Genomic DNA, 144179 nt, shown 5'->3' with positions numbered 1-144179 from the left:
CAGCTAATAAACATGTACTAACACTGTTCACAGATGAAGACTCACCCTGTAGTTAGTGTTAGTACATGAATGTTCTAGTGAAGTGCTCCTAATAAAGCGCTCTGTTAGTGTATATACAGTCATAGGAACATACACCCTCCTAAAAAGTAATTAAAACCAATAAGATGCGTGTTCTACAGTTCAAGTCAATGTCCAGATCTGAATCCAACTGAGAATCTGAGGCACTGGTTGAAAATTGCAGTCAACAAACAACATTCAACTAACATGAAGAACCTGGAGCAAATCTACCAGACGTAATCAACGTAAATCACTCCCAGACAGTGTGTACAGCTTGGTGGAACTTATCCTAACAGACCTAAAGCTGAACATACACATTCTGAAAACATTTCATCTTCATTGCTCAAAGTTTGAAGAAATATTACAGTAGCTGCAGGTATAGCACTGTTCCACTAGCATGGTTTACAAAATAACCAAAGCAATTTAACAAAAACCTTTATGTTGTGGAAAACACAAAGGCGATCAAAAAATCAATGTTTATAATTTCTTCTCCAATTTTGATATCTTTATAAAATAAGTAAAATGTAAAATTAAGTATTGAACACGTCAGCATTTTTCTCAGTAAATATATTTCTAAAGCTGCTGTTGACATGAAACTTTCATCAGATGCAACTTGTAATAACAGTGTAATAAAATGTTCACTGTTCTATACTTACATATATACAAAACACTTTCAGCATGTTGTATGAACAGAGGAACAGAAGAGAACTGGACCAATGAGAAACATTATATTCAGCTCTTCATTACACTGGGGAAAGACTGACTCTAATGTGTGTAAAGGAGTAATTGAAAGGTGAAGGAGAAGGTTTCATGGTTTTCTGCAAAAGGAGTTGGGCCTCATTATACAGTACGGTTACATTGCAGGGTGAATGCAAACGATTATCAGAGCCTTTTTCAGTAACATTCCTTCCCTATGAATATCTCATAATCAGCCCCCAGTTTTCCTGCAAGACAATTCCACCCCTTCAATGTTTTTTTTTATTATTATTTATTAATCTTCAGTAACTGCTTTTTCCTGGTCATGTTGAGTTTCAGCCACACTTTCCAGGAGTTGGAAAAACACAGATTTTCACACCTAGAGGCACTTTACATGAACCAATCCATCTCCTGGCATGTTTTTATAAATGTCCAAGAAAATAGAGAACCCTGTTATTATGTTAATAATAGCTATTTAAATGCTGTTGTCACATTATATATAAATGTGTGACAAATATCTAATAAAACAAACTTTACTGCAGTAATAATAATTTATGGAAGAAGATTTTTCTGTATAATTTTGTATAAACAGTCCCTGAATGTCTTTTTTCACTTTTTCACTTGACATTATAACATCCAGATATCAAACAGTGACCTAACATTTGTCTTAAATCTGTCATGATAAACTATGTGTGCATATTTCGATACATAAACATTTCACTTTAGCACTTTAACAGTAAAGTAAAGGGAAAGGTTTCACAGAGACACTGTGCATGTGACAGGGGAAAAAGATCTGTTGTGTGTCTACTACATCAGACAAGCAAGTATAATGAGCAACCTTACAAAGCATCCGTAACTTTTTCTTTCTTTACAAACAGAAGTCACCAGGGAAATGAGTGCTCCCTGATTTCTTTGAAAACTGCCGGACCTGTTTATTTGTGATGGTGTTAATGCTTTATTTATTTTGGGATAATCTTGTGAAATAACAAGTCTAAAAAGAAAAACAGACTTAAGCAAGTTTAAGCAACATGTCACTAACGAGGAGACGATATAAACTCTGGTCCTTTGATGGAGGTCCTTGAGAAGCCGTTGATCATATCTGACCTAAGTTTCATGTGTTTACAGTATTTGCACAAATGCCAGTTGCAAATGCTTTATTTATCTCTAGGGAATATTTACAGTGTTGACAAACATTTTGAAAGTTTAAAGGCTGAAATGAGGTAAAGGATACAAGTATGTTAGGAAGTATCTTCATTTTAGGGGAAAAAAGATATTTCTGACAATAAAGTAAAAGGATATCAAAAAAAGATTATTCTTATTCTTACACACTGGATGGAGTTGGCTGGTTGCTGGATGGATTCATTTTGTTTACTTCTCCTTGGGAACAACTTTGACATAATATGAACTTATTTAACTGCAAGTATGTTTATGATGGTTAACACTGTTACACACACGACTTTAAGAAAAAGTGTGTTTTGTGATATCCAGTATAATTTAAAATCTGCAGTGTAGACAAGTCACTTTTGTCAACCAGTAAAAACAAATATGTTGTTAGTTTTCTGTAGCTACATCAAGTGGATTTGGGTTTTATTTTTGTTTACAATTGATAACAAGTGGCTTCATTCTTTCTTTCTTTCTTTCTTTCTTTCTTTCTTTCTTTCTTTCTTTCTTTCTTTCTTTCTTTCATCTTCAGTAAGTGTTTTTTGGTCAGTGTATGTGGTTGATCCAAAGCCTATCCCAGATTAAGTATACACCTTGGATGAAATGCCAGTCCACTGCGTGGGACCATGTACACACAAGTTTACACATATACAAATATACAAGGGCAATTTACTGTAGCCAATTCAGCAGTATTGCTGCTGAGACCCGGAAACCAATCTGATTGCAAAGCTTCTGCTCAAGCCAGAACAATATTTATCATGTTTTTCCTTAAACAACTGAACGCCTTCCTTAAAATGCTAAAAACTGATTTCACAAAAACTGATGACGCATTTAATCTAACTATGAATAAGTTGCTAAGAAGAAATATGGTGAGTCATAAATGTTGAAGTCAAGTCATGTTGCAGATAAATTGATAGATTTTATTTGTTGTTGTATGTAACCTGCACTTTGTAACATGGGCAGAAGTGCTAATGGATTGCATATTTATGTGTTCATAGGAGTTGGATCTAACTTTATAGACTGACTCATGTTTTACTGTAGATAAGATAAGAAAATAGCTGAAATTTCTCAGAAAATCATTTCTACCTTTGCCATGAAAGGTCTGATATTCCCTTTTAAAGCACTTTCTTTTTTAAGCATCTCGAACACTGAAGTTTTGTTTTATTAGTCAATTATAAAGGGTTTATGAAGCATTGATTTGTGAGCCTGGAGAAACTTTAATATATGAAGAACAATTTTTATTATTCCAAATGACTTGAAGATGATTTTAAATAAATACAAATATTCTGTCACTGTGATTAAAAAATTAATACAGAGAGGTCAAATTTGAACTGATCAGCCGGGGCTTATTTATAAACGTTTTACTAAGGTTGTGCTTAAAGTTTTACTTATTTTTAAAATTTGGTGATTTTCTTTATGCTCATGTGAATATGTTGATCCGATCTGTTTAGCAATGCCCACAAAACTCCATTAAAGGTCAGACCTGCATATCCTCTTCTTATATGGTGGCATTTCTTTTGTCATAATTGAATCACTAGGTCAGATTGAATTAGTCTTTTTGTGTGTTCTGTATTTTTCATATTCATTCATTCATTCATCTTCTACCGCTTATCCGAACTACCTCGGGTCACGGGGAGCCTATCTGTGCCTATCTCAGGCGTCATCGGGCATCAAGGCAGGATACACCCTGGACGGAGTGCCAACCCATCGCAGGGCACAAACACACTCTCATTCACTCACGCAATCACACACTAGGGACAATTTTCCAGAGATGCCAATCAACCTACCATGCATGTCTTTGGACCGGGGGAGGAAACCGGAGTACCCGGAGGAAACCCCCGAGGCACGGGGAGAACATGCAAACTCCACACACACAAGGTGGAGGCGGGAATCGAACCCCGACCCTGGAGGTGTGAGGCGAACGTGCTAACCACTAAGCCACCGTGCCCCCTATTTTTCATATTATTTTATAAAATAACATAAGTAACATAAAAGTAACATAACATAAAATAACTGATGAGATTTCATGAGATTTTCTCAGTGGTATTCTCTGTCCCTGACCTAGAGAACTAGCATGAGTTTCGATAGAGATTGATAGAGAGTACCATATCAAAAAAATTGATAGAGAGTAAAAAAAACAATTCAGTTACCTCCTAAATTCTGACTTCTTGTGAATCACAAGTGGGAGTGACATCATTTTTGACCCTGGTGAAATAGAAAGTGTTCTTTTGTTAGCAGCAATCTAGCCAGCTAACTGTGAAGACCCAAAAATTTGTATGCTGCTGATCTAAGGCAGATAAATGTATGTAGTTATATAGTTATAGTCTGATGCTGTGTGCAGCCCAAGTTGATTTGATCACTCGGAAAAAAGAGGAAAGGGCTAATAGTTGAGAAGAAAGAATTTCAAGCCGAAGGAGTGTTGTTGTTTTTTTCCTTGGGGGCTATGTCTGCTAAATGCTGTCAGTGTAATAAGTCATTTTAGACTTGACTGTTTAGTTCATGTGTAAGAGTGAGGTAATCCATGCAAATAATATGATTTTAAGTCAGTTAGTTTGAGAATTTAAACACACTCAGAATCAGGGGTAGGAAACGAAATCACAAAATTTTAATAAATAGCAAATTTTCTAGTGTACATGCTAGTGTAAATTGCTGAGATATTTAAGATATAAGAGTCATACATAAATTCATGTTTTTTTTTGCTTGTTTGTTTGTTTGTTTGTTTATTTTGGTATTTTGCCATTTTCTCTACTATATTTATTCATGAAAAAGTTCAATGTTTGAGATTTTCCTATTGATGTGAAGGTTAATCAGAAACGGTTTGGATTGTGTATCTAAAATATCTTCATTAAAAAGTTATTAAAAAGACAAAATGTTTTGTGTTATTAAGTGAAGTGTATTCACTGGAAGCAGTAGGTACAGTAGGCAAAAATCTAAAACTTTCAAGAAAACAGATACCTTAAGAATGGTGAAGCCATTTGTGTAGTTATAACACACACACACACACACACACATAGGGGAAATTTAGCATCAGCATTTCTCCTACTGACATGTTTCTTAGAGACAGGAGGAAATTAGAGGAAAAAGCTTTAGCCTTAAAGGGTTAAACAGAAAAAGTTAGACATTTTTATGACCCTTTTTATGAGTTGTTTCTTGTTATCAGGGGAAACATTAATTAAGGATTTCTCATTTACAGTGACAAATTGTGATTATATTTAGATTTCATTCAGGGCTTAGACCTCCCACAGAGCAGACGGGATTTCAGGACAGGCTGATGTATGCAAGCAGACCTGGATCAAAGCAAAAAAATGAGTCATTGTTGTCCTGCCTTGGATGGAAAGTTTTTCTAGGTGACTGCCAAGACATCCATAAGCACAGAGCATTTTTTTTGGTCTTTGTGTTGATTCTCAGCTCTGAAAGAAGATCACATTGTACATAAACATGTGGATTGTGGGACGTTTATTTCTTCTCATATTTGTTTGAAAAGAAGCTTTAGATAAGATGGATGAAGTTCACACCACTCTTTCAGATGCTTTTGATGATCTTTAGAACCCTATATCACTTTCTCTCTTTCTTTTCACTTTCCACACTTTCCAGGAAAACATTCCTCAGCTTATTCCTCCATTTAGAAACAGATCCTATGCTGCAGCTGCTGTGGATAGACATTTTTGCTTATAGCACTTCTCTTGTCAAATATATAATCCACATGTATTTCTGCTCACCACTTTACCAGCCATGCTCAAATAGCAATCACACTGTGGTCAAAGTGAAAATATGCTGGATGTCTTTCACTTTCACTGACTCATTCTATTGTATTCCCCAGTTACACAGTTTTAAAAAACGAAGTTACAGTTGACCCTCATTAAGTCTATTTCTTGTCAGTTTCTTTTATCTACAATTGATCTGGTTTTCATTTCCTTCTCTTACTGTCCTCTTCTGGTCTTTCTGATCTCACATGATATGTGTGCACACAGATGTTCGTCAATTCTTGTGTCCAAAGGGGAAAAGAATCTTCATTCTACTTTAATCATTGATTACACAAAACAATGAAATAATCAGATATGGTCTCCATCAGTGTAAATATCTGCTCCATGACCTTAAACAGGGTCTAAATAATACAAACAGACAATTTATAACTAACCAAAGAGTAAGAAGTTTATTACGTCAGTAAAACACCTCCGTCTCAGAATGCCTTTTGGGTGTTTACTCTAAAAAACTGAAAAACATTCCTTTCTTTTGGTGTAAGACTCGTGTCTACTTCCAGAGGCATTAATCTAGAACTTACAGTACACTAATATATCTGTATGTCCTATCTGCACTTTTGAGTAGTGCAGTACTAGCAAATTAAGGGGTATGTACAAGCTCATCTACAAGAGTAAAGATAGTCAGTCTTTGCAACAAGCATGTTTTAGTTGTTCTGTAATGTTGCATAACGTCTCATATTCGCCCTTACACTTCCCGCATTATAGCTGTCATGTGATAGGGAAGAGCTAGCAAGTGGGTGGGAATGGCCAGTGACTGAAATAGGGAGAAAAAGCAGTAACGATTCAAAAGAAAAACAACAGTATTAGCCAGGACAGTGAAATAAAATTAGATAAAATTCATTTATACAAAAAGACAAATATGTACAGAGTCTTTGGATGCTGGAGATTCTGTCTCAGAGTCTAGCTGATGCTTTAAATGAAGACCCACATTGACCTGACCCCAGCTTAAAAAGTGCTAGAAATTCTAATCAACTATTAGCAAGTCTATTCTCTGTCAGTTTCTTTGTCTACAGTCTCTGACACTCATGTAAAAAAGTGAGAGCTCAGAGTCTCTGACTTACTGGAATAATTGTTAAGAATGGAAAAAATGACACATCACAATGCATTGCATGAGTGTAATCAGCCTCTATTGTCATACACGTCACTGTGAATATCTGTTTCATGATCTTATACAAAGCATGAATGTTACAGTGGATAATAAACGTCTACACATCTGGGTTAAAATTGCAGGGGTTTTTTTCTTGATGAAATCAAGACAAATCCTGACAGATCTTTTTCCACTTTTAGTGCAATATAGCAATCAATACAATTTAAGTGAAAAACAAACAGAAACATTTTAGGGAAAATAAAGAAAAACTTACAGCAAGCTGAATGCACAAGTGTGCCTCTCTTTTATAATGGTTGAATGTGACTGTGCTTATAATAAAGCAATTACATTCAAGCTCATGTTCAAACATAATTATCATACGTCTGTGATCAATAAAGTAATGAAGCTGATGAATGAAGATGACCAGCTGTTTCTGTAGACTTCATCCAGTTGCTGAAGCCACAGTCCACAAAGACTCACTGTCAAAAGGCATTGACCAGGAGAGAAGTACAAAAGAATTCCAGTACATTTTTGAAAGTCTTCATCAACAGGTGAAGAAAATGGGGCAACAAACTAAATAGGGCATTACTCTAAAACTTCTGAATGAACAAGAAAGAAATTTATCAGGGTGGCTGCCAAGGGGCAAGGGCCCTACTTCTAACTTAAGAGCTACAGAAATATCTGGCAATTAATGTTCATGTCCTAGTTGCAATGATTTTTTGTATTCTTCACACGTCTAGCAAGTCTGATGAGACCAAGGTAGAACCTTTTAGGCATAATTCTAAAAGATCTGCATAGTTATTTACTCATACCTCTAAAAGATTTGTCATTTAAAAAAGACAGAATATCACCAAAAGAACACCATACTCACAGTAAAGCATGGTGGTGGCAGCATCATGCTACAGGGCTTTAGATGGGATTGGGGTCCTAGTGAAGAGGTAGAAGATTGGTAGAGGTAAATTTATTAGAGATTTAAAATGATTCTATGATGTGAAATGTGACAAAACTATCGGGCACAAAATATGGAAATAATACAAATTCATGAATTTTGACTTTTTGAGTGCTGAATGTTGTATTGATTCTAATGGCTGTTTTCCTCTGCAGACATTTATATGGCCTTTAGAGCATGCACTTAGCCTTTCCTGATTAGATTATTGATTGCACAAAAGCTCTGGGACAAACAGGGCTCAGAGATGTGGTGTTGTGAAATCTAGTCCAGGGGAGAATTCTTTGATTCCTCTTTTTTAACAGAAAGAGCAGAAGATGTTTGAGCATATAGATTAATTACAACCGTATTAGTCAGTACAGGAAGTATTTAATCTTAATCTTAAATGTATTAGTTACTCCCTCCCCTTTCGCTGTTTGCATGATCTGTTTGTGTGTCTGTTTTTTTTAAATGCAGTCAGAGTCATTAGCACTGATATTAGCCAGCTGTGTGCACATATCTGAGCAGAAGAGGTTTGTAAGGATATTGTGGGAGTTGAGAAGACGATTTTCCCCTGAGGATAAAGTAAGCACAGTGTGAACACAAAATAATGTGACAATACAGTGAGACTACAGCATCTATCAGTAAGAGAGGTTCTGTTTTCTTTTACAATTCAAAGATGACCTACAATGTTTTTGATCTCAATCCAACAAGTCTCACTTGCAAATTCATACCAGTTTACACACAAGTTGTAAGAACAGATTTGTTTGTTTTTTTTATCATGACTACAAAATACAACTCCACTAACACTTTGTGTCTTTAAATTTATAAAAATGTTTCAACAGTTTTCTCTTCTTGTTGTAGTTCTTGATGTTTCACACATTGTTCATAACAGATGTTTTCTGGTATAAGCTAGTCTATAATATTATCTTCCTAATGGAGCAACACTACCCTGAATAGTTTGATGTTTTGTGCAGGATAGATAAACCCTGATCTATCATAACTACACAAGCTATGTATGTTTTGTCAGTTAGTAATACTGCTTCTTTAATTGCCTGGGAAAAAGTTAGACGTAAAATAGTATCACTCACTCACTCATTTTCTACCGCTTATCCGAACTACCTCGGGTCACGGGGAGCCTGTGCCTCATCTCAGGCGTCATCGGGCATCAAGGCAGGATACACCCTGGACGGAGTGCCAACCCATCGCAGGGCACACACACACTCTCATTCACTCACGCAATCACACACTACGGACAATTTTCCAGAGACGCCAATCAACCTACCATGCATGTCTTTGGACCGGGGGAGGAAACCGGAGCACCCGGAGGAAACCCCCGAGGCACGGGGAGAACATGCAAACTCCACACACACAAGGCAGAGGCAGGAATCGAACCCCCAACCCAGGAGGTGTGAGGCGAACATGCTAACCACTAAGCCACCGTGTCCCCCGTAATATAGTATACCTTTTATTATTTAAATCTCTCACCAGTTAGCTGGTTTTCCAGAATTTAATAACTGTTTTCTTATTGATTCATTCACATGAATTCTATATGAATACAAAACAGGTATTTATGTGCACAATGACAAGCTTTTCCTTTACAAATCACAGTCAAGAAATGACTTTTAAAAGCACTCTAAGCAATTGAGAATAAAATATGTACAGTAATGATCTCAAACGCTGTGAGTCTCAAAAATGATTGTGAGATGATGTTGTATGAATCACTGGGAGTCATATTGCACTGACGATCTTCACCACATCGATTGTTTGTCACAGCCAGGAAGAGACACAGCCTTTAAATAAAAGATGACCATCCATTTACATTTGCCTCAGTTGGCAATTAAGACATGATCTAAATGAGCAGGGAAGAGAAGCGAAAGATGTGATGGCCACAAAAAAGAAAATGAGTGCTAGGAATTTCCCAGAAAATTAAGCAGGGCAGAGAGCGAGAGCTACAGTACAATGTAAAGCTACAACGTTGTAGCCACAGTGTAACCAGTGGAGTTCAGCACAGACTAAAAATGTTCTGAAAATCCTACTTTTTTTTTGTAAATAAAAGTTTAAATACGAGAAAGAGAAAGAGAGAATTACGTAATAGAATTTGCAATGCAATGTTACTTCCTTCATTTATTAATATAGACATATAGTTATATAAACAAACCAACATGGTCTCACTTTTTTTATCTGTACCATTGACCACCTGAAAACATTATTCAGTCTCTGTTTCGTCTGTGCCCAAATTCCACCATTTATTTTTTAAATCCTGAAATGAGCAAACACTTTCTTTAGGGTATATAACAATAAATTTCATGGAGCATGATGTATAATTCACATAGGTTAAGCGAATAAGCTTATTTGCTTACCCTATGTGAATAATCAGATAAGTGCCTCACAGATAAGTACCTAACCCTGAAATAAACCTATTTTTCATCAAATGAAAGTCAAATTTTCACCTCAGGAAGGGAGTTGGTGGCATCCTTTCCTGTTAAAGTTCCCTGAACTATTTTCATTATGTGGGAACTGAAAAAAATATTGAGAAATGACTTGTTAAATCAATAGTACTCGTTTTAATTTAATTTAGTAACAAAATTCTTTTAAAGAGAGTTAAATCAGTTCAATTACAAAATTAATGAAAAAGAAAAATAGGAAATGTATCGTGTGATTGGTCAGAAAGTGAAACAAAGTTTGAGTGGAATAGGACAGAAATTTAGTCTCAGCATAGAAATTCTAAATGCTGGTGAAATCTGCTGGATTAAAATGCACCATTGACATAAGTAAATCATATTCAATGCAGTGTAACAGATTTTCAGGGTGATCAGATACTTCCCAAAGGACACATACAGAGGAACTCAGTACACAGCTGTAAAAACATTAAACCTACAGCAGTCTCAGTTCATGGTGAATAATTTAAAAATGGTGCTCTGTCTGCCTTGAACATATTATGTTGCATAATAATGATAATATCGGCAATATGAAACAAATGGATTTAAATTCTAATTTATAATAGACTATAAAATATCCTGAAATGACATATGACACTAAATATCCTGCTCAATCATTTTTTCACATGTAAAACTCAATGTAGTAGGAAAATGGAATGATAACCACAGAGCCTTAGCACAAGATATTTCCTAGATAAAGGAAATGTTTAATTCATTATTGTAGCTATACATCATAGTCCATTTTTCTGGAGACCCCCACGAGGTATTAATATTTATAAAGTAAACCTCCAATTACTATTAATATTCATTAGCTGGTGAATGACTCATTGTGACTCAATGACTCAGAATGACTCAATGTCTCATAAAAGGAAGCTTTTTACCTGCCAAAATTGAGTTTGCATCTAGTAAACGCCAACTAACTTACTAACAGCATAATAAACTAGTAGTTCCTAGTAGTTCAGAGAAATTTTTTTAAAAATGTGTTAATGAAGAACTACTCATTTGTTATTGTTCAGTTTCTGCATAGCTACCTACGAAAGTTTGAAGTTACAAGTACTGGAAAATATTAGCAAATAAATTAGTTGTATTGACCTGTGTGTATTTCCATGGCTGCTCCGAGATTAAAGAGTTGTGCAAATAGAATAGACTGGATTAGTAGAGTTCTACAGATAAAAACAAAGTTTGCATTTTTGCATCTGGTTAACTTTTATGTGGATTGCCAAACTATGAATCTTGTGTGACATGGATAACATCTATGGTTGTGTATAAAACAGTACAGGTTTTATATTTCTTTAACTCCTACAAACAAAACAAAACAAAAAAGTAATACATTTAAGGCCAGTGTTATAATAGGTCATAAAAATCTTACAAGAAGGTTCAAGAAATTGCATAAAAATGGTTATAAATATGAAAGAATATCTTTTTCCTGGACTGAAGCTCTCACTGGATTACCCCAGGAAGCATGTGTGGAAGTGACAATAATAGCTCAATAAAAGCACATATTAAAAAAAAATAATGTCTTCTGCTTTAGTTCCACTCCAGTGAATTGCGATCTTGGCAGAGACACACACACAGAGCAAACTGCATCTGTTCACCAGACACTGTTCACATGTACTATTAGGAGCTCAGTGTGGTTTTGGTCTAACAAGACAAGAAGACTCTGTATTACAGGGTGCCCATCCATTTCTTTCTCTCTTCTTCTTCGGTATTATGATGGCTGTCTGGATTGAAGTCCATGTCTTAGAAATGTGGATGAGTTTTGAGATGACACCAAAAGAGTGCAAGAATGTTCCCCATGTTCACTTGGGTTTCATTTGGTTCCCCAGTTTCCTCCCACTGTCCAAAAATGCCTGAGGTTTTATGCATGATGTCCTGGGACGAACTGGTGTCCTTTCTGAAGTGTATTCCTGCCTCCTGCATGCTGTTAATGTGATGCATGCTGGATTCACTGTGACCCTGACTAAGATTAAAAAGTTAATCAAGGTGAATGTTCAAAAGAATTGATTGAAGCCAACAGAATATTATGGGATAGAAAAAAGAAGAAGAAGCCTTTATTTGTCAATTATGAATTAAAACACAGAGAAATTCTATCTCTGTTTATCCTAGCTCGGAAGGATGCTGGGGTCAGCCATAAAACAGCATCACTGTAGCAGTGAGGGTTAAAGGCCCTTACAGTAACAGTTTGGCAGTTCCAGGGATTGATCCTATGACCTTCTGATCAGTAGCCCAGAGCCTTAACTAATAAGTCACCTATATTTGTATGGTGCGAGAGCATAGGTCTTGTCAATCTTATCCACAAATGGTTGGTGTGGCCCAACCAAGCAGGAGTCACATCTGTTTTCACTTGTTTAATCAGTTCATCTCGGACATCTCAACTATCAGCAGTGACCCCCCTTTGGCTGTAATGAAAGCCTGCAGCCATACCAAGCCCTGTGCGGACAAGACTAAAGACCCCTTTTCTAGAGTCTCACCAAAGACACTATTCATCCCGTGCCATGTAGTGGCATCCAAGCAATGGTGACTTTTATATGAGCTCATGTTTAACATGACCTTGTTTCAAGAGTGACCACAGCAGCATCATATTCACAGATTATGTTTGACTTCAATCTTAGCTGCAGCCTGTGATTAGAGATGAGAGTTCATGAATTTTTCTGAATCTTTCTAAGGGTGCCAGTTCAATAGCTAAGACAAATATTTGAATATCCAGTTTAACCAGTGATCACAATAATCAAATTTGTAGAAGGCTTAGAGGGAAAGAAAGGGAGTCTGGAAAAAACCCACAAAATCATAAGCAGGAGGTCGATAAATAGAGAGACATACAGTCCTCTGGGGGCCTGAATAACCAAGGAAGCTGAAAAACAGTGAAGCTGAGAAGCATGCTGTCTCCCTGTCATATTTGTTTAGATATTGGCAAATCTCCTCTAAACAGAGGTGGTTTTTGTGAGAGGGAAAAGCTTAACATATTCCTTGTTGTGTTTTTCTCCAAACAAACTGTGGCATTTTGAGAATAAGTCAGAACCTCAGCATGTGGCCAACATAAACATTTCCCAAATAAGCCAGACTCAAAAAATAGGAGAGGATACATATAATGAACTCGGGAGTGTGTGTGGGTGAGAGATAGATAGATAGAGAGAGAGAGAGAGAGAGAGAGAGAGAGAGAGAGAGAGTGCAGCAGACTTAGGAAAGAAGGTCAGGTAGGAATCACAGAACCTCTTTTGCTTTTTGCTTTTGTTCTAATATGTTTGAACTTAGCTCATGCTAACTTACTGTCAGAAGCCAGTCCTGGCTTGCCTAGGTACTAACACGGACTATGCTTCCATTAGGCAGTTAATTCCTAGTCCAGTCTATTATTATTGACATTGTCCATGAGCAAAAATATTATATATAAAAATGATACGCAATAACTGATTAACCATTGTTTAAAACATAAGTATAAGGTAAACCTTCAACTGAAATGTATAAGAAGACTGGAGACACTTATAGAGGGATCTTGGACCTTTCACTAAGCAGAACGTTTCAAACCATTTTAGGTTTTAGCTTTGTACAGGTAGAGTCCCTGCTTCTCTCCACACCACAAGCTTTTAGAAGGATTCACTTGGTTTGTGTCCTGGCACTATTGTGTATTGATTTGGACACAAATGCATTAATGTCCTTCAACAATACATCTACAGATAAGTCCTAATCTACTGATGCAGCAGCAGTGTTGTGAGCCGAAATATTCCTGGTTCTTAGCAAAAAATGGCAAACAGCATCACAATATCAGTGATAACTCTACTATAGCTTATATTTATCTATATATTTATCCAAAAATCTATTTTATTTTAAAATATATTGTAATTTTATGTATTGTATGTGGCTCATTGTTTCACTAAGATTTCTGATTCTGTGCATGACCACTAGAGTCAATGTTACAGAGCTTTTGAACATTTTGAACACAAAGAATATTTAAATAGTTCAGTGCTGTATAAATATTTGTTCATAAGGCTGTTCGTCTGCAGTACTGTCAGCCAACCCAATATTCAGCAGAAAGCTAACACTGAAAGAAACATTTACCCACAAAGACTAACAGACCTCTCAAAGACATGAAAAGGAGTCCACAAAGACTGGAATTTGGGTCTAGCCAAATTATAACCAAATTATGAGCTGGTAAAAAAATATGCAGCATGCTCAGGTTTTGCAAAACCTGTTTTATATATCACAGAGTTTACACTAATGAAGAAAGCACATGGCAGGTATATATGACACAAAACATCAGAAAAATCAAAACAGTTTTAAAATCCGAAGATCATAAAAACAATCATTCTGTATTGTTTGGACTCTGTATTTGCATAATGGAAAGATCAATACTTATCTTGTATTATTTGAGAAGTGGTATCATTTCACTGACTCACAGCTGACTGAAAAACAATCAGCACCTCCAACTAAAAAAAATCTCCCCTGTTACATACTGTTGGAAAAATCCCTCTGCACTGAGTCAGTGCATTGAACCTTATAGAGAAATGGAAAGGGGAAACCTGCTGGAACAAGAGCTGGTCACAATCTTCCCATCAACATTCGGTCGTTACTGCACAGCTGTGTGAAAGAAATGGCAGCGTTTGTGGAATCTTCTGAATAACTGTGTCTGTTCTCTAATGGGAAACATAAAATCATTTTTTTCAAGCCAATTAACTAAACGTATTTGTTCAGTACTTGCAGCATATGTTGAAAACCAAACAGGCACAGACTAATAAAAGACTAATAATAAAATTCTGCTGGAAAAATGACAACAACCAGTACAAGCATTCAGAAGATAACCTGAGATGTATGATGATAATATGATAGTGGCACAGCTGTCTATACTATATCCAACTGTATAGAATATTTATCCTGAGAGATTAAGAATATATAAACTGATTGTTAACAGAATCAGAATTTGACTCAATTTGGTCTTTTGGTGTATTCCTTCAGGTCTAGTCAAGAATGTTCTTCATCAAGGCCTAAAAACAACCATGACAAAACATGAAAGACTAAGAGTGTCTTTTTCTATGCGTATGACACCTAAGAATAAACCTTTAAAAACGTTGATTGAGCTCTCTTTGTAAGCATAAACAAGATAAGAGAATCTTCTTCTTTCTCCTTCGGCTTTTCCCGTTAGGGATCGCCACAGTGAATCATCGGTTTCCACCTAACTCTATCCTCTACTCTCGCAGCAATTACCTTCATATCCTCTTTCAGCACATCCATATATCTCCTCTTTGGCCTTCCTCTTGACCTCTTACCTGGTAGCTCCATCTCAACATCCTCATCTCTGCTACCTCCATCTCTGCCTCATGTCTTTTTCTCACTGCTACAGTCTCTAACCCATACAGCATAGCTGGTCTCACTGTTTGTACACCTTTCCTTTCTTGCTGACACTCTTCTGTCACACAACACTCCTGACACTTTTCTCCACCCACTCCAACCTGCCTGCACTCGCCTCTTCACCTCTCTTCCACACTCACTGTCACAGTTTGACCCCAAATACTTAAACTTCTGTTAACTACTAAATACTTAAACTACCTTCTTGACCTCAGCCCCCTGTAACCTCACTGTTCTACTTCCCTCCCCTTCTTTAATACACTTTAATATCCTGTCTTACTACAACTGACTTTCATTCCTTTTCTTTCCAGGGCAGACCTCCACCTTTCAAGGTGTTCCCCCACCTGCTCTCTACTCTCACTACAGATCGCAATGTCATCCGCAAACATCATGGTCGATGGCAACTGTCCATCACCATAGCAAATAAGAAGGGACTCAAAGCCGATCCTTGATGTAGTCCCACCTGCACCTTGAACTGCTCTGTCTGACTTACAGCACATCTCATTGCTGTCATACTCCTCTCATACATATCCTGCACACTCTCCTCGCCTATTAGCACCGTTCCATCTCTATCTTTAATCACCCTTATCTGTTGCACATCCTTCCCATCTCTACCTCTCTGTCTTGCTAATCACAAGAAGTACAAGTCCTTCTCCCCTTCCCTTGTGTCTAACCTGGCATACCTGGGTACTCCTACCTCCACTCCTATATGTAACACTATGTTCCTCTTTCTTCTGGAAATAAGTGTTAACTACAGCAATGTCCACCACCATCTGTCCTTCTAGGGTCCTTTTTTACACCAAACCTGCATATCACCTCCTCATCACTTCTGTTCCACTCACCAAAATGCCTGTTGAAGTCTGCTCCAATCACTACTCTCTCCCATCTGGTAATACTCTCGATCACCTCATCTAACTCACTCCAGAATCTCTCCTTCTCTTCTAACTCACAGCCTACATGTGGAGCATAGCCACTGATGACATTCAACATCACCCCTTTAATTTCTAATTTCAAACTGACTACCCTGTCTGACACTCTTTTCACCTCTAAAACATTCCTCACAAACTCATTCTTCAGGATCACTCCTACCCCATTACTCTTCCTATCCACACCATAATAAAACAGTTTATATCCCCCTCTAATACTATGTACTTTCTTCCCTTCCACCTGGTCTCCTGCACACACAGTATATCTATCTCCCATCATGTCTGCCAGATCTCCACCTTTCCCTGTCATTGTACCAGCATTAAGAGTCCCTATTCTCAGACCTATACCTTTGCCTACAAACCCTTCTCCCTCCTCTCCTTCGTCGACCAACAGAAGCCAAATTTTCGCCGGCACCCTTTAGGTCAATAGTGCCCATGTTAACCTGGGCCTCGACCAATCCGGTATAGAATTCATGGGTGGTTTCTCAGACTGTTGGACTAATGATTGGAAGGTTGTGAGCTCGGAACCCAGGTTCACTAAACTGCCACCGCTAAGCCCTTGAGCAAAGCCCTTAACCCTCAGTTGTTTAGTTGTATAAAATAAGAAATAAAATTGAAGTCTCTCTGGAACAGGCATCTGCAAAATGCCATAAATGTAATTGATTCAGATGGTCTATCTCCTTACTAGAGATCGTTCTATATATAGGTTGCACAGACTAGATGACTAATAAATTCACAAATCACTGATATGTGGCCATCAACAATTCAGATTTATGGGGGAAAAAAGGGACATTATGTAAAGTAGGCTACATTTCATACTAGGTGAAACAGATTCTAAAGCAAACTGCACAAGATGGCTAGAAAGTTTTTTTTATGTTTCATTAACACTTGGATGTCACTTTGTATGAAGTATAGAGGTGCACACAAGGAATCCCACGTTTCACCAGTTATTTGTGTTGTCTTTTCAAAGCCGACTCAATTTTTCAAATGAAAGAGGTTTGTTAAAAACAAAGCCAAATACAATATATTGCACTGTGGCACAGATTGGAATAGCAGTAACCAGAGCTGCAGTATTATAGTCAATTCAGATGCATGCCAGCTCTAAAAGGCTGATCCAGATTTGTCTTCAGACACTACTGAGGCCAGAGTTGAACATGGAGGCAAAACATCCTGAGTACCGCTGTAGACATTACATCTGTCATCTGTTATTAGGCTGCAAGGAGCTTCTGTACCTCAACACACTTCCATTAATTAATACATTCTCAAATACTATTTTGCAGATTTATTGCACTAATTTATTTATTTTCATTGTTAACTATGTAGCCAGACAAAACTATGAATTTGTAGCCCGTGTGTGGCTGTTAACTGAAGTGTTGTCGATGTGTTCTAATAATTCATTTGCTTGAAATAGTGACTGCAAACCCTAGTTCCAAGTAAAACCCCTATAGGATATTTAGAACAGTTGAAGATCTCTTGTAAATCTTTTTTTTTTTCTGAATGTTGCATTGGCCCTGAGTTTTTAAATTACAAGCCTAGTTAAAGGGAGCAAAACACTGTCTTTGTTCTTAGCACCTGGGCAGCAACAAGCCACACCTTATCAGGCTATAAATTAGGATTTCTGAACTAGTAAAATTTGTCACTGACTGTTTAGTCTGGACGTAACTAAAACAGTTTCATTCTGCTGTGAGGATAAACACATGGCCTGCATGCTAAGGCATGTTGTGTGGTAGCAAATAAAAGAAGAGAAAGGAAAACGTACGGGGGAATGTACAGAGGAGTTTACAGGAATTTGAGGAAGAAGCGTCCAAAGTTAGCAACAATAGGCTGCAGTGCTGAAAATAGCAAGGGATAAAAATCAGAGTACATCCTGCTTCACAGCAGGTTTCATTTGCGTCAAGGAGGATCTTAAGCAGGATGTGCTACCATTCAAAAAAATACATGAAAGGCTTAGAGTCTGAGTTTTGAGTTTTACAGTTCGAAGAAAGTCATGGAAGTTTTCAGAAAATTAGAAATTTATTGGGGCTGTAATGGTCATTAGTCACAATGTTAGTAAATTACTCTGGAACCTAAATTCCAGGAAAAATTACAATCAGCATTTGCTGCATGTTTCATCCCAGCTTTACTGGCATGCCGTGTTCAATACTTCTTAATACACTGAACTACACTAAACACTGCTGAATACAGCAGAGATCTGGTATTGATTCTACACTATTATGGGAGAAACTCAACAGCAACTGGCCAAACATTTTAATATTCTTTTGTTTAAAGTATTTGAAGTTCAGGTCTGAAAAAGGATCAGATCAACAGAAAGATACATGGCGTAGATTTGATTAGAGCATTGGGGGGGTTGAAGCATAATGTGTATGCTTCCTGATATATTATAATACAAATTAAAAAAATAAATAGCTTAAAATGTAGCTAGAATAACTCAAGACTGTTTTTCGCTAACTTTTTATATTGAATGTAAATCTCAATGAATTGTCTAGCTAGCTACCATATGCAGTGTGGAGCATTGTTAGCTAGATTACACCATATTATTCAACCTCCTATTGAGTACATTATTTTTATTGTCCCGCTCTGACCAGCAATGCTAAACAGTGATTCTCTTCATCTTCCGGTCAAACGGCAGTAATCAAGCAAAATGAAGGGGAAGAAGTCTTTTAAGCATTTTTATCAAATTTATAATGAAAAAACTTAAAATTCTTGTAAAAAATATATTCTTAAAAACAGTTGATCATTGTGTACATATTAGGGGGTTGTATTTCTGATGCTACTAGAAGCTGCTACTTTCTCATTTCTCACAGTGTTCTGTAAAATATTAGACTCAAATATTTATGCTTGAGTCTCTCACACTCTCTTTTACCAGACCTTCATTCCATCTCCTACAGGATCTGACCAAAATTGACTCCAGGAGACTAAACTAAAATGTCCTATGACATGTCCACATAGTCTGACACCATACATAGAGGAAGGTCCTTGGCCTCACCATATTCTGGCATGTTAATACTCAGCTTTTGCAGTTTAAGACTATTTCCCTTTCTGAGACATATTAACTGCAGAGCTGTAATATTGACTGAATATTTATATTCCTACATACATAAAGTCCTGCATGTTCTACTGCCATGAATTTTACAGATACTATACAAATGAATCCACATTTAGCAAGAAGAAGAAAATAGTGGTTTGGGAGAAAAAGAGCATTAAAAGTATTTTAATAGTAAATGCATAAATAGTAACACAGGTGTCTTAAAAGCATTGATTAAGATAATTTTCCTTTATTTATAACAGTTCTTTTGAAAATTGCAACTGGGTCAGAAAATTAAGGGTAACTAAGCACCGAGGTCTGTTGATAAGCAACTCAAAATACCTGTACAAAATTTTTATAATATATTCTTCTTCTCTCAGTTATTCCTACCATCAGCTACTGCATTAGTTAAGTCACACAGTGTATCCAAGTCCTTCTGGGATGTTTTATGAGTTATAATTACAACATCAGGTTTGAGTGACTATGGTCAGAGCAAAATGGAGGTATACTTTCTTAAAATTAACTACAAAATTACAGCAGCGAGCTAACATTATATTTCCTTATATGCTGGTGATATTTAAGGTGATGTTCACTTGATAAGTTACATAGCTGACTTTTCATTCATTCATTCATCTTCTACCGCTTATCCGAACTACCTCGGGTCACGGGGAGCCTGTGTCACAGGCATCATTGAGCATCAAGGCAGGATACACCCTGGACGGAGTGCCAACACATCGCAGGGTGCACACACACACACTCATTCACTCACGCTATCACACACTAGGGACAATTTTCCATGGATGCCAATCAACCTACTGTACCATGCATGTCTTTGGACCGGGGGAGGAAACCGGAGTACCCGGAGGAAACCCCCGAGGCACGGGGAGAACATGCAAACCCCCGAACCTGGAGGTGTGAGGCGAACGTGCTAACCACTAAGCCACTGTGCCCCCCTCATAGCTGACTTGGTTAACATAATTATACAGAACAGCTCCAGCTGTATCATCAGTTGAAGAGCTAAAAAAAAAAAGTAAGTTAATGTTATTCATATATATTTTTTTACATTTATTTGAGTAGTATATATTAAAGACTACATTTACTTGTGAATTATTACTACAGTAGTAGTTACTCAAATCACTGGGTTCTGTATCACTTATGCTATGCTAGCTAACATTGAAATTGATCTGACTGCAGAAAGTTTTTCTGCAAAATGAGAATTTACAGGTCAAACATGTTCTGACCAAAGTATTTTCAATAACCATAAGCACATTTTTAACTTGGACTGTTTTAGAAGACACACAATCCCTCTAATCTTGTATATGAGTTTGGAAAATAACTCGAAGGTCTGGAATTCTTCTGTGGTAAGTTAGCACTTCAGATGGTGATGGACCACTTACACCACTGAGATTCCCATATCTCACTGACACACTTTAGCGGTTAAATAAGAATAAATTATCAGTGCACTGTTAAATATTGTAGTTAGGAACCTGTATGTTCCAGCTGTTTTGACTAATTTAAACCATGACAAATGGCTTGAAATGATCAAAATAATAGTCTGTTTATACTGTATTCCAATTATTTGTACTGCCTCAATACACAGCAACCAGGCAACTCTACAACAGTGCCGTTTACTAGTTGTAAATGAAGTTAAAACAGTGACAGTAAGATCTATAAGCTTTGATATCTATGTTCACTAAATCAACACCAATGGCCTCAGATTTGGCTATGCACAGCAGTATGCTAAATTAGCGACATTGTTGTGAACGAGCACCATGACTTCTGTTTACTGACTGTTTTCTTGTTGAATAAATGGTTGTGTAACACAGTAGTAGTTTGCCAAGAAGGAGTAGATTGTGCATCCATATACACATATGGAAGTAAAACATTAAAAATAAATCAAAGAAACTGAGTAAGGCATCATAAAGTTTAGGGCTGAGCAGAGAGCCTAAGATCTAGATCAGTTATTACGTAAACAGAATGTAAGCACAGCAATATGCAGAACCACAGTTAGTGTGTGATGCCTCGAGGCATTTTTTATGGGTAATTCTGGCAGTGGGTCCTGGGTGGGGGGCTTGGAGGGGTTATGATCCACTATTCAGATTTGTTTGCATTTTACTTATAATATGAAACAGTTAGAAATACCGATAATAATGTAATCTGTTTTTATTTTAAATTTTAATTTTATGTTAAATTGTATGGCTTTAGCACAATGCATAAATTTATGTACATGCAGGTCAAGCATCTAATATCAGAATGGGAAAAATGTGATCTCAGTGACTTTGACTCTGGCATGGTTGTTGGTTTGAGTTTTTCAGAAACAGAAACATTGCTTGAGCCTTTGCCAATTCTCAGCTGTCCAGTTTTGTTGAGTCTGGGAACAATGTAGTGTCAGGTTCATGTTCTTGGCTGACAGAAGTTCAATCTGCTGTGGTTTTCTGATGTTGTTGTCTATCGACTTAGAGGGTCGACCCGTCGTGGTTCTTAGATGCTTTTCTGAGCCCCATGGCTGTAAAGAGCGCTTATTTTAGTTGCCATAGCATACCATACCTGTCAGCTTGAATCAGTCTGGACATTCTCCTCTCTCAATGACAAGGTGTTTCCGCTGCAGAATTGCTGCTCAGTTGTTGTTTTTGGGTTGTTTTGGACAATTTTGTGTAAACTCTTATGACTGGTGTGTATGAAAATCCCAGAAGATCAGCAGCTTTTGAAATACTCAAACCAGCTTACCTGGCACCAACAACCATAACACTGCCAGCATCACTGTGATCATATTTCCTCTTTGGGATGTTTGATGAGAAAATGAATTGAATTTCTGCATGTATTTATGCATTTTGCTGCAGCCACATCATTGTCTGATTGGATAATTGCAGAGAGCAGGTTATATACCATATTTCTCAAGCAGTCAAAAAGACCTTGGTTTGACCTTGAGTGTATCATCAGTTTGTGCTCAATCATATGTGCAGGCTGATGTTCAGATTTGAGTGGAATTGAAGAGCATTATAAGGTCACTGAAAACTTCCTCACCACTGTTGAAGTCAATTCAAGTCAAGAAGATTTTATGGTCATTTCAACCATATATAGCTGACGCAGTACATAGTGAAATGAGACGACGTTTCTCCAGGACCGTGGTGCTACATAGAACAAAACAGAGATACATAGAACAACACAGAGCCTTAAGTAAGTTAGTCCTAGACACATAAAGTGCATCTGTGTAACCTAGTGCAGACAGTGCAAGGCAAAAGACAGTGCAAACAAAACACTACAAGACAATACAAATAATACAATACACAAAATCAGCACCAACCAGAGTACATACTGTATGTTCTATAGGACATGTGCAGAAATACTGGAATGAACACTTAATATAATAACAGCATTTATATGAGGTATTGTAATGAATTGTGAAAAACAGCAATTGAGTGAATGTGTAGGACAGCATGTAAACAGTTTGATATGGGTGGTGCATAATGGAAGAGTGTGTATTTGGTGCAGAGTAGTAGAAGTAGTGGTTGGATTTGTTTAACTGCATGAGGTGACATGATGAATATTTAGGATGCGGATACATATTCAGTGATCTGAGTCTGGATGAGATATTAGGGGGCTGAAAACATGTTTAGAATAAAACATATGACAATTGGCTCCCTCATAGACTGTGGATTTCAATGTATGTATGAAAATATGCATTGAATTATAATTAGAATAGTTCCCACTTTGTTAAATAAAGAATAAAACTGTGCTGATGAGAATGTTAGCAATATTGGAGAGCTGTTATGCATCCTGACGTGAAGTGAAGCAGATTATTATCTAAGAACATGTTCCAAACAATTCACCGGCCTCTCAAGTAGCTTGGCATGATAAAGAGAAACTGCAAAGCACAAAACTCTCTGTCTTGAAGCCTTGATAGGAAGATCAAGACAAATGTGATTTGGTTTGTTTATGCTCATACTGTTTCTAAACAGTAGAGACATGACCTAGAATTAAGAGCTTTTTTTTAGACATTTTCATAGCCAGATGTTTTGCCAGCCAGCAAGGAATAATTCCCACTGAATATGCTGCAGTGTCTAAACATGAATCACATCTAATGTATACAATTCATCAGGCCTGTGTGGGGTTTTTTATGAGTGGCATTCTAGTACAGATATATTTACTCATGTTGTGTTATCAGTATTGAAAGGAAATTAAATTCAGACTTTCCTTTAGCACTTCCCTTTATTCTTTTCACATTTCGTGATGTGATTTTTTTTATTTAACTGCACTGATGCTACTACATGAAATACAATGTTATGTTGTCATGTTGCATTAAGTGTTTAGAAAACTGCATACCTAAAAAACTTGGACACACCACAGCTGGATTAAAGATCAGAGTTTTGCTTCCAAAGGGACTGAGGGAAGCGGCATGAGGCTTGAATCACATTTGAAAAAGGTTAATGCTGAGCATCTGAGGAAACAGTCAGTATGGCAGAGTGTCGAAGAAAACAAACAGATGATGAGGAAAGATGAACACTTCCAGACAGACACTGGCATAAACAATTATACACATGCACACAAAGGTTTTCCCGTGCAGTTGAAGCTGTTTCTGGTTTATTTGAAAGTTCCTGTTTTTTTTTTTTTTTTATGTTGTGTGTATTCTATACTAGTGTGTGTTCTATAGTCTGAATTGTTTTTCTTGGTGTATGAAGTTGCTTATCATCACAGAACTTATCTGTTTATCTCTCATCACTGTGACTGTAAACATATACAACTGTACACAAATGCCTAATAGAGGCTGTAATTCAATTGTTTAATTCTAATTCGTTTTTAGCTCTTAATCATAATAAACTGTAATTTAAAAAATAATCATCCAATACCTTGTCACAAAATGGCCCCGGAACATCTGTTTTCCTTGTGTAATTGTATGAGATCATCTACAGAACCAAACGCCAAGTCTTCCAGCTAAAGGAAGGACAGATTAAAACATTATTTTAAAACTCAGACAAAATAAAGGGTCTCAGATTACAAGTTGATAAATAATGTCTTAATGAAATTGATAAATGAATGAAAATCTACTCACCATGCCATTAATATGTGAACCCATACACAGGTTAATAATTCATGACAGGATCACAAGACTAAACCGTCTCTCACCATTGCAATTGTGTTCTACTTACAGCAGAATGTAGCTTCTCTTCTTTTTGGAACATTCTAGAGCTATTTGGCTATCATGTGTTTAGCTGAGCTGGAACAAAGGAAGGCATTACTGTCAATTATAAGACCAGAGTATTGATCACCTACAGTGTATTGATTAGATAAAAGGAAGTTAAATCTAAGGCCCGATAACATCTAATGCAGCTGTTTCTAAAATAAGAACATTTGAATTATTCATGAGATTCACTTTTTTATTAGCATAAAATTTAAAATAAGGTTACCTGAGAACTCTACAGACATCAAGTCATTATTATTCCTGAAAAAGCACCCAGTCCTGCAAGGTCGTTGTGCAGGATTTGGTAGTAACTCATACAAAAGTAAATAACTGATCAAAAATACTGTGCTTCATCCTATGTGTTCATTAAAAAGGTTTGTAAAGCACCAGCCAGTTCATACATCTGTAAGCACACACTCATTTTACTCATTTGAGGAAACCCAACAGGAACAATACCTCTATTAACGTTAATAGTTCATTCCCAAGGTTTGCACATGGCACCCTTGGCTTTAATAACCTCATAATCCAACACTTTTAAGTGAACAAGTTGTTAAATAATAAGCTGGAATCCATCAAGACGTTAGTCAGAATGCAAAGAAGCATGAGTAATTGTTCTGAGACATGATCAAATTATTTGCCAGAATATTTTTTTTTTCTGTTTTAGAGTTTGCTTTATTATATTTTTGCTACTATATTATCTACTGATATTTATTTGAAATCAGTTTTTCTTGCTTAATGGCTGAAATAAGAATATCTTCATCAGAACCAACTTAATTCATACAATAATAATTCCCACACTGCATATAAAGGCTCAGTAGCATTTATTAAACCTCAAAAAGACTTGGGTTGAACACTCTGCTACATTCGGTTACACACAGAGCAACAAAGATTATTTACTAAAATTATGAAAATGTCCTTTTATAGTAAAGCGACTGGGTTTACATTAGTATAATTATTCTGAAAGCCTATTAAAGTAACAAAAGATCTGGCAATAAACGAGCTATAAATACCAGAAAACTACATTATAACACTGAAACCAAACATATGCTCTCTGAGAGAGAGAGAGAGAGAGAGAGAGAGAGAGCTTGTAATCTAGTTTCCCTAATGACTGATCATTACTTTTTCCTACTGCTCTAACACTTTACCCTATAAATAATTGATACACTTCTAGGCCACTTACAGAAAATAAAATATAAATTCCATTCCATTATAATTTTTTAATGCTTTTGGTCATTGTGGAATTCCATATGCATCAATATGTAATTATTAATGCTGTTCAAAAATGTGGAAAACTCCGGAATGGTGTACATTCCTTCTCTGAGTCTGTGTGCCCAAACCTGCCTGGTTTAATGAAAGCTGTATTTCTGAATATGAACACATTCTATTCCAAGTCTCATACGAGCCATTAGAGAAACAGCTTGTAGACATTTCAATAGTCTGTCTGGGTTTAAATAAGACACTTGTTCTTTTTGTATTGAGACCAAAACTTTTGAATCTTCCGTAGTAGGTTTAGAAAAATGAATGAAATCAGTTAGGGAATATTATGATATTTTAGACTTTTCTGAAAGAAAGTGAAAGGATTTGGACAATGAGAGAGGATTACTGAGGTTGTGCTTATTCCACTGTTCAACATCATTATTAAAAGGAATGAATGAATGAATGAATGAATGAATGCTTATGGCACATGGGTTAGTGCTAACTAGGTAACATTTAGTAACAGTTGGCAAGTGAAGATCACTACCTAGCTAACCAACTTCCACCTGCACAAAATGCCATAGTTCAAAGCATTGCATGTGATCTCTAAATCCATTTGCATTTACAAAGAAGCGACTCTCTATTCTATCTCTTTAATTCTATCAGACTCTGACTAATTACAAAGCCCTTGTGCTTCAAAATTGCTCACTTAATCAGAAGAAGTAATCCGCTTAATCGTTCTTCTTTTACTATGTATGTCACAATGATGCAAATTGAAAATCAACAAAATCAAACAAGCCTGGTTACTGGTATTGACGTTTCTACTATTTTTCATCTCCCACTGTGGCCCAAAGTGGACAATTATGTTTGCACAGAAGCTTAACTTTAGAGTAAACAATGTCATTTTACAGAGCCATCGTTACACATAGCTTCCTGTTTATAAATAGCTGTAAAAAAAAAAAAAATGTATTACTAATGTAGTAATAATTCAGTTGGGTAAAAGTAGTGAGCGATTCTTGAGTAACTGCATCGCTCACTACTTTTACCCAACTGAATTATTACTACATTAGTAGTAATTCTGACTAATTAGAATAAATTAACAGGAGACTGAAACCTCCAACAGCATTTGACCCCAACGTGTCTTGATAGATTGTTTATACTGTGGATTATCAACAATCTATCAAGACACGTTGGGGTCAAATGCTGTTGGAGGTTTCAGTCTCCTGTTAATTTATTCTTTATTCATTCATAGTATTTACCAAAGATGTCCCTTACAAGATAACCCGAGTGTTAGATGTGAAAAGTTCTATCTTTGTTAAGATAAGACTAGTTTAGTACAGTTTAATACAGAGCTCCCATATGGTAAAAGGTCTATCATGAAACTGTACTGGAGAAAAGCGAGACTCTGTGAGTCAGTTTAGGATTTCATCAGTGATTCAATGGCACCCTCATCTGGTGTACAGCCATATGCTAATATGTGAATAGGTTTGTTGTGTGAATTTATGTGAATATGTTCATTTTGTAGCTGTTTCTTTATGTAGCACCAGGGTCCTGGAGGTTGAACAGTGTTTCATTTCACTATGTACTGCATCATCTATATACTGTATGTCCGAAATGACAATACAATCCTCTTGATAAGAAGCTGTGCATATCCTGACAAAACCTGTTTAACAAAAGCTAAATGTGGTTTCAGAAAGATCTAATTATAACTATATGGAATATTAGTATATATGTTCATACATATGTACACCATGTATATCTTATAATAATGTAATAACTACTGAACCCATGTATATAAATCTTCCATTCCCTATGTATATATATCACCCCATATCATTGGCTTTGTACATGTACTTTGCACAATGACAATAAAATTGAATCTAATCTAATGTTTATTATAATATTGTTATAAAGACAAATATCAAAAGTACTGAGAAAACACTTTTTTATTCAATTTTATTGAGTGTATGTTTGCTCATTTTCAAAGCAGGAATAACGTGACTCTACTACTGTATGTTTCAGATCACATTTAATGATTTGTTGATTCACATGAATCTTTCTAATGCTTGTGCACAGTATGATTTTTCCATGGCAGCTTAGCATTCTCACCTTTCTCACACTTACACTAATCTCTCTCTCTCTCTTTCACACACACACACACACACACACACACACACACACACACACACACACACACACACACACACACACACACACACACTCCTTTCTTGTAACCAGTTTAAACTAGCTAAGGAAAGTCTTACAGGGGATAACTGCTTGGCACTTTCCAACAGCAGCTCATCTCGAGGTCTGCATTACAGTCCCCATCAAGACAAGTCAGTTGACATAAGGATAGTTTCATGATCGAAGCACTGAACATTACAAATCCATTCATATCCAATTAAAATCATGAGCACCAATAATAAAAAATAACACTTCTTCTATGTCACTTATCCTGGACTGCAAGTACAGAAAGACAAATGACAATAAAAACACAGAATTATTGTTGAAATAAACTCATGATAAATTGATGAAAATCATAATTCATGATTGATACTAGTAATATATATAGTTATATACTCCACAGGAATGCTGCAAGTCTAACAGTCACAGAAATGTGATGAGTAGTGAAACATACCGCCATAGTTTGTGTCATGTGACCATACTGTTATTGCTTCACTGTGTAGAAATGGATTACCATCTAAAGTCATGTGAAGCTACATAGTTGTGTCAGTCCTTAACAGAAGCATGACGTATCCAAGTAGTCCCTTCTTTTATCAAGCAATAGCCATAAATGTCCCGAGATTAAGATCCAGCATACCAAAGATTTGTGGTGTTTCTCAGATGTAGTTTATCCAAGTTGTAAAATACAATCTGAAGAAGGACAGCTTCCATTTTCTCAGTCTCCGCTGTCCACAGTTTCCTCCAATCGAGAGGACAAAATCTCTTCCTTCCATTCAGTCAGGAACTTTCGCCATGACGGCTGTAGTCTAGGAAATTGTCCCATGTCACACTGATTCTTTGGCACATTCTGCCACGGACTGATGGACGCAGTGCAGTGAAGTTCTTGGCAGGGACACAAATGTGCTATTGAAAATGATTTTAAAACTAAATTTACGGCTATATGGCAAAGACATACCCATGACCTTTTTTAAGTCCATGCACGTACACACACACAATTACACTTCCCTATCCAAGCCTAGAGTAAAAGTGCTCATTGCTCATATGCCAAACATTCAAATTCTTGTCATCTATCCAAAACAGGGCACATTCAAAAGTGCACTATATTAGCACAGGGATTTGGGTTGTAGGCAAAGCAAGCAACAAATACATTAATTAACCCAAGTTCAGGCCAGCTTTCCATTTTGTGAATTCAGGGCAGTTTCTAATTTAAAAGTAAAATGGGAGCAAAAGATTAAGAGTGGGTGCAGTAAGCTAATGTGCAAATAGCAAACTAGGCTTTACTTTACATTGAAGCACACTGACATTTTCTAACCATTAAGCTTTGCTTGTGCAGGTACCTTGCCATCTTTCTGCAGTACCAACAGTAATGTTCCAGCCTTTAAAAACCCAGACAAGAAATAGTAGTCAGAACATTTAAAAAGACACGGTAGGCTATTCATTAGTAATTTTTTTTCTAATCATGGTTACATTAAACACAAATGAATGTACAGTATTTGTTAGCTTAATTAAACCTTTATAAACAAAAAAAATGATCTTTTTTTTGCCATTTACATAAAAAAGAGAAAACAGTCATATTTACTGAGAAACTAGTAGAATTCTGAGGAAAACAAAGTGACCTACATTAGGTCTCATTCCAAATGAGATCATGTAAGGTGCATTGTAAAAACATTTGAGCAGGGGCATATCAGCACTAACAGCTCATATTTTATTATGGCACAACTGTGTTAACCATCATGTAGGTGGCTGCCATGACAAGCTTATTTAGAGAGCGTTAAAGGCTTAGTGTGTAAGTGCTTTGGAAAATAAAGGCATTAAAAGAAAGTGCTACAATAATTTTGGATGGACACAAAAACTGGTTTATATGTTTGTGCCTTTCATTAGCAACTACTAGGTAGATGTCCAGTAGAAAAAAAACAACTGTTCTATACGCTCTTATATCCAGCTAAGCTAAAAGAAGGACACCGTCAGCGAGTTAGTTACACTACATATTCAGATACACCCATAAGCACCACTGACCTGGTAATACTTAATAACACAAGAACTGAATCATCGTTTGTTGTCCTATCTCAAGCTCAACTCTCCTTTTATGTTGTTAACTGGGTCAAAATTAATAGGTAGTAAGCAATGCTCTTCCAAACCCTTGTTTTTTAATAATAAAATGAAGTACAAAGAGAATGAAGGAAAATGAAAAGAAAAGCATAACACAAAAGCATTATGTGGCAGGAGTATCAACTTCCTGTTCAGCCTTGGTTGGAATTCGAGGGCTGGTCAGTGTGGGAGCTGTCAAGGTCGGGGCAGAAGTGGGTGTAGGAGTAGAGACAGGTTTGCATGGTGTAGATACAGATGTAGAGTTAAGACTCGTGGCTGAGCTGGGAGTAGTTGCTGTAGTAGTGATAGACGTGGAGGTAGTAGCTGAGGCTTGCCTTTCAGGAACAGCCATGTCAGATTTGGCTGGAGTGTTATTTGCGGTGGGAGCTGGCTTGTTGTAGTCAAGTTTCAAAATGTGCTGCTGCAGATGCCTGATCCAGTCCTCCTGCACTGACAGCGGACCATGAAACTCCACATCACAAAACCTGAGAGAGGGATGAATCTCAGAGTTGTTTGTTTAAGTATAATTACAATTATCTTGCCATTTAAGAACTTGACATTTTTAAACAAAATGTCACAAATGCGTTCGCATGAAAGAAAGAAACACAATTGTGCAGTATAAAGTGCCACAAGGTTCCTTATAAATAGGGAAGCATCAGTACGATACTTGTATCAGGTATCCATAATATATAATGACAAATTGCAGAAGTTTGGCCAAATTTCAACACAACCTGCAATCTAACAAAGCTTGTCGTTCTTGATGATCAGCTACTATCATGGCAATAAACCACTTGAACTACAGAATGTACAGAAGTACATTTCCAAAGTGAAACAACACCCATCCTTCTTTACAGCCTTCCCTTATCAAATCAACCTGCACACTCTGTAAAGAACAAAATAAGTAGTGTCTACTGTGTGTTCTGTAGACTACATGTACTGATGAAAATTAATTTGTTTCAATTGAATTATGTACGAAATTTAAAAATAATAGCAATAAATTATTATAGAGACAAAAAATCAGAACAATTCTAAACAGAGAGAACAATTCTAGTCCATCTGTTACTAATTTGTATGCCTCTATACCTTTAAAATATACTTAAAAAAAGAAGCTGCTGAAAAAAATAACACAATTTCAGCCATTTGACCTTGCTGTGGCCTTGTCCCTATTTATATCAATTCCAAAATCGAATCCGTTCATCTGCTAGCTATAATAATAATAATTCCAAATAAATTTTACAAACATTCAACAACTTGACCTTGGGACACTGTACTAAAGAGAATCTTGACTGGACAGACATACACATGGACAAACCAAAAACATAATGGCTTAACCACTTAGCGGCAGAAAGCTTGTGGAGATACAACTCACCGGCACTTTAGGGAGTAGATTTTACCCACAAGTTTGACCAGAGGGGTGGAAGGGGGCTTTGGCACGAGGGCAGGAACAGTACTAGTGCGAGGTGGTTTGGGAGGACAGCTTTCTCTCTCTCCTCCATCAGCATGTGATGGATGTTTCAGGGGCCGTCGCTCAATTCCTAGTTAAAAACAAATGAACAAAAAAGGAATATTAACAAAACACGACAGCACATTTCCCTCTGTGGCCATGACTATGTAAATCAGAATCATATTTAAAAATTTTCCACTAATATTATCAACTCCTTAGTTCAAGAGCTTCCATTAATGTTCACAACAAACATCAGAAAAGGGAAAGATGTTCAATGAGTTCCACCATGTTATGGTGTCAGATGAGTATTTCACAAGGTGCTACTCTCCTGAGATTTTCACAAACAACAATCTCTACAGTTTACACAAGGGTGTGAGGGGAAAAATCTGCTATAATGAAAAACAGCAATGCCATTTACTACTCTCACATTCTCCCTCAATCCGTTCCTATGGCGCAATGTGTTAAGGACACAGTGATGAAATGGCTTTAGACTGCAGTTGCTATAAACATTTCTGTAGATTTCTCCACCACTGAACAGTTGATAACTTTAGGACTTAAAGATGAAATTATAATGAATACAATAATAATTCTTATGTTCCTATTCATATTTCTTTCAGAAGCTTAAATAGTCTTGGATGCACCTTTTGACTGTATAGCACACAGTTATGGTAGGGAAATGATTTATAATCACACTACCGGTTGTCATTAAATGAGGATGGGGTCCGTTTATAGTCTGGTTCCTCTTAATTTTTCATCCTCTCAGGAAGTTCTTCCTTGCCACGGTCACCTCTGACATGCTCGTTATGAATATATTTATACATTTAAACATGTAAATACATTTCTAAATTTAAATTCATACCCACAATTTATCTATTTCTGTTAAGCACTAAAACAAATAAAACTCTATTGAATTAAAAATCAAGCAGTGAAGTGGGACGCCAAAAATCCACTTTTTTCAAAAATGTCAGAACACTGCCTTTCTTTAGAACACTAAAAATGAAGGGCTAGATGCGACTTGCTTGATCAGTGAACAGAAGAGATCATTTGTAACACTATTTCTCTTGAGGCGTTCTTACCTCTTGTCACCCGGACATTAAGTTCACTCCGAGCCACTTGCGCATGTGGAATTGCACTGCTGGAGTTATTTCCCTTATCCTGGGTACAGATGCCATGATGAAAAGAGCTGCCGTTTCCATTTTTAACCTCTACTGCCCGAGATAATGAGCTCCACGAGCTGTTCATGATCTGCCGATCAACAGTCCTTCCCTGGGACAGTGTTAGAGATGTCCAATGGGCTCCTGACTGCTTCTGAGATACAGTGGGGATGGAGTTTGAATCAGATAATGATGAGAAAGAAGAAATATTCTTCTGCAGGACAGCTGTAGCAGAGCAAGTAAAACAATGGAAGGCTATGGCAAAAGCCACAGTGAAGATTTGATATAACTGGCCTCTATGATGCTGTATTGAGTCAGCTGAAGATTTGAAGTTTATGTAAATCATGCAGCATGCTCCTCTACATCTCACTAATCCACTTATTCAGAATCTTCACAGAACCGTGACAAGATTAATAGAATTTGTGTACAATTATTGATACTGAACACAGAAACAAAGTTACAATACACACGATTGTACACACTGTGTATTTATCGAATGCTATTATTGTTCATGCAAACATTTGTACCTTCTTTTGAGTAACATGCCCATCTGATAAGTAGCTACGGTGCAGTTCAGCCACTGTTTGTGGCCTGCTACGCATCCAGGCACTCAGTGTCTCAATCGGTGAACCGTTCACTGACCACTCGGTCACACCAAACTGTCGCAAATGAGCCCGAGCATGGCTAGCTAAAGCCTTCCGGTTCTCAAAGCAAAAACCGCACAACTCACAGCTGGCGTCTAAGAAAGGTGACAAAAAAAAATCATTAACCACTCTATGCAAAGAATCCCTAATCAAAACCAAAAATTCCAAAGTAAATGTCAATTGAAGAATGACAACCTGTTAATAAAAGACGGCAACTAAGCAATCTTAATACAATAAGAATACAGTCTTACCCATGCGGCCTACCCCATACTTGTCTGTGGACATTCTTCCTTTAAAAGAGAAGTCCTGTGGTGTGGGTGAGAAGGTTTTTGACTGGGATGGAGGAGACCTTTGAGCAAGGTGTCTTTCAGTTCCCAGCAACCTCTTCCCAGTGGGTTTCATACCAAGAAACTTCCCTGCTGGGGCAGTAGTTGACAGCCCTGTGGACCCAAATGAAGGCTTATGGAGGCGTGAGCTGGGGTGGAGAATATTAATGGGTGCCTTTGGGGAGACTCGGGATGACTGATACCCTTGATTGTCCCAGGGTGAAGTGCTTTCCTGCTCCGATTCCTCTTTTACACCTAACACAACAGATGCTGGTGTGGTGCCTTGATTCCGCATAATCTCCCACAGCGTGTCGATGGGTGAGCCATTGACGGACCACTCAGTGATACCCATGTGGCGTAAATGTGAGCGGGCATGGCTGGATAGGCCTTTGCGATTCTCAAAAAACTCGCCACAGTACTCGCAACGGATATCACGGGACGGTTCCCTTTCTTGAGTCATTACTGGAAAAGACCAGAGTGAAGTGAAGGAGATTAAAGACTTTGTGTTTAAGATAATAATAAATCAAAAAAACGAATTTGTAAGAAATAAAAATCAGAAGCCAGCAGCACTTTCTTACTACAAATGTTGGTGCACTAGATTAAAATTTCCACTGACATACTTATTTATTTCTATTATTCTGATGGGAAATACATCATCATTTTTACTTACACAGGTTAACGGGATGAGCATTATTTGAGCTCATCCAGCTCGGATGCAGTGACTCAGAACTAGAACCATCACGTCCCTCTCCAATCACAGTAACTTCCACTTGCTCAGGTTCTGGTTTGGGCTTAACCATTAGCACTGTTGAGGAGGTGCTGGTGACAGGTGCTGATACTGCCATCTTGGCAGGCTGGTGCTGATTGAAAGAGAAAGTCTGACGGCCATGGACACCTCCTGGTGGGGAGGAATACCGCTGCAAGGTCCGAGGGGGTCCTGGGCTTGGAGAAGATGGGGAAGATTTCAAGGGTTTCAGAGGCATGACACATGGCAAGCCTCTGCGGGTTATGAGGTCTCGCAGTGTGTCGATGGGTGAGCCATTCACCGACCACTCAGTGATGCCCAGCTGACGCAAGTGGGAACGGGCGTGACTGGAAAGACCTTTGCGGTTCTCAAAAAGCTCTCCGCAAAACTCACAACACACATCTTTCATTGGTTCAGCTGCAATTTGAAAGGGAACAGAAAGAAGCTGACATTCAATATAAACAATGCCAGGTTGTCTCCATAAATAAACAATTACAAATGTATTTATAAGACACTATATACAGTCTGTTATAAAGTTCCCCAGTTCCAGTCTCAGAGTAAATCCCACCGATTTAATCTGTTCTAATCTCATACAATTCTATTAGCCACTTTATCTCAAGCTGGAAACAATCTCAGTACTTTTAACTCTTCAAAACTCCACTTCCAGTTCAGAAAGCATAATAAAATGCATAATGAAATGTATTAAATCACCTAGAGGGATGGACATCAGCTCCCTGCCACTCATTCGGAAGACCTGCTGTGAAGGTTTCAGCTTCTTGGTGGGTGGGCTGAGCAAGGTGTGGGAGGAGGAAGAAGAAGATGTAGAGGTAGCTTTGGAGCCAACACCACTTTTTAATGATGTGTTCTTTAATAGGACGGAGTTAGAGAGGAAGGGCCTCTTGGAAGCAGAAGTTGGTGTGGATTTGGAGGATGAGGAAGGAGCCACATTGTGCCCATGGACTCTCAAGTCCTCTGGGCTGTCAGAGCGGAAGGAGGAAGCTCTGCGCTTGAAGTCATCAGTGAGTATGAGTGTGTTCAGCAGGTCGATGGGTGACCCCTTGGACTCTGAGTATTCCACCCCAAAGTGACGCAGGTGTGCTCGAGCATGACTCGAGAGACCTTTGCGTGTTTCAAACCAGGCACCACATAACTTGCATATGATGTCTGCATTAGAATCCATATCCATTGCTAGAAGCAGAGGAGAAGAACGCAGCAAGAAAAACAGAGCAAATCAATAGATGCTATTAGAAACATTAATCGTATATAAATCACTAATCTACATATGGATAACAGGTAACCTAAATCTGTATTCAGACCAAGAGTTAATATATTTTTGTGCATTCTGGTTATTACCAATAAGCTTGAAAGCTTTCTTATTCCCAGAAGTTACATCAAACCAAAACAAATGCTGACTCAGACTTACTTTACTTTGAATTATTGTTATGTTGTTCACATTTATCAAAATCAAATCAAAACATGAATGCATTCTTACCGAGATTGAGAGGAGCTTCTCTTTCTTGTGATGCCCAGAGTGGTTGAGATGGGGCAGTGGACAAGGTTGAATTATGGGCCCTTGACATAGTCCTGTGCTCATGGGAGCGCAGAGGGGAAGACACGGGCAGCAATGAGGAGATTGGGGCCTTCCTCAACACTGGGGATGGGGAAGCAGACAGAGAATGTGAGGGAGATGGAGATCTCCCAAATGGAGAGGATGGCTGCAAGCCAGATGGTGACGGGCTACTTGGGGAAGGGGGAGATTTCGCTACATTACGCTGAAGTGAGAGGGGCTTAATGTCTTCTTGTTCATCTTCAAACTCTGTGCTCCTGCTGGGGCTTGGCACGGGAACACAGAAAGCATGATGGTCAGTGGTTTTGGGTGATGGTGTTGGTGTTGGTGAGTGGGATGTGGGTAAAGCAGATAATTGGGAGTCAGTAGCCCGCTCCTTGGTTATCCGGTAGAGGAGATCTATAGGTGCACCACTGCTTTCAGACACACCCACACCTAGCTGGCGCAGATGAGAGCGAGCGTGGCTGGATAAACCTCGGCGTGTCTCAAACAAGGCACCGCAGACCTCACACTTCAACAAACCGTAGCCTGGAGAAAATGGCAATGTGGAATAAATGAGTTAAACAAATTATAACTTTTTATTATATGTTTGATAATATTGTCTAACTATTTTAAATTAGATCCTGAAGGCTTAATATCAGACTTTGTGTTAATATTTTAATATCTTCCTTGTATAAGACATGCAAAATGATTCAATAAGAGAGGACAAATAGACACTACATCTCAGCCATCGGTTAAGCAGATACTTTATTCCTATCTCAAGTAATAACTGTGCTCTTAATGTAAACACATCAGACTTAAGAACCAGGCAGAGTTAATCCCACCTTTTGCCTCGGTCTCTTCTGCAGCATCTGAGCTGCTTGATCCTGGGCTGGAGTTAAAATCATCCTGCAATCGCAGTTTTTCATCTTCCTCCCTCTTGTTGTTCCCACCTACAAATAAAAGTAGAATAAAGTAAAGCATCATAACACTAACCTTAATAAACTCTTAATAAAATTACATTATTCACCCTAAACAATAATATGCTACACTACAATCTTTTATATCATGATCACATTGAACGTAATGAGCATGAATGTAACTTCTGAGAGTTTACAGAGTTAATTACTAAACTATCCTGATTTGTTTTAATAGAAATGATCAAGTGCCATGTAGATTTCACAAAATACTCAACAGGGACAAAAGGGTGCAATAGTGGCTCTGCAGGCCTGGGATTTAAACCCACAATCTCTGAATTGTTAATGAATTAAGATGCACACACAAACTGCCCCTACACAAACCGAGGAGCACGGTGAAGGAGGACAGTGTGTTGTTTTGGCTTACATACTACTTCCATGACAACAAGCTGTTTAGGAGGTTTGCACTAAAGAAGCCCTTCCTGAGAGCATCCCATACAATGCAGCTTTCAAAAAGTGACCCCATTTTTAACATAATGACCCCAAACACGACTCCAGATCAACACAAGAGAAGAAAGAAAATTGTTGTTTTCTAAAGGCCTTTTCAGTCTCCAAATCTGAAACTTTAAGAACACCTGTGGTCTGAATTTAAAGCATGCACAAACACATGCACAAATCTAGAAATATAAAGGAGTCTAGCCAGTGCTTTTGGGAAAAGTGGACCAAGGTCCTGTTATACTTGCCTCCAGCCTTACAGGAAGGAGGTCAGTACTGCTATTCTATACATGGCAGAGGTAAACAAAATAGTAATCTCTGGACTAATTCATTCCCTATGTTAGTTCTTTACTTTATCTTTTATAACCATTTTATCCTGGTCAGATCATAAGGCAGGGATAAACCCTCAATGGGACTGCAGGACACCAAGCAGACATATTCACACCTAATGGTAATTTAGTCTAATCACTCCACCTACTGTGGCAGGTGGGAGGAAATTGGAGAGCCCCAAGAAAACCCATGTGGTCACAGGGGGATCTCCTGTGAAACTCCCAACAGACAGGAACCTGAGCTCAGGACCATCAAGCTCTAAGGCAACAGCGTTACCAGCTGCAACAACAGGCTTGCCTTGTGTTTAGTTTTAAAAGCTGAAATTGCCCCAAGTAACTTTAAAATGAATGTGGTCTGGCTGTGCTCTTATTGATACCGGACACCAATGAGCTGTCTCAGATGATTACACATTGTTAATACACATTGAGTATAATACCCTGTAGGTGTATAAACAAAGCAAGGAGAACTACAGTTAGTCCATTTTTCCACTACTTTTTGTGTGTCTATGTAAAGCATGACCATGTGAGTAAAAACAGAGAGTACGATGAAACACCAGACATTATTCATATGAACTGAGCCTTATTATAGAGAAAGAGCATGTAACTCATTGCCAAATAAAACTCAAGTGACATATTATCAATTGTTTTAATAGTAAGACCTTAGTTTAGACAAAGAGCCACATGTGGTTTCACTATGTGTAAAGATGCAGTCCACTAACCATCAGCTTCACCTTCTTTCTGACCATCTCTCCAAGACTGACTTAAAGATGCAGGTATCTGCAGCACTGGGTCTGAAGTTCCACCTTCTTCATCATTTACTAACATGGACTCCTCCTCTTCTTTACATGGTTTCTTGTCTTGTGTTTCAGGGTTGAAGGCAGGGGTAATGGATAAAGCGAGGTCAGGCCTCTTAGAGAAGAGCTCGCGGAGGACGTTAATAGGTGAAGCAGTGACTTCCCAGTTGGTGATGCCAAAATCTCGTAGGTGTGCACGAGCATGACTGGAAAGACCAGCCCTGGTGTCAAATCCAGCACTGCAGAACTCACAGCGCATCACACTGAAGGTCGCTGGGTCAAAGTTAGCAACTGCTCATGGGTTCATCCAGAAGAACAGGGCCAGAAACAGAAGAATAGAAAAGCAATAACTAAAACCAAACCTCATTAGAAAAAAAAAACAACACAAAATCCAAGCCCCTCTAAACACAGGGTGTGTGAAGATTACCTTTACAATTCTGATATTCGAAAAATACATAACTACAAATAAACTACCAATCAAGGACATTTATACCAACAAAAATGCAAAAGTTTTGGTAGACATCACAAACATTTAATATGTCCCCCATTAGTGATGCGAGAAACATCCAGGTGATAGTCCAACTGCTGCCATGTACACTGTAACATATCCACATAAATGCTTTCGACAGCAGTTGTGATTCTCATCAGATCATCGCTGTCTTTCACCCGTGTGTTACACACACAATCTTTGGCAAATCCCAAAAAAGAAACTGCAGACTGTGATGTTAGTATTTCTACACTCTCTGGTTTGTCGTTTTAAGATCGTTTTCAGACGCTGTGTATGTCGTGGCAGAAGAGTAAAACAAATCTACTTCCCCATGATGGCTTTTTGTGGATCAATACTTTGAGTGTGACTTTTTGGCAGTAAATAATACAAATGCTGTGAATTTCTGCACATGTATAATATTTCAAATATGAATGTCAAGTGTAGCAATGAGGGCACGAGTGAGCACCAGGGGTAAGGCAGGGGACGAGTCATGGAGAACGAGCAGGTAACAAGCGAGTGTTTACACCTATGTGCGTTTAATAAATACTATTTATATTCTGTGCTGCAATAGAAAAAGGGAGACAAAAGCCAGAGAAAGAGAGAGACAACACAAACAGCTCCAGCGACCTTGACCATGAGTGGAATGTCAACAGTGGAACTGCTGTGTTTGTGAATTTAAGTTAAATAATAAGTGGTTTTTAAGTCGAGAGAAGTGCTTAAAATCATGATGTGAATTAAAATAAAATAACCTGTCACTCTGCAGCCTGCCTCGTACAGCGGGTAAAAGAAGTATTGAACACGTCACCATTTTTCTCAGTAAATATGTTTCTAAAGGTGCAGTCAACATGAAATGTTCAACAAATGTCGGTACAAATAAAACAAATGAGATAAAATTAGGAAATTAAATTGTATGTAATAATATAGAATGACACAGGGAAAATGTATTGAACACACTTACTGAAATGTATTTAATACTTCGTACAAAAGGGACAGAGGTAATGACAGCTTCAAGGCGCCTCCTGTATAGAGAAACTAGTCCCATGCATTGCTCCGGTGTGATTTTGGCCCATTCTTCCACTTCAAATCTTGAAGGTTCCTTGGTCTTCTTCTATAAACTCTGATCTTTTGTTCTTTTCATACATTTTCTATTGGATTTAAGTCAGGTGAATGCTGGGCCATTCCAGCAACTTTATCTTCTTTCTCTGAAACAAATTGAGAGTTTCCTTGACTGTGTGTTTGGGATCACTGTCTTGCTGAAACGTCCACCCTCGTTTCATCTTCATCATGCTGGTAGATGGCAGCAGATATTTATCAAGAATGTCTCTGAACATTTTTTCATTCGCCCGTCCTTCATTTAATTGAAGTTTGCCAGTGCCGTATGCTGAAAAAACAGCCCCACACCATAATGTTCCTGCCTCCGTACTTCACTGTATGGTGTTTTTGGGGTGACGTGGAGCGCCGTGTAATGTTTCGAGATGTTTCTTGTACAACACCTTGGTAATGAGGCACCTTTTTATAGGCCATCAGTTGATATTAATTTCCATTGACAAGGGGCAGGATTGCTTTCTAATTAATGATAGATTGGCTTTCCATGCATTTTTGCACCTCTCTTTCTTCATGTGTTCAATACTTTTCCCTGTGTCATTCCATTTTATTACACAGAACCATTTCTGAACTTATTTGTTTTGTTTTCTTTGTATGTGTGGATTACTTGGGTTGTTACCGACATCTGGTGAAAATTTCATGTCAGTAGCACCTTTAGAAATATATATTTACTGAGAAAAATGCTGATATGTTCAATACTTATTTTACCCGCTGTCTGTCCTCGAACCCCCTCCCACTTCCTGGTGTGTCATGAGGTATTTAATAGTAATATAAACTGATATTAGTGAATGTGGTTAACTGGTTATCCTTACCTTTTTTCTTCTTTTTTTGGTAGGAGAACTTCCTCTCAATGGCATTAACCTCTTCTGGGGATATGAAGTGTCTAACCTTGTAACTAACCCCAACTCTGTTCAGGTGACCCCGAATATGATTGGCCAGTCCAATTCCATTATCAAAACAGTCTTGGCAGTAGGGACATTTCTTTTCTACAGTCTTCAACAAAATGCCGTCTTCATCTTCCTCATCCTCCTCTTCAGTTAAGACATCAAGAAGATGGCTGACAACATCATTCTCTTCTTGGTCACTGGTATTATCGTTCTGATCATCAGTCCCATCATTGTCATCTTCATGGTCATCAACATCTTTATGATTATCATCAACAGCGTCATCATCATCATCATCATCAGCAGCAGCAGCAGCAGCATCATCATTATCTTTTTCATCAGTGGTGTTTCTGCTACATTGATCCTTTTCACGGTCAGGTGGGGTCTCTTCATTCGTCTCTTCTTTGGAGTCCTCTGGGGCTTTTGTTGGATGAGGTAAATCGTGGTCTATAGCTGGAGCAGATGTTTCCTCATCTGCAAGACAGAAAGTGGTCAGTGCATAATGTAGCATTAAAGTTATAATCAGTTTATATGCCTTTCAGTTAGCAACAGAGGGCCTACAAATCTGTATTTATATCCATTCAATTTTCATGTGCTGTGATTATAAAAAATGAAATGGTTTGTGTTATGAATGAAATGTAATTCTACTGAAATCCTAATGAGACATTATAGGTATTGTTTAAAAGCTACAAATACAGCACCTAAACTATGTATTGAACACGTCAACCTTTTTCTCAGTAAATATATTTATAAGGTGCTGTTGGCATGAAATGTTGAATTTTCACCAGTTCTCAGTAACAATCCAAGTAATCCACACATACAAAGAAAACAAAGCAAATAAATTCTGAAATTAAGTTATGTGTAATAAAATGTCACACTTTCCCTGTGGAATGACACAGGGACAAGGTACTGAACACGCTTACTGACATTTATTAAATACATGCTTTTTCTTCAGCAACGGAGTCTTGCATGGTGGGCGTTTTCTTTGAAACAATTGTACTTGCTAATTCCAGGTCTTTCCGAAGCTCTCCACAAGTGGTCCTTGGCTCTTGGGCAACTCTTCAGATAATTCTTTTCACTCCTCTGTCAGAAATCTTGCAAGGAGATACTGGTCGTGGCCGGTTTATGGTGAAATTATGTTTCTTCCACTTCCGGATTATGGCCCTAACAGTGCTCACTGGAACGTTCAGAAGTTTAGAAATCCTTCTGTAACCAAAGGCATCAGTTTGTTTTGCAACAATAAAAAAAAGGTTGCGAAGGTCTTGAGAGAGTTCTTTGCTTTTACATATCATGAGATGTTTCTTGTGCGACACCATGGTAATGAGAAATCTTTTTATAGGCCAACAGTTGGGACTGAACCAGCCGATTTTAATTTCCGCTGGCAAGCGGCAGGATTGCTTTCACTCTTGGCTTTCCATGCATTTTGCACCTCCCTTTCTTCATATGTCCAATACTTTTTCCCTGTGCCATTCCATTTTATTACACATAACTTAATTTCTGAAGTTATTTGTTTTGTTTTCTTTGTGTGTATGGATTACTAGGGTTGTTACTGACAAAACTTTCATGTCAAATGGTGACGTGTTCAATAATTATTTTGCCTGCTCGACATGCACTTAAAAAGTAAAGCAATGCATCATCTAACAATGTATGTTCAGGGTAAAATTATATACTTATAATTATAATTATGTAGTTGTATTATAAAATACTTTTATCAACTACACATGGACATTTTGTGGTTTATTTTAATACTTTACATTTAATCTTTATTTTATCTGGAATCTAAAAGTTTACTTAACACATTTATAATTAGTGCAGTTGTTTCTACAGTTATTTTTTGGACACCTTCACTACTTTGGGTCTAACAAGGTTGAAGACACTTGAACAAATTTTGAAACTTGGTCCAACTCCTTTGTGCAGAACATTCCGAGTTCCTTTACATTGTGACATTTGTCCGCATGGACATCTTCTGAACCTTCTATCTATCAAATCACAGCACAGGTTTTCACTTGCAGTCAGTCTCCAGCACCAACCATAAAACAATCCCTAAGCATTAATGTTTAACCTTCGTATTTTATTGTGAACTTCAGGTGTCTTCACTTCTGTGCAGTCCAATTTTGTCATACGTATTTGACTTTGGCTTCATCTGTGTTTGTGATCTGTACTTCTAATGGAAGTTAATAATCTGTTTTTTGTCTGATGAGTTTTCTGCCGCACAGTTTTTTGTTATGAAAGTGGCATTCAACAGCTAAATTGAAACCACACCAGAATCAGTTAAGCTGTGCAATTCTGAAATCTGTAATTTATGGGCCATTTTTCCCCTCTTTCACCACCCTTTTTAGTCTGTATGTGTGGGCACAATATACTTATTGGCCCAACTCCAAGCAAATTTCCAAATGCTTTAGACATGCAAAATGGTTTGTCTGGGCCCTAAATGTGTGCAATTCAATTCTATTTATTTTTACATCCATTACTTTATTTGTGTGGATCATGTTGAGTGTGATTAAAGCAGGCCTTCACACAGAATCATATGCAGCAATTTATCCACATACAGAAATAATAACAGATAGCATTTGCCATTAACATGTAACTATTCTTTCTATTTTATAATATATATTTTATGAGGGTGGGTTAGAGACCAGAGCTGAGGGCATTTTTGTGGACAAGGCATAGCTTGTGCCTAAGCGGAGTCTATTGTCTTTCAGCCAAAGCTATCCTCTCTTTTGCCCCTCAAAATTGAGCGCAGAAACTATGCTGCAGCTGCAACACCAAGCCAGATGCTTCCCAAGAGTCTGCAGCAGAAGCGAAGACCATGTTTCTGCAGGAGACCAAAATTTAGGTACTGTACATTTGAATAAAAATCTTCTTGTAGGTTTTAGGTCTTCTGAATTAGTCGGTATAACAGTGCAGATTTTAGATTTGCAAACATTTTAAAGCTAAATTAAATGTTGCAGAGAAATATCTGTATGTTGGTAAAGAAAGTAATACAGCAGATCCTTAATTTCAACATCACAGTATCTGGGACCTTGCAGAGATAGAATTTTGGTGGCAAGCCAAAGTTTCCAAGACAGCTGAAAAAGCCTGCCAGCTAATTTTCTTATAGAATTGCACAACATGCAGTTTTAAACAAAAAAGGCTGTCACACTTTTGAAATATAACGCTTACCAAGCACAATAACACAATAATTCGAAAACAAATAATACTTATATATGATCGAAATAAAACTCCTGTCATTGTTATACTGTTGTCTTGTCTTACCTGTTTTGTTAGTCAGCAATATATGCCCCTCTGTATCTGGTAGTACAGAAGCTTTTTTGCTCAGCTCTGTGGTCTCCTCAGTGTTTTGCATATTGATATTTGTATCACTAGTATCAGTAGACTGGGGATCCAGTCTTCTACTTGCACGCCTTCGTCCTATTACACGCCTCCCAACTCGTTTTGAGCGTCGATTTCCTGTGCTTTTAAATACAACATCCTTTTTCTGTGTTTCAGTCTTGGTGTTTGTAAGTAAAGGCTCAGGACATTGGAGCTCTGAGACGTTCTCCTCTCCAAGCCCAACCTCAGCAGACCCAGACTCCTCCCGTAGGCTTGGACTTGCAATGGGAGCAGCTTTAGTCTGAGTACTTTCTAATTCTGGCTTGTCTGTGGGTTCTGCTGGATCTGCAGATACTGTGTGATTCTGGCTAGGTCCTGGAGAGAGATCAGTCTTATTCTCAATCTGTGGGTCACAGTCCTTGGCCTGCAAACGGTGAACTTCTGGCTTACCTCCCCCCATTTGCACAGAAGCCCTGGTGGGGTACCTTTCACTAACGACTGTGGCTGATCTGGCATTACCAGAATACCGTTTCCATCCTTTTCTGCAGGATTTTTGCTGGAAGCGTGGTGAGACACGGGGCCTACTAGCCCTGGCCCGAGTTGTATGGGTCTTGGCATGATCTGCCAGCTCTTGAGGCACGTCAGAGCTATAGTTGCACTTGAGACAAACAAACTGGCCAGAAATGGCCAAGGACTCTTTAGAGTCCATCTTCCTGGAATTTCTGCGACTTGTTCTTTTCCCTCCCTCCTTAAGCTTTCCCATCTCTTCTAAGATTTTGTGCCGTGCCTCCTGATGCCGTCTGTGATGGTCCAACAGCACCAGCCTATCAGAGAAATTCTGTCCACATTCCATACACTCAAAACCGCTCTTCTTGGCTCGCCTTCTTCTTGAATTATCTTCTCCAAGCTGTCCCTTTCCCCCACTATCTTGACCATGTTCTCGCATGTGTTCCCTCAAATGTGCTGCCTTTTTAAAGTATATGCTACATTCGACACAAGTGAAAATCTCCTGGCAAAGTTCTCCTTTGACTTCTTGTGACTGTTTCTTGTCTTGTACCTTCTCTTCCTCTTCTTCCTTAAACTCAAACACCCCTTCCTTATCATTCACAAATTTACCACACTCCTTTACCCTGGAGGGGTTTACTCTGGTCTTCCTGCCTGTACCCAGTGTGCACTGCCAGGGATTTAGTCCAGAAAAAGGTCTCAATAAGGCTCTCTTCTTTCTCCTACGCTGTATAAAGGTGCAGTGTGCCCAGGGACCTGGTGGTGGACTCTCAGGATCTGAATCCCCTGGGAAGGAATATACATCTCGTTCGGGAACCCTCTTTATTTCCTTAATCTTCTGCTCAACCTCTTTCTCCTTATCCTCCTCTTTTTGGTATGCCTCCTTTGGTTTTGTGTCTGAGAAAAGTGGCCCAACTTGATCCGAAACGCATCCAACTTTATCGTTTTCTACTGCAAATAAATGGGAAGACTACATAATTCAGTACCACATACTGAAATGATATTCTTTTTGATATATATTTCTCTCTGCAAAATAATGCATTTTCACAAACCACATTGTTGAGTGCTGGACTGTACCATCCCTGGATCTCTGCATGCATCTCTGTCTTGAGCTTGTGCGTCCAAAGAACTAGACAAGTTTTTGTCTAACACTATTTTCTTGGGTTTTTCAGGTGTTCGGTAAACTCCACAGTCAAGTCTGCACGCAGTGGCATTGAAAAGGGCATACAAACCAGGATAAACTCAGGCTTACTCAGTCCACTATTCATAACTGTCAGAATACCTCTCCAACCTCTATTTCATCAAACTAAATATCTCACTCACTTGTCATGCTCCTGTTCACAGGTTGGGCTTCCTGGACTGTGAGCAGCAAGGCCATGAGGATTAGAAAAGTGCTGTAGTTCCTCTTCTAACATACACCAATGGGAACATACACAACAAAACAAAAGAAGACTTAACTTTAAAATTTAGAAATATGCACACACGCTGACCTCCAGAATTATTGGCACCCACATATGTATTTTCCATTCAAAAAATGAGAAACTATTTATCTTTTTTTCTAACAAAAATAAATTATATAATGGTTTTGTACATTATTTTATATAGTAGAATAATTTTTAAAAATAGTATTTTCTCTCAAAAAATATTTGTGGAAAATTATTCAAATGTATTAGAAATATATTTACATAAATGCAAACTGCTGTTCTTGACAAATGTATTGTATTTTATATATTTTATTAATGTATATATACATAATATATACATTATATATATATATACATATATATATTCATTTTCTATTAAAATTTTACCCATGTTCTGTTTACCTGGAGTATAAAAATGAGGTTAAACAGATGTAAAATTGCTGAATTTGGAAGTCCAAGATCTCTCTACAAGTGTCTCCAACCTTGATAGCCATAAGCAGGTGTCTCAAAACGAGTCCCAAAACTTTTGAAAGTAAAACATAAACTATACAATGTCTCTGTTGAGATGCAAATATTTCTTGTTGCTTCTGTTATTCTTTTTATAGCTCCAAACACTAAAGATGCTGGAACCCTATTGTTTATGCTTGCCTTTTTTCATATTTTTGTCTCCTAGGGTGCAGGAATAGAGTCGGACCAAAGGAAGGCAGGCAAGCGAGAAGCACAGCACTGTATGTTGTAGCACATATCTTGAGAACCCTGAGTCCTAAACACACAATTTCTCTTTTCATCTAATTTCATACCAAATTGTCTCTCTATGGATGATAGACAAACTGAACCAAACTCACTCAAAGGACACTATTCATGTCTGGCTCATAAAAAGTCACAGTAACAACAATCAACAGCAACAACAATATAATATCTCTTGTAAAATAAAATGCAGCAAAATAATCAAAATTTGCTTTTTAATGTATTTGGCCCCAATCAATCAAATTTATACTAAATTGCACAATATGCAAAACCTATTTTTGCAAACTAGTCGAAGGATTTTTCCCCTTAACTTCACATATTTCTCATGGGTCTGAACGTCAATGATGACCAAACACAATGCTGAAATGTGTAAACAATATGGCGACCATATGCCAAGCAATCATAATGGGGCGGAGCTTATTCATACAGCTGCCACTCAGGCCTGGTTGCACTGAACTTGAAAGGCATGTTTAGTACAAGGCTCTGGAAAAGAATCTTTTGTCATCGATATAAAAATTCACCAATATTTTCCACAATATTTCTGCATTATTTTTGCAAATTTTAAAAAACAGTGACATGCAAAGCACGGCTTTAAGCTTAATTACGTACATTGACAGAATAAAAATGCAAGATTACCGTCAAATGTTTCTTTCTCAGAGTCTGAGTCCCAGGTTAGAGATGAGGAGAAAGCAGAGGGTCTGTGTTTTCTATCGCTGTTCCCTGCACTTTTGTGGAGGTTTACATCATCATCTTCTCTCTCCAGGTCACCACCTTGGGACAATCCTGCCTGTATTTATATATGAGTGTGTGTTATTAAGAATGTACGAGTTGCTTGTGCTATAGAAATAAATGTAATAACAAATTAGTAATAAGTGAATTATCACCAGGTCAAATATCAAAGCAAAAAACTAGAACATAAGTAGAACATAAGAAACCTGTATGTAGCAGCCCCACATCTGAGATACGGCTTATAACGTTCTTGTATTCACATAACAGAATAAGATATAAGGTAGATGCAAGATACCAGATTCAATGTTCTTTTGTGCATAAGTCAAGTAGCAATCTAGGTTTGGATGTTACAGTCAAAACAACATGTGCACTTCCGCCTGCAGTCTCCTGACTTGCAGTGTGACACAAGCCCAGTCTTCTAGACATGTTACGTGCAGAGTGGCTGCAGCTGTGGGCTCGTACACACTGTGTTTCATACACCATGTGTAAATGTGTACACATAAAGAACCTACATGCCTTCATTCCCTTTCTGGTGTATAACAAGTAGTAGGTAGTTGCTCTTGGTCTATAACTACTACTAATTCCAACAAAGTGCTCAGCGGGAGGAAGAAGGTTGAAAATCCCTGGACTAGTGTGTGTTTTGAACTCTCACCATCAAGCTGTCGCTGAGCAGAGAGGGAGATTCCGACAGCTCCTGGATGGATGACGGATCATGGGGGTCCATATTGGGAAGAGGACCTGTGTTATGTTCCATGATCCGGTGGTGCACCATGTAATCTGTAGAACTCACCTACATGGTGTCCTCTTCTGGTCACATAGATGGACAAAGACATGTATAGGTTTAGATGCAATAGCATACACAAGTAAACCTGCTTTAAATGTCATCAGCATCTGAGTGAAAGAACTGATCAAAGGAAACCTGCAGCACAGTAAAACATCCAGAAACAGAAGGGCACTTTAACAGCACGACTTAATACAAGTGGAACCAGGTTGATTTTCTAACCAGTGCTTTAGTCACATCAAAGAAGTTGCTAAAACCCCAAAGTGGTGAATTCCTTTGCTCAGCCGCCCCACCTGCTCGCTGCAATCCTGTAGTCTGACCTATTTCAACATGTCTGGTTTGGGTAAATTTAGCCCCGTCCTTGTCATGACGAACATGGAGAAGAAAACGCTTTTTTTCTCGCTAACATTGGTAATGAAGAGAAGCTGAGAGCTGACGCCCAGGCGCACAGGATTAGCCTAGTGCTTTACTTGTGGCAGGGTCACTGTGGCAGCGCAGGGAAAAAGAGAACATCATGGGAATGTTAAATACCGCTTTGGGGAAGCAGAAAAAATCGTGTCCCGCTCACCGTAACGGCCTGCGCTCCGCGGCGCTCTGTGGACGCTGCACGCCGCTCTGTCCATGTCGTGTCGGGGCTGAAGTATGAACACGCCGCTTTACTGCAGGAATATACCGCGTTCCGCGTTTCTGCAAGATCACTGAAAGCTCAGGCGGTGAGATTTAGCGGTGCAGTCGGTCGGACTCCATGTTGTTGGCTCCAGAGGGACGCCACGGCTGCGCGGGTGACGTTAGCGGGGAGGAGAAGAAGAGTATCTGCTGCTGTTAAAGCAGCTATAAGCGATTTACACACACACACACACACACACACACACACACACACACACACACAAAAATAAAATAAAAAATTATGACATAGATGCACGTATGGAAAAAAAAGTCTCTGTAACACTTTGGCAATTATGAAAAATATTCAAATTATGAATAAATTGTTTAACTTGTTCCGGTTATAATAAGGAAACGCTTCTGGTCCAAATATATAAATCAACGTACAAATGCAATCTGTTAAAATACTGAAGCTACATTTTACAGTCATGTCTTTTATATTATGGGATGCTTCCATTGTTTCGGCTCAGTATTTCTGCAGCAATGAGTGACATAAGTATTATTATTTCTTCATCTAGAAAAAGTAGTAATAGTAGAAATATTAGTAGTAATAGTAGAAATAGTAGTTGAAATAGTAGAAATACTTAATCAATAGTCCCTCAGCAAAGCCAAACTTTTTTCCACATTTGTAATGTAATTCTGGTAAATTGATGCCTCAGACCCAACCTTGCTAATATTAGTAGACAACTGCAGGACTGATTGTAAGTGTTACTGCTTTCCTGCAGTTGTCTACTAATATTAGCAAGGTTGGGTCTGAGGCATCAATTTACCAGAATTACATTACAAATGTGGAAACAACTTCTTTGGAATTTTAAGTGAGCACAGCACTAAAAAAAACTGATATTAAAACAAGTAAAAATGTGCTTATGACAAACATTATTATTAAAATAAAAAAACAATAATAACTTTCCATCACTTGGTAAGTTAAAATCATTAGTCTGTAATTCACACCTCCTAGACATAAAAGCTAGATGACTTACAATTTATACAACTGATCAATTAAGGGTTAAGGGCCTTGTTCAGGGGCCCAGCAGTGGCAGCTTGGTGGACCTGGGATTTGAACCCATGCACTTCTGGTCAGTAGTCCAACACCTGAACCACTAGGCTACCACATTCCCCAAGGATAAGGACAAGAAAATTAAAAAAAAATCTGATCTAAAAAAAATTATCCATAAGAAATATGTTGTTGAGCTAAACATAGTCTCAGATTTAATTGTTGCGTTGTTCGTCAGAATAAATACTTTAAATCCTGGTAAAGACAACACTCTTCTAATTATGTATTTAATGATCGACTCAAATGACATTTCACGGGTATTGGGAGCATATTTACAAAGTCAAAGTCATGAATGTCAGTGGAATGTCTTAATTCGTATACCAGGAAATAGGCTTTTTTAATTAAAAGATTAAAAATAAAATGTCAGTGTGTTTGTATTTTGTTAATATGCCAAATGCAAATATTTTAGGGTGAAATTGCATTTAATAGGCAAGGTGCACCACAAGATACAGTCTTTTTGGCACCCTCTAGGGGGCGAGAGTAAAGTTTTTGCCCAGTTCTGTTATCAATGATGAAAGTCTGGTCTGTTTTGAGAATCTGGGTTCAAGTGATTGGTTAGTCAGCCTGGCCAGAAACCATCAAGGCCACTGGAGGTACAGTAGAAGCTGAGCAGGTAGTAGTTAAGAAAAATAGTTCACAATGTTATTTAGCATTATGTCCATAATGTTGTCTAGCAAATTTTGACATACTGCCAGATTACTTCATGGTACTGAGTATATATGTATTTTGAGGTTAAATGTGGAGAGGAGTGATGGGGAAAAAGAGGATAAATGATTTTACAATACATTGTTGTGTTTTAGGATACACCTTTTCTGATTTTTACTAAAATATTTCCTGATCACTGATCTGGAATCCCACTGACAAGGGAATTTACATTGGGTTTTTTTTTTTTACTCCAAATTTCTTATTTGTTAATAGAGTTAATAAGTGTAGAAATGGGGTGTTGTAGGAGCAGGTGCATTCTGGATCAGTTACAGAGGTTAAGTAGGGTTCTGCAACTGAGCTAGACGTACCTTTTAAACCCTTTACCAGGAGGATCAAAAACATTACAAACACTGATCACATCTAGCTGTTCCATTTTAAATGCTTGTTCTGAACATTTTAATATATCCACAAGGTGGCACTTGTCCACGAGGTGGCACTTTGGGGGCAAAACTGGATTGGTGTCATCAGTGCTACTCCTCATTCATCAACATACTGAGGTAAAATGTAAAAAGTAAGAAAAAATATGCAACAATGTATGTATATAGCAATATATAATGTTTTCTCAAGAATATATCTATTAAAAAAGTCCTTATTTATTTAAAAAAATAAAAGTCTGACAAACTAATAGAACTTAGAAAGTGCACAAAATGACTAGGTATAGTTTAAACTTTTGAGAGCTTTTTAGTAAAATATGTAGAGGAAAGTTTCCAAGAACGTCTAAAATATATCATATATTTAATTATGTAGTATTCGCTTTTTATTTTTCGATGTTTGAAAAGTGTGTGAGAGAATATAAACACCAAACATATTTGGCTGTAAATCACTTGAAACTGTTTGCAGTCAAAATCCATAACTTTGTAGATGCAAATGTAAAACAAATGACCATGTTCTATACCCAATATTTCACCTTCACTTTGAGGGCTGCAGAATTACAGTTTATATACAAATGAATGTATTCGTGTTATACTTAATAGCAATGTAACAGTATAACAGCAGCAACTACAGAACACAGAAAACTTGATGTTAACTTTGTGATTTTCTTTTTTTAACTACCCTGAAATTCAGGACTTGAATAAAAATGTTTGAAATAAAGGCCTTGTTTATTCAAACCTTCCATTTATTTAATTAATGACAATGTAAGCAAAATAAAAATGTATGCTATTAAAATGGTCATTACAGCGATATTTTAGATCTAAAATTTTATTTAAAAAATGTAGACTCAGAAAAAGTGATGACACGTTGGGCCAGGGTGGTGTATATGAGATATATTTATTTTGCAGATTTATTCTGTTTATTTTGCAAAATGCCTTGGTCTTAATAATTTTCATGGATTCACCTCCTGAAAACACAAAAACACACAGATCATGCCAGGGAATAGAAAAAGTAAACATAGATGTTTATAACTTAAATTTCGTATAATCATCTCTTACCCTAAAGTGCTCCCATCCCTTGATCTCACTGTAAAAGGCATCTCCAGGGCAGGAGGTGTTCACCAGCTGTCTGTGCCCATGTATGGTGAAGTTTGAGACCAGCTTCCCTCCCTCTGTGGCACACTTAGTAAGCTGGTTCCTCACTATGTCCATGGTGCGTTTAGAAGGGATGCTGGACATGTAGTCTCCTATGAAGGAGACACCATAGCCTTTAGAGTTGTGGCCTTTGGTGTGAGCACCTTGCCAGAGCCACCCACGGCCTTCATACACATAGCCATCAGAACCAGCCACGAAGCTGCGAAGGAGCAAACAGAGTATATTAGAATATGTGACTGCTGAGATTGAGATTTAAATAAAGCACAAATTTAAAAGATCCTTGGAACCTGAGTGCTATTTAGTGGTAAGTATTAACTGGTGTTCATGACAATTATCAAATATTATACGATTTCCTGAAATATAGAAAATTGTATGCTAATATTTGATTTTAGACACATATTACCCTGACATTGCCATCAGTGTCTTCTTACCAAACTGAGAAAATGAAAAGGTAGATGTAATATAATTAGAATTTTGGGTTGAAGAATGTTTAAATGAATAAATCTTTAGCTTTTCTGAATGCTTTTTGGTGTTTTTACCATTGCATGTCAAAGGATTGTGGTATACCACCATGGAAGTGAAGATTGATGACCCAATGGACCATGTGAAATATTATATCCTCTTTATCCTAAATATACAGTAGTTGAACTGCATTTCCATTCAAAACAATTGATATTTTTGTTTTGTTTACTAAAGAGTGAAACTATATACTAATTAATGTACACTATATGACCAACGGTTTGTGGAGACCATATGAACACACACACATCCACTCTTCTGGGAAGGTTTTCCACCAGATTTTGGATTGTGTCTGAAGGGATTTTTGCCTATTGTGCTACAAGAGCATTAGTGATGTCACGTACAGTTGTCAGGTGAGGTGTTCTGGTGCACAGACCTCCAGTACATCAAAAAGGTGTTCACCGGGGTTGAGGTCAGGGCTCTATGCAGTGTGTTGGACACTGAAGTTCTTTCAGTACAACTTTGTCAAACTTTATGGAGCATGCGTTGTTCACAGGGGCTTTGTCATGCTGGAACAGGTTTGGATCTCTCGGTTCCAGTGAAGGGAAATTATAAATATACACAATACAATGATATTCTACACAATTGTGTGCTTTTAGCTTTGTGGCAAAAGTTTGGGGAAGAACCTCATTTGGGTGTGATGGTCAGGTGTCCACAAACTTTTGGCCATTTAGTGTGCTTATAGTAGATCCTGATTATCATTGTTTTCTGCCCACACCTGTATCCAATGTCGTCCCAGCCACGGTCATCCTGATGAAAGCGCTGCATAGCCCTCATGTCTCGAGAGCACTGCTGGAAGGTCAGACATGGCTGGGATGGCTCATACGTGTGATGGATATATAGGAAGGATAAAGGCAGGGACAGCAGAGTGGGAGTGCCACGGTAAGGCTTGGCTTCCCACATGCAACGTGGAATGATGGCTGGACAGTCTGAGGATGAGGCACAGATGTAATGGTAATCTTACTGTAGCTTAGTCAAAGTGACATCATGAGACAAGAAAGAGAAAATCTCAAATAAACCACAGTAGAGATAAAAAGCTAATTCCCGCTACTAGCCTATGCTTTAACATGCTAGCTTGTGCCTAAGACTCTCTTCAGTGGAAAATCTGAGCTGTTTAAAAGAATTGCTGTTGTAACAATAAAGAATGGTTTATGCTCCAGGACTTTTATTCATAAAATGCTCATACATAACATTCTTAGAACTGACTTTTCTAGCTACACAAATTAGTACTATAAGAAAAGCAGCATACCTATGTAACTGTGGACAAATTCCTCCAGCCCTTCATCCATATCAACATTTTGATTGTTTTTCTTCCCATATTTATGCAGCTTTTGATATACACTCAGAGACCTGGCTAGTTGCTTTTTCAGAGAAGTGAGGCTGATCAGCTTCCTGTAACTGCTTCTGCGAAGCTGGCTGATCAGGGCAGGTGCAGCATCGAGCCCTGCACTGTTCAGCTGATAGGTGTAGTATCGTCTCAGAAGGCTGCTTAAAGTAAGTAGGCGTTTGTGAGGTTTAGAAAGATGCTTTCCTAAAATCACTCCATCCATGCCTCCATTTATTTGAGCATCTGTAGCCATGGAAGCCACACCAGAAAGTCTGAAGACCTGTGGATCTGTCACATTGTCCCAACATCCGCCAGGACCCAGACGTGATGAAGCAGAGGGATCAGCCTGGGAATGCTGAAGAAATGAGAGAACTAGGTTCTTGGTGAGGGAAAGAGGGTAGAGACCAGGCACATTTGGCCAGGAAGTGGACTTCAGACCAGCCTCAAGGCCCAGCAGAAGAGGAGTTAGAGCCACAGTGGTTCCATCTGCTGTGAGTACTACACCTTCCTCCAAATCCTGCACCACCCGGTGTTTAAGAACTCTGGAGATGTAATCAGTGAGTTTTCCCTTTAGAACAAGACTTTGTGCATCACCGAGGGGGCCAAGATAGTGCTGGATAAACGGCGTGTCAATGCCAACAGCCTTACGCAAACCCCTCAGCACAGCTAGAGGCTTGAGTCCAGGGTTCTCCGACTCAATAATCTTCACCACTTTAATGAAGTCATCCATATGCTTTGTGTAGGTGTCTAATCAAGAAGAACAGCAGGGAATAAATGAGTATTAGCATTTAAAGCAAGTATAATAAAGTTGACAAGATTATCCATTAGTTATTATATAACATATAGTTTCTGAACATACAAATTAGTGTGAAGGATTCTAATAAGCCGGAATCATAAATGACCTTGCCATTGTTTAGGACTACACCTTTTTCTCAAACATTCACTCTTTGTGTTCATGTCTTATCTTATCTACTTATAACACAATCCAATTCAAACAGCATGATTATTAAACCCAAGATTGAAGAAAGGGCATCATTAATTCTGCAAAAGGTGGAAAGCTGTGTTTAACTCCTCAGCAAATTATTCTAATTCTACTGCTGAATTCTCAAACCTGTGTGGGCAAGTGTTAATATTAGTGCAGATTGCAAGACAACTCACGGATGGATTTAAATGCATTTATTCTAATACCTAATTTCTAGTGTAACTCTGAAAACACAGAAAGACCTAATGATTTATATGCTTATATTCTCCAAAGAGATGTATATAAAATATTTATGGAAGGAGGTTTGGTGGTATTATTTCAGCAATAGGGAAGTCGGGGTTTTTTTTTGGTAACAACATGATGCACTTTTACGTGAATAGCTTCAAGAGCAAGAGTGCAAAAACTGTGAAGCTGGTGAACTGTTTTAGTGCAAACGAAAGGCGGTCCACAAAATATGTTATTCATAAATGAATATGAAATCACTTTTTTCATATCACATGAAAAAAAGTGTAGTCATTATAAACTGCTGTAGTATAAGAGACATAACCATTTTTTGGGACGTGATATTATTGGGTTATTATTTTAGGGTGGTAATGACGTCCACTTCACCACTTCACAGCACACGACTTATTATAGCACTTGCTTATATATATAATCAGCTTTCAATCTAAGGATTGACAAAATGGCACCAGTAAAACCAGAGAATGCTTGTAGCAGTTAAAGCGTAATAGAGGAACAAGATACCTCTGCACATAACATACCCATCACGACTCATAACCTGACTGACCTCTGAATAAACATCTATTTTAGTATTGCTCATTCTGTATATGTGTATTATAAATACTGTTCTCTGTGATTAACCTCATTTAAATTATAATGCATTAATGTAATAATAATAATAATTTTTTTCATTTATATATTTGAAGGGGATGAACACAATAGAATGTTGCTAGGAACAGTTAAGAAAATCTTATAGAAAGAAATTTGAAACAATCCTCTTCCCAAAGAATATTGAACTTGTTTTAATTTAAGACTTTAAGTTCATGCTGCTTTGTTCACAGGGGCATCGTCATGGTGGAACAGGTTTGGGTCTCTCAGTGCCAGTGAAGGGAAATTATAAATATACACAATACAATGATATTCTATACAATTGTGTGCTTTTAGCTTTGTGGCAAAAGTTTGGGGAAGAACCTCATTCGGGTGTGATGGTCAGGTGTCCACAAACTTTTGGCCACTTTGTGTGCTTACAGTAGATTAATGTATCCTGATTATCATTGTTTTCTGCCCACACCTGTATCCAATGTGCAAAGTAATTTAAGTACACATCATCTTGATTTGATCTTGTTTAGTAGACCAAAAGATTCACTGTGTAAAAGAATATATATATATATAAAACGATCATAGTGAGTCTCGACCTAATGGCTTGTTTTGCCTATTGGCTCCACATTGTGCACGAGAGTCTAAAAGGAACCTTAAGCCTAGTTCTTGCATTCCAACAAAAAAATATTCATTTTAAAAATTTTATGTATATAGATTTTACCTATGAACCATTGCAAAGGAAAATAAAAATAAAGGACAATTACAGACAAATTTCTAAATCAAATTCAAACCAGCACAAAAATATTATTACTTACCATCTGTGAAGCACTGGACTACCAGCAAACACAAGAAAACCATCCATCTATATTGTAAATCCATGAGTATGAACCTGTCGGAAAACAACCCGTCCTGAAAATAAGGAACAAGACACTGCGTGTGCTAAATATGCTGCCTTTTATATCCACATACCCTTGATATCCTGTTACATAAGAGAATATACTGATAAAGTCCCTGTGAAACTCATTCCTGTCAATTGAATCATGGGAAAATGACATGTGCAATATGGGCCCTTCCAGTTTAAACATACAAGGCCCTACATATCTATTTTCGACAAAGCCTGCAAACAGTCTTCAGCTTAGCCTGAGAGCAGTAACGTTTATTTCTAATACACATGCTGCAGTAGGTAATCATTAAGCCATCAGTTAGGATTTAATTCTATGGTTACACTTCATTAAACCCTTCTCATGCTACGACATTGCACCATGTTTGAGAAAACAAGAGGCTTGTACACATGTACATGCAGGAAATCATACCGGTTCTGTACAACATTAAGGACGTTATGTACAAATGTAAGAGTACTGATTGCGTCAATTACTCAAGCAAACACCACACAGTATAATATCGACCAGGACTATTCAAGAGTCTGCAAAGGAGCTTCGTGGTTACAGATATTTTCCAGCAAGCAGGAGCCAAGCCCAAACTGTTTAAGCAATAGAATCATGTAGCAGTCATGGCTGAGTTTTAAGCCACTGAACAGAGGGGGGAAAAAATCTTCTGAACTGCCCTCCATCTAATGGTTGACCTTTTAGATCGGTAGTGACGTCTCAGTCCACAGTGAACATTAATAATCTTTTTAAAATAGCTCGATCGGTTTCATTCAATTTTGTGAACTTTAATGGCGTGACCAGAATATATTTGAAGGGAAAAATCTGTGGTGCAATATACAGAATTAAATGTCCATACACAAGCAATTTTTCTTTGTTTGAACTTTTGTATGTAAAGATATTAGCACTAACGTTTTCTACACATCTGCTCCCCAAAACCTCAAACCATGTGCATCCATGTGAACCGCCTGAGGAGGGAAGTAGGAAGTTCCGAGGCAGACTGTACGAAGTGATCAGAAATTCAGTGGTTGCAGTTCTGCTAGCTGGTTAAAATTTACATTCAGATTGGATATTCCAGTCACATGAGTAAAGAAATATAAATAAAGCTATATCTCCCACAAATGAAACAGGCTTTCCCACTAACTTGTGTAACGAGAAACAACGCTTGCAAATTTACTTCCCTTTATAGGAGTCATTTCTAATAAATACACTTAGTGTGCAAAAAGCTGATCGATTAACAGAAATAAAGTTGCAATGAGTTTTTTTTTTTTTTAAACAAAATCTCAGCTAAATCTAAATTCTAAAACTGTGTCTCATTTAGTCCAAACACACCTGTATGATTACAAATATTAAAACACGATTTGGTTTCAGAGAAGTAAAGACCAAGACAACACTGTGGGTTTTTTGTTTTATTTAAGGGCCGTTTAATGGCCCAGAATAATATCTGAAAATTTACAGGTGTAAATTTTAAGAATGGATGAAACTAATACAAAAAGTAGCGAAAAAGTATGAGTAATGGAATATGTATATATATAAAAAAAAAAATAATCCACAAAAGTGCACCATCACTGCTGCTGCACTGCAGACTTTAGGACAAAGATGGAATAGAAGTCATTTTAAATCCTGTTCGATGGGGAACATTAACAGTCACAAAATATAGAAGTTACGCAAGGCAATAAATTATACTGTGCGTATGCAGGTGTGCACAAGTTTATCTAAGGAAAGTTAGGAGGGGGCATGGAAAAGGGCATCATGGGCTGTAATGGCAGCTGCTGCTGAGGGTTGAAGGGAAACTGTGCATTGTGGTTTGCACCATTCAGTGCAGTTCCCTGGTTGGCCTCAAACTGCTTGCTCTGGAAAGCCTGGTTTCCAAAGCTACCAGCCTGATTGCCATTAAAGTTGGACCGTCCATTGTAAGCACCACTGAAGCCATTATTGCTGTTTCCATTGTAATTACTGGCCCCATTACTGTACGCTGCCCCGTTCTGTGTCTTGTTACTGAAGGCTTTCTTTGGTCCGTTGTCGTAACTGCAATCGCTGCTGCGACTGTCTTGGCCGTAGTTATAGTCCCGTCTGCCTCCAGAGTAACGATCGCGGCGATCGTCTCTATACCCGCCACCTCGACCGCCCCTTGAACGACCTACAGCATCACAAAACAAAAGATCAATTTAAAAAATAAAAATAAATAATAAAAAAAGTAAAGAAAACTTAAATATAAATGTACAAAACTCTAGAGCCCTGGAAAAGTCTTCTTAAACCTTAACATGGGAAAAAAAAGGGGGGAAAAAAAATGGCTGCAAATGAGCCACAGTTCTTGTATCTCACCAATTGGATTTACCTCCTCTGTCTTCTGCCATCTGGATGAGCTTGGGATTGATTGCCTGGTTGGCTTCACGGAGGACAGAGACGAGGTCTTGCGCTTGTTTAAAGTTGTTCGGTGTGAAGAAGGTGTAGGCTGTTCCGGTTTTCTGGCTGCGTGCCGTGCGGCCAATGCGGTGGATGTAGTCCTCAGAGTTGTTGGGATAATCGAAATTTATCACAAACTTGACATCCTCAACATCTGTGGGAATGATTGTGTTGCAGCGTGGTGGAAAGGAAGTATGCACAGTACGCACACCACCACAGCAGCAAAGAGACATTTATACATTATTTACAGGAAGGTATACACTTCCCAAAATGGAGAAAAAAAAAAAATAAATCATTTTAACATTAAAGCAACATCAAGGAGTCTAGCAAGGTTATGTCCCATGAATCTCTCCAACTGAGCTCCCCACAGGATTAACTGATAGTCAGGTGCTTCCCATCACTAGGCCTTAAAGCACATTTTGCATCAACACTACCTACAGACTTCATGACACCTGAAGTGCACATGTCGCAGCTTGCTTGAAATGAACCATTAACGGCTGGATCAGATTTTACAAGATTAGTCAAGAAATAGTCTTTCCAATCAACCAGCGGTCACTTGACGGGATCTCTCTTTGGCAGGACTCGACATGATCGAAGCCAGAACAGGAGGGAAAACTCCTCAGCTAGCCTGGGTATCGCATTCAGTACAGAGGCGTGCACAACCACCAGCTGCTCGCATTGCAAAAGGCCAAATCGTGTGGAAGCGGCCCCATCAAGTGAGACCTCAATAACTTTCCACAATTGCAGTTGAAGCTATGCGAAAGCAGGAGCAACCGCAGCTATCCCACAATGCAGCGCTCCTCAGTGGCTGGCCAGCGCACCAGGGGGACAAGAACACCGTTCCGACACCTCTGTACACAATTTGATTGGCTGGCAGAAAAGGTAGAACTCCAGCAAAGGAGCTCCAGACCCTCCGGAGACTCTGGACACGTCATGCCAAGGTCCTGCCTCCAAGACTGCACCTTCGGGTGAGGGATAACTCAAGAGAGGGACAGCAGTTTAAAATTTTACATGAAAACTACTGAAATTGAATATAGCACTCAGTGGTCTAAAGAAGCACAAAAACTTACGTACCTAGACCTCTTGACGCCACGTCGGTAGCAATGAGAATAGGTGCTTTACCAAACTTGAATTCTGTGGGGTAAAAAAAACAAAGTCAGATAGAGCCTCTGTGGCACAGCATTACATACTCAGTTTAAGTTTTCTGAAGCAGTACCATTAAGCACCCAGTCTCTCTCCTGCTGGCTTTTGTCTCCATGTATACCCATCGCAGGCCACCTGCAACACAAGACAGCACAGAGGTTCAGCATCCACAGACTCACCTGCATAATATGCTACTCAGACATTACTGTACATCGCTTTGGATAAAAGGTGCCTGCCAAATAAAGCAAGCATACTCAAGAGACACTTACCCATCCCTACGCATCCTCCTCGTGAGGTCATCGCATCTCCTCTTAGTTTCCACAAAGATGATGGTCTTGTTCTCCTTTTCGCTCATGATCTCCTCAAGCAGGCGCAGTAACCTGGAAAAGCAAGAGCAGATTATAAACCTCAAAAGCAATCAATAACTAGTGTCCATCTAGTGTTCCAAATAAAAGGCCCACTCACTTGTCCTCTTTCTCTCCATCATTGCATACATCCACTATCTGCAGGATGTTGTGGTTGGCACTGAGCTGCAGAGCCCCCACATTGATCTGGACATAATCCTTCAAGAAGTCCTCAGCCAGCTGACGCACCTCTTTGGGCCAGGTAGCGCTCCACATCAGAGTCTGTCTGTCTGGCTACAAGGTGCACATGAAATGTTAACTTGTGGTTTAAACAGCATTTTCAAATTAGCCATTCATTCAAACAGCTTTACTTTACTTTACACCAAAGCTGAAGCATGTGTATAAAGTGTAAAGAACATCCCCAAAACAATAACTTAATGTAATTGGGGTTTTGCTCGATGTGTAGTTGTCTGACTCACTGCTTCATGATGCTACCACACAAACAATAAAGCTTGAAAGTGTATTCGTACCCTAATCTGGTCAACGATTTTACGGATTTGAGGTTCAAATCCCATATCCAGCATTCTGTCAGCCTCATCCAGGACAAGATATGTGCATCTGCGCAGGTTTGTCTTTCCAGCTTCAAGGAAGTCTATAAGCCTCCCTGGAGTTGCAATGCAAATCTCAACCCCTACGAGAAAGTGTTGTGCAAGGTTAGCAAGGAAAGGGGTAAAATGAGTTCAGATATGAAAAGACGCAAACATACCCCTCTCTAGGTCACGGATCTGTGGTCCTTTGGGAGCTCCTCCATAGATACAGGTGGACTTGAGACGAGAAGCTTTTCCATAATCTACTGCGACCTGCTGGACTTGTTGGGCTAACTCACGAGTGGGAGCCAACACAAGGCACTAGGAAACAAACCACAACTTAGCAACAAAGCCATAAATGCACAGAAGAACGACTAAAGAATGATCAAATCATCACTTACAATAGGTCCATCTCCACGCTCCAGGAATGGTTGGTGGTTTATGTGCACAATAGCAGGAAGCAAATACTAAAAAGAAACAACAACATTGGTATTCACAAACATTTTAGCCAGAGCAAAAGGTAAGTGCAGGTTAAGAAAGGTCTTACCGAAAGAGTTTTTCCAGATCCAGTCTGAGCAATGCCAACCATATCTTTGCCACTTAGTGCCAGTGGCCACCCCTGAGCTTGGATTGGAGTTGGATCAGTCCAGTTCTGTTTATTGATCACATCCATAACATAGGCTACAAAGATAAAAAAAATATATATAAATGAAAAAGCCACCAAGAGACTTGATCTATAAAAAAGCTGAATAAAATTCTAATTTTATCAAATGTATCTTGCTCAACTTACATGGAAAATTGGCCTCATGAAACCTGATTGTAGGTTTGGGACAGTCTCTCCCTTTCACTGTGATCTCTTTGCTCCTCCTGTATTGCTCCACTTCCTGCTGCAAGAAGAATGGCAGAACAATGAGTTCTAGATGTCCAGAAGTATACAACTGAAAACATTATATTACCACTTATGTCAGAAAGGGGCAAATTTAAAATGTTCAGATGCCCTACTTTTACAATTTTTACAGAAATTCCCTGTTTACTGTCTGGTGCACAAAAATGAAGAAATCATTTTCTCTGGAAGCTTTGCACTAAATATGTACCCCACAAAACCTTGCTTTCCTAAACACCAAAAGCTAGTACACAACCTAGAACATAGCGCATGCATGCGTGTGGGCAGATCTACATAACGAGCTGTTGGGATTGTATCACACAGCACTGGGTGAAACCTGTCCACAAGTGTTCAAAAGCACAGTGATTCATCTCTGGCTATTGTGCTGTTTGAGAAACTGTGGCTACGCCTGCTCAGGGCTGTCATTGTTGGGACATGATGTTCACATAACATATTAACTTGTTCTCTGGACACATGGAAACACAAAGGTCTAAACACCTGCGATCCTGCAGCACCCCAGATGCGATTAGTCTTCCTAAAACAATCCACATACATTTTACACCACATAGATGAACATTTGAACAGAACGTATGATAAAAAGACATGCTCTTACATGCACGTTACTCTACACGAACAGAAACGAAAGAGAACATATCAGGTTCCTTACTGATGATCTGTGGGCAATATCTGGGTGCTCTTGGTAAAAGTTCTTCTCGAATTTGGGCAGCTCGTCCAGGTTCCAGTGTTTCTTACGCAGTCTGTCTCCTGGACTGCCAAACTTCTTCCCAGGCGGAGGACCACCTCGACTTCCACCAAACCGCGGAGGTCCACTGCTGTAACTGCTGCCATAACTGTGAACACACGTGTTTATATTTTTGTGTTAATGACGTGTGCGTCATCAAAAACACGCCATCATCACATAAAAAGACTCATTCGGTATAAACCGTTCATCAGGCTTTATTAGAACAAAAGCCACAATCCGTTTTTGTGTAGATCAAAAAAAAAAGACGACTAGATGGAACGATATGAAGGGTGAAGACGGACTCGTGGTCTGCGTCACGTTTGAAGCCGCTGCCATTTTAATTCTTACCGACAGGGAAACAAAGAGAGAGAAAAAGCCGGCCGGCATTTTGTAGCTGTAGCAGTTTGGGCCACATGGTGAGGCCTAGAAAACATTTCACTACAAGAAAGATGCAGGAAAATTACGTTCGATAGGATTTAAAATGTAGTCGTCTCTTAAAAAAATCGCTTAGTAAAAAAACAAACAAAAGAAACCTTACATTCGATAAAAAATAAAAAAAAGAGAGAGAATGTTAGCTTCCTGTAGATCTTTGCTAGCTAACTTAAAGCTTTTAGGAAGCGGATTTAAAATATATTTTCACTCGGGTTTATGATTGTGGTTTTAAAAGGATAAAGTTTTAGACTAAAAAAAATTACGTTATATTAAAAATAATAATAATAATAAATAACTTACTTTCTGTCGCGACTGCGGTCTCTGTCGGAATATCCGGGCATTTTGTTCAGTTTCAAGTTGGTACTCTAAATAAATAAAACAAATTAAATTAAAACGCTATGATGTGCTTATTTTTAATGCCCCAATCCTTCCTACACCGGCAACGATGGCGTCCTCAATGCCGGTAGCAACAGACCCTCCTTGGCATTAAATACTAACAGGAAATGACCTCTTGGAAAATACGTCACAGGCTACATCCGGTTTCAGTAAAGCTAAACCCCGCCCGTGATAGAAATGGAGCTCTTTAATGAGTTATTGTGTCATTTCATTCATTTGTTCAGTAATATAAAGGATGTTCGTTAGAAAACGTGAATATGTTTATACACCGTTTTAAGAAAGATACGTTCACAACCAACACAGTGTCACAAAGCCACTTTATAGAGCCTCAGAGCCGTTAGCAAACAGCTCAACAACACGTCCTCCTGTGGGGGAGAGTGGGCTTATAGTCTTTACTCTAATGCAACTGAACACTATAAACACTAACAGTGTCTGCTGCTGAAAGGATGTCTAATATAAACATCACAGTCTTTTGGGGACATTATATCCTTTTGTAGTCTTCATACTATATGTTTCTCTGGATTTGGTCTTATTACTGAAGACTTCACACTGACTATTGTCTATTTTTATTTTTTTTCCTCATTCTTCAGATGCTGGAATTCCAAAAGCAGAGATTAGAATAGATATTACTAAATTGTGTCTATAATCTATCTATCTATCTATCTATCTATCTATCTATCTATCTATCTATCTATCTATCTATCTATCTATCTATCTATCTATCTATCTATCTATCTATCTATCCCTCTATATGACTGTCTGTCTATCTATCCATTCATCCATCCATCCATCCATCCATCCATCTATTTGACTGTCCATCCATCCATCCATCTATCTATCTATCTATCTATCTATCTATCTATCTATCCATCCATCCATCCATCTATATGACTGTCTGTCTATCTATCCATTCATCCATCCATCTATCTATCTATCTATCTATCTATCTATCTATCTATCTATCTACTATCTATATGACTGTCTATCTATCTATCTATCTATCTATCTATCTATCTATCTATCTATCCATCCATCCATCTATATGACTGTCTGTCTATCTATCCATTCATCCATCCATCTATTTGACCCATCTATATGACTGTCTATCTATCTATCTATCTATCTATCTATCTATCTATCTATCTATCTATCTATCCATCCATCCATCTATATGACTGTCTATCCATTCATCCATCCATCCATCCATCTATTTGACTGTCTATCTATCTATCTATCTATCTATCTATCTATCTATCTATCTATCTATCCATCCATCTATATGACTGTCTATCTATCTATCTATCTATCTATCTATCTATCTATCCATCCATCCATCTATATGTCTGTCTGTCTGTCTGTCTGTCTATCTATCTATCTGACTGTCTATCTATCTATTCCTTTTTAAATACTTAAAAATTACTTTAAAAAATCTTTGCACAATGCTTTATAATTGTTGCTCTTGCACCAACGCCTGTATAATGTACAAAATGGTCATTATTTAACCCATTCTGAAAACAGTCTGCCACCTGTTTTTGTAACTATTCACTAGGGGCTATTCTCACCTCTCTTCCTCTCTCAAAACAGTAGAAAAATCCTTTATTATTCAAACAAAGGCAATTGCTTTCATTGTCTCAGCCCACTGAAATACAGCACATTGAAAACCTGATCTAAATTACAATAGACCATCGTGATCAGAGATCATCCCACTTTCGTGTAATCTTATGGCTGATACTAAAAAAAGACTTAAGTTTGTGACAGTTTTGGACTGTTAGTGAAATTCTACACACACGGAAGAAGATACAGACCATATTTGGTGCCAAAGGCCAGTTTTTAATCAGAACTAATTACACACAAAAATAAAATACTCTTACAAAAGGATGTTACATTGAACAAATTGCACCTGTCAACTAAGAGATACAGTCCTGCTAGTAAGTCATGCTGAAATAAACCAAAGATGCCTCTCACATTTTAACAGAGCAATGTACAGAGCAATGTCCAGTCCAACATCCTGGAGGCAGCTGTACAACATGAGTGACAAATAAGAGAGAGCGAGAAAGAGAAGGAGCGAGAGAAAGAGAGAGACAGAGAGAGAATCTGTATGTGTGCAGTGGACTTTAGAGTAAACAAATTCTCAAAAAAAAAACAAAAAAAACAACAACAACAAATATCAGTCCATTCATAGAGAGTTTGGTAAATAGATTTTGCCTATTATTTACAGCAATTACAGTCTGCATGTGTGCAAAATGTACTTTTTCCCCAATGTATTTTTTTCTTTTACATCTTTCTATTTAAGTTAAAGATATATGACATTTTTGTGATCCACTTAGCTGTATAAGGACAATATTCTATTACTGTACAAAGCACCTTCTCAGGATATTTCAACTGATTTACCCAGAGGCTTATTTTCTTTTTTACTCCCAAACGAACACACACACACACACACACACACACAGAGTCTATAAAAAAGTAATACAAGAAGTGTAATTCATTTTCAGCATATGCAAATTTTTAACAACAGTCCATGGTCATAGAGGATTGCTATAGACAAGGAGCATTTCATTCAAACCATTTATACGAGCTTATAAAATAAAATAAATATGTTTGTTAAAGATGTTAAAAAAACAAACAAACAAACAAAAAAAACATTATATAAGAATCAAAATGTTGCTTGGGAATCTTATGATGACTCTGGAATAAAAATGTTGTACTATATTTGTTTCTACAAGTTTAAAAGAATGAAAGAATACAAATGGTATAAGGGACATGCTTTTGTGGCATTCTGGTATACTGTTAACATTTCTCTTTTACATTTAATCACTGACACTCTTTTTCTTCAAAAATTACATGACTGATATGAACCCTACCTTTTTAATTACATGATTTTAAAAATACTTCATAATTCATCATTTGCAGCTCCAATTGATAAAACCATTAATTCATTAATAAAAAAAAAATTGATTGATGAATTAAACCCTGATTAAGATCATGGGTCAAAGTAGGCAAAGTTAGTGTTAGTGTTCAAGCCCAGAACAATCTGAACGCTTGAGGTTTTTTTCTTTAAGGTGAGCTTTGTCAAAACACAGATCTGTACAGAACTAAGTCGCCATGAGTGAAGGACACAAAATAAAATACATGTACCACCTCATCAGCATGCTCCTACATATGCGTCTGCATACATACACATTTGGTTAGGCCTTAGGAGATCCACGATTGATGGAATAAAATCATTATTTCAAAAACTTAATGCCACTAAAAAAATAAGTTCTTTAAAAACATTCAGCTTTTTTTAAACAGCCACAATAAATGTCGGCATGTACATATTCTACTTTGTTTCTGCAACAACGACTGTAATAAATGATGCATCTACAAAAACTAAAAAAAAAAAAAACACTGGTTCTGTTATGCTAGGGGATATTTTCCTGCTATGGGTTGTGAGGGAAGCATTACTACAAATCAGTAAAGTTATTCTGACTGATGCCATGTATCCTCCTGATGAAGCGTTTCTATCCTGATGGGAATTTTCTTGTCGAGGATGACCCTGCTCCCCCTCCACAGTGCACGAGAGGACACGATGACCTCAGCTGTGATTACTGGTGATCGACGCATCTTAACACCTACGGGAGAGTGTTCGACTTCGATCGCCATCACCGATACACCGGTGGAGGTCATAGTTTCTTTTGGAAAAATGGTAGCCATTCCTCCGGTTTCAGAATGATGTAGTCAAAGACGCTGCATTCCTTCGTCATCCCATTTTTGACATCATTTTGCTGTGTTTTTTTTTTTTTTTTTTTTTTTTACTGCTCCATTTTCCCAGCCTGCATCATATAAAAATAACAGTGGACTACAAACAAACAAATCATTCATATGTTCAATTAAAGAAGCTGCGATGTCAGACTGCTGTTGAGACTGGTCTTAGGGAATGGAGCAGAGATAACTGAAAAATATCTAAGGGCTTAAAAGTATTTTCTTTCTACCTTCATCACAGGGCCCAAAATGTCCGTTGTGCAAAAAGATATTTGAGCACTCCGAACCTCTTGAACTACAGATGTAGCATATTTCTGTTCATCTCCAGAATAGGAAGTAGTGCTACTCTGTTCTGTTGGTACAGACGCTACATGAAATACTGTCTGTCTTTTTTTTTCCCCTTAATGCTTAGAAGAAAAAAACAAATAATAAAAAAAAAAAAAAAAAGGTGGGGGGGCGGTTGGGCTCGCAAACTTGTTTGCATGTTACAAAATAGTATAAAGTCAGAGTGTTACTAGCAGCTGAAAAAATGAAGTCAATTCTTCTATAACAATTGAAAAAGAAAAAATATGCAGAGAAGAAGAGAAACCAAAATGTTCCATCCTCAACAACCTATTCCTAGTTCTGTCCCTTCTTCTGATAACAGGGGCAGTGCTACTGGCCCAGACGGCTCGCTCTAGGGTGTAGAGCATTCTCCTTCCACAAAACCAGCTTTCCTCCCTGCTCATGTCATCTCGTGACAGGAATCACTCGACAGCAAAGCCACAGGTCTCTTCTATGGCTGTCAGGAGTTTGTCATAGAGCTTGTCGTAGTGTTCATATGGAGGAATGTCAATGCGGTTGAAGCTGGAGAGAACAGAGAAAAGTGACAAATTAAATACCTTACTGTGGTAAAAAAAAAAAAAAAAGTAGGGATTGTTAAATCATTTGCACATTATTTAAGAAAATGTGGAAAGTGAAGGTTTTTAAATATGAACCCACCATGTGTGAGCTTTGGGCAAGTTATCAGTGTTGGCATCAATCTGATGGATGGTGAACAGACGTGGACCTGCAGCTCCTGAACCACCAAAAACATGAGCAAGAGAAAACACACAGCAACATTATTAAAACAGCTGAGAATGGCAATAAAAAAAAAAAAAGCAAAAAAACAACAACAACAACAACAACAAACAAACAAACGCATCACACAACCATTATGTGGGCTTTCCCTAAAATGTTGCCACAAAACTACATAAAGTACACAATAGCATCGCTGCTATAATAATTCCCCTTCACAGAGCCCTGAAAACCTCTGGGATGAACTGGTACGCTGACTGTATGCATAACCTTCTATTTAAAGAAGCTCACCAAATGATTACTAAATAAACAGCAAGTGTAGTTTAACCTTAGGGATGTAACCTATATTTTTCCCTTCATCGACTGAAAGCTGCATTAACTCAGCCTTCAGCAATTTCAACTAATTTGCATATGTGAAACCTACATTTGCAAACTAGACTTAGGATTTGGGGTATTTCATCAAAAAATGAGTGTCAAAATACTCAGCAGAGAGTGAAGGATGTTAAGATTTATAGACCGTATGACCACCAGATGGCAATCAATGTTAGCAAGGCGTAGCCCAAATTTTATTCACAAACTAATTTAATGAAACGTGTGATTTCTTGCATGGATTCGGTTGGCCCGTGAAAATGTTGAGCCTGTAAAAAGGTTTCACCCAAAAAGGTTGTGAACGACCATAAACAGGTAAAATGTTAATTAATAATAATTGTAATGTAATAATTGCTGTGCTACAAGCAGAATAAAACATAAGGGCATGTGCTATGGAATCAAATTACACTAGAATTGATTATTGTTTAATAACAGCAGACCCTGTCAAACTTTACTTCCAACACATGAAACGTGTAGCTGGTCAGTGTGAATATTAAATATAGGGAATATAAAAATAAACAATTATAAAACAATCAAGAAAGCCCAATACAACAACCCAAAGCACCCATGTTTATAGTTCTGTGCATGATTAAAAGAATTCCCGCTGTCCATCAGTCCTCGGAGCGTCTATCATTTATGTTTTTCTGATACCTCTGAGGATAAAATAGATGGAGGTGATGTACCTTGAAGGGCTTTGAAACCCTGCAGTGGCACTCTGGATGAGCCAGTGACGAACTGCAACAGTCGAGCTCGGCGTTCCTCATCAAACGACTCAACGGCGCGCCAGAACCACTTCACAATGTTGCTGTCAGGGGTGCAGTGCTTCAACCGTGTGTTGGACTTCCAGTCGTTAACGTCGATCTTTCCCAGGCCGCACACGATGAGCTGGGAAAGAGCAAGGAGGAAGTCATGGTTAAGTAAGAGCTAACTGAGGCTGGCATGCAGAGAAAACTTCTAGTTAAATTAAATATAACATTACTTAAAATTTCACTTGAATAAAACGAAATAAGCGAATGAATTAATTCCACTACCTCTAGCTCTTTCTCGTCAAAGGCTTTGAGCAGATGTTGTGGTATGACCTCGTTAAAGCCTTTCTGCAGGGCTAAGAACTGAGCCTCAATGCCTCTTAGAAAGCGCCAGTTCACATAAAGCCTGAATGGAGACCGGAGACATGACATCAGCATCGCACTGTGGTGTGAGTGAGTGTGTATGAGGCTGTTGCGTTTGTGGTGTTCAGTTTGTGTACATGAGCTTACCTGACATATTCCTTCTTGGTGTCCTGAGTGACCGGGATGCTCTTGCCATTTGGTTTGAGCTCATGCTGAATGATCTCTCCATATGCATTATGTTCTACACAGAATGTGTGGTCTAACACCCCTGTGATGTCATTGTCACTAAGAACAAAGAAGAAAGAAAAAAAAAAGGCATTCACCATACAAGGAAAAATAAATACAAGACGAATGAAGCCTCGTGTTAACATAATGGCTTAAAAATGCTTAGAAATATTAAATGAAAATGAAACCAGCACAAGCTAATCATTTAATTGTACAGGAATCAAGGGGCACTCACAGGATCCAGACAAGGCTATTGTGGAGATCAGGATCCACAGACTCCATGTCATCTAGAGTGATGGGTTTGCCCAGCAGCTGTTTATAGAAGGGTAGCGTGAAGCCGCCGTCGATGTAGTGACCGTGGAACACAGCCATACCCATTATACGGCCCACAAAGTGAAAATAGGACAAGTGCTCCTAAAACAAAAACAGTTCTACAATCAATAGGTGGCATTTACAGTAAACAAAAATACACGCATCATAATGCTGTATATTAAAGGATGCATACAAAAGTATATTAAAGAATCGAAATGTTTTGTAATGAATTGAATTCTGTCAAAGAATAATATTCCATTTCAGGCCATTAATCAAAACCTACAGTGGAACGTTGAGGACTTCAGATTTAGTCTATTATTTACAGACATCTTCATTTTGCTTAATGAGGTAAGAATTATGGAAAGGAAAAGCATGCAATGTTTAATAAATAAAAAATGTCATACAACAGAACATATTGCAAAAAGTAAGCATAAGTAATGAATTATTAGTTCCTGAAAACAATTCTGAAACATATAAAAAAAAATATTCACTGACTGAAATTTTACCAGTCTCCATGGAGCAACTTCCAAAATGAGAAAAATCTGTTTCTGAGACTCTCTGGATAATTTAAGTATTCATTTATGAATTAGTGATGCATTTGTCATAGACCATCAAGTCTAAGTTCTGTTAACATTTTAGACCGGCATTCAGATTTTTAGTGTTATGTACCGGATTGACGGCAGAGTCTGGGTTGATCTGTAGCGTGTAGATGTCATCACGTGAATACTGGAAGAGTCCATAGTATGGGTTCAACATCTCATGGGACAGAAGGTATAACCACTCTCTATGAAGAGACAAAGTGAATCAGACATGGTAATCTTATACCATTCAGAACATTGGCACTATTTTATCCACTTCCCACAATACAGAAGATGAAATGCTCGGTAGCTCAGTTCACAATATAAATTCAGTTTGCACTGTGACCTCATTGTGTAATATCAGGGCGTCACCAGCAGAGGGACTGTGTTAAAATGAATGCTATACAGAAACTCAAATAGATTCAGTATATGTGGACCCATTAAAGATGATTTTTTTGTCTTTGATGATCAGATAAAAGAACTTTTATTCAGCAAATATGGCTTTTATGCCTTTAAGAAAGTAAAGTCATTGCATTAGTTGATAAGTTGAATAAGCAAGTTTCAGCCTAAGGTTATGATACCTTGCTACACCTCCATAATCCAGTCCTTCTTCTCCTCTGAACTTCACCATCAGTCTCTTCCACAGGTCTTTTGGCCTCATTTTCATCACCTGCCTATATGACTCCTGGAGAAGCAAAGGAAAGAAATGCAAACATCTCAAGAGTATTTTTCAGTAGTTTACAGAATCCATTTTGCATGGTTGGTGGGAAATCTGTACAAAAACAATAAGTCCTGAACCTTGAATATGCAAAAGGTCTGCCACATCAGACAAGAGTGTTCACCACAAAGGGGAATCTACAGACAAGTTATAGAAATGTCCACAGATGATGACCAGAGCGAGGTGGTGTTGCCGAATCAGCAAATGGCCACATGCTGTTAGAGGGCTGGAATTAATTACTTCTGGTTTAGAAACACAACGAAAAACAAACCTGCACATTTTTACAAGCGAACAAGTGCACACTGACATATGCACATGCAAATCCAGGCACACAGACAGACTTTGCTCAAGGGGTCTATAATCTGTCTTCTGCAGCGCTGCATGCCTTTCTAGCTCTGGAGGGAACGCAAAGGAATGCAGGAATGCTGCAACAGAAACAGTCTCACACGCCCATAAAGACGGATGAGCACAAACTTTGGCAAAATCACTTCAAGCTGCGAGCGCACGCTCACTAAGCTCAAAAGCATACCACAGTGGTGTCATAGTTAGGGACAAGATGTCCAAGGCTGTGCATCACAATGCTAGAGCTAGTGGCCACCAGTCTACTGTTGTGTGTCCTTCCCACGTGAGTTCAGCCGCATAAGTAAATGCAGCTGGGGCACTGAGGACATTTTCATTAGCGGATGAAAGGATTAATAACAAGACCAGTGTCCAGGCTTGTTTATCAGTGTTTTAAATAAATAATAGACTTCTATTTGCTGTCTGAAGCTGGTGTTTCCAGAGAGAGACAACAGAGACAGGCAAGAAGATAAAAGAAAAGAGTTTTATAAGGGGCTAAACAAAACCAAACAACAAAGACACAACCTTGGTCACTCTTTGCTGTCAAACATGTGGATGAAAGGAAAAAAGCTGACAGCATGTGGCAACACTGCAGAAATCACACTCTTGTGAGAGCTCTTGGCTCACAGCTAGGCTCTATCAGTAAGTGGCAAAAGAGCATGCAGGCTTTCTTCTCACAGCCCTCCCCTAATTTTTACACCCTTGTTCTGTAGTGTATTACTGAGTTCTAATTATACAACTCACAAATATTTACAAAGTCCATGCATTAATAGGTTCTTAGCCAGAAAAAAAAAATGACACTTGTATGTGTTAGCCCTGTCCAGGTTGTTGGCATGAAATGCAGGTGGCTCATATTTGTTTGATTTTTATTTGTCTGTTTGAGGCGCCCTACCTCAAAGATCTCCTCCCGGGACACTTCAATCCGGCAATGTCCTGCCTGTGGCTGCTGCTGAGAAAGCTCCTGCCGGAGGATCTTCAGCTTCTGCACCAGGTCTCTTTTGTACTTCGGCACGGTGAGACACTCAGCATCATCGGGCAGATTTCCAGGAGACAGCACTGTCTGGGCCTGCTCTTTCAGCTGACCCACACGACTGTACACGTACACACACACACACACACACATGATCCTGGTCAATACTAAGTTTGAAATAGAAGTATTTGTACCTACTTAATACAACAAGCACATAAAAACATAATTCATTATATTAAATATGAGAACTTTGTTATGAATCCACAATGTGGCCAACAATCCGTCCAGACAAAAGACAAACAGATATGTGCTATCTGGCACCTAAGTCATTAGCTAGCTTATGCTCACCATCCATGTTTACTAGTTTCCTTGCAACAGTGTTGTCATAACTTGGACTGTGAGTGTATCTTTTATTTGGCTTGCACGTCAACAGTTCTATTTAAATGCACCAGCAGTCAAACCTACCTATAACAAATTCCTGTTAGCTGAAAAATATGATCAAATGTACAAACCTTCAGCAAAGCGGTTCTTTTTTTTTTTTTAACTTTATCAGAGTAAAACACAGGACAAAAACTTGATGTCATGTGAAGCTTCCATTTGTCATTCAGCAGCTGTGTGTGTGTATATGTATGTGTGTATGTATGTATGTATATATGTTTGTGTGTGTGTATGTATGTGTGTGTGGGTGTATGTGTGTATGTATGTGTGTGTATGTATGTATGTATGTATGTTTGTGTGTGTTTGTATGTATGTGTGTGGGTGTATGTATGTGTGTGTATGTATGTATGTATGTGTATATGTATGTTTGTGTGTGTGTATATGTATGTTTGTGTGTGTATGTATATGTATGTCTGTGTGTGTGTGTATGTGTATATGTGTGTGATGGTTTGCAGCATGGTCTCTGTTTTTCTGGCTGACTGCTGCTCTGTGGTGTCTGCTGAACATCACCCAGAAGAGCAGAGCTCTGAGCTGCTATGCGCACACACTTCAAATACAGACAGCACACCACATTAGGGCAGGAAAGGGCCAGGATATGAGATGTGAAAGACAGAATGAGGAAGAAAGCAGAGGAAAATGGAGTGAAAGAAAATGAGAAATAGCAAAGACGACACAGTACTTGGAAGAATGAGCTTAGACAGAGGAACTGACGGGTTAAACAGGAAATGGTGGTGTTGAAGGACTTGTGAGGAAATTGCAGTTAGGGGAAGAGCGAAAGAAAAAGAGGAAGGGTGAAATCTGCTAGAGAGAGATGTCTAAATTACTTTAGGGGCAGAAGATCCATTCCACTTATCAGTTAGTAACCAGCTCATAGCTCTTTCTATATATTTCATGTTTAGTGCACTCTTGAACTAGTCTCATGAGACATCTGAAACAATGCATCCCTATACATTAAGGCATTAATGTCTTCAAAACGCTCACATGCAAGTTAAGACACATGGCTAACATTAGCCCTATTTAAATTGGATTAATTTATCAAGGGGACATCTGTATAAATTTTTCTTGTGAGTTCCTCAAATATCTCATGTCGAGGTTTTACTGCCCAGAATAAAGTACATAGTATAGAGGGTCTCTTCTAAAGCATCCACCTTTCATTGCATGCTTTGGAAAGAGTTAAATATCTGTCTTAAATATCTACAAATCAGTATTCTCGTGGAGAGCTTGAGATTCTGTTCCTCACATAACATTACCCCTAAAAATAAGAGGCGGATTTTTTTCCCTTCACACTCTACAATAAACACCAATAGCAGCAGAAACAAAAGAACAAGCTTCAAGGTCTGAGATTTATGTAGATGCAATTGGGCAAAATTTGTAAGTAATCAATGAAAATGTTATCAGATACTAAATATATAATACTGAAGACTGCTGTGCCTTGTGGTTTGGTAGAAACACGAGTCATGATTCATGCTAATACTTTTCGGACTGCACTGGAACAATCGATAGTCTACACTCTTTCCAGTCCCACCCATATCTCCCTGTTTGGTACTCTTATACCGTGGCTTGAATGCTAACCAAGTTCAGCATGCATCTGTAGACATGATACGAGTCCCTCGGCAAGGAAATAAACAACGAAATGTAGGTTCCTAGGTAGATTTGTTTTTTTTATATTGTGCTATACGGCACGGTCCTCTGGAAAAATCACTTTTATATAAGTGCTTTTGTGAGTGAGACCCACTGAGTGAGATTCCTCTAATGTTTTTACCAGTGCTTGTCCGCCACTTGGAATGTCCAGCTGGAGAGCTTTTAGATAGCCAGCATGGTCAGGGACTCAAATGGAAACATCTCATTTCTTTCTCTCTCCTAACTCAGATCACAAAATGGAGTTTGTGTGGACGGTTATTTGATTATGCACTACAATGCTTTCTAAATGAGCAGGAGCCACCTCCAGTGGAGTTATGTGTGCTACGTCATAGCTGCTCTTAATGTAGTAAATCCCAACTAGTTACTTTAAAAAGTTGAGAATAATATTTATAAAGGAAAAGCTGAACGGTAACACGGCATTTAATAAGATATGGTATTTGGAGAGTGTACTGTTATACTGTTGATTTGAACAGGGTACGATCTACAGAGGTCTTGTCGGTATATAGTATGCTATTGAGAAACTATAATATTCTCTCTTAACTTGGAGGAAAGGGGGTTTCTGATCTGTCAGGACAGGAAAAAGGAAACCTGATCTCTTCATCACTGCATTCTTCAGACACATGTGCGCGCACACGCAACATACGCACGCACACACACATACACAACACAGATGTCAGTAGAGGAGCTTTCAAAAACAGGGAAAATACTGCTGAAACTTCAGTCCATTCCACATCAGGGCATCCTGGCTGCTTTGCTCACTATTTTCATTTTATTTTAAGCGACAAATACTGACACACACCTTAATCTACTGACCGTTCTAAAACACATTTTGAAACGAACATTATTGTGGAAGATTGCCTTACCTGGTCAAAGCCTCACCAGCACCTCGTGAACCGTTAGGACTGGGACTAAGAGGGTAGAATGATAGAATATGCAGCATTAATGTCTAATCCAGATGTGCCATGACTGATACACAAATACACTTCAAATTCAAATTCTAGTTTATGAAATCTCTGGAATCAAGTGGAACATCTTTACTGTGCACTAATTATAAAATCCAATACGATGTGCTATTATAGGAAAAGAATAAACGGCAGGGTGTCATGATGCATTTCCACCTTGAAGTTCAGAGTTTTCCAATCAGCAGATCCAAAAATGTTTACAACAACATTGCATGCTATTTTTATGCACTTATTGTTTTGCTTAAATCTGTGACTGAAACCTTAATATAACAGCACATTAATATAAACCTACCAGTTGACTTGCAGCCAAACTACTGTCAGATTTGCTGCTATTAAATTAATAGCTTCTGACTAATGGGATATGAAAACTTAGCGCTGTGGTACAAGTTCTGTTAGAATGGTGACACTTTTCAGGACAGGAACACTCACTTGAGGACAAGGTGCAGGTTGGCAGAGAGCCGTGGGTCCGTGAACTGTGTCGTTCTGTTGTTGTGGTCAACAAAGTAGACGCGGCCGGTGGCTGTGTTCCGAATCTCCCATCCTGGAGGCAGTGGTCCCAGCTCCTCACAATTGACATTACTAAGATCCCTAGAGATAGAGAGAAAGAGAGCAAGAGAGAGAGAGAGAGAGAGAGAGAGCGCAAAAATATGCAATTATGTTAAAAGCAGAATAAAGAATCACAGCAAGTAAACGGAGACAGGGTTTTGTACATCATGTTCCAGACTCTTAAGGAAGGAACCCAGTTTCTATTTTATGGACTACAATCTCAGTTTTTAATACTGAGAATGCAGTGAAAGTCACTGCTACATTAAATCCATGTGAAGAGCTTGAATGAAATGGTATACATCCTATACAACAGCTCATGTAAGAGTAGGTATGAACTGAGGGGTTACCTTGGAACTCTGGGGTCATGCCACGTGCTGACGCCTGTCTGAGTGTGCAGGAAGTACACCTGACCCTGCTGTGTGGTCCGCTGCTCTGTGGACCAATCAGGGAAAGCGGATGCAGGATTAGTTGTGGTTGATTATTCGTGAGCAGGATTTAGATTAGGAAAAAAATTTTTTGTAAGTTTGAAAGCATTACTAGCCACAACACTATATACAGCAGCGATGTCCGATCTTATCCATAAAGGGCCGGTGTGGGTGCAGGTGTTCATTCCAACAAAGCAGAAGCCCTTTCCGGATAAGATTGGACGCCGCTGATATACAGTGTATAGGATACATCTCAAAATCTGGAAACAAGGAAAATTCTCTCGTTTTATTTTCATACCATGTAACTAGGGAAATCTGTAGAATCTGATCAGATTAGGTGATCAGGTGGAAAAGACTCTTTTCGTTGGTCTGGGTTAGATAGCGGTGAATAAGTTCATAATTGGTGCAATCCTTTTTTTTGACGTAGTACTCTAAATTACTTTCATGTACACACAAACACACACTAATGCATCTGTGTACTCAATCCACACCCTGAGACACACACACACATCCACAGGGTTTGACAAACACACACACACTTACTTGTCTAACCTGTAGTGATGACAGCAGTCAATGTCAGAAAGACATTTCAAACACATGGCTTTCTCTACATCTCTAATGCTGAAGTCCCAGAAGCTCATGTTGCACCTGCATGTACACTAACACCTGCGGTTTCATTCCTCGGGCAAACAGAAGCAAGGGGCAAACGTTCTCCTATGTGAAGTCTATTTGTACAACAAACTAACCTAACTAACCCTCTGATATGTCACGTTTGTCTTGTGCATGTGCATGTCTTGTGAGCTGACCGTAGCCCTCGGGGAGATCTGGTGGTGTGTGCAGGTGAGTTCGACTCATGTAATTTCTGTGTCTCTGTGATCGCACGCGGCGCTCCTGCACTCGCAGCTCGCCTGCTTGAGCAACCGCTGCCCCATTGGGCGTCATGATGGGTGTGTTCTCGTCGACCAAACAACTAAGGGGACGACCAGGACTAGAATACTCCGACGCCGGCCTGAGAGAGAAAGAAAGAGAGACAAAGATGAACTGCTAAGTCTAAGTGTTCAAAGGCCTGAAATCCTTTTAGAATTGTAATCAGTATATGGCTAAGATAAAAAAAAAAAAACACAAGACATAAAATGGGAAAGGAAATTACATTTTGCTGAAAGAAAAAGCATACAATCACATATCACATAAAACACGTCTAAAGAGAAAAAAAAAACAACTTTAGCTTGGCCCTTTATTCAGAGGTTTAAATTCTCAGACTATGCTGTAGACCAGACATATCTGGTGTATACAAAAGATCACTGAAGAGTCTTTCATCACCGCCATATTCAAAATGCAGCAATGGACTTAAAAGTGATCCAGAAGTGAAGAGTATGAGTGCATTTTAAAAACTGGCAATCTGAATCAAATCTGCCTTCCTCTGCTTTAATCTAGAGTCTCCACTACTGCTAAATAACGTCTCCTTTCGGCTTCAGGCTTTCATATAGTAAATTCTTTTTTCTTGGACTGGTTTTACTTTTAAAGACTTCACAAATTGGAAAATTGAAAACCAGACTGCTGCAGTTTGTGCTTGATTTAGTGACACCTGACTGTGCGAGTAACAAACTAGAATTTCTGTCTGTTAAACTAGTTTGTGTCTTTAGAACATGTGGGCAGGCTGCTTAATATTTCTACCTGCTGCTTCACTGGCTAATACTGAAGGAAGCTAGAAATGAATCATATGGAAAACAATATTAGGATATCTGTTTAAAATAAAAATACTAAGCTAAAATACCATGAATGAGGCAGAAAGAACTACTGCAGTGACAAATGAGTTTTAGATGAACTATAGCACAGCAACGTCCACATATCTGAGGCATCCAATAAAGTGCTACAGAATATAACCGAGCACCGGCAAATTCTACATTAAAATGAGTTTTAAGCTTTTCTAACCCTGCATTTCAAATCCAGAAAATTAGAATTAGTGTTATTCACTGATTATACATGATTATTAAGTTATTAAAAAAGATACTGGTGTCAACAACTTCTCCAGTCACTTACCTGGTTGGTCTCTCCCACTGCGTGCTGCGTGTGATGTGGTTCAGGTACTGAATCCGACCAGAAGCAGTTCTCCTCTCCTCCCAGCTGCACCACACAGACACACACACAGACACACACACACTTTAGGAGCCTGTCACTATGAACAGAATACCCATTTCCAGTGAAAACACAGCAACGAGCTAAGGCTAGGCATAAATCCACTTCTCTACAGTAACTTACCCATCTGGTAGATCATTGTCAAATAGGCGGCTGCAGTCCACCACAGGCCCACCAGTGCCAATCCTGTCCCTGGATTGAAGACTCACTGCACGCATACAGACAGTAAAATGACACATATAGAATTCAGAACACTCGTTTTGGCATGTTTAAATGAATAACTGCTGAGCAACAATTTAGCATTATATATTATATTCAAGATATTTATACACAAGCTCATGTGGTATGCTATACAAGTGTTTAAAACACACCGCATAAAAGCCTGGATCCAGGCCCATCCTGCCTTGCTGGATGTCTTTCATGATTTATTTTTAACATGAACTGAAAATGTTAGCTGAGAGACACGGACGAAGCCAACAGATCAAGAAAGTGAGGATAACATTCTACTAGTCTACTTTACATGTGTAATTAAAAAGCTCTACCAAAGTCGACATAATGCTGAAGATTTGCACCACTACATGCAACAGGAAAGAGTGTGTGCACTGATGAAAGGCTTGCTCCTAAAGCTCATTTTCACCCATTTTCTTCTGGCTAATCATACATTACATGTAGTGTAGTGCAACCGGTTATGTTTGCTAGTCTTTACATCACAAAAATGTAAGAAATGAAGCAGTCATTAGTAAGAAAAAGATTCTAGAAACATAAATGATACACACCTACTATCTGACCCCTCACTGTGTCACTGTCATTGGGTCCCAGCTTGTTTAGGTCCAATCTCTGATCTAAGAGTCAAAAATAAAAAGACAGACAGAGAGAGAGAAAAACAAAAAATCACAGTGATTCATTTGATAATCCTGTTCAATGTTAAACATTTAGCTGTGACCCAGGATTTACCAGATGCTGAAAAGCATAAAAAAATGTAAGTACGTTAATAAGACCAAAGCTTTTTCACAATCAAAAGATGAGTCACTAAGAGGAGTGTGTGCCTCATTTATACCTGTGTGGTATTTCCCTTGAATATCATCCAGTCTGACAGCCTGAGGAGCAATGCGTGTGCGTGTGTGTGTGTGTGTGTGTGTGGGCTTGTACACAAAGCCTGCTTTATTCTTTGTATTCTCTAGAAAGAGAGACGCTAGATCTCTCTGTTTCTGTGCTGCAGGACAGGAAGAGAGGGACAGGAATAACAAGTAGGACAGACAGACAGACACACACAGTCAAGTCAAAAAGTATGACTAGACTAAATTGGTGGTTCAAGCTATGTGTATGGCTTCAACAAAACCACAACAAAGCTCATCCTAATAATACTTACTAAAGACAGGAAGAGACAAACAAGGTACAACACCGTACAATGTATGTAATAAGTCCAACAATAACCAAATAAAAACACATATCTGTGATTTCTGTTAGGAGACGGTTTCTTTAACATTAATGAAAAAACTCTAACAGTTATGTGAAGCTGTTTCTCAATGTTGTCTTTCATGTGCAAGTCTACAGGACAGAGGACGTGTCACTTTGTGCTTTATTGCTATCATGACAAAGTGTTTTTGTCTTAGAAGGCTTAAGACACAGAAAAAGAGGCGAGTGAAAGAACGACTTTATAAATGAAGTGATAACGTGATCTAACTTGTTTCTTGGACATTAATTGTAACTGTATGTGGATAAAACCTACCACACGCTCTTTAATAAACAGGAAATAATCAGTGTTTTGCTCAAGACAGAATGCGAGGAATGAAAGCAGGTCCGGTTGCTGTAACAATAAAATCAACTCCCACCTTGTGACAGATCATATCACACCACTTTGTTAGTGATTTTTTTTGCTTGAACGGCATGTCCCTCTGCGTTGTATTCCTTATACAATAATATTCATCTCAAACTAAGAAAGAAAAAACTTTAAAAAGCTCAGAGAGAACTAAAGACATAAGCAAGTGAGATGTGTAAAAAGAGAATAAAATGGAATGCATTGAGAGAAACATAAAAAAAAAAGCAGACAAAAGAAAGAAAAGCAGACAGACAGCAGGAAATGCAAGGAATCCCTCCCAGCTGTGGGAGAGGCCCGTGGTTTCCTGTACTTCTTCAGGAAATGAGCTTGAGGGTTTTCTAGGAAACGGATTCTTTTTAAAGTCGCCCCAGACAGAACTGTGAGTCTGAGGCACCCAAAACGGCCTGCTCCTGCAAACAATCCATGAAACCTCCATGACCATGGGCGAGATTGCGGGCATGGGGCTATGTGACAGATAACAGCTGTGTGTGTAAAATCTGGATCGCAACAAAAAGTACGAGACCTCAAAATCAAAAGGAACAGAAACGGACCCAGGCACAGACAGTGCCATTTACACCCAGACATTGATAATAGTCTTCTAGGCTCCAACGTGTATATTATTCTTAGTAAACGCTTTCTGAGAGCTGAGGTCATCTAGACACACACTCATACACACACAGCAACTAGGTCTACTTCTCCAAAAAATTTCACATGGGAACACACTTGCACACACACACACACACACACATACTTACAGCCTGTGTCTTTGAGGCGGTTGATGGAGTTGGAGAGAAGCCGTACGCAGCCCAGAAAGCCAGCACCCTGCTTCTTGTGGATTTTCTTATGGTTCCACACACTAATAGTGATGGAGTCCAATTTCCCGATGTATCTGTACAGACACAAGTACAACATGGCAATAAATAACAAAGCTACACCAGTTACACTTTTAGTACTGGAGTAGTTAATGCTTGATATTTGCAGGATTTATGAACCGTAAGGAAAAGATTTCTTTTTGCGTTACACTGTGTTCCTGATAAGTTATGAAACCCTAGATATTCAGAGATGCAAAGCTCATGTGTTCCAAGCATGTCTGAAATGTCATAGGACTGTAAGAGACTGCCAAAGTGAACGAATCCTCTGTGAGTCAAGGAAGCATGAAAGAAAGAGAAGGAAGAGCGGCGGGAGGATGAAAGGAGACTAAACTAAGGGGAGATGGATAGCACGCCTAGACATTCAGACGAAGTCAGGCAGGCCAAAGAAGGGGCCAAGGAAGCCCAAACAATACGCTGCTTCTCTAGAAACAAACATTTATCACTTTTCCAGCACCAGTGGATTTAATAAAGGCCTGAGCTCAGGAGTGATCCAAATTATGTGGAATGCTTGTGCATGCCAAACTATGCTTATTTCCAGACATTACAACAGCTTGTAAAAGAACCATGAACAGAATCCATGCCAAAGCCTGACCGACATTTAAAAAGAACTGATAACCTGTCTGAATGGTCATTTTACTGCGCATGAGTCATGAGAACCACAAAGAATTATTACCAGTTTGCAAAGTTATTTTTCCAGATAAATACCAAGTAGCATTTTTCCTCCACCAACACTTAATGGTATTACTGTTTCCAAAATGAATCTGCAAGCTAAATAAGGACCTTCAAATGAACGGGTGATCACAAGCTGGTATTTACAGTAAGCAGACAGCCCGTGTTTGTGGAGTTCTTTACAATGCTGATCTTAGTTCAGCTGGACGGAGCAGGTGCTGGACAGTGAGAGCTGAGCTCATTGTCGGATGGTGTACTGAAGCTAGTAAGAGAAACCCGCGAGTGTCTGGCATGAACTGCATGACTTTCACTGAGCCAAAGATCCTCAATGAGAGGTCCAGCTGCACCCCGGGAACACAGAGTCCACCTGCTTCCCCCAGTTACAGAGCAAATGAGAGACTGAGGAAGAAAGAACACTGACATTAATGAAGAAACTCGGTCAAAGAAGAGTATATAATACTCTTCGACCTGCGTCCAGCTTTGCCTCTGATCGGGTAGCATCCGGTTACCATGGCAACCAAACAAAAGGAGACATGGGCTTCCTCCTGCTGTTGGCCCACTTTGAGGAATCGCTGGAAAATTTCTCCTTCGTTCTTTCCCTTGCATATGCACTCTCAATTAGGACTCTGGGTAAAGTGACACTGAGTGTCGGAAAGTTACTATTTTTATTTAAAACCTCAACTCACCATCAGCAGACAGTGAGCGGTGTGTGTGTGTGTGTGTGTGTATGCTAAATGTGTTTTGGTGACACAGTTAGTAACTTTTAAGCTTCTTTTGAAAGCCTAGAAAATATTTCAAATACCATGACTTCTGCAAACTGCTGTTAACTTAATCTACACCAGACAGAGGGGATCTGAATCACTGCAGGTAAAGCTACCTACTCGCAGAGCACTTTATTAGGAACACCAGTACTCATACTCAGTCAAGCATTTATATAAACGGCCAATAGTTTAGCAGTGGTGTGATGCATAAAATCATGGCACTTCAGGTAATATTCACATTAACAGAAAAGCACCTCAGAATGCACAACACGTTGAACCTTAACACAAATGGACTACAAACAACAGAAGACTACGCCTACTCCTGTCAGCTAAGAACAGAAAGCTGTCCCTGCAGTGTGCATAGACCAGCCCAATCTGGACAGTTGAGGGCTGGAAAAACATAGTCTGATGATAGGCTTTGTCCACAAACAGCATGAATCCATGAATCTAACCTGTTTTCCATCATCAGTCGAGGCTGGCGGAGGTGGTGCAATGGTGGTGTGGTTTCAATAATACCAAACCATCATCACTTGAATGTCACAGCCTAGTTGAGTATTATTGCTGATCTTGCGAATCCTTCATCTCATCTTCTACAAGATAACGTCACAACCATGTAACCATGTCACAAAGCAAACGTCGTCTCAAACTGGTTTCATGAACATGACAAACGAGTTCGGTGTTCTTCAGCGACCTTCTCAACCGCTAGGACTGAGGCCATCCTTAAAAATATTCTTGTTTGCCGTAACCCGACCGACCCTGTCAATTTAGGACCGACTCAATTTTTTATTTTTTTGCTTTAAGTCCGACCGACTTGGCGGTTGTAAATTTGCGTTAAGACCGACCAATTTTTTTTTTACTCTTCGGACAACTAATACAAAAGCAATAAAATATAGTAATAAAATTTAAAATTAATAAAATTAGTAAGTATTGTAAATATCTAAATTGCCTAGGCCTACATACAAACGGAGACTACGTTCTTTGTTTTAAATAAAAACCCGTGACGTCATCTATGTTTACACTATTGGTTAACGGATGTCACACTATGGCCTGTGCGTTCGCTTCTTCTCGTACTCTCATTCACTGTCAGAGTCAATGGTTCGCGCTTGGTAATGATGGCTGCGGCTGCAGTAAACAAAATGTCCGCGGTCACCATTCAAACAAATTTGTTTGTGGCCTATACAGCCTGCATCAAAATGAGGTTTGCAATGATGCACCCGAAGGCACGGGTTGAAGACCCAGTCAGTGACGTCACGATATGCTAATTTGTTTAAATTCATATCTGCGTAATCACCGCCACCAAAATTGTACTTTTATTTTTTTACATTGAAACTTGAAAAAAAAAAATATAGACCTACCTACGGACCCTTTTTTTTACTGTTACGGCAAACCAAAATACTTTTAAGGATGGCCTGAATCTGGTAGAACACTTTCAGGATGTGGTAGAATAGAAGATGAACATAAAAATGCAGCTGAAAAAAAAAATCCTAAAAAAAAAACCTCTGTGGTGCAATCGTGTCATCAGGGACCAGTTACTAAAAGGAATGTTTCCAACATCATGTGGAATACCTGCCATGAAAAATTAGACTGTTTTGAGAGCAAAGATTGACCCCACTCAGTATTAGTGTAGTACTGAGTGAGTGTATGTGTGAAGATAAATCTTCGGATAATTACAGCTGATTCTTGGAGACAAACAGGCAAAGCTGTGGAGCAATAACCCAAACAATGGCATTCATCAAATCAAAACCTACATGACAGTTTAAGAGGAGTAAATAAAAGGGAAAAGAAAGAATCATGAAAACATTCTTTTAGGGTGAGAAAACAAGAGATGATTGTAGGTAGTCATGAGTGAGATATAGTGTGATATCGTAGCATGATAAAGTCGCCATGAGTATGAGGTAACGTCACAGGGATGGTGTGTATGCTCAGCTAGATGGAAAAACAATGTGTGTGTATGTGTAAAGCGTTACTTACAAGTCATAGTGCTGGTTCCATTTTGGGTCCAGAGTGTTTCTCACAGTGTCTGTAGAGTGACACTGCCCAGAACCGTCCACCACCACTTTGGCAAAAGGGTCAGGCAGGCCTGCCATAGACATGACACATACAAATAAACACCTTCATTTACACACAATTCAATTACTGTAATGCTCTTTTATCATTTTTCTTAACATTTTTTATTTATCCAACTTAAGTCAAATCACAGAAAGTTGTTTTGGGGTAAATGACACGGTAACTAAAATGTGTCTAAGCCACAATAATAATCCGAGTCTGATTTTGGCCAAAAGTGAAAAAAGAAAATTGCATTTAAAGATTCGGTGGTGCTGAAGCATCCCAGACATTTTGAGTTTTAAATCGATATCGGTTTACAAAACTGAATTGATTCGGCGTGTGTTCATTTTGCTGTGGAATGCACATGGCTTTCCAGCAAGTGTGATGTTCACTGTGGTCGCTCAACACTTATGTAACTTAAATAAATTCAACTTAAAGGCACAGCTTATCATTTTTAATATCCGACAAAAAAAAAATAATAATAATACATTTTTAAAAAGGTGACATCAGTGTCCTCAACCCTGAGAACATGGGATAGCCGGATTTTCCCCATCACTTGGTAGCTTTAATGAATTATATATAATGATTCTGCAAAATACAAAATGGTCTTCCCACTTCTGCAATGAGATGAATAAAGCACTGAAAAGCTTATGCATCCATACGTACATTATGTCAGAAAATAAACCAAAAACCGTCCATCTACTTTATGTAAAACTATTCATGATTTGCCCCCCAAAGTTTAAAGTTAGACAATTCAAATTACGGGGTTTTTAAGTTCTTACGTTTATGAAAACTGTATGATATCGCCTTTATTTTTCTTTATCTTGGCTTACGGAAACACATTGTGATTGAAAATGTCTGAATAATATGAATAAACATTTCAATACTAGAAATGTTCATTGAAATTTCACACACACACACACACACACACACACACACACACACACACACACACACACATACACACACACACAGAGTTGTAGACAACAGTATGAGACAGTGTGCAGTCACTGGCACCTGGGTGGCTGAGCCTGACAACCTGTTACTGTGACACCCAGAACCCAAACAACTCCAAACACACACACTCTCTCTCTCTCTCTCTCTAGCTTCCCTCTTGTCCTGTGCTGGGTAGCATCGGAGGAGCACACCTCTTCCCTGTTGGTCTGTGTTTTATTTTAGTATTGCACATACATGTAATCTGCAGCCCTCACACTACTGTTTTTCATCTCTTTCCCTCACTCCTCCTGGCTTTTCCTCGTTGGTTCCTTATCGGATCATACTTTTTTGTTATCGTCTGTGGTGCACTATGATGTGTGTTGGAGCAAGACAGAGACACAAGAAAGAAAGGCGCATTATGTTTTTGTACGTAGTGCCCTGCAGCCAGAGCCGCTTTATCTATAAACCGACCCACATTTCAGTCGTCTCGTGAGGCAAGAATACTTATCTCGCTCGCCGCACATCAAACAGACAGAATGACTCAAGCACTCAGAAGATTTATATAAAGCTACAGAAATAGAGCACACGCTCTATGTGATGGGGTACTTACGAAAGAAGTCTTTCTTCGCTAGGTTCTTCGCACACAGCACTGCAAAACAAAAGAGAAAAAGAGCAGATTTAATTGCAGATCATCACAACACTGTTAACAATCACAAGAAAACTCAAACCAGAGGGTCAGTCAGTATTCTTTAGTCTGCCTGTCAGTGGGGTGTAGTTCCAGGATCAGTATGTGCTGAAATGGGTCAGGAGATGCTCAGATTTATGCTTAGACTCACACTGAGCTCAAAGTGCTCAGATCAAGCAGACAAGTTTTAAAAAATGCATACTGAGAGTCTGCAGATGTAGAAGCTACAGCTGGTCTCCATTCAGCCAAAGTCCTAAAACACTTCTACCGCACGCCATCGTTTTTAGGAAAGCTTTCAGTTACGCATTTCACTGATACTGTCCTGTTTATGACCAAGTAGTTCAATGAAAGAAGAAGCACTTCAGAGAAGAAAAAAACAACAAGCCATCACACAGGATCAAGCTAAAAAGTACCACCATTTTGTTCAGTCTTTTGGGCTGTTACTTCAGGCAGAACTGAAACAACCATAAAATCGAGAGGAAAACAAAACTAAACAGACTGTTTCACAGCTGAAAATGGAGACTAATTCAATTAGGATTCAGAAAGCTTTATACAGACTTATTAGGAATATTATTTAGACCAACAGGAATAGTCTAAAGCGACCCCAGCGTCTGTTCCACTGTAGTCCATCAGGGAACAATTAATTGTCTTAATGTTGGAACTGATTACTACTCAGATGTTGACTGATCTGCTATTCAGTTAATGCACATAGCAGCTGCCAAAAAAATCTATTTCTTTGAACAAACCTGAGGTTGAAAAAGGGCATTTTATATATATATATATATATATATATATATATATATATAAATATATATATATATATATATATACATACATACATACATACATACATACACACACACACACACACACACACATATATATATATTCACACACACACACAACGAAGCAGTTAATTACTTTCAAATCCTTACTTGTTCCTATTTCATCCGTTCGCCATCCATTCACATTTCAACACAACATTGAGGAAAATATACTTGTGACTACAACCCAGGAGAAAGGACTAGAAATTTGTTACAAGGTAGTGAGTCAGCTGTTGAGAGAAGCTGCTTGCTGGGAAACACTTCACGGCTCCTTTAAAGGGTTGGTAAGGTGGTTGTTGTTGTTTTTCCTGGGACTACACTATGTGTTAAATAAGATATGAGGTTAAGAGCCCTTCAGTGAAGTACCCTTAATGAGTCCTCTACACTCTTCTTACTTTTCACCCAGGAGCATTTGAGAAGGATATCAATGAAGAGAGGTTGGTTAAGAAAGCTTAAAGTAGATGGCATAAAGAATGCAGAGTGCACGCTGCACAAATTTCTAAAGCTCAGAATGTCTGGCTTTTAATTGTTGGTTTGGTGGAGGTAGGGGTGGGGTTTTTCTTTCACAGAAAAACGTAAAGATGTGAGCTCTGAGAACTGTCTGCTCTGCAAAGAGAACCAGAGGTTGACATTTTTATACCATGCACTGCTTCAAATCTTTTTTTTTTTTGGATGACATTTGAAGCAATAACGTTCTCATGATTTGCCCTTGCACACATATAAATGGGTAATAACTCGGGTTCAGGGATCTGCTACACGTGACAGCAGATGAACATGATTTCCGCTTCACTGGCTGCTTCTCAGCACTGTTCTTGCTACTAGTGCTGAGGGATTTGCACTATAGGTTCATCTCCGAGAAAATCAAAACACCTGGAAATAGCAGAGCTGCTGTAAGAAAAAATGATCTGGGGGACTGATCACACTTGGCAAGTAGTTGCTGAACTATGAGGCAGTAACCACCGAGCCCCAAAAACAGTCACTAACTGCCAAATTGAAGCTTTCGGCTACACCCAGTTGAAGAAACAGCACCCTGCCTCATTGATTCTGTTCGCTGTACACTGATTGTCCTCCTTCACCATAACAGGTGACATGAACACACTGAGGAATAAATGGGAAAGATAAAATCAGATTCAGAACAAAAGCTGCAAATGTAATCATGCTATAAGCACATGAACTACCCACCTACACAACTCTCTGTGGCTTTCCAGTAGCTGCAGCGATGTACAGTTTAAGACATTTGGCAGGAAAGAATATTAGGACCCTCTGGAGGAGGGGTAAAAAAATGAGAGGAAGCTGTAGGTAGGGATGTACACACTCGAACCACAGATCATGAAGAATTTTCCTCCACAAACATCCATGGGAGTGTGTAACACTGCAGTGAAAGCCACCTCATCACAAACATCTGGAAGGCATCTCTCTCTCTCTCTCTCTCTCTCTCTCTCTCTCTCACTAAATGCCAGTTTCACCACACACATGGCCCCTGAGAGGGGCTTTACCAGCATGGCCCTGTAGTTTGTTTCTTCCATTAATTATTCACGGACTCTGTGTGTATGTTGTTGGAGAACAATAACAGGTAAGAAAGACGAAGTGCAAGATTTTTCCCAAGAGAAAACATCTCTGCACTCAAAAACAGATAGGAAAGCCTGGGGTGGGTAGTAAATCAGAGTGCTGGCATGCAGGATGAGTGTTTTCTGAAACTTCAAGAGTGAGCTAAGATCATTTTCATGGTTTAACTGTTGGAGACAGGATCTGGGAAGGGGGAAGGATTTTATAATACCAAGGCAAGATGACATCAGTCAGAAAGGTAACATTAAACGTTATTTTCTCTTTGCTAGTGCATTATCAACAATGCAGAAAAACTTAAACATTTAAGTTACCCACTTAAATAATGAAATAAGATCTACTGCTTTCCTTTATTCATTACAATTTCTGACCAAACTAATCAAGAGTGCATTCAATACAACGATACATAAATCAGACACAAGCACAGTCACTTTTCCTCTGGCTAGCAAAAGACAGCAGGTTAAGCATTGTATCCAGATTAGGTGTGATTTCTAAGCATTCATGTCGATTCTGAATGAGCTTTGTCTGCTGTGCCGTTTCTCTCGTGCTCAAATCCCAAAACACTTGGTGTATAGTCTATCACTCCTCTCGGTGTGAGACTGGGCATTACACTCTCAACAGCCAGTCTGCCAATACACTTGCACCATCTGATGAGTCCATATGTACTGAGATTGTGGGTGGGCTTGCTCATTGGATGGTTTCCTTAGGATGTATCTTTCGATTGGACAAATCAGGGAAAAGCCCGTCCAACGGGCTTTTGTCCAAGGCTAGTACTTAAGTTTCAAAGAACATCTAAAAAAGGTATGTCAGAAATGCATATTTTGGTTTTCGTGGCTATGTCTATATTGCGTTTCATGCAAAATTTGTGTACTTTTTTTCTTCACCTCTAAGCGCTAAATTAAGACATGGAGTCCGAAAGCATGCGACCCAGACAGACTGTATGAATGCAAGCGGGTGCAAGTGAGCAATTTAACACTGGGAAGGGAAGCGGACAGTGGCAAAAGCCAGTCTCAGACAACCACAAGCCACAGTCATGACTGGGACCTTGAGCCGAACAAAGTTTGGTATGCGTGTGTGAATGCATTTAAGAGCATTCACCATCTATCTGATACAAACACTACTAGGATATTTTGTCTATCAGCATGATCTGTTAAATCTCAGGAAAGTACCAAGCCCAACAAACTGGCATAAGAAATGGCAGAGGAGACAAAAAAGCTCATTTTACATACACTGACACACCTTAAAACGCAGAAACACAGAACATAGCCTTTAGTGTTGTGTTGGTACCAAAGTGAAATTCCACCCTGCATGATTTCACACAAAAACTGCAGTTGACTCCGGGATTAGGGAATCCCTGCCTATGTCACACTGCGCTGCTCCACCATGAGCTTCCTCACACTCTCATATCACAGACAGAAGAATGATAGACAGTATGCAATGAATAAAGGAGGAAGACTGTCAGGCAGAGGAAGTGTGTTGTGGAAGAACAGCAAGACCAGCAAGAGACAGAATGAAAGCACAAAGTCCAGAAAGATGCGTCCAACAACACTTTCACAGTGCTTGTCATCACTAAACCAGCTTAGCCAGTCAGTGTTCAGTTTTAATGCATGAAACTGCAGATTCGCTCTGTGCATAATGGCCCCTGTACAAGCTACATGTACACACAAACCCCTTCTCTGCATCCTTGCAGAATGAAAAGTCAGCCATTACATGTTCTTCTTCTTACATGTATACAAATAAAGTTAGAAAGATGGCATCAAAGCTCTTCAATCACTGCTCTCAATTGTGGGATAGAATGCTTTATGAATGGTTGTGGGCTTATAAGAGGGGGCTGGCGATGACAAAAACCTTCCCAGAGAAAGGGAAATACGATGGCTTGAACCTGCTGGGCTGTGCCATAAATCTGATTTTATTGGCCATGGGGGGGAAGTTCGTTCTCGCATTGCTCTGCAGTGCACAACGGCCTACATACTTGCTACAAGCGCATGCTTGCCCACACACAGCACACACAACCACACACTCTTACTGGATCAGTTCTGGGAGGACTGTGGTAACACTCATTTGGTAAATCAGGCTGGAAAGGATTGAAGAAAACATCATAACAGGATGTTAGCAGTGACCAAAGTGTGGGCTAGCTCGAGGGTCTGAGACAAACAGCCTGGCCAATGTCTACAACCTGACTACAATGACAATGTCAGTTTCATATTTCCCCCAAAAAAAAAAAAAGCCGGTCCTAAGTGCAGCGTTGTCATAGCAACAACAGACTTGAGTTGTGTCTGGGGAAGAAGACAGAAGTCTCTGTGTGTGTGTGTGTGTGTGTGTGTGTGTGTGTGTGTGTTTCCGTACTGCTTACTGAGATCGTGGGCCACGCACCATGCCAAAACTGCATGAATTGACGAACAGAAGAGTTTCTCCAAGTAAGCACAGAGAAAGTGAAGATGACAGTGATGTCATTAGGATTGAGGGATTAGAAAGAGAAAAAGCTGATCAATAAAAGTGAAGCATAATAAGTGCAAGAAATGATGCACATATCAACTTCTTTTATGTAATGTGAAGCTACAAAAAAAAAACAAAGACACTTGAGACAATCGAGTTAAACTCAAACTCAAACTCAAATAACACTAATCACCTAATCACAGCTCTGAAAGTATGAGCGTAGGAAAAAGAACAGGGATAATGGAAACTTTTCAGCTGTATGCTGTTATAGGTGATAGCATTTACTACACCAATTATATATATATTTTTTTAAATATACGTAATAAATTTCGCACAGACTAGCTGGTTAGACAAAAGCCGACAACTGACAGGGAGGTTTTCCAACAGCTCGGTAGACAGTAAGGAAATGCAAGTATAGTATAAATCAGCATATGTGTAATATTTAAAACTAGATCAAACAAAGTCCATAGACGACTGCACAATGCGATGAAGGAAAGTTACATTTATTTTCTTTTGCTTTAATTCTTTTCACACTCATCACTTTTTCTTAATTATGAAAAAGCCTAGCTGACTAATCCAGAGTTTATCTGAATTAGGCATATGGCACAACTATCAAAATGAATAGTTGTGCAACTTTTTACGTAGGTCTTATATCTGTTTTCCAAGTAGTGAGCTTATATAATGGTAAGAAAGCGATTTAAGAAGAACTTTGCACTTTGCACTCCATCAGCTTCAACATAGCTGTAGGTGTCTACACTGGATGGCAATCACAAGTGTTTCTAAATTAGTTGGAGATGTGGGACTTATTTAGGCAGCAGATAGGCGTTCAGATATGTTGCCCTGTGTTTCAGAGGTGTGGGACCAAGTACTGAGTAAAGGAAAAAGTGCAGATTTCCACTGGTCATTTTGACATTGTTTAAAGTAATGCTTTCTGCTTTATTTCATGATGTATACAGTCCTAATGTAGGAGGTGATTGATGCAAATCCTTCAGGAATCAAGTAGTCTCTGAGGGTGATGGTTAGGAGAGGCAGTTTAATACTGATATAACCTGTACTGCACATCAGAAGGAAGAGCTTGTTAAAAAAGCTGCATAAACAACGTATAAAAATACAAAAACTGGATTTAACAAGCTCGAATACAAACTAGTAAAATGTCAGTGAATAATTCTTTGTTATGAGCATCCAAACCACTAAATGAGATGAGGTAAATGTTTACTGAAAGCATTAGGCAAATACCCAAACACACCATATTTGTGTTTTGACTCGATACGACCTTGATTGTTGTTAACTTTTTGTTAATAATCAGTTCGTGAACACACCTGCTTGTTTAATCACCATGTGGTACAGAGTGACTCTGACGGATCGGTGAAGAGAGTTCCTTAACAGCTTGATGCCATGAATACTGATTTAGTTTGATGGATTCAACGCTGCAAAGTAATTTATCTATACCAACCGCATCGTGCAATGGTCTGCACTGCCACTGAGACACGCAGTCACCCAGACACTTTCATTCAAGGGCTGATGCTGAGAGGAAATCAGATTCATTATGTTACTTGTCATGTTGAAGTACTGAGGACACAATAGAGAGCACTCTTTGTGTTACTGGATGCAAATTATATATATATAGCTAGACAGGAAAAATAAAAGTGGTTGATGCGTCTTTTTATGGAGAGGCTTCTACACTGTATTGCCAATATTTACAGACAGTTTGCAGTGCTTATGCATTACCAGTCATCCCTCATCTGACATCTCATCACTGACACCCAAAATCCCAGGGGACAATGAAATTATAAATATGTAGTTGTTAGAGGAAAAGGGGTTTTCTGCCTCCGTTTCTCTTACATTTATAATGTCGTGGGAAAGACTTCTCACAGTTTTGTGGGATACATGCTGTGGGGTTAGTGGTTTTGCTGTCCACATCATACTGTGCAACATAAGCAAGCATGCGGGGGTGTGAGAGCACTGGCCCAGGAAAGCCTAAACTTTCCCAGCCTATTAAACCTGTTGATTCAATCATAACTAAGCGTATTAAAAAACTGGTCTGTCCTCTGCAGGTGACACTTGGAAGCCTATTCGCAACACACTTTGTCTAATGAGCACAGATGTTTCCCTTGCCCAGAATATGTCTCTACGACAAATGTGCCACCTATGAAGTAAGATTTCTAATGGCTGACACAATGTTGGTCCAATCTGTACCAAGGGGAAAGGGTGCATGGCCTTGCTGAAATGGACTGTTTACATTGTGATTATCCACTGCTTTTGTATTGTCCATTCCAGGAACTTCAAGCAGACTGAGGTATCTCACTGGAATGCGCCACTCCTTCGCCTTCTCTTTTTCTCACTCCCCTCATCTGCATTTTGCCATGCTTCTGGCTGTGTTTTAACTCCAACTCTTATACGTTACACTCTCGCAGACAGCATTGTTCTCTTAAAAACAAAACACCCATGAGAGAGAAAAAGAAAGTGCACAAATGTTATTGGAACACTGAAACTAATCTCAAATCTGCTTCCTCTTCTAGTTCTTTTTGATTGAAGCTTTTCTGCGCTTCGGTCCCACCCTCTGTCATTCATTAGCTTTGGAGTTAATATCCTGAATGTCTGTAATCACGTGTGACTCAGGACAGACTCTTATCTACACCGGATTGCCGCTGCGTCAGAAAAGCATAAGTGGAAGTACAATCTCAGGGAAGTACCGAAATGCTGCCCAGAAAACCCAAAGAATAAAGAGAGGACATTCTCTGGTATGTTTATTCTGTGTCTCCTATATACAGTACATATTATAGCAGTACTTTATATACAAAGTACAGATCACGTCTTTGTGCTTTAGCCCGTACAATTGGAAGCAGTGCTTGAGATTCATACACCTGATCAACACTCAAACCTCTTTAAAACTTTCAGATCTGGCCTACCTCCACAATCATGACTCACTGAAAACTTTTTTCCACTTCACAGTGTGGGCAAGCTTATCCGTTACCTGCAGCGGGATTATTATAATGAAATCTGGTACGCTTTAAGTAAGCAAAAAAATAAAATAAAAAAATAACAAGGTGAAACAGACTGTGATTCACAATGGGCATTCTGTGCGCATTAAATATGGCATTTGAAGCATTTCCTTTCAGCTCCAGCTTGAGTAAAATAAGGACTAAGGGTATCTTCTCTTCCCCTGCTCTTCCTTTCCCAGAGTCCCTGAAGGGAAGCCCCTCGACACTGGCCAATGGACAGAAACAAAAAGTCGAAGAGACGGCCAGCTACAAAACACAGCTGAACAAGATTCCCACGATACACCTCCACAAAAACACTAGAGGAAGTGATTTCACAAAGTCTATAAGGATGGTCAAAACCAGTAAGAGGACATGCTTTCAAAGAGGAGTTTCAGAGAAACTGGCAAAAAATTTTATCTGTTTCAGGAGTAGAGAAAAAAGAGATATGCCAGACTGAAACTCACTGAAGAATTTACACATTGTTTTTTGTTTTGTTTTGTTATCAAGAATTGCCACCCTGTCATGGTGTGGAGTTGCCATTAAGGCTGTCTCAGTGTTTTCTCGCCTCAGCTCTATAATATCTTAAATCAACATTATGAATCCCACAGCTGCATCGGCTACGCAGGAAGGGGAAACCTGCACAGATGACTCGGATCCCAGTGCATGACACATCTTCCACTCCTCTGCTCATTTGTTTCTAGAAATGTTTTTAAGAAACAGGAAGAAACCAATTACATAAGTTACAGCGAATGCTTCCTGATTAAAGCAGAGCTGTGTAATTTTGGTTTGTTGGCTAAAAGCTGGCATAAGCCTAAAGGATTCCACCATCTCCCTTTCAAACCTCCCAAACCCCATGAAAGGCTGTGGCTCTTTGTGCATGCAGCACTAAGCTATTAAGCATTAAAGAAGTATCTACAGAAAAACGGAACAAATAGCTAATATAGTTATAGATATTAGTTTGTGGAGGTATTAGTTTTTACAAATTGTCAGCTTCACATAAAGTTTCAGCCGCCATTGTGTTAGAGTGAAATTCTTACTGGGTGAAGTTTGTGTGTTTGTAGAGAAAATGCGTGTGTATAAAAATTTTAAATGAAAAGGAAAATCCAGAAACATGAAAGCAGCAGGCCATGCAAGATGAAAAGTGCTGTATGTGTAGAGGAATTACTGTATAATTCATGGTACTTCAGTTGTTTCCACTGTGGTCCTGGTGAAAATTAAGGAGTACTTTGGATGAAGGAAAAAATGGCCAAACTGTACTGAACACAATTTCTGAACCACCCATATTTTCAGCAGAAGAGCAGAAATTTGTGCTCATCCTTAGAGCTGAGCACTACCTGGATGCCAGCGTTTTTCCAGTGTGAGAGGAACCCAGAGAACCAGGAGGAGACCCGTGTGCAGATAAAGAAGAACATGAAAATGTCAGTAAGTAGGCAATGCAAAACAAAAACTTCCATTCTAATAGCCAACTAATATATTCCAGAAAATACACTTTAATACTGTTAAGAAAATTGTTTTACCATCCATCGGGTGCCAGAACAATACAGTAGCTTTAATTTATTTATTTAAAGCTACTCTATTGTCCTGGCACAACAATTCTCTTAACAGTAGTAAAGTGATTTCAAACAAGTGTGTGCGTTTGTTAAAATGTATTGAACATTTTAAACGAATAAAACTAACCCATAGCTATATAGAGGCTTTAGAATAGACCTGCGTTGTCTTATCCCAGTTTGGCGCTTCTGTCGAATATGACGTAATGGAGTAGGGCTGCAGAGAAACACGAGGTCACTAATGTCTTTACCAGAGTCCCAATCTTTAGGGAGGCTAGTGATGTTAATGGCAAGAGACATTCCTCCCCTCAAAGAGAACGATTTTTACAGTTTACATTTCATACCATCATTCCCAGATTTTTCCCCCTCAAAAAAGAGCAGAGCAGAGCAGAGGAGAGGAGAGGAGACCATGTTCTAATTCTGAAACCATTTCTTTAAAGTCTAAGTAAATAACAGAATTAATAGGATTCAGACAGAGAGTACATGTTGTGAAATTGTGTGCAATATACTATTGTCCTTTTGTCTCCTCTATCTAGCTGATATATGAACACTATAGCCTGTGGCGAGGGGAGACGATAAGCTGTGTAATGTACACATTTGCATCATAACAGCAAATAATACTGGAATCGAGTTGCTAGTCGCTACATAAAAGTGGCTTTGACTTGCTGGATGGATGCACTAGAATAACTCTATTTACATTGTGATCATTCAGTTATAATAAACAAGGCATCTTGTTAAACAAGTCGGTTAAGTTTGGAACAACATACAGTGCTCATACAGCGTCATTGCTGTACTGTCTCAGATCAAGCATATACATTTCATATCATCACCTGCTTACCTTCTCCCTATTTTGTAACATTTAATAGACATTTAAAAGTCGCCTAACTTATCTATGGTCTCACAGATGGCGGCTACACAAACCATATGGCAATGAAAGCAGGCTGTGTCATTTACCACAGAGCTGCACCTACGCTATCAGTCTTTTTGGAGATTATTTGGGGATTATGTGTATTGCTTCAGGTGAAGGACGAGATGTGTTGTTTCACTGCTGGATGACTGGCATGATTTTGAAATACGTCTAATATATTATCATCCCACTCCGGTTTCCTCCCCGGTCCAAAGACATGCATGGTAGGTTGATTGGCATCTCTGGAAAATTGTCCCTAGTGTGTGATTGCGTGAGTGAATGAGTGTGTGTGCCCTGCGATGGGTTGGCACTCCGTCCAGGGTGTATCCTGCCTTGATGCCCGATGACGCCTGAGATAGGCACAGGCTCCCAGTGACCCGAGGTAGTTCGGATAAGCGGTAGAAGATGAATGAATGAATGAATGAATGAATATTATCATCCCAGGAGCTAGTTACGCGAGAGCAAACACAATCCGCCAGCGGCATGCGCAACGAGAGAGCCGACCTAAAACAATCATGACTTTTGCTTTTCTCCCTAATAAAAATCTATCTATTGTGATAACGGATAGAGAAAGCTAACTGGCTACAATTAGATATCGATTTTAAGTTTTTTTGTGTGCATATTGTGTTAGCTTATATGTTTCCTTATAGGAGCTGGTGAGGTGTGTCAGCTCATATCTATGTGAGAGATGAGACCAGGCTGAGACAGAGCCATTCACACTGTGAGTGGAGAACACAGGAGGCCTGTAGTACAAGCCGCCTGACTCAGAGAGAAGGAGCTCTGCACGGCTAGCATTAGACTAAACAATACCAGCCAGACGGACAGACGAATGAATGGAAGACGAATGGAAGTATATCTTACAGTTTTAAGAAGCCTCACTGTATGTGTTACAAGTGTAATAAAATGAGGATTTGGACTGAGGCATCGATTTAAAAGGCAACAACTGAATAAACCAGTGCAACAATCTCTAATTACAACTAATCACAATATATCGTATATAGTAAATGTGGTGTAGTCATTAGATTCTGTAAATAAATGATTTTCTAAATGAAAAACAAACCCTTGATTTTCAGCGATTCCTGATTACAGGTTAAATTTGTTTGTTTGTTATATAATGCACATAACAATTAGAAATAAACTGTAAAAAAACAAATATTTATTTATTTGCAAAAACTAACCATTTACAGCAAATCATTGAAATGATGTTTCTCTCAAATAGAAGACATTTAAAGAAAAGGATATGAGAAAACATTGTTCACACTATTTGCTATTGATTGTGCTGCTGATTTAGTGAACACGTTTTTCTCAACAGAGGAAATGAGGAGGCGGCGTGCATCCAAAATCTTGTAATGTTGGCTATGTCATGAGATTTACTACAAACTTTTTTCTTTTCTTGTTTAAACATTCAACATGTTAACAAATACAGTTTAACCACAAGGAACAACATTATCACTTATAGCACATACTCAGAACTTCCATGTCAGTCCTGTTGCCTTGGGGGACAGCGCAGTGATCATTGTTTCACACGCCATCAAAAATAATCAAAGTAAAACTTCTGACCTTTATATGACACTGTATATATACACACACATATTTGCTTTAAATAAATAAAAACAGATAAATAAAATACATCTGTGTGTTAAATCTAAAACACTGATCCAACAGTTTCCTGATACTGATACACACGTCACTCCTTTGTGTTAGCTGCCTAGCTTACTGATCAAAAAAATAACACGAGAGCGTCAATTCCACCACATCATCTCGTCGTCATCCCCTGAGGTGAAAAACGCTGAAATTCCACCCGGAAAATTACCGCTTTTGATGTAATGTAGCTTTATATTTTACACAAGTCTGTTCATCTGGCATTTTGACATTTCAAATCTGTACTCAAGCATGCAGTTTTGTGGAATCGCACAGATTATAAAAACTCTTTAGCAAGTTAAGTTGGATGTTTTCTTTTATATTTTAGAAATATATGCCTGTCTTTTTTTTTTTTCAAGCACTCCTGATATAGTCCACTGAAATATAACGATTTAAACAGTATAGTCTTGTTCCAAGCTAAAATAAATATCAGGCTGGTAAAAAAAACCTGCACGATTGAATATATTAGGTTAAAGATAAATGTAATCTAAGGAAGATGGGGAAAAGAGACCAAGACAAAGGTAATGTAAGGCAAGGGATTTTCAGACACCTTGGGTTTATGAGCACATATGCTGGCAGCAGGAAATCTACCTCAGCATCTGCAGAACATTACAAAGACGAGACTCAAACAGAACGAGGCCTTGAAGGCCTCACTCCTAAAATGAGAGAATTCGTCTGTGCTCGGTAAATGTCTACAAACGTTATGGCTTTCGGCTAGACTTGTGGTGCAAAGGCAGACAGACTTGACACAGCTGGTACTGGACTGCGGTGCAGTTATGAGGCTGCATTCATGAAGGGGCTCCGAAGTGCAGATGCGGGACTGCATTCCCTCATCGTATTCCAGGGCATGCGGTCTGCTTAAATGCACCACGGCTTCAGGAACAAGGCTGCTTTATACCGGCCCAAGAAGAGATGAATGAAAAAAGGGCTCTTTGTGATAGTACCACTGCAACAGCAAAAACGCCTCTTATTCACAAAGCTTTGCAAAATGAAGGCATCCAGAGTCACATGCGTTTCCATACAGCAGAAGAGGGAGACGTGTGTGGAAGAATTCGCTTAGCCAGCAATTCAAGGACATCAAGAACCAAAATTAGAAACAAGTACGGAAAAGGTTAGGGGGGAAAAAACTCCGTATTCACACTAAACAAATATTTTTCATGCAAGCTATGCTTAGTCCAAGAGCTAGATCCCAAATCATGTGAAATACACATTTCATGTCTAACACACATTTATCAAAAAATTATACCACTGTTCTAGATTCATTGTTAAGACAGTTATTTTGGTTGTGCTTGTTGAACCTTTGTATCTAAAGAGAAAAATGTTAAATGGTTTTTTAAGCATAGAAAATAAACAAACCGACTCTATAGTACTTCAGTTTATAACTGCACAACTGCACGTCTGATCAGCCGGATACTAACTGGAACCATCTCTATGATAAACTAAGACATGTATACGGGGGAGGGGGAAAAAATTCACAAAATGTGGTCTAAACATAGCAATTAAATTACACTTTCAAATACATGGAGCATATGTCTGTCACTCGAGAAATATGAACAAAACACCAATTTATACTGCTATTTGCACAGCTGTGCTTTACACGATCAAATTGCTGAGTGCCACTTTTACACAATAAGGGGGAAAAGAAAAAACCTCTTACAGTCAATTATTACATGGCTGATGCTTAAAAGTGAGCAAAACTTTGCGGTTATTATTCAGATTGCTACAGCTGATGCCTGCTGTTCACCACAAAACGTGCAAATCTGTGCTTCAAAGTCACTAACAGATCTCCGGGCAGCTCAACCTGCTTTTCACTTGCCTGTGCTGACCTCTGCTAATGATTCTTGTTCAGAAAGTGCGTGTGTGAAGATTTCGGTCACTGTTACCCCTCTCTACATCTGGCCTTCACGGCGCTTCACAGAGGTTCGAAAGCAAGCGTCTTGCCCTTTGTGCTCCCCACAGAGCAGCTGAACCAACAGGAAATCCAGTCTCACTACATTAATTTGTGGAACCATTTCAATCATTTAAGAGCCCTCGGTTGGAAAAGAAAAACGTTTACAAATGACGTGCAATTATGGTGCTTTTTCCTCCCTCTGCATGCTTCAGTTTTTGCTTTCGCTGCTGTTTAAACAGAACGTGGAACTGTTTGGTCAAATGCACTTGTGAAATTTGGCAGCCGAGTCAGCTCAACACAGTTAATGGGTGTTTTTACTACACACACTGTGTCAACACCGACATGGCCAAAATCATTCCATACTTGAATGCCATTAGCAAAACGGTGATCTGATATTCCTTAAAAAAAAAAAGGATAACAAACTCTACATGAGAAAGTTGAAAAACTCAGTTAGTTTTCATATTAGAATTTTGGTAGAAATGTGCCTTAAACGTGAAATCAATTATCTATGAACTGGTCTGAATACAACGGATAACTGGTCAATGAAAAAATTATGAAACCTGACTGTCAGTAAACCGTCCGATTAAAAATCACATCAAAAACAGGTGACTAGCAAAGAAAATTTTTTTTACAGAAAAAATAGTTTAAAAAAATTGTTTCAACATCATTATTCTTCGACTCTGTAATTTTTACACAGAAAAGGGAAAAAAGGTCATGTCCCCATTCTTAGAAAGGAGTCACATTATGTAAGAGCTGAGATTTGCAACACAACTGATGAATGAATGTTGCTGCGATAAATTTAGTAAGCAGCATTTTTTCTTAACGTTTATGCTTTGTGCAAGACCACACACTGATTTCCGTTGCACATCATTAACAGTGATACAAACGTACATGTTTAATGTAAAAGGGGGAATAAATAATGTTAATGTACACGTTAAAAGCAATAGACTTCCATTTATTTTAATACATTTTATTACAATTCATTATTTTTAAGATCATATCCATACGAAAGTTAAAGAGTTAAAGCTAACATTTTTTTCTTATGCAGCATTTTTCATGTGCAACACTGTTCATACATCCTCAGAATCAGAGAACCATTTGTACGAAACAAACAAGAAATCAGATCCAAATAAAAGTACCAATGCAGTCAAGACATTTTTACTATGTGCAAATTGCCCGTTCTGCTTCCGATCAATGTCCCACATCCTCCTTACTAAAACAAATAAATAAAAGAAAGTTTTATTATAGCATTTTTATTATATTTTGGTATTTATTATAAAAACGTGGCAGCACTGATGTCACTTTATAGCTCCAGGATCCAGGTTGGATCCCGAGTTTGGGTTACCGCCTGCACAGAGTTTCACATTTCATCCTCGGGTCCTTGTAGGTTTCCTGGACAAAATTTTTTTAGGTGGACTGGCTACATTACTCATGAGTATGTGTGTGTGTCCCATACAGGGTGTATCCCTTCCTCAGACCCAGTGTTCCGGTGATAGGCTTCAAGTCCACAGAATAAACCGATAAATAAAATACTTAAAAATGTATGAATACATTTATCACAATTCAGGCTTGCCTACATGCCCCCTTGTCCTCTAATTTATATCAGATATATCAAAACAGCCGGCTCTCGTCTCCCTTTCCTAGTCAAAACACCAGGCTCTCAGTCAACACAAGAAAACCAAAACTCAGCTTGTATCTTATGAGAAACCAGTGTTTAGACTGCAGGAGAGATGAGATCAGAGAAGCAAAGATCTGATTAGACACAAATAATAATAATAAAAGAATTACAATTATAGGCGTCTAAAAACAGTCGAGGATGGTTTTCAACTAATAAATAAATCACAGCGTTGTTTTATTTTAACCATAGATCCATTTTAAACACCCAAATCAGCCAAAAGGTGAAGAAATGTATGAGCTTTGCTTTACCATTACAAGCTATTCTTTTTTTTAAACAGGTTTAGAGCAATCCAGCTAACATTTACTCAAGCTGTGAACCATTCCAGACAAAGAGAGGAAACAGGTTCAGGTTATTAAATTATTAACCATTTTCAGGTTGTAACAGATTTAAAATAACCAAGCAGCAGACTGTTTTAAATAAATAGTACCACCATGTTAGCTATCAAGCTAACCAAACGGTGCAGAGTTTATTCCAACTTAAGTTAGCACACTCGTAAAAGCATATTGTAATGAACTCTATAAACAATTTAGTCGCAAGGAAAGGAAAAGAAACTAAATCGTGCGGAAATACAAACGGTCACTGCAACCGTTTCCATCCGCTTAAACACACAGCTAGCTAAGTGCAGGCTAGCTAACATGAGCTATGAGTTAGCATCATTACTGCACACAAGCCGCAGGTCACAAACTGAACTAACAAAAAGCACGTAAACTGGAAATTGTACAAACTTCACACAGACAACAAATGCACACGGTGTAACGAACGAGTCGCATGATAAAAAAATAAGAAAACGCCACGGAGGCAGTTAAGATTTGTTAGTGTTTGGTAGCAAGCTAACCGTTTAGCTAAGCTGTTTGTTCTATATAAAGTACAAACTTACCTGTTAAACGCAACTTAACAGGTCCATTTCTCCTTCCTCCTTGATTAGACATCTCCTTTACCTTTCCAGCTTGGGCGCAGAAATTCCGTTTAAATTAGAAAGCACTGCCAGTTTTACCCCCCGTCCCTCTTTCTGGTATGCTAAGCTACGCTAAGCTATGCTAAGCTAGTCAGCTACTTTCAGTTAATTGAGAATAATGGAGTCCCGACGCAGTGTCCCGGATGTGCGCAGATCTGCCATGTCCACAGTTCGCTCTCCTAACGATAATTCCTCAACGTGTTTCGCCTCCAGTTTGCATTTCGTATCTTTTAAACTAAGCTACAGCGCACAGGACGAAACGTTCTTCTCTAAAGTCTGTAAATGAAGGTTGACGCCGCCGTCTTTATCTTCCGCACTGCAGAGTGAGCGTGTGGAAAGTTGCACTGCTTTGATGGAGCTCGTCCTCTTAGCTGGCAAATCTTCAGCTCCGCCGTGACGTCACCAGGCCCCTCCTTTCTGATGTGGAACAGTCTTTCCCCAACTTCGAGAATCCAGCACCAACCCCACACTCCCTTAATCCCCGAGAATCCAGCACCAACCCCACACTCCCTTAATCCCCGAGAATCCAGCACCAACCCCACACTCCCTTAATCCCCAAGAATCCAGCACCAACCCCACACTCCCTTAGTCCCCAAGAATCCAGCACCAACCCCACACTCCCTTAATCCCCAAGAATCCAGCACCAACCCCTGAATCCAGCACCAACCCCACACTCCCTTAATCCCCGAGAATCCAGCACCAACCCCACACTCCCTTAATCCCCGAGAATCCAGCACCAACCCCACACTCCCTTAATCCCCGAGAATCAAAGCACTAACCCCACTCAAAAAAAGAAAACCAAAACAAACTAAATGGTTTCACTTCCTTTATTTACAAAGTAATAAAATTTGAGACAGTTCCATATGTACAGTTTCATAGAACAGATCAGAAAGGAATGAAAAAGACAAAAACACAGAACAGTAGTTAAAGGGGGATTTAGAAAATTTAGAAGTTGAAAGTGCCTTGGTTTTCATTTATCTGGAATGCATAGCCATCGGCGGTGGCTTCAGGGGCCACACATTCATCTTCTTCCTCCTAAAAAAAAAAAACATTATTAGTCTGAAGCATCATTTAAAGACTAGACATGCTACAATTGCTAATATTAGTGAATACACAGGGGGATAACTTGCAAATTAAAATAATGGTGCTATTAATCTAGTCTGAAGAGAGCAATGCAGCCATGCTTTAGTCTGTCCAGCTCTCTTAACTAATCTGTACACTGCTCAGACAGAATAGGTTCTGTGCAAAGTCCAACATCAGCACAATCGTACCAGTTAGGGACCACTTTTCCTTAACGTTTGAGCTTGGTTGAACGTTCTCTGAAATGCCATTGTAGCTGCCACTGAACACAACCCACCATCTTCCCCAGGAACAACATCACAAATTTTTCCATTATAAAAACATTTTGGCTTTCAACATGGACTTTTCCTTTAATGAAGATCTGAAGCATTAGGAACAAAAAGGCTCTCCAAGACGAACCACTTTAATGGACTCACCTCACCAGAGAAGTATTTCTCAATAATATTTAGGGAAGCCTTGTACACCATTTCATTCTCATGAGTCTGCAGGGCTTCAATTTTATCCAAACCACCACATTCTTCAATCATCAGACACAGCTTATCAGTCTCGCCAATCTTCTCTGCAGCCTGGTGGTTAAAGCATGAGGAATTAGTGCACTTTTTTTTTTGTAGTAATAAGTCACATTCATAAGTGGAACATACCAGAAAGATGTTGGTGAGTGCATCCAAAATGACCAGAATAGTCTTGCTGTCCTTAGCAGCAAGTAAATTGAGCAGTGGCTCCATGATATTAGCCTGAACAAGGTAGATAACTTGCTCTATGGTGCCTCCACTGGTGTAGTTGGTCACTGCCCAAACTGCCTCCTTCTGTGTCTTGTAGTCTCCCTATACAGGGCAAGATGAACATTAAGGGCAGGATTTCTCAGTTGCTTTTTTTTTAAATTTACATATACACTTTTTTTTTTAAGGTTAGTTAGGGTGTTTGCATAACATGTTAATCCTTCTGACATTCTGCCAGCTCATCAAACTTTAACATACCCGTCTGAGCACTTCCACCAGGCAGGGGACCAGGCCAGCGTTGATGACCTCCTGGATCTGCGTGTCCTTGCCAGCAGTGATATTAGACAGGGTCCAGGCAGTTTCCTTCTGAATGTTATTCTTTTGGTGTCGCAAAAGGTTTCCAAACAAGGGCAGGGCCCCAGAATCCAGCACAGCCTGAGTCTGCTCATCTGTGCCAGTTACGATGTTACCAATGGAGCGCAAGGCTGGAGTCTGTGGAAGGCAAATGCTTGGATTAACAGTTGCACTTCTGGTGAAATTGTATTGGGGGGCTGTTAAAATATCCCTCTTTGACATGCAATGCATTAGAAATGCGTTTTTTTTTTTATTTTTTTTATAAATATACGTCACAATCAAGGAAGAATCTGATGTGGTCCTTGTAAATATGTGAGTAATTACCACAGACACACTACTGCAACTTAATGCACTCATTCTGTTATGAATTGAATTACAGCCAATATCATCTGCACAAGAACAGAATTCAACAGCACAAACAGGTTAAAAAACCTAAACTACAAAAGAAATTTAACGGTATAAAAAGATAAGCAAATTCCTCACTGGACTACAGAACAGCTAAGATGAACTGTGAGCAACAACCTATACACAGTTTACCTACCACAATAGAAAGCTCTCCAGAGCCAAGCAGCTGCACCAGTCGAGGAACGAGTCCAGTGTGGACCACCACATCAATCCTTTCATTAGGACCGTCTGTCAGGTATGAAATGGCCCAGCACGTGTCTGCCAGCACCTCCTTATCGTCAAAGTGTAGCAGACGGATGAGAGTTGGCAGGATCTGCTTAATTGCCTCGAGGGGTGGTGCGGGGTTCTTATTGCGGCACAGGTTAGACAAAGTCCAGGTGATGTTTCTCAGATATCCAGACTTCAATGAGAAAAGAGAACAGAAATATTGTACAGGTATTACTGGAGTATTAACACCACCTAGCGGTGGGAAGCCATCACTACAGTTGTGGTTGGGGTCAAGAAGAATAGGTACAATATGCAGCCATGTAGAATGCTAATCCTGAGTATTCTGGCACTACTAAAACATACAAGCAACACAAAACATTGCATCTAGGATTCTTCAAATGGTTAGCAAGTTTATCATTTATTATTTAACTTACAGGAAATACAGAAAGGTCAGGCACAGCAAGCAGACTCAAAAGTGGGGCAATGGCACCGTGCTTGATGACCTTATCTCTATATCCAGAGCCGTCACCTTAACAGAGAAGACAAAAGATTTAAAGTACACACACAAAAAAAAAAGTCTGGAAAAAAAAGTTTTGCAAATCTGCAATGACTCACCAGCAATATTCCCCAGGGCCCAGACAGCCTGCTCACTAATATGAGAATGAGGTGATGTGATGAGACCAATAAAAGCTGGAATGGCCCCACCTTCCACCACAGCTGTGGTCTGATCAGATGTCCCAGACGCAATGTTAGTCAGGGCCCAGGCAGCTTCAAATTGAATAGGTGGGGACTGAGACATGCCCAGGAAGCTTACAAACTTAGGGATCAGGCCTGCACTGATGATTCGATCAATGGGTGGATGCCTCTCCCTAGACAGCAGCTTCCTAAAAATGTACAAAAGATACAATTACAAAAGCCAAAAGAGACAAAAGGAGAGGGAGAAAAATAAAGCTTCCCCCCCCACAAATTACTTCACCTTGCAGCTTGTGTTGCCTGCACTTGAGTTTCAAGAATGTTGCTGTTAACCCCATTAACAATCTCCTCCACCGTCCAGTGCTGAGCCTGTCATGAGAAACATGAGTTTTACAAATCTCTACCCTCTATGGCTGTTAACTGGAGGTTATAACAGCATCACAATAAAAAAATAAATAAATAAATATTTTTGGGAGTGTGTGTTTTTTTTTGTTGGGACTCTGAAGCATTTATTTACAGTGGAGGAAGTTTTACTCTACAATTATCAGTTATGATAATTATTGATTTATTAAAACGCTCTTGATGGAAAAAAAAAATCATTCACTAATCAATTAATTCAAATGTAAGTTTCCATTTATTTAAAAAAAAAAAAAAATACAAAAATAAATAAAAAAAAAAAACACCCCAAGCTAAAGTAAGATTGCACAATTATATAGTTTAAAAAATAAGATTAAAAAAAAAAAAAAAGGACACAAATGCTTTTATTAAAAAAAAAGATAATCAAAATCCACTATCCAGAACGCTGATTATTCAAACCCTCACTAGGAGCAAAGCATCATGGGAAAAATACTCAAACTGATAAACTAAGCACATGTTAATAGCTTTAACGTGTTAATAAAGAAACAACCTGAATTTTTTATTTCTCACCTGGCAGTTCTGACTTTTCTCCTGAAGAGGAGACGTGGCTTCATCCGGCAGCGTGCTCACGTTCCTCCTTTTCAGAATCTGATCATCTTTCTTAGCTTTTCTGAGCTCAACGTTTACTTCAATTCTCCTTCGTCTCAACTCCTAAGTAATAAAAAGGCATAAATATAATAATAATAATAATAATAATAATAATAATAATAATAATAAACAACGACTAAAACACCACTGATAAATAGCACAAAGGCTGGAGTCAGATGTTCAAGTTCAAACTTACAGCTACATCCTTTCCTTTGTTTTTAAACTGATTTAAACGCTGACTGTTCTCGTTAGCAGCAGACATTGTAGTGGGATTTTAGGAAGATAAACTTGGAAACCTGAAAAAAAATAATAATTAAAAAAAGAAATTGAACTAAATTATCACATTAAAATAAAAACATGCTTTCTTACAGAAAAAACAAGTCGTTTATAGAGAAGGAAAAAGCATTCTATTACATGCACAAAACTAAGAAAAAAATTATTACTTTTATATAATAATAATAACAATCAGGCACATTTAAAACATTTAACACTCCTTACCGTGTTTCTTCAGCGGAAATGTGCACTAAGGAGCAGCAGTACAGACCTTTAAATTGCCCGGCGGAGCGCTCTGATTGGTCAGTTTGAGCAAAAGCAACGCACGATTGGACTGGTTTAAAAAATCACAGGTCACACAGGGGCGTGGCTTCCGCGCAAATCACGTTTATTATCGCGAGATTATGTCTCGGGTTTGACTTTGAAAAGGCTGGTATTAAAGGAGATTCATGTTACACGTTAAAATCCCAAAGACTAAATAAAACTTCTTTTACATCTCATGCTTTTTTTTATCATACTTAATTTATGAAAAAATTTAATTATTAAATATTATTTTGGATAACCACTGGCTGGTATATATACTGTGTGTGTATGTATGTATATATATATATATATATATATATATATATATATATATATATATATATATATATATATATATATATATAAACACACAACACATCAAACATTAGCCATCATATCCCCAGGTCAAAGCTGACTGATGCAACTGTATTCATAAATAAGAGAAAGCAAACAAATATGATTTGCAAAACACGTATTTTATTTAAAAAGAAAATTTAACTTCTTTATAAAAATACAATTAACAGAAATGTGTGTGTGTGTGTGTGTGTGTGTGTGTGTGTGTGTGTGTCTGTCTTCATTTGCATGCGAGGCAGATTACGATGCTATGGGATCTGCAAATATGTGCCTTGCAATTTTGGCACCTGGTGCTGGTTTTGTTGTCATTTGTGCAGAATTTGCACCTCTTCCTTGGTGATGGTGGAGGAGGAGCAGATGGTTGGAAGGGACCAGCTGCAGAAGTCGATGCGTCATTCTGGACTTCCTTGACCAAGCTGGCAGAGGCTGGCACGCGGGGAAGAACCGGGCGTCGTTCTATGAGAGGTGTCACTAGTTCTCTTCCAAGTTCCTGAAGGAACAGCCTCCTCTTTTGGTACTTTCCCTGATTCCAGCTTGGGTTTATCTCTCCCCACAGTACAAAGGAGTTGTACGCAGACACATCAATCATGTTGAAAAACAGCATCATGGACCAACGGGCTGTCATTCGTTTACAACTGTAAACACTGGTGATCTGCAACAAAAGTAACAAACAACAAATCAGTCAAAATTAATTTATATTTTCTTACACAAGAATGCAATGCATTGACCTGAATAAATAAACATTACATGAAAAGGTGCAATACCTTGTCCAGGTTGTCGACCCCCCCCTTGTTCTTGTTGTAGTCGAGAATGATCTGGGGCTTTTTGGCCTCTGTGCGGCTAACTTTACTGTCCCTATGCAGCGTGCTCATGAGAAGAATGTTCTTGTTCTTTTTGGTGCAGTAGGAGACAAGAGCATGAGTGTCAGTAAACGCAAACTTGGAGGACAAATTGACCCTGTCTCTTATCTCCGTCAGTGCAGAGGGAAGCTCTGGGTTGTTCTTTCTTATGGTTCCCACCATGGCCATCTTCCTCTTAAGCAGCCTCTGCCCAAGGACATAGGAGGTGAAAAAGTTGTTACAAGTGATAATGTGTCCTTCAAGACCCTGTGTCATATCGAGAACCACATGCTGGCCCTGATTCCCTGATGAGAAATATCATGGGGTTTGTTTGTTGTTACCCCGTCCCGTATTAGGGCAAGGTATATCTCAAAGTTTTGTTTGGGCTGGAAGTGTGTGTGTGTGTGTGTGTGTGTGTGTGTGTGTGTGTGTGGCGCCAGCGAAATTCACGTTTATTATCGCGAGATTTCCCGGATTTTACTTTGGAAAACTCAAGGGAGACTCAAGTTACATGATTTGGGTCAAAGTTATGTATTTATTTATTCATTTATTTATTCATTTATTTACTTATTTATTTATTTATCCGACCGTCCGTCTATTTATTTATTTATCCGTCCGTCCGTCTGTCTATTTATTTATTTATTTATCTATTTGTTTGTTTGTTTATTTTAAACTAACCAGTGAATGAGAGTGTGTGTGTGTGTGCCCTGTGATGGGTTGGCACTCCGTCCAGGGTGTATCCTGCCTTGATGCCCGATGACGCCTGAGATAGGCACAGGCTCCCCGTGACCCGAGGTAGTTCGGATAAGCGGTAGAAGATGAATGAATGAATGAATGAATGAATGAATGAATGAAAAGGTTGATTAAGGACCGGTAGCTGGTCAGGTAATTCATTCATTCATCTTCTACCGCTTATCCGAACTATCTCAGGTCACGGGGAGCCTGTGCCTATCTCAGGCGTCATCGGGCATCAAGGCAGGATACACCCTGGACGGAGTGCCAACCCATCACAGGGCACACACACACACACACACACACACACACACACACACACTACGGACAATTTTCCAGAGATGCCAATCAACTTACCACGCCGGGGGAGGAAACCGGAGTACCCGGACGAAACCCCCGAGGCACGGGGAGAACATGCAAACTCCACACACATACACACAAGGTAGAGGCTGGAATCGAACCTCGACCCTAGAGGTGTGAGGTGAACGTGCTAACCACTAAGCCACCGTGCCCCCCCCCATATGCGCTTTCATTTATGGTTAAATCGTTAAAATTGTGTTGATTTCTGCACATGTTGATCCCATATTTATCCGATATTGTGTGAAAACACAGTAACGATTCAGGCTGTGCATCTATACAAGTCGTCTCCCACTACTTGTGTTGTATTTCCAAGTGTGATTGACTGATTTGATAACTACAGAAATGATTAGATGTACTGGTGCCTCCTAGTAAAGAGGACATGAGTGTATATTTTTTATTAAAATGCTTTACAGGTGTGTTTAGATAAATATGTTTAGATAAATATGTTTAAAAATACATTTATCAGGGTACAGAAATTAAAGACTACATCTTAATAAATAAATAAACAAACAAACAATAAATAAATAAAAATCCTTTACATCACATGTGAGTAAAACTTTGCTTTAATCACAAATTGGAAGAAAAGGGAATGATAACTATGTTTCTACATGGACTTCAATTCTGAGTAAATCCCTGCATGCTGCAACAGTAAAATATTACCATTTGGGTGGTATGATGTAGCCTAAATTGAACAGTATGTCCTAAAATGTTTTATCTCATAGTGATTTACTATTACTACTACTACTTCAAATTAGCTTATTAACGAAACAACACATCATACCTTTTAACCATTTATGGTTATTTATTTAGGCCATTTGTTTATAATAAATTGTTCAATTCTCCTATTGAGGAAAACTGACACTGGAGCCTCCTCTCATAAACATTTCATAAATGTTTCCTTACATAAAGCATCACCGTGTTATTTGTTAAATAACAACATTTCAGAGATGATGTACTTGTGAAGGAGTTATTACTATAGAGACAATGGCATTAAAACAAGTGTAAAATAAAATACAAATAAAAAAAATCATTTGATTTACAGCCAGGATTAATGTCAGAGCTGCCTCAGAGTCAAAGTCGATCTTTTAGCATAAAAATGGCTTAAATGTGAATGACAAACTATAATAGCTAATAAACACTGATGGCTTTCAGTGTGAGACCTTTTTAGCTCCTGTTAGATAAGTACAAGCATTTGGAGCATATCAGAGAGCAGAAATGGGTTTGATATCAGCATTTATTTTGAAGATAAAAACGTGGGAAACTAGTTTTTTTTTTAAAAAATGTGTATATATAGCTCAGAGTAAGCTAAGTAAAACAGAAATACTTATGAAAAACTACAAATACTTAAATCCCAGACTATCTACTTTCTTATGAGTCATTAAGCACCGCCGCAGAGTGACGACAAGAAATTCAATGCTGAACTGCTCACACCAAAACAGGCACAAATTCCTTTTTTGGCTTATTGGTAAAACGAGTTAAATGTAAAAGCAGTTAAAAGTTGCAAAATTATTAAATTAGAATAATATAATTGCTTCAGGTGGGTGGATTATATTACTTAACTCTTTCCTAACTCATTTTAATGAGTTATATCCTAGTTGTAGCTTTTTAATTCACGCTGTATGGACAACTGAATTTAATCTAATGATTATAAGCCTTACTCAGAATTCATAAAATAGTACACAATTCACATAGAGAAAACAAAAAGTGGAGACATGTTCATCAGTGTGAGAAAGAGAAGTCTTTCCATTTATTTACGATTCATATACATCAATATTTCTTCAGTTGTATTACAAAAAAAGAAAGAAAAAGGAATAATAGACATACAAACAGAATGCCTCACGACTGAGCTCGGTTTATCGGCTGCTTCAGTCAATTGGCATGAAACAGCTAAAAACCTGCATCTGAATAAAGTTTCCTCTTTCAGGCTCCTGAAGTCTAATCCACCACAAAACCAACTGCTTGTCAAACACAGTCAGTTGTGTCCAGGATACACCTAATTCTTGCACATCACATGAAAACATGTTATTGTCTATTGTCATGAAAGGTATATGTAGACCTGGACCCTGGATTATGCAAACATGATTTTATAATAAAAAAACAAACAAAAAAACCCCCCACAAAGTTCCATCCAAAAGTCATTGTGTTGAGGTAACAAATGTTACAAAATGCTTCATGTATAATCCCTCCGCTGCCTGTTCGCTCCACAGTCAGAGAGCAGGGCATGTGAAAGAGACACTGCTTTAAACACTGCAGTCATGTGCGTTGCTGGTTGACTGGGGAAGAACCATCAGTTTGGGTCGAGAGAGAAAAAAAATGAAGAATGTGTAGGGCATCCTTGACAAAGATGATGCCTGGTTCCCTTGGATCGACTGTTCAGAGTCCCTCCCCCCTCCCCCAAAACATGTCCTTTACAGACGTGCCGTAGCACCACATGTGGTTGTATTCTATGAAGCTGAAGACTGAAGTTTGTTGTTATGAGACCTACAGAATACAAAAGAGAACAAACTGAAGTGAAGCTGTTTGAAGTTTTTATTGAACAGCGGACAAGACACGAGAACGAAACAAAAAAAAAAAAAAAAAAAAAAAAAAGAGACAGAGGAAAAGAAAATGAGACAAATAGCAAAAAGACACGTATGCATTGTCTGGGTGATGATGTGGGATGGCATGGGAGTGGACATGGCAACCATGCAAGGAAATCTCTGCGGCAGTTCTGGAAGTAATTTTGAAGCTAAATATGATATTGGTCCCTGGTAGGTTGTTTATTGGATAACAAACATAAGACAAAGCCAAAATGTCATGGTACGGTCTGGATACTAACACTACATAAAATATTCCATTCTCCAAATCTATATCATCGTTTTTAACATAAAAACCTTCACAAAAGGATTTAAAACCAGAATGTTCCAAAGATGACACAATTTAAATTTTTATTACTATTTCACTGACAAAATATTGCAGATGAATGATGAGCAATGATTTGTTCAACTGCGGGAACGCATGATAAACCGCTAAACGCATCAGGTCCGGGACAAGCAGACAAACCAGAAGAGGCTGCGTAAGAGACAATCCAATCCATCTTACAATAAAATATACAAAATATTTAACCAGTGCCAAAGTAAACACATTTGAGCAAAACAAGGCATTGTTGTTAGGCATATACAAATAAAATATCATAATTACTAATATGTGAATATTATTAACAAGAGGGTTTTTAAAAAAAAAATCCACAGAACATTGTGTGCACTTAAGTCATACTCTTGTATTTATCATTTAACAACATTGCTGCCATTCTGTGATTGTCAATGAAGCCATGCTTGGGATACATTTGGCCATTAACAAGTCTTTCCCCCCTTCTGATGCAAAAAAACGACTGAATTAAATAAAATATAAAAATCATGTGGAGTTTCAGCTGCTCATAAAACAGCAAGTCCAATGTATCTATAAAAGAGAAACTCCACCCCTTCAGCATAGATTCCAGCTATACGTCAGACTCAAGACATCAATCTGCAAGAGAAGAATGAGTGGCGTGAATGACATGCACAACACAGAGATGGAGGAAAAGCGCATGGGACAAATGTAATCAAGACGCTCAGCTACACGGGATGTAAGCAGACGGCTTCGCAGGTTAGCACACAAATGAACATGATGTCTGTAAGTTAGTAACTTTAGAACATTTGACATTAGCTTGATTTTAAAGTGCCCATAAAATTGGTATGAGGACCACGATTGGCTTCCATATGTTGACTCATGTCTTTTCATTATAGGAAGTAAGAGAAGAAGTGAAGCTTTTGAAAAACTAATCGTACTTTGCACCAAATCTCAAGCTACGTTCACACGTACAGCAACAGTGACTTAGCGGCCAGAGACCTTATATTGTCGATGAGAGCCGGTGACCTCTGGCTACATGAGCGAAGTTGAGAAAAAGCTGCCTTGCTGCAAATATGGAGCAAACTGGTGCACCGATTTCCAATGGAGGTGCAGACAGTAGAGTGCACATGATAAGTGTCAGAGCACACACGGTCCTTTATCTACAAAAGCTAAATTTACCTCCAGTATGTTTCATTTTAGTGGCAAGAAAACTGTTTAGGAATGCTAGTTGCACCACCCACTGTTTATCATTATTACCATGGCAACCATTAGTAGGTATGCCTACTGGACTTTGTAGTACACCGACTGGCAACGCCGAATCACTCTGTGTGTGAACGTAGCAAAAACAGACACGACCATGGGCCAGCAAAATGCCAGAAAGAGACAAGAACTTTTTAACTGCAAAGTTCTTTTTTTTACTATTTGTAGCAACCCTGTTATGTTAGAAACATATTAAATTGTAAATAGTTCCATTGGAAGTTAAAAAAAAAACTATAACACCACATAAAACCCAACACACACCCCTGAGAAGAAAAAGTGAATATAAAAGCATAAGAAAAAAAGGTTAGTCTTCTGTTTCTCCAGAAACCATTCTTACCTGCTTGCTTTGAAAGCTTTGAGTTTCTGTACAAAGAAGGATTCCAAGAACTCGGCACACTGGTAAAAAGGTGAGTCGCTGGGGTTGTAGTAGCGGCAGTTGTCGAAAATTTTGGTCATGTCCGCTACAAATTCCGTTAGCTTGCTGTAAAATCGTTTCTGTATCCGCTGTTCCATGGTGGATAGATCTACAGGTGAGAACAAAAAGGAAATAAAGGATTTTACAACTTTAAAAAGTACTATAATTGCTAAGTAACTTGCATTATTAGTCCATGCACTTTTACTACTTATATCCGCTTACTCTGCTTCTTTGCTCAGGAGAGGAGCTAGTTAATATTAGTATTCAAAAGAAACACATGAATGGCTGCACAAATCTTTAATCTTAATTATGCAAAATAAACAGATACAATTTTATATTATATATATATATATATATATATATATATATATATATATATATATATATATATATATATATATATGCTTTTTTTTTTTTTTTCAAAAAAATCAATCTATATTTGATCTGGTTAAAACATTTTTTGATTTACACACAATGAGCCACCATTATAATCAAAGGAAAAAATTAACTGGTGACAATTGTTGAATTAATCTGATCTATTAATCATGTCATAGTGCCAAGCTGTTAGAAGTAATGCACACATTTTCAGGACTACACAGTTTACTCAAAGTTTTCTGTAGTTTTTGATTTTATACATCTGAAACCATGCAGTCACAGGCTTTAAAGAAAAGAAATTACACCAGCAAAACCTCATAAGGTTTGCCACAAGACAGAAACCTTGCCAAGTTTCACACTGAAGATGAATTATTAAAATAATCAGAAATGCTCTTACCCATAGGTTCCTTAATGACCCCATAATAATCTGGAGCATCATTAGGGTCGACTGGTTCCAGAAAAGGCCATGCCATTTTGTGGGCCTGGAGGTCAGACAGGACGAGTTCATAGTGACTTAACATTTTAACATCATAAAACCACCACAGCATCTATACAATGCAACTGACTGGCCATAATCACCTGTAAGGATCGAAGGATTCGCTTCAAACCCTCGTAATCCTTATCTGTGAGCGGGGACAGGACAGTCATGGCCTCCTCTGTAGACTGGCACTGAGGGCAAACATATTCGTCGATGTGAATTGCTTCACTCTGCAGAATGCCCACACAGCGTCCATGGTACCAGTTCTGGCAACGGTCACAGCCAATATAGAACCTACGCACAAAAGCACAAGGTTTATAAGCCTAAATAAAATAAAAAAAAACAACTCTAACCCAAGTCCAATATTCAGTTTAGCCTGTACATCATGTTTTTTAACCCATATTCAAAATGAACAAAAAGTACATTGTGAAAATCAAAAGTTAATTTGCTTCACAATTTTCTTAATTATTTTCAATGTTAAACTCGCTTGTATAAGAAAGACAAAAAACAACAAAAAAAAATGACCAATCACATACTGGGACTCATCATATGGTGTTCTGCAGATGCAATAGAGCTCCTCAGAGCTGCCTTCCTGTGCCCTTTTACATTCCATACAGATGTAATCATCCATCTTCTTGGCTTCCTTCTCTGTGATGCCTACACACTCACCATGGTACCAGTTCGAACAGAGATCACAGCCAATATAAAACCTGCAAACAGAGTAACAAAATATTTGATCATAATACCAAAACAATTTGACAGAAATTCATTAAAAAAATACTAATCCTATTTGAGACCACATAACGTCCATAATTCTAACCAGGTTCTATCTTTATTTCATCAGCAGCAGCAAGTTTCATAAAAACAACATCAAATTGAATGCTCTGTAATAGTGAGGTCCTTACTTTGATTCGTCATAGGGTGTTTTGCATACACAGTACAGTTTTGTGTCTCTCTTGTTGTCCTTCGATGAGGTGGAGATCATCTTCTTCTTCTTGCTCTTAGACAAGGCTGCATCTCGCTCCTCGTCTCGTTTGCGTTTATGGCTGGAGTGGGGTGAAGTGATGGTGGAGGAGTGTGTGGAGAGAGCGGCCGCCTGGGCACTAATGGCTGTGGCGGCTGCTTGAGATGCTGCAGCCTGGGCTTTCTCCTTTTCTCTCCTCAGCTTGCTCAGATCTCTCCTCAGCTCCTCCTAAGAGCAACGGCGAAACAGGAATGTGAGAGCAGAAAAGAAAAACATCTTCCTAAATACTGGATGATTTAAATAGCTTCAAATTGTTCACTTTCTATTCATTCAATTAATTAAAGATTAATTACACAATTACTGTATACATAAGGAGAACATAAATTGCGAATATGGAGGGTTGCAATGCTCTCACCTGCACTTCCACCTGTAGCTCTTTATCCAGCAGTGCTCTCTTCTTCAGAATCTCAGCTTTCAGTTGCTCTTTGTGTTTAAAGAGCAGAGCCGAGAGCTTGCTGGCGTTCTGTTTGCTGCGCTTCTGCTCCACTGACTCCTCCCGCTTCCGCTTTTTGGCTGCCTGCTTTTCATCTTTGTCGATCTTATCCAATATAAACTTCATCACCTGATTACACACAATCATCCTGCACAGAGTATTAACCCGACAAAGAGAAGGTAAATAAGTCAAAAATATTGGGTCAGAATATGGATATTAGGAATGCAGTAAAGTTTTTACCTCTGATTCTCCTCCCTCTCTGCTGGTGTCATGGCTTTCTTCTGCTTTAAGTGCTCTATGACTGCATTCTGCTTCATGACCACCTGAAACAGCACCAGAAACCAGAGTGAAATCATTGGCAATAGTCTTCAATCCTAGCATAAAATCTCCTTGGAAAATACCTTATATTTTAAAGGCTCCATAAATTGTTTCTCTGTCATACATTTATAGCTATTTAATGACTGAATATTTTTAAGTCTTCCAGGTTAGAGATCACTTTGGTTAAGAGCATCTATTAATTCTGCACCTGCTTCTGCAGCAGCTCGCTCTGGCTGGCAGCCTGTTGAGCCTGCTCCCTCTTCGCCTCTTGCTGCTTCTTCTTCTGCTGCTGCTGATCTCGGAGCTGCTGGATGCGCTGGAGCTGCTCCTGGACGCTGGCGGTCTGAATAGTCACCACATTCTGGATCTGATGTGTCTGCACCTGACCTCCACCCTGCTGCTGGATCTGGATAGGCAGCTGCAGTTTGATCTGCTGGGGAAGGGTACCATGTTGGGCCTGGGCCTGGAGCTGTGCTGCTACTTGGTTCTGGATATGGGACAGGACTTGCTGCTGGATCCCTGGAACACTAAGAAGCTGGGCAGGGAGCTGGATCTGAGGCCGAACCTGAGTTACTGTGGTCTGGGTTACCTGTGGAGCTACAGCAATAGAGGCTACCTGTGTTGGGGGGGAAGTCACTTGGGTTACATGAGACACAGATAAGGGGGAAGTGGGCGGGACTGGGGTTTGAGCAGGCAAATGAGCTTGAGGTTGGGGCTGCTGTTGTGGCTGTGACGGGACATGAGAAGGTTGTTGAGGGAGGAGTTGAGGCTGTTGAGTCTGATGTTGGGGTTGCTGTTGAGGCTGAAGTTGCTGAGAATGAAGCTGAAGTTGCTGTTGGGGTTGAAGTTGTTGCTGCAGCTGGAGAGGGGGTTTCTGTTGGGACTGAAGCTGTGGCTGTGCTTGGGGTTGCTGTTGAGGCTGAAGTTGGGATTGTTGTTGAGGCTGGATTTGGAGCTGGGATTGCTGTTGAGGCTGAAGATGGAGTTGGGATTGAAGTTGCTGCTGGGGTTGGTTTTGCTGTTGAAGCTGAAGTTGTGCCTGGAGTTGGGTCTGCTGTTGAGTTGGAAGTTGTGTCTGGGGTTGGGACTGCTGTTGAGGCTGAAGTTCTGCCTGGGGTTGGGACTGCTGTTGAGGCTGAAGTTGTGTCTGGGGTTGGGGCTCCAGTTGAGGCTGAAGCTGTGCCTGGGGTTGGGACTGCTGAAGTTCTGCCTGGGGTTGGGGCTGCTGTTGAGGCTGAAGCTGTGCCTGGGGTTGGGGTTGCAGTTGAGGCTGAAGCTGTGCCTGGGGTTGGGGCTGCTGTTGAGGCTGAAGCTGTGCCTGGGGTTGGGGCTGCTGTTGAGGCTGAAGCTGTGCCTGGGACTGGAGTTGTTGTTGAGGCTGAAGTTGGAGTTGCTGCTGAGGCTGAAGCTGCAACTGGGCCTGAGTCTGCTGCTGAGTCTGAATTTGCTGCAGTGGTTGAACGTTTGCCTGCAGTTGAGCTTGAGGCTGGAGCTGCTGTTGAGACTGGATTTGGGGTTGTGTTGAAACTTGGTGCTGCAACTGGGTTTGAATCTGGGGTTGGGAATGGATTTGGATTTTTTGCTGTAGCTGGTTTTGAAGCTGTGGTTGGGTTTTGGCTTGTGACTGGGTTTGATGTTGTAGGGCTTGGGAATGGCTTTGGGGTTGTGATTGTGTTTGGTTTTGGATTTGGGATTGTGGTTGAAGCAGGGCCTGTGTAGAAAATGTAGTTTGCAGATTAGGAACTGGAGCAGATGATGTTGGTGTTTGGGATGAGGTGGCTGGGTGTAGCATAGGTTGGGATTTAGAAAGAGCGGGTGGAGACGAGGGAAGGATAGAGGGTTGAATGATGGGCGAGACCTGAGCTGCAGGTTGTATTGCTGGAGAAGAATCAGACACAAACACACACACTATTGATCTTTTTTGCTCAGAGCCTTTAATATAAATAGAAATTACTTCAACAGATGTATCGAAAGTCTTACCTGGCCTTGCTGATGTAGTAGGGTCCACGGTGGTGGTGGTGGTGGGTATGTTGCTACTCGCGGGAGTAGCTGAGGTGCTTGATGTGGATACAGTAGGAGCTGGAGTAGCTGGTGCAGCTGGTGCTGGAGGCATAGGAGTGAAGAGGAAGCGCTGGACCTGGCCATTTGGCATAGCTGCCTGCATGAGCTGCTGACCAGGACCTGGGATCACAGTCACACCCTGAGGGATGACCTGCAGCTGCCCTGTAGTCTGCCCCTGACCCTGGATCACCACAGTCAAACCTGGATTCCCACCCTTCATGTAGAAGTACAAAAAGGCACGAATTAATTCACAAAGAAATAACAATGGTACACTGGGCACTCTAATTATTTGAAGAATTATTTCAAATTATTTAGAACAAAAAACATTAACAAAAGGTTATAAATTAATATGTATTCGATCGAGTGAAATAAGTATTTGATCCCCTAGCAACAAGCAAGAATTCTGACCCCCACAGACCATTAATTTGCCCATGAGGCACAGAAATTAGTCCTGTACCTATAGAAAAGTACTCCTAATCTCAACTCGTTGTGTATAAAAGACACCTGACACAGGATCAATCTCCTCCATTAAAACTTCTCCACCACCATGGGCAAGACCAAAAAGCTGTCAAAGGACAAGGCTTGAATGGGTGTGTGTGTGTGTGTGTGTGTGTGTGTGTGATTGATTGATTGATACCTACTCTCTAAAACTGTATTCAAAACACCTGATTTTTAGTGTTGCCTCAAGTGTGGGATTGTCACCCTTAGACATCACCCTGTAGGAAGAAAAACAAGTACAAGCACACAAATATGTACAAACCTGAGCTCCTTGCGTGAGCTGTGTTAGCTGAGCCAGGGTGAGTTTAACTTGGCCTTGCTGTGGTCGGGCGGTGCTGGGAGCATGTGGAGTCTGGGGCTGCCCAGGGGTAGAGGGTAGAGAAGAAGAACCCACCACCTGCCCTGGGGTATTGCTGCTCACAGCCTTTGATACAGGTGTTCCTCGGATGATTTGAGTAACCACCTGCTGACCTTGGCCTGAGAGACAATTAGAAAAAACTAGCAAAAACAGGACAACAGCAACACATAGGGCTTTCAATACCAATAGGACATGCAACTTGTTGGTTGTAGCATGCAGGCAAATTTGACAAAGAAGAATACCTTGTTGAACTATTAGAGGTGCTCGAATGATGGTCTTGCCCAAAGTTGTAGTCTGTTGGAGGGGTGAACGAACCACCGTCATCCCAGGCCGGACAGGAGTTCCAGCAGTGGTAGACTACAAGGAAAAAAATAAATAAATGAATAAATAAAATATAAATTAATAAATTAAATTTAATTAAAATTTAATTAAAATAAATTACATTAAATTAAATTAATAAATTAAATAAATAAAAAAAATAATAAATGAAATTTGAAAATGAAAAGCACAGTTCTTAGTTTGGCCATCAGTATTTCATCATCAGTAATAGATTCTTAATACAGTGAGGTTTAGCAACACATCCAAGGACTGCATACAGTAAAGCATACTTGCTGTGTGGAGGTGCTGGTGTTGGGTCGGATGTTGATGCTGCCCGAACGGGGTTGGAATGAGGAGAATGACTGCGGTGTGGCTGCTGTACTGGATGGAATGATGCCAAGAACCTTCTGCTGCACCTGGACAACACCTGGACAACACCCAAATAAATATGGTTGACAGTGTGAAAACAAGGCATCATCTTTCCCTTTTCAAAATTCATAAAAACCTGGCAATCAACAATTAGTCAATAGTTTCTATCTTCATAAGAGTATTCAAGCAGTTACAATCTTGAGTTTGAAGTCTTAACAAAATGACAACCCTACAGACAGATTGAAACAAACAGGAAAAGGTCCTACAAGACAAGGTTCAAATTCATATCTACTACAGAAAGTCTTGCTAATTGTTCCAGTCTATGACAATACCATGCAGTGCTTTTGCGAAAGAGATCCTAGGAAAAACTAATGCTTAAAAACGATGACCCTGACACCCTGCTGCATCATCCTTTGGTTGACAGGAGCTGCTAACGTGGCCGTGTTTGCGTGCGGGCAGGCCTAATTAAAGAAAGCATGCCAGTATGGGCAGAGGCCTGCCCTACCTCCTTGCGTAGTTGGCACATTCACAGTGACTATCTTGCTGTTGGCCGGCAGAGGCAGTTTGGCGGTAATGACATTGCCAGTCATCAAGCCTGACGCAGCAGCGATCTGGAACGTTTGCCCAGACGTGCTGACGCTACTCGCTGCCACTGTGGTAACGGAAGTAGTGGAGGCTGCAAGACACATGGCCAATGGTCACCTCCATAAAACAGCCACAGCAAAATCGGTGTGTGGCAGTGGTGCCCACAACCATCCAACCCAATTAATATAACACAATATCTATCACAACTCGTTATAAACTCTAAAGTTTATTTCAGGCAGATACAATGATATTTTAGCATTTTCATTTGTAATTATTTTAGCTTATTGTCCAAATGTATTGTTACTGGATAAGTGGGCACCACTGATTTAGAACATATGCATTCTACCAATTCAAACAGCTTTGAAAGCATCCATGCATTTGACTACAAAACAAAACAGAGAAGCAGAAATATAAAGCAAATATGAACACTCTGTATACTGAAAAGTCAAAGTGCAGCAAAATACAAATGCTGGTGTGACCTGATGGATCAAGACATCAATGTTCAGACAACCATCAATGGAAAAGCTTAATAAATAAACAAACACATCAAAACCACTGACCTGCATTGTTTTGGCCCTGCTTGACCCAGGAGGCAAAGGACTGCTGGAAGTTCTTGCCCTGCTGAAATTGCACTGGAGCACCTAACTTGGTGGCAAGCACCACTTTTGTCCCAGGGGTGACTGGACTGCTCAGAGAACCTACCACCACCTTCTGTGTGGATGATGCAGTGCTGGTAGGTGTGCTGCTTATGTTGGATAGTGTTGTGGTTCCTCCAGTTTTCTGCTGCTCCAAACGTTTCTGCAAAGTGATTATTCTGTCAGTTACTGTCAATTTTCTATCAGAAGTAACTATACATTACATAATGTACAAATATTATACAATACATAATACCTAAACATGCAAAAACAGGTCTGACATGGCTTTGATTCTATTGAATTTTAAATGAGTTTCATATAAATGAATTAGATACAATTTTAAAAGCATTTTAAAGTAGCAGAGTCCAACTGAAGACAAGTGAAACCAAATTTTTTTTCACAATTTTTTTTTTTTTTTTTTTACAATTTGAAGTAATTATAACCAATTTCCCACCTGCTGGGCTGCCAATCTCTGCTGCTTTAGTTGCGCTTCCAACTGAGCCTTGACCTCCTCAGCGGTCTTCTGTACACTAACCTTAGTTGGGTCTGCTGATTGTGCCTTTTCCCTCTCAACCCTGTAGAGAAATTAGAGTGACAAGTAACCAGAAATGTAAAAAAAAAAAAAAAAAAAAAAATTTAGTGACACATTATTAATTAAACAAACAAACAAACAAACAAAAACAATCCAATACATCTGTAACTGTATTACAGATACATTCCACAGATGCATCAGCGGAGCTTCTCAGAGAACTGAAAGACAGCATCACCTTTCGGTAAAGGCTCGAATCTCCCAAAGTTCCAGGTCCTCCTCTGGCACCCATTTCTCAATCACAACTGGCCCCGTCTGCTTAGAGGGCTCTGGTTTCTTTGGTCGCAGAGCACTTGAGCGCAGACCCTTTCTTTGGGGTGTGGGGGTTTCTGAATTGAAGGAGAAAAAGAAGCTGTTTATATGAGGTGTTCACTACAAGATAAACAGATCAAATCATCACTTGCAGTTGAAACATTGCAGGTGAAACATTGAGAACAGATAAAATAAAAAATAACTGACAGTAAGGCCATCCTTAAAAATATTTTGGTTTGCAATAATGGTTTAAAATAAAAAAAAAAAATAGGTAGGTCTATATATTTTTTATATTTTTAAGTTTCAATGTAAAAAAAAAAAGTACAATTTTGGTGATGGAGATTACGTAGGTATGACTTTAAACAAATTAGGATATCGTGACGTCACTGACTGGGTCTTCAACCACGTGCCTTCGGGCGCATCATTGCAAACCTTAATTTGATGCTGGGCACAGTTTTTCCAGAACTTCGTGCCAAGTTAAAGCGGTGTCGAGCTGTTTTAATTAATTTTTTAGATGTATTATGGTGCCCGAATCCCTTAATATTTTATTGCTTTTGTATTAGTAGTTTGAAGAGTAAAAAAAATGGTCGGTCTTAATGCAAAATTACAAACGGCAAGACGGTCGGACTTAAAGCAAAAAAAATAAAAATAAAAAATTTGAGTTGGTCCTAAATTGACAGGGTCGGTCGGGTTACGGCAAACAAGAATATTTTTAAGGATGGCCTAAGCTTGTTCTTATATTTTACTCAGAGTCTGCATTACCTTTAGGAGTCTCAGGCACACCCAGGGGGCAAATAATTTTCCTGATGCAATACTCTGAGCGGATACCATAAGGTCCTACGTCTCTTCGCTTAATAATCTCAGTTGTTGTTATCTCAGTGTCAGATGTTTCTGTTGATGAAGAAAATAGTAACCAAGTACATTTTAATTTTTCTGTGGTTATCATAAATGTTGATTTTTTTTTACCATTTTAAAATGTTAATATTTATTATTGGTGAATGAACCTGTGCGTGTGGTTCCAACGGCAGGAGAGGGCTTCACTGACATATCATCCCACCTGAGGCATGCCCAGAGCAGGCGTAACATCAGACTCACCCCAGCCAAAGACTTTACTGTCTGAAGCCGATACCTGTAAAAAGAGAAATGGGGCTCTATTAAGAAACGCATTTTCACACTTGCATAGTACACAGGTTACACCAGGGTTTGGAACATGTGATCCAATAGTATAAAAATAATTCTTTAACTCTAAGCTGAGTTTCAAAAATTCTCATTTATAGATACAAACCTCCATGTGATTCCAAAAGTGGGCCTTGGGGATGGATATGGCCAGACATCTAATGCTGGCTTGGCGTTGTAATTAAAAATAGGCACCTCACGGATACCTGCTCGCCTCGCAAGCTTCTTTAGGTCATCATTGGGGAGCACAAAAATGCTCTTCTTGCTGCTCTTTGTTACAAACTTGCGATATGAAGGCAGAGCCGTACCAGACCGGGTCTTCTTGCAGCGGGAGAACTTCAATAGCCGCACTCTGTCTCTGGTGGAGTACTCCTTACTCAGGGTGACTGAAGTCACAGAGGTACTTGAATGTGCTGATTTAGCATCTGTAAACATTGCTGTGACAATGGTCCTGCTCTGCTCTGTAACTTTTGCTCCATGGCTTGGGTTTGTCACTTTGGTTACTGTGGTGGTACTTGTAGTGGAAAGAGTAGAGACGGAAATCATGGATTCCACTTTTGACTCAGATGTCAATGCTGAAGAATGTTTACTGTTAGTGGTACCATCAGGCAAGCCGGGTGTCTCAACAGTGAGTGATTCGGTCGCCACTGTAGTGGTAGAAGTGGTTATAGTGGTGACTTGGGTTATTGTGTTCTTGACCCCACTACTACTGTTAGTGCTGTTCTCAGCAACATCACTACTTAGGCTGGACTCCTCCGTTGACAGAATGGGTGACGGGCTGAGAGTTTTCAACTTGGCCTCTTCCGTCTCCATTGGTGATACCCTGGTACTTCTACTAAGTCCATCTGACTTTATAGTTTCTGCTGGGGAGAGCTGGGAGGGAGAAGAACCTATAGCATAATCAGCTTTGCCCTCAGTGTTACAATCCATTCTAGCAACCTTCTGAGAGGGCAGGTACTCCAAGTTTGACTTGTCCACAGCGGTCTCCTCAATAGGCTGAGCTTTGTTGTTCTGGCTGACTTGAGTCAGGTCACCATTCATTAGTGATTTTATGGGATCCTTGGAGGGAAGTGTTTTTGTCTCCTCTTCTTCTCCCTGCTTTATTTCTTTTGAGTTGATATTATTGGGCAAATCTGTGGGCGGAGAGTCCACTGAACCATCTCTGCCATTGACATGCACTGGCAAGTTTGTTTCTTTACTTAAGCCATTCTTTTCCATGGAAGAACTGTTTTCAGTTGTATCCTTCTTCTCTGTAGCATCAAATATCAGGCATGCCATTTTGCTGTTTGAGTTAAGGCTGCCTTCCAGATCTTTCCGAGAACCTCCATTAAGCTCTGCATTAGTTATTAACGTGCCATTCCCTGTTTTGTGCTCTTTTCCTGCAAGAGATGCAGCCGCTTCAGTCTTTATATTGGATCCCTGTCTGACATCAAGATTTTCAGTCTGTTCTGAAGAACTATGTGGCACCTTCTCATCTTGGTCAAAGTCAAGCTTTTGTACTACAGGGTCTTTTTCCTTCACCAATGGGTTTATTGCCTGGTCAGACAGAACAGTTTTAGTAGCTTTGAAAGATGATCCTTCAGTTTTAAGCTCTTGGTTCAGAGACAGACTGGTCTTCTCCTGATCCTTTGTCCCATTTTCATTGGTGGGTTTTGAGTCAGCAACTTGCTTGAGCTTTTCCGGCCTCTGTCGCTCCTCCAAAGCAAACTGCTTAACCCGCCGCTCCAAAAGACCATCGAGCTTTGATCCTTTACCCTTCTTTTTGTAAGCTGTGCGAAGTATAAATCCCTGGCTGACATTAACAACATCATCTTCAAATGACACCCGAGACTGAATTGCTGCACATACTTTGGACTCTTCACATTCTACAGATTCCCCTTTCACACACTGATCATTCTTCAAAGGTGAGGGTGTGTTTTTAATATTAACTGCAAACATGAGAAAAATGCAGAGTGAATATTAGCAAGAGTGATATGTTACAAAATATATTATTTCTATATATTCCTCTACAACAAACACACAAAACAATAGACTGAAAAGCTTAAATTGACACACTGGAAATGTCTCCATATCAATACCTTTTTCTTCACTGGGGCTAGTGACGTCAGCGGTGCTTGTGTCCATCTTTTCAGAAGCTTCAATTTTGCTAAGCTCATCACTCTCAGCCTCAGTCTTCTCATCTACCTCCATCTTTTCTCCCTTTTGTTCATCCTTCTTTGTGAGTGTTTGCTCCTTTTCAGATGAGTGTTCCTTTGGGGTTTCGGGGACTGGGTTTTGGCAATTTTCTGGGCAGGATGTCTGACTTTCCTTGCCACTATTAGCTGCTAAAAAACAAACAAGAAAAGCAGTTCAATAAAAATAGAGGGAAAGGACAAAGTAAGTTCAATTAAGTAGAAGACAAATTAAATTCAGCCTAAGCACTATATGCCTTTACTAAAATGTTTCTCCAACCTACAGATATCAGAATATATAAACACATGCATGTTAAAACTGTACAGTGAAAGTCCTGATCATTTGCAGGCAATTGGACAACTGGATATGCAAATTCTTGGTAAGAACCTCAGGTAAATTACTAATATGTGATATAAGCAAAACATAAAATTTGATATACACTGTCTGTCCACTGTTATTCATGAAATTACCCAATCCAAGCCAATTATGTGGAATCACAGCTTCATTAAATGTTTAAAAGTGTACACAAATGTCAGACTCTGAGGAACATGGGGTACACTCACAGAAGACCACATCAAGTTCAATTCCTGACAACCAAACATAAAAACAATAGAAATTCTCGAACCATACTCAAACTTACCTGACACCAACCACGATACGGTCATATTAAATGAGATCACACACTGTACATTGTGATGCTTAATATGAACATTCACTTGACCTGTATCCACATTGTTATGCACTGGCCTAATGCTGATTAAATAATGCACACAATCAGTTGTGCATGTGCTATTAAGGTGGTGAAAGTGTGCAAGTAAACAGCACAAAAGGAGGAGGTGCACAGTACAGTACTTTTCCCGCAAGTAGTGTGAGACTCTGTAGTACTAGAATCCTACAAAATGAAAAATATACACAGTGCTATAGGCACATGAATGTGTGATAGTGAAGTGTAAATAGATGGACACACCATGCATACCTTCAAGTGCTTTTCGATAGTTGACATTTGTGTTTCCAGGTAATCTAGGGACAAAACGTGGGACGTGGGTTTTACTGACCCAGCTCCAGCCACCATAACCAGTCACTCTGTACTCCTCTCCCTTCTGTTTCCACACCTAGTGCAAAATCATAAAGGACATTAAGAAAACGATTTTTCATTTTACTGTAACAAAAACAGGCTTGAACAGAATGCTGGTTTTGAAGAAAGAAAAAAAAAAAAAACAAATTAGTGAATCTAAGTGAATTAATTATGAAATAAATAAATTGCATGCACAAATGTAAAATGTAAACCACACATGGTGTCCTTTTTTTGGAACATGGCAATAAGTTTTCTTATATTACACAATGTAGTCATACCACAGTGAAAATTACCTGATGCTTAATGGGAAATGTGTATTTCACCCACGTCGCCTGCTGCATCGTCTCTTCATCCTCCAGCTTTTTCTCTTTCTTTTTCACCTTCTCCTTCTCCTCCCGCTCCATAGCGGTCATTCGATGGAGCCTAAGAAAGGATGAAAAAGGGAAGGGACAAAATGATACCAGGAATGGAAAGAGCAAAGGTGACTCTGCAAATTGCTTAAACAGCAATGTCTGACCTTAAACATTGCATCAGTGCAAAGTCTGGGGCAAAAAAAAAAAATGCTGAAATAGACATTATTAACACAGGACTACAAAGCATTGAGTGTTCATCAATAAAGAAATTACATTTCAGGAAATTACAAACATCCACTAGAAAATTCATTCAGTACAGCATATTAGTAGATCTCAAGATTTAGAGCATATAAGCTTATTTTGATTTAATCTGTGTTTCGAAGATAAAATGAATCTGCTTACTCACCTTGTGTGACCTAGAGAATCCTTCCATATCGGGAGCATGACCACTGGTTTGATTGCACACTCCAGAATAGCCAAAGCCAAGGCAAATTCTCTCGCTTTGCTGCACATCTGGACCGCCTTAATCCAGTTGGACCTGCAGCAAAAGAATGCAATGTAAAAACAGAAGATATGAATGTGAAGCTGCAGAGAATCTGTCTAGAACTGTGCTCCCATTACATACATTACCAGTGACTGTTAGTGTCACCCACATGTGATTGTAAGTAATTAATAATAATGATAGTTACACTAAGAACAATAAAATAAAATCCTGAACCGGTTCCGTTTAGACTGAATAAAATGTATGTGGTCAGTTTTATGTTTGCTTCAATAACAGCTCATCTAGTTTTAGATACAATATAGACATGCTAATCACATGCAGAAATGTTTGTGGACGCAACACTGGGAACGATCAACACATGACTCAAATATACTATCTTTTTTGGAGAGGACATGTCTAGCTGTGCTACCTGTGTGATGCCCAGTTGGGATGCAGGAACGGTGCAGGGATATTGTTCTCCAGCTGGATGATAGTAAGCCTCAGTGTGGATATGGTCAGCATTTTGGAGCCGTGCACTGAGCCATTCCACTTGAACTCGCCGGCGGGTGTCATACAGAACTTATGCGAGAGGTGCCTTCGTTTGTCGTGGTCCTCACGGTGCTGGTGTTTATTAAGTGCCAGAGCATTTGTGCTGTACTGGTTATGGTAGACGCGGAATTTGCCCTCTTGGCCAAGCTTGAAGTAACCGCTGCTAGAGCTGGTCTTTAGGCCTAGGTCTTTTCTGACCAAGCTTGACAGCAGAGGAGTCTAATGAAAGAAACACAGAATCTGATCATTTATATGTAGAAGAACGTTGTGATATTCCCTAAAATGCAGTATCTTAAATGTCAAGAGATTTTAGACACGTCTCTTTGGATCTTGATAGATCTATAAAAGTAATGTTCATTCTCTGGGCCAAAAAACAAACTAACAAACAAAAAACACTTGATTTTACCTCTTTAAGTGCTTTGCTGTCCTGTGAGCTGGCATCTTTGTCCTGCATGACCTTGCGCTGGCTTAATTTGCTGTCCGGGTTTCGCAGACGTGTCACCATGCGTGTTGCTGAACCTGTCTTTCCATCACCATTTCCTTTACCCTCACCTGCCACATACACACTAGTCAAATGGTGGTAAAACACTGAATATTACTGTAACTGATGTCAAATCAGAAAGAACTTTGCCCTTTTGTTGACATGAAAACATTTCTCTAGTAAAGAGAATGAAGGCCACTGGACTGGATGGAAATCCCTCATAGCATTTAAAAATGAAAGCACACAAAGGAATTCAAAGGAATCCACAATAAATTATCTGGCTTAGGGACCTGTCCCATTACAATTTGATCAACACTGGTGAGTTACCGGATCTTTAAATAATTTTGACTTTTCATTTGAAAAGCCAAACAGTGATTTTAAAACACCATGAATTGCAAAAATAAATAAATAAATACATACATAGCCAAACAGTGAAATGAGACTACTCCAAACACAGCTAATTCAGATAAATTATACTTTCACAAGCATCATTTTTTATATTGGGTTAATTAATATGTACTTCAAATAGCTGAATAAAATATTTAGCTTGCTTTCTGATGAAGAGAAAAACAACTGATTGAAATCAGGATTTCTGGTCCATGATTTATGTAGTAGGTATATGACGTGTTATGTATCTTGCTTCATGTACCAGCATCATCCTGGCTGTTAATGGAGGATTGAGAGGAGCGGTCTATGAGGTCAGGCTCCTCAGGAGCCCTCAAGCAGTCAGAAATAGAGAAGTGACTGCTGCAGCTGTTCTCATCCGCAACCTGCGGTGGCTCGCTTTCCAGGACGGGTTCTCCACTGCCTCCGAAACCTGACTCGGAGCTTTTTTCTGCCGCACACAAAACAGAACACATTCCTGTTTCTCATTCATAATCGGATCTTTGCTTTGGAAGAGTACAACCAATTTTATTTTTTTTAGATGCAAGAGATGTTAGATGTTAACTTAAATGTAAAACAGTTCAATACATATACATATACACACACAGTGGATATAAAAAAGTATACACACCCCAATTATAATTGCAAGCTTTTATAACAAAAGGTAGTCAATATAAATCCTGTAAGATCCTTTTTCAGCTTTATTGTGGAAGCTATTTATTCTGCAGGGTATATATTAAAGCAAAAAGAATAAGAATAAAAAGGTACAATAAGTGAGCACACCACTAAACTAAATACTTAATTGAAGCACCTTTAGATTTGATCACAGCATTTAATTATTTTCTGTAAAAGTCATTTATGTTGATCATGATCAAAGTCATTATTCTCTCCACCCTGATTAAAGCCACCTTCAGTTCAAGAAAAGCAGCCTTAAAGCATGATGCTGCCACCTCGGTGCTTCAATGTACTGATAGTGTTCTTTTAAAAGATGTGCTGTGTTTTTATGTGCAAAACAGTCAGCTTTGGTTTCATCAAACTGTAACATTATTAGACATGGTTTTGGGAACTTGGGTGCATTTTTTGCAAACTTTAGCCTGGCTTGGGTGTATTTATTTATTTATGGTTAAAAAAGCTATTGTATTGCCACCCTCCCTTGAAGCCCAGACATATGAAGAATTTGTGAGATTGCCGTCACATGTTAAGAGCAACCAGTACTTGTCAAATTGATACAGACATTCTTTTAATATTGCTGATGGCCTCTTGGCAGCTCCCTGAACAGTTTTCTCTTGGTTGTCTTATCAATTCTCGAGGGCTTTCCTGTTCTTAGGAATTTGACTGCCATATTTTTCTACATTTGTTGATTATTGTCTTTACAGTCTTCCATGGTATATTCAGTGTCTTTTTTTTTGTAACCATCTCCTAATTCATATTTTTCAACAATAAGTTCCTGTACTACATTGTATGCTCTTTGTGTGCTTTTCCACTCAGGTGTTACCAAGAAGAATGTTTTTAATCAATCACATTAGTTGATAGAAGGTATGTACTAATTAGTATTTAACATGAGTTTGACTGTAATTGGTTGATTCTGAACACAGCAACATTCATAATTAATATATATATATATATATATATATATATATATATATATATATATATATATATATATATATATATATATATATATATATATATATATGCACGGTCATAACAAGACCAAACATTTTCTTGAATCAATAGGAAGCACGAATGAGAGAATGCAAGCACACATTACAATGAGGCTTCAGTGATGCATTAAAAAAACTAACACAATCTACACCAAACACACGAGCACATCCCAAGTTATGCACTTGTAGGGAGGAAAGCATGCCAGCAAATCTCTGTTAAAGCTCACAGCAAAGATGGCACCAGGCCAGTGCTTCTCTATAGCACTATTGTCAAGCAGAGGTAGCTGGAAGGAGCTGATTCTCTACTGCATCAAAAAAGGCTACACACACACACACACACCCAGCACCGGTGGACTCAGCTCTCAGCCTGGCTGAAATAGAGTTAGTGCAACAGTGATGCTAGCCTTGGCCCTAAAAACGGTCCAAAGAGTGCCAAATCCCATGCCATGAGGCTTAAGCAATGCATGCAGCCATACTGATTGTACTGAATAAATGAAGTAGAGATTTGGAGTTATGCAAGCAAGAAGCAGATCAAGATGCAGGCCAAAAACAGATGCTTTTTACTGTCTCGTGGACTTTGTGAGACAAGGAGCAAACACAAACTGCATCAGAAAAGCATGCAAATCGATTTTATGAGAAAACGAAACTGAGCACTGATTTTGATTAAGCTGAGTATAAGCAAGAATGAGGGTGGATTAAACAAAGGCAGAATAAACATTGCAGCAAACCAAATGCTTAATTCTGACGAGAAGCTGGAAACAACATGTAGCAATGTCTCAACAGTGGAGCGTCAGGATGATCCAATCTCATAAAAGCACAATCAGCGATGAATCAAAATGACTCCGCTTCTATACCTGCCCATTCCCTCTGTGCCCCTTCACCAGGGTCTTCTGCAGTGGATGTAGATGGAGGGTCGGTTTTAGACGGCCCAGAAGAGTCAGCCTGAGGGCGCTCACACACACTGTTACTCTCTTCACCAGCAGGAGGAGCTGGGGCTATGGAACAGGCACAACACACAAATATCCATTCCAGCTCACCTTACAGACCAAATCAGGCAGGATCCATTTCATCTCACTGTTAAGCTAGAGGTGAGGTGCTGCCCCATGAGTATCACACGGACACACTGGTCTTACCATCAGCCGCAAGCTTGTCACAGGCAGAATTCCCGTCTTCAGAGTCCGGTCGTGAAGAGGACAGTTCAGTAATAGACGAGACTGGGATATCACCTTCGAATCCCTCAGCTTTCCCCTTTTCCTCATTGGGTTCTGACTGACGAGCCTTCTGCTTTTCCAGGATCTCATCTGAAGGGGGGAAAAACCCACAAATTTTTATTGGGATGCCTGTTGCTCTGGACAAAGCATGCTATACTGCAGCTTTGCTAAAAGGAACAAGGCTTTGTTGCAAGTCTAGTAAAAAAAAAGCTAAAAAGATCTTTTGTTTTTCTTGTGTGCAGATATATAAGCACATGAATGAGACAGGCACCTGTCTAAACAGGCCAGTGTACGGACATCCTGAATGTACACATCAACAGATTTCTCACAAATGTCTAGACTACAGCTTTCGTTTGTTTTTAATCATATTTTGTTATGCAACCTCACCAAGGACTAAACTGATTTAACATCCGAATCGCTGCAGTTCATTTAGGCAGGTACGAACACAGAAATAAAGATGAGAAAGCAAAACACGTGGATCCAAGCAATCCCTAATGCCTGTAGGACACTACACAGCCTTCAAAGCCTTAGAAATACTGTACGTAGGACTCAACTTTACGTTCTGTGGGCACAAAAAAGGAGCACTCATACACCTAGACAACAAAAGATGACACAAACTTTCACCTGGAAAGGGACTGGCTGGAAAGACACAAGCACTAAGGAGTGATTACAGAGTGTTCAAGGCACTACCAGAAATTATTTTGTCAGGGGTTATTTCTTGCTGTTCCTTAGAACCTTAGATTTGGGTAGGATGTTCCCAAGAAACACAAGAAAATATATTTTAGTAATTTTATATAGAAAAAAAAATTGTCAAATATCTCACAACACACACAGAGGCAAAGCTCCTAATTAGTCTTAGTCAGGAAATCAGCGTTAAGATCATGTAGTGTGCATTCAGCATAAAAGGAATATGATGTGAATCAGCCCAACTGCAGGAAATAAACCAAAACAAGCTGTGTGCACTGAATTGAGGATCTTCATTTAGCCTTAGACACAAGCTGATTAGTAGACTTTTAAGCACTACTGGATTATGAAGTTCTATTAAAACACGCACAACTGATCAACCAGCAATCCTTTACTACAGCACCAGATGCTTCTCCTTTCTTCCAGACTGAACACCAATCTTTGCTCAAGCAAAATAACAGCACCGAATAACCTCTCTGTCTGTGTTAGTAAAACCTACTGAACAGCCTAATGTGTTTTACAGAAAGCAAAAAGGTGCGAGCTATTATTTAGGTTGCAGATACCATACAAGCTGGAGAAGCTTACAAAATTATGATTAACAGCATCCTTTTTTCTGATGTAGCATCTCTCAGCCGACCTCTACAGGAGGAGTTTCCCTCCTACACACAACAGGCTGCTTCCAAGCCTCCGTGACTATAAATAGCTGTGGGATAATATACCCCAATGGTACAGTGGCATGTGTGGTATCATCAATTTACAAATTTATAAGGATTTATAAAAGGTTCCACTGTTGGGTATTATTACAAACTTACAAGCCAGAGAACAATAAATAAATAAATAAACAAACTTGACAGTGAAGATTACTTGACAGCGACGTGGCCAAAAATCTGCTGGCGATGCAGCCACATGCTCCGTGCTTTAACACTTGGTAACAGTTGCCTATTTGAAATTGGCACAACCAAAAGAAACATATTTCACTACAGATTTCTTCTGGCATCTAACGTATGGCTTATCGTTAGTAAATACACACACTAAAACAGAATGAACTGACAAATAGTCTAGATACTTCGACGCTCTATGAAACAGCAGCAGAAGTCTGAATCTATCCTTGACGTATCTGTTCAGTGCTGCTGGACTCTTGGTCATCCTCTAAAGAATATAAAGACAAAACTAACAGGTATGCAGTAAACTGAAACTTCGGGCTTCTAATGTGACAAGCTGACACAAGACACCAAAGAAGTCAATCTCTCAAGTGCGAACTGGAGCAACGCCGAGACGTTATATTCCGTATAAAGCTTCGACCTAATAAAAAACCTGAGCTGCATCATAATAAGGTGAAACATTAAAAAAGGGATCATTGTTCGAACAAATAACTTTTATTTATTTATACTAGCTATGTTTGTCTTGCATGTCATTATATTTAAAGAATTCCATCAAAAGATTTAAGAAATGCCTTTGCTAACAACATATTTTCCCCCTTTATTTCCAGAAACATTTTGGCTAAATAATTTTGTTCTGGTGTCAATTTGCAAGACGTTAAGTCAAAGATAAAAATCAGTAATTCCTGCCTGCATGTGCACGAGCTTGCTAAGTAAATATTTTTTTTTTAACCCTTCTTCGTTTCACTACCAGTTTCTGTTCATGCCAAGAGCAGACGCCACACAAGGCACTGTCAAACAAATCTCTCCTACAGTCTGCACCTCTATATGCCATATATATTTGGGTTCATGTTACCACTAGGTCCTCTATAGGTAAAAGACAGATGTGAAATAACACAGAGCTCACGTGCACTAGAGTGCTCTTGTTACTTCTTACATTGGTCACCAGTGACTAAAAGAAAATGCCGGTCTGTAGGCTGGCACCATGTCCTTAACAAGCACATCAGTGTTGGCTTCTCACAAAACCACACACAAACACACACACCGTATGCTGTCAAAAGGCATCTCTGGTGTATTTCTAACCTTAAACACTTCTCAGCTCACCCTGCCACTTCGGTGCCTCTACAGTGAGAAGGTGCTTCTGGAGGTTTGTAAGGAAACACTTGTGTGCAACATCAAACGCACAACAAAACAAGTCCCCTGAGCAAGAGCAAATTTAGTTTTACGTACTACTTCTAATTGGTGGAAACGCAGTGCTGCTTCCAATGAGATGTTCACACCTATACGAATAGTTTTCCCTTTCTGGGTGAAAAAAATCCAGTCAGTACGAACAGAATTTTTTGGAAAGATCTCTCTCGTTCAACATAGAAACATTTCTGAATCCGCTCACATGAGCGCACCAGCCATTTATTCAGTTCAAGAAAAAACTAATTTTTTTGAGAAACAGGCTGAAGGAAATAAGGAAAAAACATCAGGACAGTCAAAAGCATTCATTAATTCATCTTCAGTAACTGCTTTATCCTGGTCAAAGCATAAAGCTGACTAAAAGCTCCAAAATGGAAAATGACAAACAAGGATTTTGTGTGGCCTGAAGATGCGGAGAAACGACAGTCAAGATTGATGTCAGGGTTTTAACAGACGCAGTTCCCATGTGCTGAGTGTAACAAGTGTTTTAAAACCTCTCTACCTTAGAGGGTTTTTCAGAAAGTTTTTTTTTCAGTGGAGGCCAAAATTGAAATTTCAGGTTTTAGACATTTGAAAAATATCTGAACATTCCACATAAAGAAAAACCCAGAGCACAGGAAAGATACAACCCCTTATTATAATGACTTCTAATAGCTTGCGATGCTTTAAATTACATCAGAATCTAAAGCGGCCCATAAACATTCCACTCCAAAGGTAACTAGAAATTTATGTATGAAAAAGTATGCCATTAAAAAGTATGCCATTATGTTTATTAAGGAATAAAAATGAAGTCTTTGGTAGTATAAAAGGAACAAAACACTTGAGGACATGCTGAGATTAATTTCCCTGTCATGTTTTATTTCTTACTTACATGGCTCGCTAAATGTACAGAACGAAATCGTTTAATGGCCATAGACAAAACCTGTCAAAATCCCACAGTACTATAAAATTACAGGATTAAACATTCATATATTACGTGTGTTCTTGAAATCATAAAGAATAACTAGCAAGCATGTCGTTCCTTACACTGCTGATGTTCCTGTTGCTTACCGTTGATGACAGTGAGGTAGGCCTTGTTGTTGCCACGAGCCTTGTTGGTGAGGTCCTCAGTAATGTCCATGTGCAAGTGGATCTCCTCTTTCAGCTCCTCCAACATAGCACAGAGGTCATTCTCCCAGAACTCCTTATCCACAATCTTGATCAGCTCACTCAGCTGCACTTTAGTGCTGTAGTACCAGATCCTCTTCCCTTCCTCATCACCATCTTCCTCCCTGATACAGAAACAGACAGAGCTTCGGTTAATCTGTGCAATTTAGATCAGATCAGGAAATTACATGTGAACAGAAAATGATGTGATTCTAAAAATGATTTTGATGTGCCACTGGATCCTAAAGACCATTCCTTAAATATCATGACTCAATATTTCTGCATGTTCTTGTATCCAACAAAAAGATGATCTAAAGTATCCTCTACAGATAAAAGACTTTTAAAGCCCCCCCAAAAAACACCACATAACTCACAAAAAGCTTCTTTTCCATGCCTACTTTAATTAGAAGGCTTTTGAACAAAAAAAATACTCTGCCATTAAAGCAGCACTGTAATTAAAATGTCTGTATATATCTTGCACAATTCGGAGAGGAAATTTGTTATGCGTTTTCAAAACAGAAAAAATAGTCACTTAAAAAAATAAATAAATAAATAAATAAATAAAAAAAAAGAAGAAAGAAGAAGAAAAGATAAACAATCAACGTGTCCGGGTAATTTCACTGTTTATCCCAAAGAGCAGATAAACAGATGCTGGTACAAAATTCAAAACCAAACAGTGCAACTGAAATGAGCATGTCAAAGCTTTTGGGAAACACACAACCTAAACAATACACTGTACAATGTATCCTAAAGCCATTTTAGACAAAGCTGACCAAGATATTTAGAAATATGAATTTTCTTCCTGTTTAAAACAAGATGGATACATGAGAATTATTGATATTGCGATACTGTACAGATTAATGGTTTCAGTTTAAATCTCATCTGATGTAGAATGGTGTTTACACATCCACCTATGTGCAAGATGCTCCAGAAGACAGCTCACTGATAGCAACTACTTCAGCACATGATTCTAATTTTTTCAGACAAAACACATCTCCCTGGCTAAACTAAATAAAAATACATTAAATAATAGATTCATCTGTGTTTAGCTCAGAATCATAAAACTAATAAAAACGTGCTAAAGTGTCTTATCTTCCAAACCGCTCTGCATGCGGTGAACTCTCTTCCGTTCAGAAGACAGTATAAAACCAGCTGTCTAAGGTTCCACTGATATCTAGACAAGAGTTCTGTGCTGATTGAACTGAGGTAGCTAAAACTTTTTAAGTTTCAACAGTTTTTAAGATAACAATTTATGATAAATAAAAAAAGAGTGTAAGAAATAATACAATAAAGAGGGTTTCCTGATTGTAGCCTAGACCTGCATGAAAAGATTGGCTGAATATGTTCAAAGAGCTTCAGTACAGCTACCTTTTACTAAAAATCACTGCCAAAACATAATCCAACACACCTGGATGTGCATGCGACTTGCTAGTGAGTTATTGTTGTTCTATTCAAAGATATGGAATGCTGCAAATTATGTAAGACAATTCAAATTATAAGAGATATATAACTCACACAATAACTCTGCGATTGAGGAACCAGTACTTCCGTTGGTGCCGGTCATAGCCGATGGGTTCCTGCCGCAGGTACGGGCGGCTCCTCTGAGCCTCAGTGATGCAGTCGCTGACCCCGGGCACTCGATGTGCTACACATATCTCACACTGCCACTCATCCTCAGGCACAGCCTCCAGAGGTGGCCGCACACACTCCAGATGGTAGACAGCGGAGCATGTTTCACAGCAGAGGAGGTCACCGAGACGATGGCAGGCACGGCAGTGGTCATCATACTGCACTGCTCCTTCGCTCATCAGCTCTTCACGGGCCATATTAGTGGTGAGAAAGCGGTCCACAAGAAACTGCAGCACCTTCACCTTGCTTTCCAGCGGGCCATAGGGGTACTCGTCAACCTCCAGGTGTCCAAGTGCAGCACCACCATATTCGGGTTCACTCTCGCAGTACGCTCGCACCACCTCAGGCCACGTCATGCCGTCCACAAAGTACAGTGTAGAGTTGACGCTGTCCTTGAGGTCAGCTGGCCCAAATGTGGTGTTGGAGGAGTCCTCCTCACGCAAGATAGCCTTCAACAACGCTATGTGCGTCTCAGCCAGAAGTGCGCACTGCTCCTGGCCTGCCAGCGCTGCGCAGAAGTCCTCAAAGCGAAAGGGCGAGAGGCGTAACACTGTGCTGAAAGAGCGCAGCACCTCGTACACGGCTGAGGCGTTCAGCAGCTGCTCGGGAGGGATGAGCAGGTCCTCTGAGGACTTGGGCAGCTCCAGGGGAGGGATCTCTTTCTGTTCTAAGACAGGAGATGGTGGCCGACGGGCACGTCGTCTCCTCCGGCCTAGTAAAGAACAAGCACAAAAGTAGTAAAGACAATCCTCTAGATTTTGAAGCATGTATCTATGTTACAGTAAATCTGGTCATTAAACTCAAGTCAAGATCGGATTTCGTTAAACTTATTCATTTACAATCACAGCCAAATGTGTCTGAAGTTCACCAAAACCACAGTGTAAGAAGCAAAATATATGAGGGAGGAAAAAACGAATTAAAGAGAAAAATCACTTTCGTTTGGAGGGTTTTTTTTGTTCCTGCAGCAGTGATTCATAACAGTGTATTAGAAAGCTGACAAATATGACTTGGAGAAGCTGATGCATTACACTTATATACTAATATATAACGTGTCAGAGCTCCTGAAGTGCAGGGAAAAAAAGTCTAACCTGTATATAACGGTTCCTGAGCGTTTAAATGTAAATAAACCTTATTATATGAATACAAGACAACAAATGGCCACAATAGTTAGAAAAGTACATCATATGAGCACAGTAAGAAAGAAGAAAAAAAAACTACATGCAAACATTTTTACAGATAAATATCTACATTGACTTTCATCTATAACGTTGGTCATGTCAGGGAGATATCGGCAGTCCCTCGATGTGAAACTCCCTCCATGTGTGAGGTGAAGCGCTACTGGCGCTCGTTTTCAAAACAATCCAACACATGGGATCCTGTCATTAGCCTGACTAGCTTGTTAGCAACTTGGCTAATGAAGAACAGCCAGGTTTAGCTACACTGGTGCCTGTTCGCTTAAAGACTCGTGAATATGAAAATGTTTACTCGGTCAAAACCCGTTAAACGTTGTGAAAGCAGAAGGTAAAACAGGTAATTGTGTGTTTTAAACCTTACTGGAACACAGACACAGCTAGCAAACCGGTCGGCTAACAAGAACGCAATTTTAATATTTCACATAATCAGGTTTCTATCTAACTTCAGCTAAAATCATTATAAACAAAATACAAACTTTAAAGCTGAACCCCGACAAAACTGATGCAATAAAACAAACCAAAAAAAGCGTTAATATTATGTGAATTATTTGGCTGGTTCATAAAATAAATTCCATCTTATTTAGGCTTAAGTTGATTGTTAGCATTCGTGCTAACGCCAAGCATTGGGCTGAAATATGCTAAGTTTACTCAGCTAACACAACAAGCTAGCGCCGCTCTCCTTTCGGTTGTATTGTGTATTAATGTCGATGTTATGAATGACGAGTGAATGAATAATACTGTAATAATCAAACATCTGTTCTCTGAGCCGCTGGACAAAAATAAACACACGTACACGACTCGGATAGCCAGCCTTAAGACACTGTGCTAAAAGTTAGGCCTGCCTTTACTTAGCACGTAGCTACTCCATTTTGAGCGACCTGGTGAACACTTTATAAGATTGAATATGAATTAAAAAAATAAAGGTGAATAAAAAGATGAGGTTGGAATTTTGCCTTCTGCAGGATTGTGATCAGGACGTGAGTGAGTGAGTGAACTTGGGATAGTTGTTTAGCTCATTAGCTACAGTGATACCTGGAGTGCTGCCGTGGCTGCTCTCGGTGCAGTAGCTGGCATCGTCCTCCTCCTCCTCCTCGGGCAGCTCGAGGTAGTCCGACTCGTTGTCGATGACCTCATCTTCTTCCTCCGTGAGAGGCTCTTCTTCCATGTAGTCATCTTCCTCCGAGGCTAAACTCACCGCATCCTCCTCTTCCTCGCTCTCGTGGTCGTCGTAAACCACAGCGCTAGCGGAGCTCCGTCTCCCCCTGCCTCGTCCAGCTCCTCTACCCCTGCCTCTACCCCGCGATGCCGAGGATCCAGCTTTCCTCTTGCCGCGCGATGAATGAGGGTTTCCCCGCTTGGGTGTCACAAATTCGTCGTCGCTGCCACCTCTTCCCTTCGCCTTTAATCCTTTCCGTGGTCTGAGACCGCGCACCGGCCCTGGAGAAGGCTCCTGCATCAGCAGGGTTTTGGGCGGCCTGCCTCTTCTCCCCCTCATTACACATAGAAAAACCTATTCTTTTCTTTTTCAGTCCTAGCGCGCACCGGAAGTGCAGAAAACACGAATTTTCAGGCACCGACGGAAAGCTGAACTCGCAGAAACACGGATGCAGTAGTTCACCGACGCCACAGACACGGTTAACGCGAGAAAGCTCAAAGCGAATGGCCGGCGTCCCGCTTCGGGTCGCTCGCAGTCGCCATGTTGCTTCCTCTCTCTCTCTCCGCGTACTCCAAACACAGCGGGCCGCGAGCCCAGGTCACGTGACCCCATGAGCGCTCACTACATTCATCGCTCTTACACAGTGACTGATACAATAACTTTACTGAGCATCTCATAGCTTTGTCACGTTTGTGCAATTTCACTCTTAATTTACTTCTTTATCGCTGTATCTTCTTACTTCTTTGAAGAAATAAAGACAGGACTCTAGGTCTCTTTATTATAAAGATCATTTTCATGTATCTTTTGAAGGTTTATGATAATGATAATGATAATAATAATAATAATAATAATAATAATAATAATAATAATAATAACAATAATAAAAAAATAATAATAGTAATAATAAAAATGATTATTATTGTTATTGTTATTGTTGTTGTTGTTGTTGTTCAATATACACCACACCAGAAAATCATAATTTTTTATATCACTTTTGGAATAAGGGCATTTGGTCCTTAATTCATATATGAAATGTATACAGCAACTTAATATACCTTATAAAACTTTCTAATTCTTCAAGGAAACAATACAAAATGGCCATTATATCTATTCCAGTAACAAAGGTATATCTATTCAATGGTTACATCAGATACACCAACTCAGTCGAATAATTTAAACAAGCAGAAAGAATTTAAGAACAGTGTATTAATTCTAGCCACCTGTATGTTTATTATACACTTACTGAGCACATTGTTGGGAACGCCTGTACATCTAGGGGAAGATTAGGGTAAAGATCACATCAACCAACAGAATTTTTGGTTCCACTGACAAAAAAATGTGCTCTCGGTGAATTAGACTGTAGCATGATTGTTGGTGTCAGATAGGTTGGTTTCTGAAACTGCTAATCTCTTGGGATCTTCACACACAACAGGCTCAAGAACTTACTCAAATAAAATAAATAAGGTCCATTGAGCAGCAGTTCTGTGGACAGAAACACCTTTGTTATGAGAAAGTCCAATGGAGAATGTCCACACTGTTTGAAGCTGACAGTAGGGCTACAGCAACTCAGATAATCACTATAGAACTATAGTGAGCAGAAAAGATGAGATGGTCAACATGCCAGATGAGCTACAATGGGGAAGACCACGTCGGGTTCTACTCCTTTCAGCCTTATGTGGTCTGTGGTAGAATGAAAAATTCATAGCAAAGACAGACAACTGAAAAATCAGTAGGAATTTGTGGAGCAATCATGTCAATATGGACCTTCTACACAGCCCCAAACCACTGGACCGCATAAAGTGGAATTATGTCAAAATGTTGTTTGTTGACTACAGTTCAGTTTAAACCCACAAACTCCTTCATGCTAAGCTCCGACTTGGAGATGCTGGGACCTCATGACAGACAGACTACAAGCAGTACAGATGGGCAGGCATGTCTTAACGCCAGTGCTGGAGCTGTCCCAGGGTAGTGTCTAAAGCCCCATGCTGTAATTATTCTACACTTACATCTGTGTGGTTACTAGCAACTCCACCACCATTGTTAAGTTTGCTGACAACACTGTTGATGAGAGAAAAAGCCTGGAGAACTGGTACTAATAGAACAATGTCTTACTGCATGTTAGCAAGACAAAGGAGTTTATAGTGGACTTAAGCAGGAGAGGAGTTACCAGCCATCAGTGTACATATATAACATATCATGCAACATTCTGAGACCAAATGCAGCTGTGTGTTAGACATACTTGTGCTATATTATTTTAAAACATAATCACTTAATAATAACCTTCCTCTTGTGTTAAAAAATAAAAGTAACACATAAATTTGTTTATTAAATCAAGGCTTTTTGACTTTGCCAGGAACTTCTATTTAAACCAAAAAAAATCAATTTCACTAAAATTATAAAATTCTCTGGTGAAAATGATGACATTTGTGTTGTTAGGGTTGGTTTTGACCCAGTTCTAATATAAGATTATAAAACAATAATTAGTGCCAAAACTGAAATCATAAACACACTGTCAGCTCTCTAACGCTGTCAGCCAACAGCCCACTGACACCCAGCTCCTCACCCAACCCATGAGCTTTAGTTAGGGGCTTTTCTCTTTGTCTGATTGTCACCTTGCTTAAACAAACAAAACAAATACACAAAGAAGGACATGGCCATATGGAATGCATAAGACTAATTCAGTTTAGATCGGGTGAGTACACATCTCCAGTTTGCAGCATGCAAAAATGAGAAGATTTACAACAAGCTAAGCTCTGGATAATATATTTGCTGAAAATGAGGATGAGGACAAAGAACAGCATAGCGATATGGATGAGCAGGTTTCTGAGGAGGAAGTCGATGTAGCGTATCAACCAGAAGACACAGACACATCTGATGAGTCTGATGAAGAGGTCGCCAGTGCTGAAGCTGCTCCCACTCCTGCCGAAACATTCAAATCCAAAAGTAGTAACATCTGTTGGCGCTCAGTACTTAAATGGCAGCTG

General features: G+C 39.1%; 7 protein-coding genes and 2 long non-coding RNA genes across 15 annotated transcripts in view; 1 reads left to right on the top strand and 8 right to left on the bottom strand.

Moving 5' to 3' along the window:
* The window catches only part of LOC132861603 (uncharacterized), a 32775-nt gene extending 8437 nt beyond the window's left edge, over positions 1–24338 (bottom strand). Inside the window, exon 1 of the long non-coding RNA XR_009649950.1 lies at positions 24264–24338. This is a non-coding gene — a long non-coding RNA (uncharacterized LOC132861603). The remainder of the gene's footprint in view (positions 1–24263) is intronic.
* A 3465-nt stretch (positions 24339–27803) lies between these two features.
* Positions 27804–49263, bottom strand: wizb (WIZ zinc finger b). 3 transcript variants are annotated; one of them, XM_060892107.1, is made up of 17 exons: positions 48996–49262; positions 48299–48453; positions 47554–47704; positions 46070–46154; positions 45799–45944; positions 44186–45697; positions 40859–41404; positions 38381–38746; positions 36766–36873; positions 35867–36469; positions 35086–35562; positions 34300–34791; positions 33555–34091; positions 33187–33398; positions 32582–32813; positions 31431–31596; positions 27804–30546 (listed from the first exon to the last, which is right to left on the bottom strand). In XM_060892107.1, the coding sequence occupies exons 2-17, from the start codon at positions 48416–48418 to the stop codon at positions 30186–30188; spliced, it is 6114 nt and encodes a 2037-aa protein (XP_060748090.1). In that variant the 5' UTR covers positions 48419–48453; positions 48996–49262; the 3' UTR covers positions 27804–30185. The 3 variants fall into 3 exon arrangements, with proteins under 3 accessions (XP_060748090.1, XP_060748091.1, XP_060748093.1); XM_060892108.1 differs by having other exon boundaries at positions 48299–48450; XM_060892110.1 differs by lacking the exon at positions 38381–38746 and having other exon boundaries at positions 48996–49263.
* Positions 49264–52099: 2836 nt separating this feature from the next.
* pglyrp6 (peptidoglycan recognition protein 6) lies at positions 52100–57061 on the bottom strand. Its single transcript, XM_060892660.1, has 5 exons — positions 56838–57061; positions 54144–54968; positions 53613–53823; positions 52280–52574; positions 52100–52188 (listed from the first exon to the last, which is right to left on the bottom strand). Exons 1-5 carry the CDS (start codon positions 56899–56901, stop codon positions 52174–52176), a joined length of 1410 nt encoding a protein of 469 aa, XP_060748643.1. The 5' UTR covers positions 56902–57061; the 3' UTR covers positions 52100–52173.
* A 1241-nt stretch (positions 57062–58302) lies between these two features.
* On the bottom strand, positions 58303–63925 carry ddx5 (DEAD (Asp-Glu-Ala-Asp) box helicase 5). 2 transcript variants are annotated; one of them, XM_060892069.1, is made up of 13 exons: positions 63744–63924; positions 62937–63120; positions 62177–62273; positions 61934–62067; positions 61788–61853; positions 61566–61707; positions 61330–61490; positions 60921–61093; positions 60725–60835; positions 60529–60590; positions 60387–60446; positions 59245–59466; positions 58303–59046 (listed from the first exon to the last, which is right to left on the bottom strand). In XM_060892069.1, the coding sequence occupies exons 1-13, from the start codon at positions 63782–63784 to the stop codon at positions 58622–58624; spliced, it is 1878 nt and encodes a 625-aa protein (XP_060748052.1). In that variant the 5' UTR covers positions 63785–63924; the 3' UTR covers positions 58303–58621. The 2 variants fall into 2 exon arrangements, with proteins under 2 accessions (XP_060748052.1, XP_060748053.1); XM_060892070.1 differs by having other exon boundaries at positions 58871–59046; positions 59232–59466; positions 63744–63925.
* Positions 63926–65648: 1723 nt separating this feature from the next.
* smurf2 (SMAD specific E3 ubiquitin protein ligase 2) lies at positions 65649–104044 on the bottom strand. Its single transcript, XM_060893331.1, has 20 exons — positions 103541–104044; positions 87121–87159; positions 85500–85608; positions 81982–82115; positions 80184–80249; positions 79531–79615; positions 79312–79395; positions 78078–78280; positions 77194–77278; positions 76730–76888; positions 76202–76246; positions 73182–73380; positions 71814–71917; positions 71324–71438; positions 70578–70756; positions 70265–70402; positions 70040–70160; positions 69692–69893; positions 68565–68640; positions 65649–68429 (listed from the first exon to the last, which is right to left on the bottom strand). The coding sequence occupies exons 1-20, from the start codon at positions 103590–103592 to the stop codon at positions 68330–68332; spliced, it is 2295 nt and encodes a 764-aa protein (XP_060749314.1). The 5' UTR covers positions 103593–104044; the 3' UTR covers positions 65649–68329.
* LOC132861741 (uncharacterized) lies at positions 94675–99020 on the top strand. The gene is made up of 3 exons (XR_009649958.1): positions 94675–94759; positions 95200–96417; positions 98104–99020. It is a non-coding gene; the product is annotated as an uncharacterized LOC132861741 (long non-coding RNA).
* Positions 104045–104431: 387 nt separating the features above from the next.
* Positions 104432–108604, bottom strand: kpna2 (karyopherin alpha 2 (RAG cohort 1, importin alpha 1)). Of its 2 annotated transcripts, XM_060893332.1 has the most exons (11): positions 108580–108604; positions 108278–108377; positions 108004–108144; positions 107360–107445; positions 106999–107267; positions 106818–106912; positions 106313–106576; positions 105676–105909; positions 105340–105522; positions 105115–105264; positions 104432–104653 (listed from the first exon to the last, which is right to left on the bottom strand). In XM_060893332.1, exons 2-11 carry the CDS (start codon positions 108341–108343, stop codon positions 104564–104566), a joined length of 1578 nt encoding a protein of 525 aa, XP_060749315.1. In that variant the 5' UTR covers positions 108344–108377; positions 108580–108604; the 3' UTR covers positions 104432–104563. The 2 variants fall into 2 exon arrangements, with proteins under 2 accessions (XP_060749315.1, XP_060749316.1); XM_060893333.1 differs by lacking the exon at positions 108580–108604 and having other exon boundaries at positions 108278–108389.
* A 602-nt stretch (positions 108605–109206) lies between these two features.
* Positions 109207–110223, bottom strand: LOC132861739 (piggyBac transposable element-derived protein 4-like). Its single transcript, XM_060893334.1, has 2 exons — positions 109776–110223; positions 109207–109663 (listed from the first exon to the last, which is right to left on the bottom strand). The coding sequence occupies exons 1-2, from the start codon at positions 110124–110126 to the stop codon at positions 109232–109234; spliced, it is 783 nt and encodes a 260-aa protein (XP_060749317.1). The 5' UTR covers positions 110127–110223; the 3' UTR covers positions 109207–109231.
* A 2434-nt stretch (positions 110224–112657) lies between these two features.
* On the bottom strand, positions 112658–141773 carry bptf (bromodomain PHD finger transcription factor). 3 transcript variants are annotated; one of them, XM_060893328.1, is made up of 31 exons: positions 141072–141773; positions 138733–139558; positions 137122–137342; positions 133247–133414; positions 132968–133108; positions 130715–130900; positions 129991–130136; positions 129466–129803; positions 128961–129092; positions 128495–128624; positions 128103–128238; positions 127033–127278; positions 125064–126882; positions 124783–124907; positions 124541–124669; positions 123705–123855; positions 123392–123512; positions 122863–123100; positions 121639–121775; positions 121273–121387; positions 120935–121149; positions 120094–120388; positions 118322–119991; positions 118036–118118; positions 117718–117943; positions 117244–117530; positions 116875–117048; positions 116440–116632; positions 116258–116342; positions 115408–115594; positions 112658–113423 (listed from the first exon to the last, which is right to left on the bottom strand). In XM_060893328.1, the coding sequence occupies exons 1-31, from the start codon at positions 141532–141534 to the stop codon at positions 113387–113389; spliced, it is 9420 nt and encodes a 3139-aa protein (XP_060749311.1). In that variant the 5' UTR covers positions 141535–141773; the 3' UTR covers positions 112658–113386. The 3 variants fall into 3 exon arrangements, with proteins under 3 accessions (XP_060749311.1, XP_060749312.1, XP_060749313.1); XM_060893329.1 differs by having other exon boundaries at positions 127033–127275; XM_060893330.1 differs by lacking the exon at positions 112658–113423 and adding an exon at positions 113683–114446.
* Between the last annotated feature and the right edge of the window lie 2406 nt (positions 141774–144179).

Source organism: Tachysurus vachellii, chromosome 18 (assembly GCF_030014155.1).
Source record: "Tachysurus vachellii isolate PV-2020 chromosome 18, HZAU_Pvac_v1, whole genome shotgun sequence".
Taxonomy (NCBI): Eukaryota; Metazoa; Chordata; class Actinopteri; order Siluriformes; family Bagridae; genus Tachysurus; species Tachysurus vachellii.
This window is presented reverse-complemented; position numbering and strand designations above follow the sequence as displayed.

Bases quoted from the DNA above. Each gene is read 5' to 3' on its own strand.
- wizb (XM_060892107.1), bottom strand. From the start codon at position 48,418: ATGGTGCACCACCGGATCATGGAACATAACACAGGTCCTCTTCCCAAT. The intron at 47,705-48,298 runs GTGAGAGTTCAA...ATATAAATACAG, and splicing joins TGCTCAGCGACAGCTTGATG to GCAGGATTGTCCCAAGGTGG. The intron at 34,092-34,299 runs GTAAGTAAAAAT...GGTCTTTTCCAG, and splicing joins TGCTCATCCCGTTAACCTGT to TAATGACTCAAGAAAGGGAA.
- pglyrp6 (XM_060892660.1), bottom strand. From the start codon at position 56,901: ATGGATTTACAATATAGATGGATGGTTTTCTTGTGTTTGCTGGTAGTC. The intron at 54,969-56,837 runs GTAAGTAATAAT...CTTCTTGATTAG, and splicing joins AGTCCAGTGCTTCACAGATG to ACACCTACACAAAGCATATG. The intron at 53,824-54,143 runs GTATGCTGCTTT...CCTCATCCTCAG, and splicing joins ATTTGTCCACAGTTACATAG to ACTGTCCAGCCATCATTCCA.
- ddx5 (XM_060892069.1), bottom strand. From the start codon at position 63,784: ATGCCCGGATATTCCGACAGAGACCGCAGTCGCGACAGAAA. The intron at 60,591-60,724 runs GTAAGTGTCTCT...CTTGTGTTGCAG, and splicing joins AGGAGGATGCGTAGGGATGG to GTGGCCTGCGATGGGTATAC. The intron at 59,047-59,244 runs GTAAATCCAATT...GTGATGCTGTAG, and splicing joins GATGGCAGAAGACAGAGGAG to GTCGTTCAAGGGGCGGTCGA.
- smurf2 (XM_060893331.1), bottom strand. From the start codon at position 103,592: ATGTCTAATCAAGGAGGAAGGAGAAATGGACCTGTTAAGTTGCGTTTA. The intron at 69,894-70,039 runs GTAGTGGAATTA...GCTCTTTCCCAG, and splicing joins TTGACGAGAAAGAGCTAGAG to CTCATCGTGTGCGGCCTGGG. The intron at 68,641-69,691 runs GTACATCACCTC...TTGGTGGTTCAG, and splicing joins GGGTTTCAAAGCCCTTCAAG to GAGCTGCAGGTCCACGTCTG.
- kpna2 (XM_060893332.1), bottom strand. From the start codon at position 108,343: ATGTCTGCTGCTAACGAGAACAGTCAGCGTTTAAATCAGTTTAAAAAC. The intron at 108,145-108,277 runs GTAAGTTTGAAC...TTTATTACTTAG, and splicing joins ACAAAGGAAAGGATGTAGCT to GAGTTGAGACGAAGGAGAAT. The intron at 106,577-106,817 runs GTAAGTTAAATA...TTCTCATTGAAG, and splicing joins CTGACCTTTCTGTATTTCCT to TCTGGATATCTGAGAAACAT.
- LOC132861739 (XM_060893334.1), bottom strand. From the start codon at position 110,126: ATGACACAGGGTCTTGAAGGACACATTATCACTTGTAACAACTTTTTC. The intron at 109,664-109,775 runs GTATTGCACCTT...CTTTTGTTGCAG, and splicing joins GGGTCGACAACCTGGACAAG to ATCACCAGTGTTTACAGTTG.
- bptf (XM_060893328.1), bottom strand. From the start codon at position 141,534: ATGAGGGGGAGAAGAGGCAGGCCGCCCAAAACCCTGCTGATGCAGGAG. The intron at 139,559-141,071 runs GTATCACTGTAG...GTTCTTTACTAG, and splicing joins CAGCCACGGCAGCACTCCAG to GCCGGAGGAGACGACGTGCC. The intron at 128,239-128,494 runs GTAATTTTCACT...ATTTTGCACTAG, and splicing joins CATTTCCCATTAAGCATCAG to GTGTGGAAACAGAAGGGAGA.